We start from the raw sequence: 110,445 nt of genomic DNA on the forward strand, positions 1-110,445 counted from the left end.
CTGCATCACCCCTCCACACCCCAGCCTGACCCTGCCTGCTGAGGAGCGTTCCGTCCATCCACGGCCAAAGCTGTGTTTGCAGTGCTGCCCAGCACTCCCTTAGAAAATATTTCTCCCTGTTCAGCAGAAATCATACTTAAGAGCATTCACTTCCTTTGGGATATTGAACAAAACAGACCATGGGAGAAGAAAAAGAAATAAACCAAGCAGACACCCTATTCCCCTGGAGTGCAGTGGTATCGGCAGCAACGTGATGACTTTATGATTAAACAGCACATTTTTCACAGCCATTCCATGCCAAGGCTAAAAAAGTAGGCTTCTGGAGCTTTTTTGTTTCAATCTCTAGAGACCCCTGAGGTGTAGTGTAGATGTGTATAACCCTGTTATTGATACCAAAACTTTATGAGGTATTACTGTGTTCATCTTACAAGGACTCAGCAAATCACACAGCAGGAAAATAGAAGATAATTTTCCAAAAGAGTAGAAGTAACACCAGCAGGTGAAAGAATAGAAAAGCATGTCACAGAGAGCATGGTGACATGCTTGAGGACATCATTGTTGGTTTTGTTTGTGCAGGAGGAGGTCAGGGACTGCTCTGTGCTGCTCACAGCTGGCTTGGCACTGGACAAAATTGACCCATTGCACCCCAAAACTGGGCCAGCAATGATGAGTCTATGGTGCCTCTGTGGAAACATGTTTAAGAAAGGGCAGTGAATGCTGGAAAAGAAGAGACAAGGCCAGGGCAGGTACAGAACCCAAAGGGACAGTGACTGGTAGAAGAGCCCATGCTGGAGCAGTGGAGTAGAACACAAGGAGCAGCAAGAGCACAAGGATCCCAGTACACCAACCCCCAGTTCCTGCACTGCCCATGGTCTTGCCAAAAGGCCTGTGTGTAACCTGTGCCACAGGGACTAGGACAGGGTGAAGAGAGGTGTCTAAGTGTGGGTTGGTTTCTTATTTGTCAATAATTTACTTTGCTTGAAATTTCCCAACCCAAACTGGGTATTTTTGGACCCACAACAGGATGTCTGATGCTATATGGAGTGAATGAGCACCTTTGTAGTGCAATGTCCCGGACAAGGTTGGGAGAATAGAGAAGTCCCCTAGGGAAGCTGAGGTTTGCTTGTGAACTGCTGCAAACGAAAAACAAAGAAGGAAGTGAAGGGTGAACAAGGGAGATAAAGCTAAGAGGGAAGACTCATCCTTGAGCAATGTGCGTTGCTGCCACAGTTCAGGCCAGAGAGTTGGGCTCACCACCGCGCTCCAGCTTCTCCCGCTGAGAACTGTCCACAACAAGTCAGGGTGTACCAGCGTCTGCATCTACAGAGAGAAGAAAAGTTGCAAGCACATAGTCATACACCTTCACATCCCAAAGAAAAGCCAGCTCTACTTCCATACTCCGGACCTGCTCAAGCCCCTTTCCCTTTGAGTAAAGTGAGTGCTCATTTTTCGGGGGCTTGCTCTCTCCCAGGGCACTCATGACAAGCACCTGATGCACTCTTCTCTTAACCAAAAACTTGGCATTTTCCCCCGAGTTCCTCTCAGAAGGTTTTGGCTTCCAAGGTCTGGGAGCCTGCAGTGCCATCCTTGCTCCTTCCTCCGCACCCCTGTGCTAGTGGCTGAGCTCAGCCTATGGCACTTCCCCAGTTTGTGTTTGCCTTCAAAGAGGCAGCCCCCCTTCCCTCATGGGTTTTCCTGGAATCTGGGACATTTTTCTGAGGATTCGGGGGTGAGAAAGCAGAAGGCTGTGCAGCTTTCTATCAGACCACTCTTTGTTTGCTATGGTGAAAAGGGAAAGGGAGGGAAGGAGGGGAATTTTAGTTAAGTCCTTTGAGGCATCTCTTGGCAGCGGTGGGACACAACCCCTCCAAACAACCACCACTTTCCTTCTGCCCCAGAGTATTGGGTTGGTTTTGCTCACTGTGCTGCACATTTCACCGTTGTGTGGGCTCTATCCCTCCTCCAAACCATCCCAAACAATACAAGGTTTTGTCTGTGCTCAGCGTCCAGCAGCAGCAGCAGTTCCTCAAGCCCCTTAGCCCTTCTTTCATGTGCGTGGCCTGGACTTAATCAGAACATTCCTGCCAGAGTTTAAGCCCGGGTGCTGTGTGGATAATCCAAGATTTTATTTTCCTCCAGTTCTAAGTGGCTGTGAGGATAATGGGTCCACGGGCACCATCTGCAGCTCCACACTGGCCTTTCTCCTGCCCCTTATCTCTTTCTCACTCCCAGGCAGGTAGGGATTAGGGATAGGACAGTGATCCCAGCTGCAAGCTGGGAGGATGAGGGTAGTGAAATGACTGCTTCTGGCCTGGCTGTCCTGCATCATTTACCTCCTGTCTTAAAATGAGGTGGCTTTCCAGGGCACTGCAGCCGTGGATGCTGTGCCCATGGTGCCATCAGCATCCCTGCAACACTGCTGGTTTGGGCTGGTGATGCCTCCCAACTGCACAGTACTGAGGCCAGAAGCAGCTTCAGGGTGAGCCCCTGCTAAACCAGAGGGCTGTGGGGAAGGTCATGACCTTAGCATGAAAGCAGGACTTGAGAGAGTTGCTGGACCTAGAAGTGGGATCTTTGGAGTGAAGGACCAAGAAGTGATGGGAAGAGGGAACAGCAGGGCACCATGGTGCCCGCAGCACAGCAGCCCTCTTGGGAGCAAACCAGGAAAATTAGTGCTTGGGCAAGGGTCACCCTCAAGAAAGAGAAGCCAAGCACTGGCCTTGGCAGGGATGAGAGGGGAGGAGAGCTGATCTTTTTCTTCCCCACTGAAAACTCCCTTTTTCCCCTTCTCTCCTCAGACAGCAGAATCTTTGGTCTGGCACCTGACACCATGGCGAGAGTGCTGGTCCTCCCTCCTCATGTGGCTGGTTTCTTTCCTGATTAAAAGCGATTAGGCAGCCCTAAAGCCTGCAGAAATGTGACCGAGGGGAACGGAGACAAAGAGTTCATTCAAGATCTCTTAAATCCCTGGGGCAGTATTTAGAGAGCCCTGAGGAGAGAACTGGAGCAGAACCACCCTGCCAGGACCTCCCTGCCCTTCTCCCTCCTGCTGTGCCCTCTGTTGCCAACATCTCCTCCGCCATGTCATTTTCTGAAGCAGAGGTGCAAAGTGCCCGCGGTGCCTGGGAGAAGATATATGTGGATGCTGAGGACAATGGGACAACTGTGCTGGTGAGGTAAGGAAAAAGCCCATCCTGTTGCTACCCCAGAGAGTTGAAAAAGTAATGGCAAGAAGGATGGACTTACCACCTAGGAGCATGTCCTGATGGCTTTCATGCAGCCCTTGCTGGGAATATTTTGATTTGCTGTGGTTTATCCCACCTCAGGTAGGAAATGGGGAAGAGGAGAGATCCACACCAAGTAAAAGGAAGGGGGGAAGGAGGTGATAAAGGAAGAAGAGACGAGAACAAATTATTTATCCCACTCATTTAAGGTAAAGAAGAGAAAGTGTGGTATGAAAGAGAATGGGAACAAAACATGAGCCCTATTTCCCTCTTCCCCTTTACCTCTAAACTATTTCAATGAATTTTTTTTTTCTTTTTAACTTGCATGTCCTCAATATTTCTATCCTGATTCTCCTTCAGCCTTTCCAGTCCAGAGCCCATCTGTTCCATTGTACTGTACACTTCCTATGGGCTTTCCTTTCTGTTTTTGCTCTGATTTCCTCTCTTTTTCTGTAAGACAAGTTTCTTCTATTCACCTTTCACATATTCCTCTCTCAGCTGGGTCTTACATCACCTCCATATGCATTGATCAGCCCAAATACTTTTCTGGTTATCATACCTTTACCATTCTTCTGCCTTTCTTGTATATCACATCTTGTGGCTGGATCAGCCTCAGAAAGTGTCATGTGCTGCTCTTTCCTTCTGCAGTCTACGCAACCTAAGGACCGTTAGGGTCAGAAATGCAGCTATAAAATGCTAGTAGCATCCAGTGGCTTGGCTCCCTGAGGTAATTTACTCCAGAAGATTTTGCCTTAGTGTCCTATAGCCCCAGCCTTGCCTTTAGAAAAGTTCTGGGCTCCCCAGTACAACAGATGTACTGGACATACAACGAAGGACCATGGAGATGATGAAAGGACTGGAGCCTGTCTCCTGTGAGGAGAGGCTGAGTGAGCTGGGACTGTTCAGCCTGGAGAAGAGAAGGCTGAGGGGGATCTTATTAATGTATATAAAAACCTGAAGAGAGGTGCAAAGAAGGATCCTCTCAGTGGCACCCAGTGACAAGACCAGAGACAATGGGAACAAACTGGAACACTGGAGGTTCTTTCCGAACATCAGGAAACACCTTTTCACTGTGAGAGCAACTAAGCAGTAGCACAGGTTGCTCAGAGAGGTTGTAGAGTCTCCATCCATGGAGATATTCAAAAGCTGTCTGGACATAGTCCTGGGCAACCGGCTTGAGTAGTGATGTTGGATCAAATGAATTCCGAAGGTCCCTTCAAGCCCAACCATTCTGTGACTCTGTGAAATGTAATCTAGAATTTGCTATTGCTGTGTCAGTTGGATAACTGGCTTACCCAGCTGAGTAAACTGGTTTTTTAAGAGCTTGACCAAGATGACTGTAATTGTTGTATTATAAAAGACAATTCCTTTACAAGTGGCATTGAATTGCGTTACTTTTGAATAAAAAAATGAGCAGTACTTGATACTCAAACAACAATCCATCACAGGCAGTAAGAAAGCTTTGGGATGGGCTCTAGGAAGGGGACAATTAACAAAACCAATAGTAGGATTTCTCCATGAAAACACCCACTGAGAGCAGAGTGGACGTATGTATCTGTTGTCCAGCACATCTTTGGGAATATTGCACTGTCACACTCACCTGATATGAATGTCGTCTTAGTTCTCTGTGCATTTTATCTCTGCCTAACACTTTAAGTCAACACTTAAAGTGAGGAAATGTTTACTTCAGAAGCAGCAAATAAACACAGGATAGGTAGGTTTTAAGGTGGAGTGAGCAAAGGGAAGTGCCCTGGGGAGAGGTGAGACAGGCTGCAGTGGGCACAGGGGCTATGCACAGATGAGAAGGGCAAAGAGGAGCCAAGAAATGCAGGGAATAGAGGTTACCCTTCTAATAAAGAGAAGGAAAAAGTACAATAAACGCATAAGACAAGGCCTGGAATGTGAAGCCATATCTATGCTGATGCCTTGGTCCACAAATTAGGATGTCTCTCATTTCTCAACAGGATGTTTACTGAGCATCCAGACACCAAGTCCTACTTCTCACACTTCAAAGGCATGGACTCTGCTGAAGAGATGAAACAGTCAGATCAGATCAGAGGGCATGGCAAGAGGGTTTTCACTGCCATCAATGACATGGTGCAACACCTGGACAACTCTGAGGCTTTTCTTGGAATAGTGAACCCACTTGGCAAGAAACATGCCACCCAGCTGAAGATTGACCCCAAAAACTTTAGGGTGAGCCAGTAGCCCTCTTCCCAGGGGCTGTAATTGTGACTGAGAGGACATCTTCTGCTTTGAGGGGTAGAACTGAGGAAAATGGGCTTTGTATATGAAAATATGTATATGCTTCAGAGACAGGAGCGGTGGAAGGTGAGATGGTTGATGGTGGACAATAGCAGGAGTGAGAGATGTGGCATCTGTTGGGAAGAAGGCTATGCAGCAGGTGCGATTCAAGCAGGTCTGCTCAGGTGGGAGCTGCAGAGGCTGTCCATGAGTTGTAGTGAGTTTTCTCGGTGCAACAGGATTCACACACTTGTCATTTAACAACAAGACACAGAAAAGCAGCTTAACACTGGACTTCAGTCCTTGATGTCTATTTCTTTCTAGTAGCAGGAACTGAGCTTTTCTAGGACAACTTAAACCAGCTGTTATTGAGCAGCAATGGCAACAACATTGCCACCACCACAGATAATAAACAAAGGGTCAAATTACTTGCCCAAGTCCACCTAATGCCACTAGCAGAGTGCGTTTATAATTGTTTTGTCTGCCTCACACAGCACAAAATGCAAAAAGAGGCACCTTTTGGCAAAGGTCACTTGGGCACCAGAAAGGTGATTTTCAAAGCAGTGGGCCCAATTTTCGGTACATGGGAGAATAAGCGAGGATTTCTGCTGGGAGAGATCCTGAAAAGACTTTTTCAGGGTAAAGATGCACACAAAACAATAAATGCTGCATGGAAAAGGAGATGACATTTCAAAGCATATCACCTACCTAGTGACTATGAAGACAAACCCTCATTACTAGAGCGCTAGATTGCTAATCAAGGAAAAATTAGGAAGAAACTTACCCCAAGCCATGTATTCCATAGGTGTCCAACATGAGGCTCCCTGTGGCCTCTAAACATTTAGGACAGTCCACTGCCAGAAGAAGGACTGCAGTGAATGGACCAAGTGAACTGGTCCTGTCCTGTACGGTCCTGCTGTCTTTAAGTGATGGGTGCAGTCAACATTAACTAGATACAGGATAGTTAAAAGAACACCAGCAGTAACTGCATATTTTGGTGAATTCTGTATCTATTTTTCCATGACCTATTACAATATCTTTGTATGCAATATACTGCTGAATTGTTCTTGTACCCCTTTTCACTCTGTAAGAATCACAACTATGTATTTTGTTCTTATGCCCCTAATTGGAGGAAAAGTCACACTGGTTGGTTCTTCCTTCCTCCTTGTTTAGGTTATCTGTGACATTATCTTGCAACTGATGGAGGAGAAATTTGGTGGAGACTGCAAAGCTTCCTTTGAGAAGGTGACCAATGAAATCTGCACTCACCTCAACAATGTCTACAAAGAGGCGGGTTGGTGAGGATATGCAATCTCCAGGCTCTTCAAATGTCTTGCCAGCACTGATTTTCTGCTTTTGGGCCTCCAGCCACAGTTGGAAAATGAAAAAGTAAAAAAAAAAAAAAAAAAAAAGGCAAGAAAATGGCTTATGTAACGTAGATATCAGTGTCAATAACTGCCTTAGCAAACTGAGTTTCTACAGCTAAATCAAACCAGCAGATACATCAAAGCCAACCAACAAATCCTGATGTGCTTTGCAGCTTCACTGTTTCAGGTGGGTTCCTCTGGCCACTGTGTTTGAAGACTATGTTTTAAAATGATGACTTTAAGCTTGCTATTCCTAAGAGAAAGACTTGGTCCTTCCAGCAGCACCAGCCCAGAGATGCACCAGCAGCTCTTTATCTCAGCTACCACCTCTCCATCCTCATGAACAATGAGCAGGAGACCATTTTGAAGCATCTCCAGGGACTTTTTGATGTCGTTATTTACGAGGCATGGATGTCGTTTTGTGTTTGAACCATAACAATGGAGGTGTGGTGCATGGGAAAGACTATTGCCTGAGAAAGATGCAGGGAAAGTCCCATCCTTCATGAGATAGCAGAGTTCCACAACCTTGGGAGAGGTTTCTCTAGCAACTTGCAGCACAAGGCATGACAACACTGAATGTGGCCACCACTGGGTCACTTGGGGCAGGGATGAACATCTCCTGCACATGGATTTCACCATGCTACTCCCAGCAGATTGCTCTGGCCATGTACCCAGGACAGGACAATAATATCAGGCTTACTAGCTGCCCTCATCCTTTCCTGTCACATGGCCTGAGCCTCCCTTCTGCGGTAACTGGGTCCCAAACTATTTAATTGCTTTTCCTTGCATTCCTTAGACATGGGGAAATAATCAGCTAATAACTGCAAATAACCACATGTCATTTTGCTTCAGTGTAATGCAATAAACACAGAGAAAGCAGATGCATCCTCTTATTTATAGTACAGAAAAGGCACTGTGGTGTGCAGCAGTGGTAGCTGGTTACAGTGTGTGGTTACTAGTGGTACTGGGGGGGTTACCAAAATCAGCTCAAGCTTCCATCCAGGCACCATCACACTTGCAGTAATCCAGCTCCTTGGGTGGTGGGAAGGTAAGCTTTTCATTGATCACGGAATGATTTTGTCAACAGCTAAAAATGTAGAATTCTCCTTTTGATGCGTAGTTTTCCTCACCCATCCCATTTGTTTGGCAATGAATGCTGAAATCCCAAAGTCCAGAAGATGTACTCTTGCTGGAGCAGGAGGATAGGGCAGGCTGCTTTATTTGATTTGCTATTTTATTCAGCTTGGGAGAAAGGGAAGCATATTGCACAGCATCGCCAAGTATGGTAAGACAAGAACAAAACTTGTAAAAAAATATTTCTAATCTCAAGCCCCTTCCAAGGGAGTACAGGTAGTCAACACCCTGTAAAGCTTAAAATAATTTCCCCTTTTTATTTACTTGCTTTAATGCACACTAAAAGCATTACTTGCTGTAACGATGGTTAGCTGCAATGATGAGCTCATCATTGCAGCCTTAGGCACCTTGGGCTGACAGCGGCCGGACAACACCAGCTGATGCTTTAAGGCTCTTGTGTTCCCTGCTCCTGTGATGAAGAGAGGTGTAGCAAAAGTAAAGCGTGTGACACAAACCAAATTCAGGTTTAAGCAGAGAGGAAGTTATTTTTTGAAGCCGTTCACAAAACCTTTTTAAATTTGAAAAAATTGTGTGATGTGAGTGGTTTAGGAGTACGTGGCCCTTTTTGTGGTTGTTGTTGCTTTTCCGAGATCTCAAAGGACAGCAGGAAGCTTTCCCAACAGAGCATAGGTTAGATGACATATTGAGATTGAGGATACCTGACCCAAGTTGCCAGTTTTCGAGAGCCTCACTGCCCAATCCTGTCTGACTTTCCTCGTACCTCACTGTGCCTCTGCAAAATAGGAACAGTCATGTACTGGGGAGGCAAACCAAACACACTACTCACTGAACTGGTACTATACACACTGTATGTGTTCTTAGGGATAACTTTGATCCTCTGAAGAGAAACCTAAGGCAAACATCATACCTAAAGGCAGCAGGAAGAGATTTCCTGTGATGCACCACCACTGAGTGGGACCAAAGCCCTCACACCAAGCTTCATGGTTTTTTCTTACAGCCTATGGGACATGAGGAAGGTCTGGGTGAGACAACAGATCTGTGACATAGCACAGATAGTCTGACAAGTGCCTGTGATAGGTTAAGTCAGGTAAGTCTTGTGGAGTCCTTGTGTCTGACCTAAAGCAGAACAGTGCAGACACATAGAAAACACTGAGAAAAGCGAAGAGGAGTGAGAGGAAGTTTATCCCCTCATAGAGGAATCTGCTCAGCTGTTAGAAGGAAAGCACCTTGCTTTCCTTTTGTTGGAAAAAATGTTGATGGAGAAAAAAAGAATTCCCACAATCAAAACTTGACCTTGCAGAGACAACCAAACACTTTCCTGATGCAAAATATTACCTAAACACTGTAAAAACACATATGTACTTAAATCCAGTTCATTGACTTCGTTGCGTGAACTTAGACCTTCCAACGGGGGCAGCTTTGGGAAAGAACAAAGAATAGAAAATAAAGGATCACAGGCAAAGAGATGAGAGACATTTAACTTGAGAAACTTCAGTTGCTGTGGTGACAAAGCAGAAGCTTGCCCACAGGAAGCTGCATTTGCAAGGCATCCCTGTGCAGATACACATCAATGTTGGGATAAAATCCAGAAGTCCAGTGGCGTGCAACAGCATCACTAAATCACTCTGAGACAAGGGCTACAAACATCCCAAGGTAATTTGAAATGACAGGGAGTGTTTTACAGAAGTAGTTAACCTAGCTGTCAGGGCATTGAAGTGTAATAATCTTCTTGCTAGAGAGTCTGAGCCAAGCGGCCTTCCTGCCCCTGCCTGGAGCATGGGCAGTAGAGAGGCTTAGAGGTGAGCGAGGAGGAAGAGGTTGTCTCAGATATCCCAGGGCTGCCCAAAGAGGGGACTAGAGACCCTGCAGAGGATTTGGGGAAGCATCTAGGAAATCCTTCTAGCGGGGCCCAGAGGAAAACCCTCCCTTGCGACCACTCTTCCTCCTGGAAGGCCATTTGTGCTATTGGTGGTTGAAGTGAAGGGCTGCTTGAGCTCCTTTGCTGTAAAACTGCGGGCGTAGGTATAGATACATCCCTCAGAGCTGTTGCTTCACACTGAAAGAGTAGGGGCTTCTAGATGCTGTTTAAAACACCTAATGACAGGTAGAAGGTGGTGAGAGTACAGCCCAGATGGGAAGATGCGGCAGCAGCAACGTTCCTAGCCTCTGCTCAGTGCCAGGGTGGTCACTTCTGTTAGAGCTGGAGAGGAGCAAGGGAGCCCTGTTAGACTCTCAATTCACCTTCCTGGTTAAACAGAACATACCACAAGGCTTGTAATGGCACAATGAGTGATGAGAAAGGATTGCTGCCTACGGATGATCATTCTGAGATATGACAAGTGAATTCTGACATCTGAATCAGCACTAGGAGCCAGTGGTCCCTGAAAGAACAGAACAGCCACTGAACTCAAATGCTCATCCATCAGATGTGGCTCTCAGGTGTCTCATAAAAGCATAGGAGTGACTCATGGTGCAAACTGAATCAAAAAAGCCCCCAGACCTACTCTAACCTTCTCAGTTTTCAACACTGCAAAATTTTTTTTTCTCTCATTACAACATCCTGTTTTAGGGAAAGGGGATGTTAAAGAAGATGTGTTTTTTTTTTTCCCTTTAGCTTTGCTAAAGCTAATACTGAGATGATGAATATCTGTAATACCACTGAGGCTTAGTTAACCTTATATGCCATATCAGAGAACTGCTGGCTTATGCAGTGAGGTGGGTTTGAGCCAGTTCAGGGCATGGTTATACTGGTCAGACTGCACATGGTCAGTATCAAACAAGCCCAAGACACACAGGAGTGATTTTTCCTCCTGGAGTGAGCCAGCAGCATCTTAGACTGAATCGTTTGCTTACTCAGTGGACAGTAAAAATGGCAGTCCTGCTGTACTGCAAGAATATTTTATATGCCTTGGAGAGCCCAGGCTTCTACTTGTGATGTCCCTGGAAGCATTTCCGCAGCAGGAAGCACTGACGTGGTGTCCCTCTTGCAGGCAGCAACATGGTGGTTCATCTCCCACCCTGCACAACCACATGGGAGGAGACAAATCAGGGACATGCTGCTGGTGATGGTGTGCTGATCTCCATCCAGCCTCCCCAGCCTGTCCACCAAGGACACCTGGCAGCCACTGACCACTGCCACCAGGCAGAGAAGGCTGATCCTGACATTGTGCTGAAACTTCCCATTAGCATGGGCCACCAGAAGAGCTTTGCATGGGGTTACAAGCAGGGGCAGAATTGGAGCTGGCATCTGGATTATGGTCCCATCCTCCACCAAAGCAGCACTTGCCCTAGCCTGCTGGAAATCAGCAGTTCTTTACTCCTATTGCTCTGCTGGAAATCTGTTTATGCTTAGGAAGATGGCAGCAATTTGAAAAGTTACAGCCGTTTGATGCACCACCTTCTAGTGATGGATACACAGAGGCTTGAGCAGGCCTTTGGTGCTGGCGCTGCCTGATGGCCAGTGCTGTGAAAGTTGCCACCTTTGCAGCCTCTCTGAGCCAGCACCAGGGACAATTTCTAACCTTTTTGCCCTTAACTGAGCATCCAGCATCAATACTTTTCTACAGCCAGTGTTCGTCTGATCATTTCAGCCAGGGATTCCTGCTGTCTGCCAGGCTCTTTTTGACCTTGCCCGTGTTGCTCGCTAATCCTGACCCTCCGTTGTGCCTCCTCTGCTGTCCTGCTGTGCTCTGCACAGCATCACCGAGAGCCTGGGGAAGTGATTTGCGACTGCAGTTTCCCAAGCAAGAGGAGGTGAAAAGCAAGAGCCAGGAGGGACAGGTCATGAGAGAATTTTCTAATTGCCTGCTGACTGTCCATCACGTGCCCACAGAAGGAAAAGCAGAGATAAAGAGGAGAGCCTGGGCTAGAAACAAACATTGCTTGCTCTCTTCCTTTGTATTTCCAGATGCTGATACAACTCCTGCCTAGCAGTCCACTGCTTCCCAGTTTTGCCGGCTGCAGTGAAAGACGGGTCTCAGGTCTTACTGAAAAAAAGTATTAAAGAATTGCATCAGCAGTAATGGTGCAAGAATTTATTAAGAAGCCAGTAGGGGGGGAAAAAAAAAATCAAAGAAGAAAAAACAAAACAAAAACCAAAACTAAACAAAGAGCAAGAACCATACAGGACCGAATGAAGACCACATTAATACTTTTTATAAGCCAGTGCATCAGGAGAAACTAACCTCTACCGTTTCCTGAACAAAAGACAACTATACCAAGGAAGGTGGCACATGAAATATGGGATGGAGAATAATAAACTGGGGGTGGTGGTAAATAAATAAATCTACTCTTTTTGCTCAATTTGTACACCTGCAGTCTAATAAAGATTGCTATGGAGCTACAACTGTGTCAGCAAAATTTCAGAGAGATACTCAGCTATGGCATCCTTAGGTTCCCTTAGGAGCTCCATTCCCTTCCCATGCTGCAGTAAGCCCCCTTGCAGGAGAGAGAAGGTATTTTCTTTGAATAGGAATGGTCTTGAGCACTGTCTGATCTCAGGCCCTCCCAAGGACCTGCAGACCTGCAAGATCTCTTAGTGAACTAGCAGCAGTGAGGATCACCACACAGATTATGGCACAGCAGCACCCCCACGGATTTCACGTGGGTCCAGCAGGCTGCCTCTGGCTTTCTCAATCTCCTAAGAATCAATGGCTGAACAGGCACCTGAAGGGAGAAAAGCTGGTCAAACAGGCTCAAAGTGGGAAGTGGTAACTATAGTGTGGTCAGATGATACACAGCATGACATGGAGCTAGTGCATCTGTACCTGTAGGATGTATTCAATGTGGGTTAGTGGGTTGAGTGGCTTGATCTTCTGCATGATCTCGCCATTGTATTTCTGGTTCTAGACCAGAAGTCAGGCTTAACAGTTGCTGAACTGCTTACTGAAGACTGGGAAATTAAAAACCACAAGAAGCCCAAACCATCTGATTAGTGTCAAAGCTCTTATATGATGCAGCACAGATGGATAGAGATTTCCTCCAGATCCCTTCCATAATCATTTTAATCATGCAAACTAATGTCAGTCAATACCATTCTTCAGCTCTCCAGCAGGAAATACACAGGTGATGAATACCTTGGTTTTCACCTCCTGGAAATTAAGGTTCTGCTGGAAGGGTGGAAGATCCTTACTTACTCGGGCACAACCAATAAAGCAGTCTCTGATATATGTTCCACATCTCTTGCATCAGAAGTGTGTTTCATCACTTGTCTTAATTCAGTTCTCTCCCTAACTGCACCCCAGTCCTGTATTTTCACATCTAATTCAGATTATTTTATCAGGAAACCAGAGACAAGATGTACCTTCTCGCTGCTTAACATGAGTGTGGTACTTGGAAACTATGAAGCTCAACACCCCACAAAAAACTATAAATGGAAAGGCCAAATCCAAAGACCCTTTTATAAATAAATTTAAAAGCCATTTGTGAAAATTAATGGCGTATTATCCAGAATTTGCTAGTAAGTGTTTTGTCACAGTATGCAAATTCTGTCAGCATCCCCCCCTCCATCTTTTACAATACAAAATTTCCAGTTGCTGGCTGCAGGGGGAGATAGGCCCTTAGTATTTCTGGAATAGGAATATTTTTATTCCAGAAAAGAATTCCAATGGAGTTAGCAATCCACTCATCAGCAATTCTGCTGTGCAAGATGCATCTAGAAATGACTATTCACCTTTTGTCACAGCACTAGAATTCCATTAACTAGAATTCTATTAACAAAGGTGTGACATTAGATGTTATCAAGCACTTACACAGTGGTCATACCAAGGGGATGAACACTGGTAACTTACACTCATCACACAGCTGGGCCCCACAGGAAATCATAAAACATTCCCAGGAAGTAAACTCATGTTCATTACAGCATTTCTTTAGAAGTTTAAAATTACCTGAATTCAAAGTGGAATGTATGTGCCATGCTGGATACAAGTGTTTGCAGAGATACAAAGGATCCTCTTCTACATTTCCCTGCCAGCGAAAATACTACTGAATTATCTACTACTGTGTCAGAATTAACACCCGTGTGTTCTGCCCATACTGAACGGGTTGCAGAAGAGACACTGAGTTAAAATGCACACAGTGATATTATACACCCATGATTAGCAGGCCTACAGAGGCACTTGGGACTAGGGAGATAGAGGAGCGCAGGTCAGTGGTGCCATCTCAAGGAGAATTCACCAATTTAGAAATTGTGTGGGAGTAGAGCATATCTGAATAATTTGCAGGTCTCAAAGCATGTTCAATCCAACAGAATCAACCGCAACCCCTTTAGGTTTTGTCAGCAACATGGACGGTGGGATTAAATGCACCATCAGCAAATTTGCTGATGACACCAAGCTGCGCTAGTACACTGGAGGGAAGGGATGCCATCCAGAGGGACCTGGACAGGCTTGAGAGGTGGGCCCATGCACACCTCATGGTTCAACAAGGCCAAGTGCAAAGTACTGCATGTGAGTCAGAGCAATCCCAAGCACAAACAGGAGCTAGGCAGAGACTAGATTGAGAGCAGCCCTGAGGAGGACTTGGGGGTGTTGGCTGATGGGAAGCTCAACATGACCCAACAGTGCATGCTTGCAGCCCAGAAAGCCAACCATGTCCTGGGCTGACCAGGAGGTTGAGAGAAGTGATTCTATGCCACTGCTCCACCCTCCTGAGACCTCACCTGAAGTACTGCATTCAGCTCCCCAACACAAGAGGGACACAGACCTGCCCGAGCGAGTCCAAAGGAGGCCATGAAGATGCTCATAGGGCTGGAGCACCTCTCCTATGAAGACACGCTGAGAGAGTTGGTCTTCTTCAGCCTGGAGAAGGCTCAGGGGAGACCTTGTAAGAGTCTTCCTGTAATTAAAGAGGTCCTCCAAGAAATCTGGAGAGGAATCTTTTACAAGGGTATGTAGTGACAGGACAACAGGGTGGTGGCTTTAAACTGACAGAGGGGAGATTTAGATTAGATATTAGGAAGAAGTTCTTTACTGTGAGAGTGGCGAGACACTGGCACAGGTTGCCGAGGGAAGCTGTGGCTGCCCCATCCCTGGCAGTGTTCAAGGCCAGGCTGGACAGGGCTTGGAGCAACCTGGTCTAGTGGAAGCTGTCCCTGCCTGTGGCAGGTGGCTGGAACTGGACAATCTTTAAGGTCCCTTCCAACCCAAACCCAAACAGTTCTGTGATTTGACGTAAAGGCAGCTTGCACCTAAATGAATTACAACTTTTTGAAACTAAAGTAATTAAGGAGTTAGTGGCTGTGCCATGATCACATAGTTTTGCCTTTGAAGATCTGATTACAATCCTAACCATCCTAAGAAAGACTGCGTCTCCTAGAGCACATCTGTATGTTAAAAACTATGTTAGTTTCATAGAATCACAGTATTGTTTGAGTTGGAAAGGACCTTAAAAATCATCTTGTTCCAACCCCCTGCTGAACTGCTGAGTAACCACCTTAAGAGACCAGTATATCCTTGTTAAGTTATCGGACAATGTGGTTTCCTTTTTTTTTTTTTGTTCTTAAATTTTGTTTGTTGTTGCTGGGGTTTTTGTATGTTTTTAATACAATTAAGGGTGTAGCCCACAAGAAAAAGCAGAGAGTCCTTATGGAAAAAAACAAATATATTGAACACATACCAATCAAATGGTACAGATATGGGACTGGCTTTGATTTCAAAATTTAAGTAGAAATAAAAAAAAAGATGTAATGCAACAGCTGTTCAATTTCCAAATCTAAATAGGCACTGTAAAAAGACATTTCCGCTTTCTCCAGCACACATTCCTGTCTAAATGCTCCCACTGTAATCAACTCCTAGGTTCCCAAACAAAAAACAAAACAAAATCACTGGGACCATAACCTTAGAGTAAAAGTTAACATCCATCCACCCACCCTCTTACAAAAAAGCAAACGAAAAAATCCCCCAAAATACAACTTTTCAATGCTGCTGTTTTGACTGGAGCAGAATTGGAGAATTTATAAAGGTTCAAAAGCACCCAAGGCAAGTAGTACGACATAATTTGTTCACTAACTTGTATTGGAAAGGAGATTAAAAACATTGAGATCTGCATCTTGGTACATAAAACTGTTGTCCTGAATAAAGAGAAATCTTTCAGAAAAGTTTTACAACTTGGTGGAAGTCCAGGACCCAGCTTTAGGCATCATTAATTGATGGGGTTTAATTCTGACTTGGTTATAACCACTTTTATATACTGTACATCTACCCTAGTTGGATCAGTGTCTGGAACTGCTCACTGGTGTCCCTTTGAACAACTGTAAACTAAACCATAGTATGCAACTCCATAGGAAGCTAGAGATCAGGTGAATATACAGCCAGTTATATCTCCCCTGCTTCACGCTCCTCAGAGCTCCTCGGGTCTTCTGATCGGCCATTAGCACTTTCGTAGGAACGTTTCTTGTCCTTGAAATCGCGCGGTGACCTCTCTCTTGAGCTTCTATCTTTATCACGTGATGTTCTATCACGGTCTCTTGAACGTTCTTTATCTCTGGAAGATCTTTCTTTTGAGGATCTGAAACGTGCAGTAAATTTGAGAGTTCAAGCGAGTCATGAATCATGAGCTATCAAACAGCATTTTGAGTTTTTATTTTTCTTTTTTTTCCAACCCAACTTCAGGTTTATATGAATAGAAATGTATGAGAAGACATCAGGAATCATTCTACTCTTCTCCCTTTCCTACTTCCAATTTCAAAAGACAAATATTGTTAGAGGCAGAATTTAATCTACATTTGTTAGAAAGCCCAGGTTAAGGTCAACGTGCTTCACTAAATCTCTTATTTTCAACCTCTGCCCTCAAGTTTGCATTAACAGAAGTTGAATTGAAAATTCTCATCTGTAGTCTCTAGCTTTAGAGGAATGTAGCTTATCTCAGATATATAAATTACAAACTTAAATGAGTTTAAAAATGAGAGTTCAATTAAAACCGGGAGAATTTAACTTGCATAATTCTGGAATGAGGCTATTACATAGCAAATATAACACAAATCTGGAATCCGTACTACAATTAAGTTTTGTTTGAAGAATTATCCTTTGTGTGATTTTGCAATGAGGGGTGGTGTTATTTTTAGATATTTTACTCTGATAATAGCCATTTACAAAACCTTTACAATGGAGCCAGAAAAGAGCTGTTCTGTTAAGCAATCCACATAGTTTTAAATTAAATTGGCTACCTGTACTGGAAAAAAACTGGATTACACATCCTCCTCTATATTTCCTCAGAGAGTGCATCTAAGCCTCTTGTGCAAAAACATAATGTTTTCATTTAAAGATGTACTGCAATCATAGAAGATTCTAATACACAAATACATAAAAATCTTAACAACATGCCATAAAGCAGCCACTAACTTCTTAGTCAAAAAAGCTGGAGTACTGTGCAGTAAGACTGTACTCTCTCCACTTACCACAAGTGACTGTCATCACCTCAAAACTTCAAAACTACAGTCTGCAAAACACTCCTGCACTAATTCCCTTTTATAAGCTTATAAAGAAGAGACATTTTATTTTAGTTCCTCAGCTGGAAAGATTACTTTCCCTGAAATACAGTGTTTTGCAAGACTTAGTATTTGCAAACCCTGAAATCCACAGGTATTACTCCTATTCCACAAACTGAACGACAAATAAGAAGTGAAGCTACAAGCTACAAAGCCAAATAAGAAGATAACACTGAAGTCAGTACAACTATTTCACAAGTATTTTGTACTGCAAGTCCCCTGCAGAAGTAACAATGCTTCCGAACTGGCCAGCTCAAGCTAACTCTAGTAATTCATCCAGGAACAGGCAGATAGATAGGACATGATGCCATACACAGCTTTGGCTTTTCATTCAACTCATTTCTGAAGGAATACAAGACGCATTCAGCCAGCCATCCCATCTCTATACAGACAAGTCTCTAATCAGCTGACATGAAGGAAGACTGGCTTTAATGAATCACTCCATAGTGATACAAATTTTATACAACTGCTTTAGCAATTGTATTAGTAGCAGAAGACTTAGAATTAAAATACCATTTCTCCCTTTCTTGAGGGCAAGGTATAACCTTTAGAACGACAACCTCTACTAGACTTACATTACCTAGAATGCTTGGAAAACATTACTTCCCAACTGATCAAGTGGATTTTTCAGCAGAAACCAAACTGCTGACTACATATGCGGGCAGCATCCACACTGTCACGTTCACCAACTATGAACTGTGTTACATGATACTGGTTCCAAGACAGTATCTGTGGATGCCTGCACTGGGTCTGAGAACAAAAAACTCTTAAGTAGCTTTAGACAAAAATCCTAGGTCAGCCTGAGAAAGTCCTAGAGCAGGCAGTCAGATCTAGGAAAACAGTGAAAGATGCAGCTACAGTTTCAAACCTTCCAAGAGGTAAGATGCTTGTCTAATTTGGCCTGTGCTGTTCCTCCCCTTCTCCCTTGCCTTCTCAAAAGACGACAAAAATATATTAAAAGACCCTAACCAAACAAAAAAAAAACCCCCAAACAACCCCGAACAAAAACCCCCCACAAATCAACCAAACCAAAAAACCCCAAACAAATGAAAAACCAAGAAAGCAGAGGCTGTACTTCTCTGCCACAGCAAAGAAATAGGATAGGGCTAGAATATTCTGTTGTCAACCAGGATCTGAAAGATATTTAAAAAATTGTCTAAATGCTAAGAGTGGGTTCTATCTCACCAGCTTTAAATGTCTACAGTGTAGACATCTGAAGCTGAACAGCCAGATTTCCTGAATAGTCAGCAGAAGAAATAGACACTACAAGGCATGATTTGTCTCATTTTAAAACAGACATAAAATTATGTCAGAGGAGTCTGTAATGAGACCCACAAGATTTACATCTGACCTAGTCATCTAAAGCCAGGTGAAACAAAATCCCATCCTATGACTTCAGGTACTCTTCATCCATACAACGTCTGTTTGGAAGTGTATTAGCCCTCATCACGTGAATTGTTGTAAGTGGGCTCAAACATACGGACACAACCATCTCTCAATTTACCCACATTTAGGTCTGCTGTCATGATTGATCTTACCATTGAGTATACATCTCAATCTAACTGCAAATATGATGATTCATTTTAGTTATTTGGAACTTATATAGCGAACAGTGAGGAAACGCAGGACTTTATTTAGACCTGCTCTTGATAAGCCAGTAATCCAAGCCTAGGCAGACTAGGATTCCTATAACCTTAAGCACGTTTCTGTTATTACCAGATGGGTTCCCATTATCTTAGACACACTACTACTATTGCCGGATGGTTTGTACAGTTTCAGCTGTGCCCCAGAGTGTGGAGATCTGCTCCTTATACTGATAAATTTGAAATGAGGTCCCAGACATTAAAAGATTTAAATCTATTCACCTGTTTATAGGGCAAATAATGATACAGATTAAACAAAACGTGACTGTTAAACGAATTTACGTATTTGTAGTATTTCCTCAGATGTAGGACACAATAAGCATCCCTTTACTTTCAGAACAAAGAAATATCTGAGGGGTGGCAGCTTTTCATTTTATGTGAGACTCTTAAAAAATACTTCCTGAAGAAGGGTGGACAGGAAAAACAGAAGGAACCGCATGGTTTGCTGCAAAGAGTAATAGTCAGCTCATGTTTGCCTGTGATAATGTTGTTATACAGAACAAAATGGGAAAATGACTTCCAAGAGAAACACATCAAGAGTTTCTCCAATAAGGAGTCTAATTGCCTAGTATGCTTACATGTTGAAGCCATAATGGATGCAATCAAAATGGGAAAAAACCCCAGACACATAAATAGCTTTTACAGCAGGATTCAGCAGCCTATAACAACTGTATTTTATGGTACTTTAACCAAGCCCAAAAATCACACTGAAGACTTTAGGTTAACATAAAACAATGCAACACTTCCCACACAGCAACCACAACTCCACACTTCTCTTCAAGCCCTAGAATTAGTGGCACCATGGGCTGCCACTGCTGCGGCTTTCAGCTGTCTTTCTGCTGCTTCTGGTGCCACACGTTGCTCTTCTGCAAGAGTCTGGCAAAAGCACCATGTTCCCCAGATCTCAATTTGGTTATTCAAAACCAAAAGACTATGACTCCTTCCTGAAGAAGTTAACTTGATGATGGAGTATGTTTTTATTTTCCAGAGTATTCTTAGCCAGAATTCCTTGGACAACTGAATGTTTTGAGCTTAAAGAGACAGGCTTGAATAAAAGAAGTATTTCAAATCAGTATTTTAAGAAATTCCTCAGAACAAACAAACAAACAAAAAAAACCCACAAAAAACCAGACTTGGCAACAAGTACTTCCCTGAACTAGAAAAAGAGTTATTAGGAGTCAAAGAAGTATAATACATTTGGAGCCTGCTAGTTCAGGTTTTTTTGGATTCTGGCATCAACAGTGGTATGGTACTCAAAAGAAGGACTTCTCCCACATTCATGTGAAAAGCAGCTCTAATGGTTAGACAGGCACCTCTGAAAAGAAGGGGTATCCAGCCTTACTGCAAGTTCAGCAGCTATCCTGGCCTCAGTGCAGCAAGATCCATAGCTCTAAGGATTCTTCAGACACTTGAAAACACAATATACATACTCTAAGGACAAAAATTTTGCTTGACCTCAGAGAAATAAACCCCGTCCAAAAGCTTTCCCCTGTTTTAGCCATTTGAGCTACTATAGGATTTTTCTTGCAAAAAACCAGCTCTATTTATTATTTCAACTGTCAAACGAAACAGGATGTTTGCAATGAGAACTTCTTGCTGAAGTGATATACCAGAGGGTCATGCTGCCACCCAGAGGGACCTCAATATGCTGAAGAAATGTTCTGACAGGAACCTCATGAAGTTCGACAGGGAGAGTTCAGCCTGATCTAATGGAAGGTGTCTCAGCCCATGGCAGGGGGGTTGGAACTAAATGATCTTTAAGGTCCCTTCCAACCCAAACCATTCTAATATTCTGTAAGCTGCTAATGATGGCATCATTAATTTTTTTCCTCAAGTTAACAGTAACATAATGACTGGTACCAAGGATTCCTCCAACACAGGTGTGTCTCATTCCTTCAGGGTAGGAACTGACAACAGGAGAAGTACTTCCAGTACTATTATAAGGTTGAAATCTTGTGCCCGAAGGTACTCTGGATTTTTTTAAACTCATTCACACAAAACAAGACTTGAAGGGCTTATCCTTTGATAGCATCTTGCAAAAAGACACTGACTTTATCTTCAGATCACCCTGTGCTTTTTCAATTCAACTTTGGTAGCTGAGACTGACAGTTTTACTGTTATGTGGATAGCACCAATGGTCCACACCATTTCCTGGTTCTTACATATTTCGCTGATAACATACAAAAGACAATGCATCATTTGTATTGTGCACATCATATTGGAGAGTTTGAGCAACTACAATGAAAATCCTGGAACAATCAATCAGTATAGTTTTCTCTGAAGGACTGAAACCGAGTCTTGCAAGGCTGGACTTCAAAGGTGAAGAATGAAAGGCAATTTGAGCCTATGCTCTATACATTGGTTCATCCAAGTTAACAAATGTGTTGATTCAAATGAAAGAGTTCATTTTAAGACTGAAAAACTACAAGTTTGAAGATTTGCTTATCTGCCATTGTGAATGCCTTGAAGAAGCAGGCTCTTTAATATAAACTATGACAGGCTACAATCAAGATGGAAATTGCTGAGTCTGAAATGCTGACTTCAGGAGACTAAAAAACACCCTGGAGAATTTTAAATACCAGACACTACTGATTATATCTAGTAGAGTACTGGACATTTAAGTTTTATCCATCTGCAACAAATTGAAGGAAACAAAAGACTTGTATTAACCCTGTTTTCTAAGCTCTCTTACTGGGCACAATGGGACTACAGCCACCTACTTACTCTAGGAAGGAAAAAGCAGCTCATTTTTAGGGAAAAGACCCCATGAGATACTTGAACACATTCAACACATATTTCTTCATCCCTGGTGATTTGACTCCTAAAATAATTTGAACTGTAAACTCTGCATGTGCATTAATTTCAAAACCACATCTTTTCTCTTCTTGCAAGTTGAGAGGCTGCTGGGTTTTTAAGACTGGGCACCACATCCACTGTATTGCCCTCAAACCTATGCCACGGTGGCTGACCTACACAAGAAAGGAACTCTGGTTATGAGCAGGCCTCCCTACCAGATGTGACATTGTGCAATTGTAACACTCTCCTAAATTATGCTTACCTCACTCACCTAAAATAAGCCAGCAAATCCTCAGCAGCAGACAGCAATTGAGCCATTCAAAAGCAACAGCACCAGACTGCTCTCTGCAGTAATCCTTCAATGAGGGGTTAAGCCACTTTCCTTGCAAAGCAACATCTTCAGATGCAATGCAACAAGTTTATTTTCAGGCATATCTAAACTTATCTGGCACAGTACGCAACTTATCTGGGCTCCAGTGCTAGGAACAAGAGCTCAAGGGAAAAACCAAATGTATGACAGTAAGAGGACTGCTGATAATCCCTGGGTTCAAATGGAGATCAGTTATTTCACTTTCTATGCTGCGGTAGGCTGGTAGTATTATTGATTTGACACCAGTACCTAATGTCACTTGTCCAAAACAGAAATAATACCTAACCCTATTATTTTAATTAAACCCCAAAACACTATGGGATGTCAAATCATAAATATGCTAAAGGCATAAGTGAAAGACTTATAGTGAAACACATTCAGATGATACCATCTGAGACAGTCTCAAAATGTGTTCAAATTACCAAGTGGGAAACGTAAACTTCATTAGTGTGAAAATTCAGGTCACGCATCTAGCAAAAGCCATTTATTTCTAGGCAATTATTTACCTCTTTTTGGAGCTGCGTTCTCGGCTTCTCTCCCTGGAACTATGTCTGCTCCTATGATGGCTGCGACTCCGGCTGCGGCTGGTAGAGCGAGACCTGTGGCGGTGGCGCTTCTCCCGGGATTTGGAGCGAGTTCTTCGCTTTCGTTCCCGGGAGGCTGAGCGAGACCGATGTCTGCGGCGATCTCGGGACCTAGATCTAGAAACAGAAAGGACTTAAACCAGACACTGCATTCACCTGGCTACTCTATCAGTGTACTGTGAATATTATGCACTCTATGCATAAGCAAACCTGCATACAGAATGGTCTGCAGTGTTCAGAGCTACTGCATTATCCTAACAGGCAGAGAGGGGAAAGCAATATTAGAAATCATCCACTGTGACTAATGCAGACAATTTCACAGTTAAGCCATGACTGTATGTATGGTTACAGCATAGCCAATTCAGGCTTCTGAAATGGATTAAAAATATGGAAAAAATCTACTTTTTAAAAATTTTAAAATCTTGTCTTTATCATGCAAAGCTGTAGAACTCTGTGATGCAATGACAGGGATCATCTGCCAGAACCTATGTATTATGATGTTCTGAGAACACAGGACTATATCATTCCCCATAGCTACTGCAATAAAACTACTCTAGAAGGTTCTAAGCACCATTATCCCTCTCCTCCCCTCCCCCTTTTTTTTTATTACATTACAATAATACCTCATGGGTGACCTTCATCTGTGTAGGTTAGGAAGAAAACTCGTACTATTGATGGGTCATCTGTTGACAGTTAGCCTGGTGCTTAGGATTTGGGTTTTCACCAAAAGGTATTAACTAGAAGCTTCTGTTTTGCAGAAAGAGCAACTCTGTGTTCTAAATGTTATTTTGGACAAAAAGTTGCATTGTAGTAGCCACAAAATAGAAGTAGCATAGTGATAAATACCGTATAAACACACAGGGAGATGACTATATAACAGAATATTTTGTCTATAAAGGTGGACATCTTTAACAGTGCTAGACAAACTTAAAATGTTCCAGCCTGTCAAAGGCTGGCTTCACTGGTGATATTCCTTGTCTGCAGATTTGTTTACCTTTTGGTATGCTTGCTGTGGGATCTGGACCTGAAATAAATGGAAAATAGTAAACAACTTTTCCTTACAGAATCTTATTAAACTACAATTAGTAATAATAAACTAGACTAGCTGACCTGTTACTGTATTTCTTATTTTACTAGCAATTAAAGGCTTTTTATTTGATGTTAATACCTATGCAACATGTTTACCAGGAAACACATTGCTCTGACAACTGTTTTGTGTTTGTTGGTTTTTATTTATTTTTGAGCCCACCATACTACAAACCCAAAAAGAATATCTAATCTCCTTTTTATTCCCATCCCTCCCACAGAAAAAGTTCAATTTAATACTCTCTTATTTCTTATCAGACATGTATTCTCAGGCTGCCACAGATCTCAAAAGTTTACATTGTTAGCCTTTGAAGCTAATGTGTCAGGAGAACTGCAGTTCAAATCCCATTCCACTTTAACCCGGAGGCAACTATTTCGAACAGGGAATTACTTTCCTCATTCATACATTCAACTATTTCCAGTAAGGAAAATCTTTTAACATCTATGAAGAAAATATCTAACATCTAACAGATGTTTGAAACTCACATGTGTGTAAGCTCACATCTGTCAGGTCTCAAAGCAAGGTACACACCTGAAAATTATCTCAGTTAAAGGCCATTTGTTCAAATATGTAGACACTTCTATCTGTAGTTTTTAAAAAAATGTTTCTATGAAAACAATTCATGTTTTAAGAGTTTGACATGAAATTCACTCTTGACCCTTTTAAGTTTCCAAGGAATGAAGATTGTGGTTCTGCAGATTTAGAAATGTGTATGAACTACATCTTATTTTTCCGATTGAAGTTAAATAGGTCATTATGTATATGCAATTAAAATAGATCCCTACCTCCTCAGCTTCTCCCTTTCTTCTCTTTCCCTCTCCTCTCTACGTTTCAGGCGTTCCTGATTTCGTTTCTCCTGTTTATCAGCCACAATCCTCTAAAAGCAAAAGAATATATTCATAAAGATAAGTTTCAAAATTTTTCATATGTATGTGCTATAATCTAGACAGTTAATATTCAGTTCTTTCCCTCATGTATATTCCCTTTCCCTTGTGTAATTATTCCCTCTCTTCCTCAGTTTATCTTTTTTTCTCCAAAAACCGGAAGTTATTGCAGAAGAGCTGCAGCAAATAGATGGGTGTTACACGAAGACCTGAAATACGTAGAGTTATAATAAGTTTTCCACAAAGGGGAATTCAGAGCAGTAAGTCATGCCTTTAACTTGAGAGTTTCCATGCTAATCCTATCATATTTTGGCCACTGGGGAAAGGCAGAAAGGAATCACAACTGGGAGAGTTAACTGTTTTAACTCCTTCCGCTATGCTGTGACATAAAGAAATCCTTAGTCTCTAAGGACTTGGTTGGACCAATACATTGTTTTGAGGCTACTTGTTTCTATATTGCGAACATGAGACATATAATTAGAGAGGATGCTTCTGCTGATAGCCCCCAGGTTGAACTCACTACTACTGGGGACAAGGCACGCTCAGTAGAGGGCCCTCAGATGTGGAACTCACAACTGGAGATCTGGCCAAACCCAAGTCTCGCCACCTTCTGGACATGATGCAAGAAATTCAACTCTTTGTAAAGACCTTCTTCTGAGATGTGGAATTGCCCCAGCAGCATCTTGATTAGATCTCTGAGGAGAGCTCTGAGGAAGGAGGGGATAGTTATTGTTTTCTTTTTTTGTTAGTGAAGTACTTCAAAAGATTATTTTATTGATGCTTTGGGAATGTGAAATAATTATCCATGCATTTTTTTCCTTCCCGAATGGTGTAAATAATCAGTTGTATCAATCCTTTGTGTCAAATTCTATCTATTCTTCCTTGTACAATATCAGTAATATAACTACAAGCAAGGTTTCTTGTTTAAGTAACTCTTTGCATAATTTTATGGGGGGATGAAAGGAAGCACACATGATCTATTCCAGTCATCTAAGGCTTAAGTTACAGCAGCTATTTTTAGGAGCCTAAATTGCCAATATAGTCAGCAGAAAGAGGTGGGCTTTCCAAAGGGTAAGTCACACAGTATTCATGCAAGACAGCTGGAATATTATGAAATATAATCCAAGCCAATTTACTCAAACTCAGTAGCATAATCTTCTGTTTTTAGGACTTCAACTCATGTAGCTATTGTCTCTAGTGATTTCTACAGTTAAATGCTTAATTGAGCTGTGAACTCAACTTGCATAGTAAGATCACAAATGACATCCATGTCCAAATCCATCCGCTTGAATACCAAAAAGTCCAGAATATAATTCCAGTAAATTTTTCTTCCAGCACACAATTTCTGGTCAAGATCAAGATTAGGATAATATTCCAACTGGATTTCAAATCATCAAGCTATAGAAAACATGCAACCTCGCCGTAGCAATAATTTTAATAGCTTGCCTGACTTCAAGGTATATGTATTTTTGTATTCTGACTGTGGATAGCTACTGCCTTGAGTTGTTGGAGCTTATTTATTTCACCTATTGTCAGTTAAGCTTAAAAGCCTTCAAAAATCACTTTAAAAAAAAAAAAAAAAGAGAGAAATCTTCTTTAGTTGTTGGTACCTATAAAATCAAAGTAACCTCCTAATCTTTGTGTGGATAACAAAAAAATTGAGTTTTAGTCTTTCACCACACAGCAGACTGTTTGAGCTCCAAGTGTTTCTGTAGATCTTTTTTGGGAAACTTCAACATGTGTTATCATTCTCCTTATGTAGTAGCACCAAAAATGAGGATTTCAACGACAGCCCTGTTAACATTCTATCCTAATTAATAAAATACCACCCAGGCCCACTAAATACTCTTGTATTTTCAAAAGTCTCTGTATTACTTTTAGCCAATCAACTGGCTAAAAGTAAAATTCATTTGGCTATCTCCTATGACTGCTATATATGTTTCAGCATCACTGTAATTAAAAATACTGCGATCCATTTTACAAACAGAATTGCACTTTCTGTTCCAAAGATGCATTACTTTGAACATGTGTTTTAATATACCTCAGTGCAAAACAGGTCATCATCCCAAATTATCCAGGTGATATTTAATTAGAACATTTAGTGTCTTGTAGACTAATTAAATCCAAAATTTTAAAGTAATATGGCACAAAATTCACACACCCAGAAAGAAATATTCCATTAAGGTTGCCTGGCAAATAATTAAGTAGTAGCACACACATACACAGACAAAAACATAAGAATGATTTACCCTGAGTTCCTCAAGCTTCTCTCTTATTTCAATAAATCCTAAATGAAGTTTTCCTCCAAAGTGGTCAGCAAGTCGCCGATCATTGTCATGAAGACCAAGATAAGCTGAACACACTTCACAAACGCGTAGCTTCTGCTGCTGAAAGCTGGAGGCAGGCATAGAATTCCTGTATACTTCCTGGAAAAAAAAAAAACCAACCAAACAAAAACCAACAAAACAATTTGCTAACAGTTACTTCTCAATGCACAGAAATACAAAGATACCACTTTACCAAAGATATACTATGAATTGATAACCAAATTCAATGTACACCAGCACACCCTTTAGTTAATTCACACTATTCATAAATCAACTGTCTCATTAAGATCTGAAGGGGGCCTACAAGGATGTTGGAGAGGGACTCTTCATCAGGGACTGTAGTGACAGAACAAGGGGTAATGGGTTTAAACTTAAACACGGAAGTTCAGCTTAGATATAAGGAAGAAGTTCTTACACTGAGGGTGGTGAGGCACTGGCACAGGTTGCCCAAAGAAGTGGTAAATGCTCTACCCCTGGCAGTGTTCAAGGCCAGGTTGGACATAGCCTTGGGCAACATGGTCTAGTGTGAGGCATCCCTGCCCATGGCAGGGGGTTGGAACTAGATGATCTTAAGGTCCTTTCCAACCCAAACAATTCTATGATTCTATGATACAAGGCAGGCTCCTTATTTTGAAGATTGGACATATTTAGAAGCAGGACATCAGCAATTGGTTTTGCAAATTAAACAAAGTGGGGTGATTATCATCTTTATTTAAGACCATATTACTTAGAAGAATGACTTTTTCGTTTGGAACAATGAATACACATTAACACTAGAATTACTGTGTTAACATATTATGAAAATATTACAGCAGTTTTCATTTTGAACCCAGTTTAAAACAGTAACGGTTTCCCCGAGAAATCTACCTGTTTAGACACTAATTAAACAAATTATCTGAGCAAAATTTATCTACAGATACTCAGGCGACAGACAAACAAGACTGCCAGTAACCCCTCGGGTATCATTAAAACAGCTGCAGGTGTTTGTTTCTATATACTCAAGTTTCTTGGTGAAATATCATATGCAAAGCTCTGGGTGAGTTCTGCCACCTGAACATTACAACAAGGACTGTTTTGACTTGCCTGATACACAAGCCATCGACTAATTATGTTTTAATAAAGATAATAGTTCACTTCACTGAAGCTTTTCAGTATGAGCCACATCAGCATACCATGAGGTACAACAGGGTTGCCACGGCAAGAGCTGTGAGACTGAATGAGGTAAGTCAGTCCAAAAACAGAGACACAACTCTAGTGTCCATAGATACAACTGGCCAATACAGCTAAACTAAGATAAATGCATCAGCCATCAAAGAGGGTATAATTTTAATAGTATAGGAGTGAATTTAAAAATATAAACTTTAACTGTACAGGATGCCAACAAAGCAAATTCTTTAGTTTTACATGAAGCAATTAAGTGAAAACAGGTAAGACATCTTGCATTACACAGATACCAACCATTTTAATCTTGACCCTGTCGTTTCCATCCCCCAAGCCTTACACAATCAACTTACTTCTGCTTCTCTCTTCTTTACCCGAGCCTTCTCCACTTCATCCATTACTTTTTGAGATTCTTCCACATTGCCATCAGCTCCAAGCTGTTCTACTTTGGCCAGCAGTTTCCCAATTTCTTCATTCAATTCATGAACTCTTTCAGCCTTGAAAGAGAAGTAAAGGCTTAACACAGGAAATGCTCTTCATTATGGAAAACAATCTGACCTATTATGAGTTATTATGTGCAAAAAGTATAGAATTAAAAGAAACACAGAGATATCTTCTCCAGGTAAAAGTGAAACAGAAGTTGCCTCATGTAAAACCACACTGAGAAAGGCTGAGTTAAAGTTTAGGTACCAACTCAAGAGCACAATTTTGTTCAGAAACTTCCAAGTAATTCACGCTCTTGTCCACACCAGTCTTGCAAAATAGTATTTGTACTACCATTCCTCCTAGCATGCGCACATGTGCAGAAAACATATAAAAGTGTTTTTTCCCCAGCAGATCTAGAGAAAAGCCCATCAAATTGCTTGCTGAATGTTTTGATCAAAAAGTGTTAAGAATTACTAACATTTATATGGCATGGTATCACAGAGAGTCAAGTTTCCCAAGCTCAAAAATATCAGAGAGGTCTCTTCCCTGTGTTATCGTCTCCTTGCTTTAAAGGCAGTTTGGGGAAGGATAAAGAAAACTTATTTTTACCCCCTCCTCAGTATGAATTCTCAGGTTTGATAGCTTGCCAAAGCTTTAAGTTGGCTCCTTAGAAAAACAGACCTTCAAAGAGACTTCAGTTAACTAATTTTACATGCTTACTTTAGCTGCAACTTCAGCACTGATCTCTTCTTGGGTTTCTGCTAGTCTTTTCTTAGCCACTTCTGTTCTCCTGTCACAGTCTGCAATGAATGACTGCAAGTGGTCCATTGCCTAAAACATAATAAGAACACTGGTCAATGCTGTCAAGAACATGAGTATTTCATTAGCCTTAACACTTTTCAGGTTTATTAAGACTTAACTTTAATTAAAGTTTTTATTAGTGAAACTTTGTAAAACCATCTATCAGTTTATGGTGACTAATTGCATATAGAAATACGCAACATTTTAAAGATCATAGTCTACCTTTTGTCATAGTTTTAAGTATTTGCAGAAATTTGGAAGTGTATCTGTCTTAAGCCTTCTCTAAGAAGAAATGAGCATTTCTAACATACATTAAAATTCTTCTAAGGGTATTCTGGTTCATTTCACCCAACCAATACATGCAATATTACTTTTCTTCAGTAGGGTTTCAAGCTATTAAGCATATTAACACCATCCCTCCAAACAAAAGCCTCAAACCTTTTTGTCCAAATGAAGACTAACTTCCTAGTTGGGAGTTCAAAACTACATTACTCAAACTATGGTGCACTGAGACATAGCATACGATTTGTTAACCCCAATACAAAATTACTTTCTTCAATAAGCATAGGATTTAAGGCTCTCTTCAAAGCATGCGCAGCCTTAGCACTTACTTGCTACTTGATAACACTAAGTCAGCATCCAGGTCTATGATAATTTGTTCTGTGGAACACTTAACAATTCTACCTAGAGATGACTACCGATATAAATTAAATCCTGGTATATAATCACGAAGAGGCATGTATCTTTTATGTAATTGAGCCAAGGGGTTTTCTGCCTCTTTCTATAAATTACTTTTGTATGTACCAAAACTTTTGTGGCTTGGTTTATCTAACCTAGTAAGTTATACGGTCTCTCCACCATTATGACAAAATACATACATCAAGCTCAAAGAAGAAATCTTGATCTTTGGATGCTATTTCATAGTCTGCCCTTAATGCCAGATCATGCACCTTCAGACATTCTCCAAGGTCCATTCTCTGAAAAGAGACAGAGGGAAAGTATAACTTTTCAGAAGTGTTACAAGGAATGATGTTAGCATTATTGTCTTTAACAGTCAAATACTCTAAAGCAAATCATCTCCCCACTGCAAATGAAAGGACAGGCTAATGAAGCTTTAAGGCCATACCAGATCTTTAAACAACATACATGAATCAGGAAATAATAAAAGCAGACATAATGAACAGCTTATCAACATGGCTGTTTGCATTAAAAGTATCATTAATGTCCTGCAAAAACATTGTTTTACTGGAAGTTCAAAACAGTGACTGAAGTACAGTGATTGACATCCTGTATCGAATTAAAACAGCCAGTGAACCAAGTTCACTGCAAATAACTGGCAATTTAATGGTCAAATGCTTGATCTGAACTGTCTGCACACTCTCTAATATGTGTTCCAATTATATTCATCACCTGAAATAGCTATAACCACAGTCCCACTGCTAACTGCTGCTTAAAAACCATTCTTGAAGCATTTCAAACAAGACAGCCAAAAATCAAATCCCAGCAAAACATTTTGCAGATGACTGAAGATGAGCTGAGTGTTGGACTATGTTCGAGGGAAGAAAAAGTATAGATATATAGGTATTTTATTTGTAATCTAAAACCACTCTAGGAAGGGCAGAAAGGAAGCATGAACTTGAAGTAAGTAACTACATCACTAATCTTGCATACAATGCCACTGAGAAAATTGCCCAGAATCTCATTATGTAACAAATACTGTTTGAAACTGAAATTTGTATACCACAAAGAATAAGGAATTCTAATGCAATCTGTTCCCTGAAAGTTTGTTTGCTGATCAAGACAGAGCACTGTGCACATGGCAAAAACAAACAAAACAAAACAAAAAAAAAAAAAACCAGAAAAACAAAAAAACCAAAAAAACCCTAAAATGAAAAAATACACATACAAAAACCCAACCAACAAAACCCAAACTTAAAAGAAATTGAACAAAACCAATGCATACTCTCTGCAAAAGTGCCAGCTGATGGATAATCACTGGAAGTGATAATTATTTGAGTCACTTAAAACCAGCACCGTTTCAGTTAAGTCTGCTCTTGGCAATGCTCACTTAATATTAAGAAAAATTAAAATCCTTTCTTAACATTGAAAGCACATAATGAAAGCTGAACTCTGATGGAAAAAGCTGTTACTGTTGTAGTTTAATAACTGTTTTAGAACCAACTGAAATAATTAATAACTTGTCTTCTGAGTTTTGTAAATAAAAAAATTAGTGCTAGCTCAAACTACTGCAAGAAATTTGGATCTGAGCCAATAAGGCACTTCTTTGTGCCTTAAAAAAAGAAGAAGACAACTGCATTTAAATAGGAATTCAAGCCTCATGAGTATAGTAAAAAATCTGACCAATTCCTTTCAAATTCCCAAATCATCAGTTAAATGTTCCAACAAATCCATTAAAGTAACTTTTATGGAAGTTGCTGGTTTATTTCAAATGTTAGAGACAGAAAAAAGGAAAAAAAAAAAATTAAAATACAGAGTTTTGAACTTGAAAGCTTTTGATAAACTGTAGTTATTTACATACCCTTCAGCCACCATAAATCTGTTTTCCAGAAAAACATTCGACTGCAATAGAGAACATCCGATTGCAATGCTGAAGAAAAAAATTAGCTTTTCCTCTTGCAACCACACAGGGCTTCAGCAATTTTGTTAACTGATGCAAATCCACAAAACCCTTGAAGCCGAGCAATGTATTACACATGTCTATTTCCAAGTCATTAGACGCTGACATTATTTAAACAGCACCATTCTTTCAGAAAAGTACTTCAATGCTAGGAAAGCAATGTGAAAGAACATTTTTAAATTATCTGAAAATTAGACACTTAAAAATCCTCTTAAAATTGTGAAAAGCTTGTCTTTATGCTGACTCATCACTTGCACTGATAAGGTATTTAAGGTTAAACCACAAAACTCAAGGTCAACCCTGTTTTAAGTGAGGCACTCCAGTTCTAAATGCATAGATAAGGCTAGTGACATACTTTATAGGTCTAAATACAATGACAAAAAGCCTGAAACACATCCACCATAGCATCAGAAAAAAACTCTAGTTTAGTATGCAATCTACCTAGACTTTGAATAAATCCATTAAATAATCTTCCATCATACTTTGAAAAGAATTCACATCACACTACCATGACACACCGTCCACTTTACATACATTTTATGCTTCTTTTCCCTCTGTTCGGGTTGGATTTGCCCTCAAGACAGTGAATTTTCTGATTTCTTTTCTTTTTACTGGGACTTGTAGCTCCATATCCTGAAAGGATGGTAATTATTCTGAGCCAGCATTACTACTGAAAACTTTTCTGCCCTCCCTTTAAAATCGCACTGTGCTACCCTGTGCAGGCACATCTGCCTGTGCAGTTGAATACAGTCTGGGTACTGACTGAGTAAAACGTTGTCTTAGCAAACCAAAACCAGAGGCAATTTTTCAACAGTGCACCTTTGTCCAACTTGTCAGACAGCCACACAAACAACGTGCTGACAATGTGTAAGGGAGAAATGTAGCAGTGGACTTTAGCAGCTAGGATCTCTTACAGTATCAAGATGACACTTAGAAACTCTCGAATAACCTCAGTAATATTAGTAGCAATTTGGGGGGATGAAGGGGGTGTTATGGAGGATTTCTTTTGTCAGATGTCTCAATCAGAAGACAGGAAATCTCGACTCTCCTTCCGCTCTTTGATCCAACAGAGTGCAGCCTTACAAATATGTGGCGTAACAGACAGGGAGCAAGAACAAACAAGTACCAGAGAAACGGATTCTTTCTTGTTAGTTTTGCTGCTAAAGAAATTCTGTTGTTGTTGGAACTGCTCCTTAACACAGCCTGTACTAGTCTTATATTACTACTAAATGTCTTTCTTAAAGTTTTATTAGCAAACCCTAATGTAGAGAAACATTTAAACACCAAACAAACATACATTTAAAACTCTTAAAACAGTTTGCACATAAAACGCAACACCAGGGTAAAAAGCATTTCTGCTGGTATAAGTTACGCAATATCAGGCAGATAATTCATCCTGGGGATGATTCATTACTGTCAAAAGTATATGCTGGATCAGGATTGCTGAAGACCTTAACAGCTACACAGCAGCTAGTGTTATAATTTAGCTCATATGGGTATCTGCAAAGTAGAGGGAGAGCAAGATGGAAATGGACAGAAGATACCGTAAGACACATTACTTTAATTTTCTATGTCCACCTTGAGATTTGGTGCCAAGACACACCCTCCCCCAGAGGCAAAGAACAAACGCGTAGTCAGCCATTTAAAGATCAATCACATTTGAAACAGAAGATGGCTACAAGGGAGGCTAATGTTCAGACACTGAGCTACTAATGAAGGCTTAAAAAGAATGCACATAAACTTTTTCACTGTTGATACACTGCCTCTCAGACAGACTTACACTGAAGTGATTTACAGAGGAGTCCTGATGAGTAAAGCAAATAAAGAAAGATGAGAACATGTAAGTCCTCAGGCTAGACGTAACTAAAGTTTATTGAATATGTGAAGCCATGCTTTGGGCTTTTTGTAGTTACTGCACTTTTACTGAATATTAAAACCAGGAAAAAAGCCTACATATTTGGAGAATCTTTCTTACAAGTGAAAGCTATTCCTGAAGATTAGTCTAGAAGCCTAGGCACCACACACAAAGCAGGGTATCAGCAGTCCTTTTGCTATTGCTCAGCTCTATGTACTAACACCTTGCTAACCACTTTCTGTAATGCTTTTTTTTTCTTCAGTGTTAGATGGGCAATTAAAGCAACTTGATTTCCTAAAGATGAAGTTTAGACAACTGGTCTTTCATGCCAAACAACCTCATATTGAAATGATTTAGTGATCATTTTTCTCATTCCATCCACAAAATGGATAAAATGCCTTTGGTATTAATACAGAACTATTGATTACATACATTTAGCTTAACAATGATGCATAGCTCTGCCTCAATCAAATCAGGTACCAGAAAAATAAATAAAGAAGGGAAAAAAAAAAAAAAAAAAAAAAAAAAAAAAGAGAGAGAAAATCACATGAGTTAAATATGACCAGATAAGGAAGAGCTGGCCAAGGACTTGGGCAATAGAGAATCTGAAGAGTTTTCTGCAAAATAGATGTACACTTAGAGTAGCTGACACTAATAACTGAATCAGAGACTAAACTCTGATGTGATGCTGTTTCTGGAGCATCAAATTAAGAAAGCTTTCATTTCAGATCCTGAGCTACCTACAGCAAAATTCCCATTTTGGTACTTTTGCAACTATGCATGGCTTTGACATCAGAGATCAGATTACTGAATGTACTCTATATGGAGTGCAACAAGAGCACAAAAAAGTCAAAGCTACTTAAATTAAAACACAGAAGACTGACACTGAGCCACGTGTGACATCATAGCACACACTACCAATGCATTTTTGACAGTTCTTGAAAGAAGGTACTCTGGCAGTGTTTACACAGAAAATTCTTTCTAGCTATAATGATACCCGTATCAAAGCAGTTCATATTCAGCAAGAGAAGGATTTTGTTTGTTTGTTTGCTTGGGAAGATCTGACATCACTGAAAAATTTATATTGAAGGAGCCGGATCTCTCTCCCTTTATCCAATTGTCAAGGCCACTGCTGGGGTCTGTATGGGAACACCCTTGCCACTGACAAAAAGAAGCTGCAGATAGGCTCCTTGCTGAGATCTTCCTTATTGTGCAACTCACTTTTCATCTGCACTAACCATTTTCTTTAACAGATTTCTAGACTTGTGATAAAGCTTGTCCTTGTAGGCAACACATGTCCAGAAGGGGAGCCTTTAGGATTATGTAAAATTGCATGATTTAAGCCCTCTGGCTCCACTAAGAGGGTTAACTTTTCTTAAGTTTGACTTCACTAGCAGGAAATAAATGCTGAGCTAAAAAGAGGCAGAAATTATTAAGTTACTGAAGTCCTTAGCAACCACTGAAAATTCCAGGTATCTTCAGAAATATAATACTTTAAATACATTTCTCCCTTTAACCATACTCACTTTGAAATACTTAATTCCTTAGAATAGATCTTCACTGAAAGACAAAGCCAGCAGCACTCTTCGTTTTAAAATGTTTCAGTATTTACATAGTATTTGGCCTTACAGCCTGATTATATAATACATCACTATTGATAAATCTAGATAAATTAAACCCATTAGATGGAACATGGCACAATCAGTTCACTTTCCTGGCACTAATCAAAGAAATCAAGATTACATTTTCAAGAGGCAGACATGAGCACTTTACAATTCATCACCACTGGGCTACAAATTGAGGTAGTTTATGCAAGACTAATTTAATTTGATTTGCAAAGCTAAAGCAGTTCTCATGATCAAAGCAGTCCTGAACTGAAAAGCTGGTAACTTCCAGAAGAATGCTTTTTTACAACACTATAGTAAATGATCACACTGGCACACCTAAGTTTTAAGCATGCTAATAGAGTCAATGGGACCAGATTAAAACACCTTGCTAACACCTATCTGCAGATGTGTGAACTATCTGAACTTCTCTTTCATGGTAAAAGAAGGTTTTGACAGTACAGTCAGTGAGCCTAAACAGATTCAGCCCACCTTCAGAGGGATACCCAGTGGCAAGTGAACTGAATCTTTCTCTAGGCTCCACTGCCTAGATCCCTCCTGACTCCAGCGCAAGCTTCAACAACTAGCTGCTTCAGATGAAATCTAAATTTAGATGTCAATCTGGAGCTGAATTCCACCCTTAATGAGCTTAAAGTTAATCATGTATTAAAGTATATTGCTAAACCAAGGTCTCAATCAATATGGTTTTAGTCAGCAAGAGTCCTGATGAACTGAGTGCAATGAATTCATGAGTTCCTAAAGATACTCTTAACTGCAGGACTGAGCATACCATACTTTGAGGTCTGTACAAATAAAATGCAAGAAGCAATGCTTGTCAACAAATACACATAAATACAAATATAAAATTAACCCACTGAGCAGAAAGGAGTTTCTCAACCATGGTTTGCAAGACCACAAACAGCATTCATGAAAATTTTTCAACAGGGAAGCAAAATCAAGCTAATAAGAAAGCCAGATTGCTGCAGAACTGCTTGAGCTCTTCAAAGATAGCTTCAAAGATACTATAAATATTCAAAACATTACTACTTTTAACCTTATTAAGTGTATTTGCTTTAAATCTTCTCAACTTCTCATTTCCGTTAGTACTCAACTATTAATTCAGAAACATACAATGATAGAGAAAACATTCTTCTACATCTTGTAAAACTTGCTGAAGACAGCACCAGGCTTACATCCAAAGAATGCTGCCGAAGAGATTCACACCATTACAGGGGAGTCATCCGACTCCTACGTATGTTGCTTCAGTCCTAATCTCATAACACAGATAAATATAAGCTAACGTTTTTGTGATGCTGATAAAAAAAAATAACTGAAGAACCATGGTTTGGGGAAGGACAAAAAAACCCCCAAACCGAAACAACAAAAACCCCACAGGCTTGATCATTAGCAACTATTAAGGATTCAAAAAAATACCCTGAAGTGAGTGTTAACCCTTTAAGACAAAAAAAAAGAAAAAAGAATTGCTAACTTTAAGTGGTAAATTACTCAGTGTCCCGGTAGCCAGCATTTACAAAGTCTTATTAATCTCTCATTATAAAATTCAGAACTTAAAATGAATGAGCAAACTCTTAAACCACTGACTTCTGCATACGAACCAGTGCCCAAACAGTATATGCCAAACCTCAAGACATCGGATTTTTCCGGTATCAAAGAACTTTGTGATACAAAAGAAAAAGAAAAGGGAGTCTTTGAGGATAGGGAAAAAAACTTAGGAAGCCACAAGACTTATGTAGAAGCCCAGGAAGTGGACCTTTTCTATTCTATTGCCTTTTTTAATAAGACAAATGCTAAGTTCCCTAGTTCGGTTCTACTATTTTGCTGCCTCTTCCTGTACTTCTTAGCAATTACAATTGTGCTACTTTTGAAGGGACTCAAAAGAAGAAGAAAGAATGGACTGTAACTATTGATCTGTCAGTACAAGTACCAAAATTATTGAAGCAAACACAATTAGTGTGTATATGCATGTTTGAAGCCCTTTGATCAACCAAAAATGCAAGGGTAATTTAAAATCACAGCTACTTGGAAAACATATTAAGAGGCCAGTTGACAGGTAAATCAGTTACCATGTCTACGTATTTCAGTTTTCCATTTTGCAAAGGAATTTAATTCTGTATTTTGTTAAAGGCTCCAGTCCAGTTAGCCATTTGGAATAATAACAGCACAGAGAACCAATAATGCTTCAAATAATTCTTAATACAGGTTTTCCAGTACTGCCACAGCGTAAGAAAACATGCCAACATGAATAAGAAAAGCTGCCAAAGTGCAGCATTAAGATTGTCAGGCACCTGAGACTCTGCATATCATCATACTGCATTTCTCTACTGTTAGTTATTCTAATATCACAGAACACCAAGTTAAATAATCAATGCACTGTAACTCACCTGCCTTTCACAAAGAATAAGCAAGGTAAAGCACAGGCACACTAACAAAGCTACTAGCATGTGACAAAGCCCCATGTTTGCTATGCTCAGACAGACTACAGAGTACACAAAACTCCAAGTCAAACAAGTTACTAATATGGCATAAATGGAGATTTTCAAATTGCCTTAGAATTTGTGAAAATGGCACAGTAACTGGATATTGTACGTAAGTGTCACTGTCATGTTAAATATATTTTAGCATTTAGAAATTTAATTATCCAAACTTTCAATTGTTTTCACTAAAATATTTCTGAAGAAATATCACCTCTCTTCCCTCTACAAGTATTTGTGTAGGATACCATCTCACTACAACATCAAGTTTTAAGAAAGCAAATTCAGAATTTATGCATAAATTATATTTCCTTTTTTCTACTAGTTGCAGCTGTATCAGCTTTAAAATTACAGTTATTGCAAAATTCATGTAGGTAACATTATTTTGTTTAGAGTTTTTTTTATGTTATAGCAAACAATGTTGAATATGTAAATAGTAACTAACATGTAGAACAAGAAACTTCTAAAAATTAACTTTATAACCTATAAATTAGTTGTTTATACTAGTTCCTCTGAACCACCAGAGAGCACTACATACTTGCTGAAAATGATGAAATTAAAATAGATATTAAAAAGAACAAGTATAAATCAATTTCTTCATTCTTGTCTAAAAACCCCAAAAGATTTAGCTACATACAGTTCCAGACAGCACATCATGAGGGCAGCAGTTGAGAAGGTGGCTCTTGCACACTCTGTCATCATTGAATTTAATTCGCTGACGGGTCGTGTCACCTGCAATATAGAAATCAGCACATTCCAGGTTATAAATCTGGGGGAGCCAGATGTGTTCTGCAGGTTACATGCAAAGCGTTAACACTGCCCTGTCGCATATGGAAGGTCTATGGAAACTAAAACTTAAAACACTGTATGCTGCTTTGCCAAATAACACCAAAACCACAAATGTGTGCTTTAATGCTCTATAATGCTGTTTTAAAGTCCTCTCACACTTCCCCTTCAAAAATGCAGTGTGAAAAGTGCTTGAAACCAGACAGACAGTATTAGCTTAAAAACACTTTGCTATAACAGCATTTGTTAAATGAGCTATATAACGTTCAACTCAGATTTTCCATGAAATAGTGATGTATTTGTATGCAACAATTAGCATATAAAAGAAACCTCAAACACAAAATGATACACATTGAGTCTTCATCGAACCCCACCTGATACTCATTTTATGATTTTGCTCTTGGATGCAATGCACCCTCTTACTTCTGATGGGAGTAGCATAAAGAGTTGGCAGAAGAATTATTTTTAAACGCTTACAAACCTGAAAAAAACCATCAAACATATGAGCATAACCTATATGCAAAATTATTTTACAGATGTTTGCATATCTCCATATCATAAGCCTTTTTCTTTTTTTTCTTTCTTTCTTTTCTACATGCTGTTTGTTGGGCTGGGAACATCTCAGTTGTATCTTCATCATGGCAGGTTGTAGTTCCTGCATCAGCAGAAGCATCAACCTGCCAACGCACTGAGGTCCAAGTGCAAGTTTTAATAATCCCATCTTGGAGCAAGACCTAAAGTCTTCAGAACAAAGTAACCAGCTGATATTCTGGGGATGAGAATGGGAATATGTTTTCCTTCGAGTCATAGCATAATTGTCACTATTTGAGATTTAAAAGAGAGATCACTGCTATAGCTCTCTTGTTAAGACACAGGCATGATAAAACACCTTAATCTCTCCCAGGATATATCTCTTTATTATTTTTTAAAAACATAACAACTTGTTAAGATCTCTAATCACTGAAAACCTACTGGTGAATTACTGAAGCAAGGAGGGCTGCTGGGAGAAAAAAAAAAGACAGAGTGAGTTCAGATAGCAGCCTTTTCCATTTCATCAAGTATTTTAAAGAGTGTAGACACATTTTGCAGTTAAAGTTGGGGTTTTTTATGGCTTCATGACCTCAAACACTGAGAATTTTGAATCTATTAATTCAAGAAGCCAAATTCATTACTGAGGTAACTACAACAGAGGGGAATTAAAAAACCCGTATCTTATTAGTCAAGCCTTTCTTCTTCTTATGTAATCAGATTTTTAAATATCAGCTCTATGCATTGGATGCTAATACATAGCATTTTCAGATTGGCCAAGTTTCATACTATTAAGCAAAGTAAAGCTTCCAAGAACACCACACACATAATTTGCCTGCGGGATACAACAGTTAAAACCTGTAATCCACACACTAAAGACAGCTTCAAAGCAGTTCAACAATAGGTTTTCTAGAGGGCGACCTTATGGCTTAGTTATACTTACACTACAAAAATATTTAGACCAATCCCTTTATACTCATGCCTGCTACTGCAGTAAAGAGTTTTGCCTTTTGTTTCGTTGGTTTTTCGGAGGTGGATCCATATTTTTTTAAAACACATAACTGCGTTTGTTCCACATTCATTAACACATCTGAAAAGTTATTGATAACTCACGGCTCGGCGAATGCGGGGCCTTTCTGACACTCCCTTGCAGATTGATGTAGGCAGGCAAAGATACATTGAACCTTTATAAATAAAACAAGGGGCCAGATTGTTCAGTTTGTATAGAATAATAGACTCTGCCAGCAATTTTAACACAGCATCTAGAAATACACGTTGACTGTAAAGATTCTTCCATATAAAGACACATGAACAAAAATAAAAAAAAGTATTTGAAAGAATACAGCCAATGGCCTAACACCACTAAGCTCTCAGGAGTCAAGGAGTTACCAAGACCAGATAATTGCTGAAAGACTCATTGTTCTTTAGGTAAAGTTGGCAAGTAGTATTTTCCCAGATGTTACTTCAACATCTAGATTCAGCTTTTTCCATACCCCTATCACAACTAGGAACTGACACTACTGCTGCAATACAGTCTTTATAAATCTAAGTGGCTAACACGATAATCACAAACTGAGATAAGGCAACATGGAGGGGGGAGGTAGCAGCAAACCATCAATGACAGTCTCAAGAACACATTCTGCATTTACATTTTAAACATTTATTCTTCCTGCACTGTGCCTTCAGTGAGATATTTACCTTCTCCTTCCTGTGAAAAGCAGTTTCACACATTTGCACTTCTTTCTGATCTATGTTGTCCAGTAGAAAAGATTTATTAAAAAGAAAAGGTGTCATATTGTGACTGAACTTTGTGTCCCTCTGGCAGCTCATTCCTGAGTCTGAAAATGCTTTTATTTCTTCATGAATTCTGTGAGCTTCAATGCCCCTGAACAGTGCAGACCCGCTGGCAAAGTCAGAAGATGCATTCTGCTGCTGACCTGCAGATGAATCACCTTGAATAGATGATGACCTGGGGTATGCATGGGTTGCTGGAGAGGGAGGGCAGACTAAAATCTATGGATCCACTATAAATTGACATTCAGCCTATAGCAAAAGAGATTTTTGCAGATACCTTTTAGGAATTAAAACAATGTGAACAGAAGTGTTTTTAAGCCAAAGACTTCAGCTGTATGTCAGCTAACCAAGACACTACTTCTCTTTGTCAAACTGTACATAGATTGATGTACTCTTTGTATGGTGAATGCTTTGTAAGTGAATGCTAAACAATGTTCATGAGTTAAAAAAAAAAAAAAAAATCACTATATATTATGTAAGAAGAAAATAATAGATAGGTACCAAGTAGCTGCAGTCATCTAAATTTTAGAAGTATCCTGAAATGTTTAAAAAGGGGACACTATCACCGATATTTCAGACCTTATTATAAGTTCTATTCTTATAGGTAAATAATTAAATTAGCTCAGAATAGCAACTATTTAACCCTGCCTCTGAACAACAGCAGAGTACTCAACTACTTGGTCTTTAGGACTCATGCTCATTAAAGAAATCAAAATAATTTACCAAATTTACCAGGGCATTATAGGAATCAACATCTACTGCTACAGCCATCCTGTGTTTCCAACTAGATTTTCTCCATTAGAAGGAAAAAAAAGTAAAAAATAAAAAAATCATATGATTGATAAAATTTTTGATACAGAAAAAAAATTAATTACATTTTCCTCAAGAAGCAGCAGCTTTAGTTTTACTTAAATTACCTGGCCCAAACCACATTTCTATGAGAGACTGCTTTCCAGATGAATGGAAAACTTTGAGACAGAATTGAAACCATTCAAGAAAATAAGCCAAACATCGAGGAAATTTCTACACTTGCACATCTCATATACTTTGTAAGAATAAGGAAATTGCAAGCTAGAGACACAAATATTAAAGAGATTATGGCAGTAATGTAAACTTTCTAAAGGACATTTGTATTAAATGTTGATTACAAAAGCAACACCAATATTCCAGATGAATGCAGACTGCTGATTAGGGAACACCCAGAGGTTAAGATCACAATGTGCGCTTGTACTATCCAATTCACTTTGAAGTCTAACCTATTAACAGCCTCCTCAATGTCATTCTTATTGAGTATTATTTTAATCACAAATGAGAGGAACGAACACTTGTGTATCAACAATCTCTAGCATTATAACATGCTCGTAACAATGATTTATTTTATCCAGCATCTCTTACTATTCTGATGTATTCTAATAATACACTACTAACAACAATCCCAATGCATTGGTGAGAGTTACCCTTTTTAATCTAACTATAACCTCTAATCGCAAACTAGTGGTGCAATCCATTCAAAGACAATGATGTGCTTTTTCACGCTTCTGACTTCCCTGCATTAAGCTATATCAACCAAAACAGGGTAGCTTTCCACTCAGGTTTTTGAGGCATGAGTCCCAACACGTTGGCAAGGGATTCTGAAAGCTTCACTCACAGAGAGACACTTACTGGGTGGAATATCAAGTCAAAGACTGCATATCAAATTTCATCAGCAAAGCAAACCCTGTATAACAAGTATTTAGCATCATTATTTAGCTGAGGCTTATGCGGTCACAGAAGATCCTGTTCCTGCTACACTCTGAACAGGCAGTTAGTTGTGATATTCTTGCCACTAAGACGGGATGCATCTTCACCATAACACCTTTAGAATAATTTATTACTAAGCAGATTGCTTCTGGTTTACACTATGACTAAATTAATACTTGCGAATGCAGAATATAATGAAACTATTTTTAGCTAATACATTACAAGTGGAACCAACATAGAAATCTTTCTCTATGAGGTATCAATGTGAAGAAGCCCATTTGCTTCTTCACAAATTCTATTTCATATGGTGTCCCATATCTGGAGCAGAAAAATTCCTCAAGTCCCTCATTTTTAAAGGATGAAGTACCAGAACTTTTTAATGAAGCCAGCAAATACACACAATTCACTAAACATGATTGTTGCTCTTAAAGCCTTCTGATCATTCCTGATGGACAAATGATGAATCTTCTAATGAAGTTTATGTTTTGCTACTACTTTCAGACTTCTGAGTTGGTATCAATCCAACATTTTGGATAGGTTTTGCAAATATCTGTGTATAAAAGATACCTTTTTCCTGCCTTTCCTTTGTTCCTGATCCTTACTTGAAAGAAGAGCTCTCAGAGAAGGCTCTTGGCTCCCTAACCTGGCTCTCAGCCTGAAGCTACCCAAATGGCTATCAGTCCTCCAGTAACGGACAACAACGTCCTGGAACTTCAAAGCACATACTACCTTCCACCTTTATCCAGTGTAAAGCAAAGTGGAAAACAAAATCTATGTACCCTGATAATACCAACATCAACACACCAACCATCATTATGTACATGTTTCCCATATGGAAATGAAGAAATTAAAAATGGGTTACAAGTTCTAGGTTGCACCTCTTATCACAAAAAGTGTGTCACCAAATGCAGGATGACTAAGATAAGCACAGGGGTGTCACTTCAACTCATCCCAAACAAGGAGAACAGAAAAGTCACACATTAGTAACCATTACGAAGGATAACTGAAGTGGCTAGTGTAAAACAGAAAAACTGATTAAGATGTGAATAGATGCAAAAAAGACATTTTAAGTTTCAATGCCAGAAGAAGGTGATCTAGAACTGAGCTAAAGACTCCAAGCACAGTGAGCAGTTCAGCTCAAAAACCTAGCAGATGAAGCAAAAGAGTTGCTAATTGACACTTCATACATATAGGTTCTGTACATCTAAAGATTTTTCTGATAACCATATAAAATAGAATTTGTCAGGATGCTTGGCAGAACATTTTCATGAAGCACACGCAAATTACCTGTCTCTTACAAATAACCTAACTTTGTTTCATATTTCTAGACTATAACCTAATTTTGATGTAGTGGCAATTACTAAAACAAAATCCAAAACCACCAACACGTTTCTTTGCAACAGTGAAGTCCAGCAGTTTCAAGATGTGGTTCCAGCGCCATTCAGATCTGCTCTGCGTCCGCACTACAGTCAGAAGTAACGATGCTGCTCCACCCTCTGCTTCTAAACAACTCCTCACACCAACCCTAGCACTCTGCAAGGTGAGCAGGTAACTCACCTGGCAGAAAACAAACCAGTTGAGCAAGATAAGCTAATTTAAGATAAAATGGGATCTCTATAATCAGGCCTTTTAAAGAAAACTGGGCAATCTTAGCTCAATTCAGCTATATTCTGGAAGAATAAAAACAAAAAAGTAAATAAATTCCAGTGGTACTAATATAAACAGTTGCCATTTCACTCCACTTGTAAATGAATTGATTTATTTAAAACAATTATGATCCCATTTGTAAGGGTCACTTCTGTTTTCTAGAGGACAGGGACTGCAAAAACAGTTTGCCTGAATATTATTTAAAAAAAAAGTCAATTTTACAGTTGAAAAATAGTATTTAAAAAAAAAAAAAAAAAATCACACTTTTCTATCAGCTTATTCCCAATGCTTCTGAGAGACAAGTTCTCACAGCTCTGGTCATCAAGAATAAATTAAATTTGAACTAACCTTTTAACTATTGACATATGTAATAAAAAGTCCTTTAGTTTAACCGCTAGCAGTAAAAAAAAAAAATATAACACGCACATTCTCATGCAACTTCATAAGATTAGCACCTGGTCTTCAGCACTCTTTATTTCTCAGTATTTGGGAAACCCACGCTATGTATTTAGTAGTTTATATTTAAGCCTCTCTGGTTAAGTATGCCAGGTTCTCAGTACATCAGTATGGAAGGGCATACTTCAGAGAAGATTTTGCTTTAACCTGCAGTCATGACTATATTAAATTAGTCCAGCTTTTTACTAACATCAAAATCTAATCCACCCTTTTTTTTCCTTCCAACCCCTCCCCGCCAAAAAAAAAAAAAGAGAAAAGAAAAAGTTTTTGAATGGTCCACATCCAATCCTCCAATCCCAATCCAGTTTTCCACTTCTTGTCAGAGAAGCGTGCAAGAGAAGTTGAAGTTAGGTATATAAATTATTTTACAACACACTTGTTTTTAAATAATGTGCTTTTCCAGGTGGGTAAGAGAACCACACATGCCATTTACAGAATGATTTCATTGTATTGATATTAACAATACAACTGCTTCTTAGGTATCACAGATGAAGTATCACAGAAGTGGTGAATGCCCCATTCCTGGCAGTGTTCAAGGCCAGGTTGGACAGAGCCTTGGGCGACATGGTCTAGTGTGTGGTGTCCCTGCCCTTGGCAGGGGGGTTGGAACTAGGTGATTTTAAGGTCCTTTCCAACCCAAACCATTCTGTGATTCTGGGAAGCCTAAGAACTGCAACTCACTGGAAGCTCCTGAAAAGCATGTGCCAAGACCCTTCTGTTTCACTTGTCTGTCAGGTGTTTGTCACATAAGCAAAGGCAAGCATGGAGCAGCATGGCACTGCCTGAACCTCACATCCTGGCAGGTACCAGGCAGCAGTTCATCGCATGCTGAGTGACGCTGTGTGACAACAACTGCATCATACCACTGCCAAAATTCAGACAAGGGAGGAAGCGGGTTGCCAAAGTCAGTCATGAAGCTCTCAGATCTCCCTGCCTGCAACAACAGAGTCCTCTGGGGAAGGATAGAGCAAAGGGCAGGTCTGGAACAATATACCTAATTCTAGACAGCCACACGTTGGGCAACTGTTTGAAATGAGAAGGCTTCTTAGCAACACAGTTTATTTTTCAGAAATATTCTTACAGCTCAGTGGGTATTTTCTGAATCTATTTGACCAATATGGAACTGTGCTTTCTAGGTGTTCTCAGAGCTTAACAGCAAATCTATAAAAACATTTAATAGCTACATCCTCCAAGATTCTCCATTCTGGCCCCAGGGACACCAGTTATAATGAGTGTGCACAAACTTCCACAAATTACAGCCTACAGCTCATATCCTAAAACCATGTTTGAGCATCCAATTGTGGAATTCTCCAAAGAGCATGTTCCCTTTTTCTACAAATTATACTATAAGCTCCAAAAAAGTAATACAGACTACATATTAAGCCACTACCATTGGCTTTGAATTGAGTTCATTCTATACCCACTGAATAAATACTTGATCTGTCTCTTCTTATACAAGGAAGAATTTTAAAATTGCACGTTAGTCTTTTCAACAAAACAGAACCACCAACCAACAAAAACAAAAGGAAAAAACAACCCCCAAAACTCACAACACCCAAAACAAAACCCCCTGAACTGTAAAGTATAAAATTCAGTTAATGAAGAAATTAAAAAGCGCTTTGGTAATTCTGAACAACATAAGCCACAAACATCAACCAAAGGCAATGGGGACAAGTAGTGAAGTGAAACCTACCCTCTACAAAGAAGTGAAAAAATTGCACGTTCTAATGAAAACCTGCAATTTGCATATTACTAGAAATAGAGTATTTGTCAAAGGTAATAGGAACATAAAACTCCATATGATTCCAAACCCCACTACTCTCAAGGCTAGCAATATTTCAATGACCTTGAGCCTGGCCTTGAATTTAGTAAGTAGCAGCTCTGCAGAAAAAGGATGACTTTCAATCCCTGTGCATACTTTAGTTTAAATAATACTCTGCTGAATATAAAAGAAAACCAAAACCTAGAATTGTGTTACACTGAGATCCTCAGTTCTCCACTTAATCCAATAAAGGAAGCCTGTTTCGCAAACAGCCTTTCCTCCTTATCCTTCCCCCTTCTGCCCAGTTCATTTAAATGCTCCCTCTCTAGCCAGTTAGATTTTAAACAGTTCAGCAGATGTGGTTTGGGAATTACAGGGCAAGTGGGGTGGGGGAACACAAATCTCAATAAAATAACTGCTTTTTCACAAAGCTAAAGGAAATATAGCCTGAAATGGCTTTTCTTGGTTTAGATCTTAGTCACTCGGCATTTTTAAGCAGCTGTCACAGGTAAATCACACCAACTAACAAAAAATATATTCATAAATGGAAACAGCCACACAGGCCCCCCAATTTAAACCTTCTGTGTAGCCTTAGGTAGCTCTGAGACAGCAATCTAGGTGCCAGCACTGGGAAGTCTTGAGTTTCACGTGCATGGTTACTTTGCCAAGCACTTGGACACATGCAGCCACAAAAGGAAGCATTTGAAAATATTCTGGTGCAAGTCTAAAACACCCTAAATCAGGTCCTGGAGGATGACTACTCACTAACCAGCCTTGCTCAGGAAGGCAATCTTGGCAGAACAATAGTTTTCCAATGAGATTATCACACCCTTGTTTAAAAACAACTATAAACGCTCAGCAGAAGGCATTAATGATACACCGGGTATGTGACAACTAGTTACATTTATTTAAAACACTAGATCATACTTTAAAAAAAAAAAAACAAAAACAACACACCTGTCAGATCACATTACCCCAGTACCAACAGATGACTGGCACAATAAAAGATACAGTCATACAAGATGTAGTTCATACATTCTATTTGGTGCATGGGAAAACGGGTAACCATTAATTCAGCACAAAGCTTCAACAAACACATAACACATCTGCAAGGGTGAGTACCACATGCAGAGCAACTGAATAATGTCTAATTGCTGTCTATCCTCGGGTGCAGTATTCTCTTGTTTATACGTAAAATACTACACAACATAATGGGATCTGCTCTTTTCTAGCAGCCCTCAAGCTATTTGGATTTATGGGCAACTGCCAGTTCAAACTTTCATGTCAATCACCACACACCCTGACAAAAATTCTGAGAAGCTTTACACAGTGATAATCTTCAGTTCACTATGTGACCCCAGCGATCCCAAACCTGACTGTACATGTAGCATGTCCCTCTTGGGATTACTGCCTCTAGACGTTAAGCTTTTAATTAGCTGTTTGGGGCTCGTTTCTTTTTAAAAGACTTAGTCCACTTGGGTTAACCACACTCTTTCTTTCAGAAAGCAACAGCCATACCCACCTGCTAACTGAAATGATGGTCTGGGTCAGACTTTAGACAAAACTATACCACCACCAAAAAAACCCACCCCCAAATCCTGCTCTACTGAAGCAGGTACTGGTTTGGAGGGGGGTTGGGTTCTGGTTTGTTCCCCCATAACCTGAATCTAGCAAACCGCTGTCTCCCTCAGCGGGAGCTGCGCGGGAAGGCTCAGCGGGCGCGCCTTTAGCGGCGCGGTTTCGCCGCGAGCCCTGGGCACCGCGGGGAGCCGAACTTAAACCGCAGCTAAAACGCCGCGCTGCCCTCACAAGGCTGGTGTTGGCAGCTCCGCGGGGGGAGGCAGCGTCCAGCTCCCCCAGGCCCCAGGGGCGGCAGCGCCGAAGGCACCCACCCCGCCGCTGGCCTACGGCCCCGGCAGGCCCCGCCCCGCGGGTGAAGGCGGGCGGGGAGCGGGCCCCAGGCCTACCAATCACGGTGAACGAACGGCCGGCCGGCCGACCTGCCCGGTACCGCCGTGACCTCAGGGGCTCCGGCGGCTCCGCCCCATGCCCCTTTCCCCCGCCCCGTCCCCGGCCGGGGGGCACTTACCGTCCCGGGACGTGCCCATGAGCTGGTCCAGCATGGCGCGCATCTGGGCCTGCGCCGACATCTTGAGCGCGCGGGGGGACGGCCCGGCCCGGCCGAGTCACGCCGACAGCGGCCTACAAGGCCCGAGGCCCGGCGCTCAGCCCTCCCCCTCGCGTCACTGGCGGGCCCGGGCGGAGCCGCTCCCCCGACGCCGCGGGCGGGGGAAGCGGCCACTACCTTTGCCTCGCACTCCCGGTGGGAGGCGGAGCGGGAAGCCGGTCTCGCGTCCCTCAGTGCCGCCGCCTCCCCTCTCCCCTCCGCTCCTCTCGCTTCCCCTCACGCCTGCCACGCGCGCGCGCCAGCGGTAACGGAAACCCGCGCGCACGCGCCCTGGGCCCCCCCCAGCCGCTCCGCGACGTCAGCGCGGATGGGCCTTGGTGGCCACTGATTGGCCACGGCGTGCGGTGTTCGGCCGGTGACGCACCGCGCAGCGAGGCCCCTGATTGGGCCGCCGGGCCTTTCGCTGGGCTGGACCCCTGGGGCGAGCGGATTGGCCAGGCGCCCCCGCGTAACCACTGTGACGTCTCCGCCGTGTCCGGGTCAGGGGCGGTGGGGCGAGGCGGGGCAGTGGGGGTCCCCTCCCGCCCCCGGGGAGCAGAAGCCGGGCATTGCCCGGCGCAGTGGGCCCGGCCTGGGTTCTCATCCCCTGTGAGAGGAGACCCAGCCGGCCGTTTGCCGAGGGTCGGTTCTGACGTGCCAGAGCAGGTGGCTGGGCTGAAATTAACGCAAAGCCGGGGAGTCTGGCCACGTAACGGGCGTCCCTCGCAGCCCGGCCCCGCTCACTCATCCCCTCTCTTCGCTGGGACGCTCACCGGGTGACGGGAGCGAGTTTAGACACGCAGGTGCTCGGACGGGTACGTACGGCGGAGCTAGCGCTGACGGAGTAGGCTGCGTAAGGACAGTTCCCTTCGTTAACTGACACTCGGCTCCATTTTAACGGCTTCGTCCTTCTGTCAGGCAGTTGAGGGCAGCGATGGTGACACTGGTGAGAAAAGCTGCTGTAACACTCGCTTTTTAGAGAACCTCCCTCATAACTGAAGTTACTGATGGTTGTTGCAGCTAATTCGGCTTACAGAGCACCGAGATCCAGTCTCAAAATGAGTATTTCTGTAATTTGGATCTATCCTAACACCTGCGTTTGCAGCTCTCCCTTTCTTAACCATCGTGTTGCCATCTAGCGCCCAAAAGCCCTCAATGACCGTCACAAGGATCAATTCTCATCGGCCGCAACCAGGGTCGTGCTCAACTTTGACGGTGTATTTGAGCAAATACAACATAAAAAGCCATTGAAACCCCTGCCACGCTTCATCTGAATTTCAAAAGGGCTTGCAGAGAAGATGCAACGCTCAGACAGGAGTCTTCTGTAACACGTTCAGGAAATGATTCCCTACCTGGTGCTCCTCGGCTCTTCAGAGCATGGCCCTGCTTTGGTTTTTCTTTTAACATATAAATTTGCTTTTGTTAGTCATTACATCGTATTGAAGGGGATGTAACTGGAAGAGATACCGATACTGGTTAAAATTTTCTTTATTTAGCACCTTAGCATGTTTGAGGGAAATTGAGAAATTTTATCTATTATTTATAATCACACCATACAGCCTTTAGCTTTAGGTACTACTTAAAGATCATCTATTTCTGGCCAAATTTCAGCTTTTCTTCCAGAACTGGTTTCAACGAGCCAATTTATTTTCCTTCCAGAACAATATACCAACGACTTTGGATGCAGCAAACCTTTAGACCACCTGGAAAGCAAACTGCAGAATGGAGCAGCTGCATTAAATAACTTAGAGCAACAAACACTTTGCAGCCATTCCCAGGGTATAATGACCTCCCTTGACTGTCATCTACTGCTGCGAATCAGTTGGTACTTTCCCACCTAGGATATCAACACTTGTCAAAGGACACCCATCCGTTTTAACCAGTGAGAATGGCAAGAACTGCAAACCTGGTCTACAGAACCTTAAAGTTCACATCTCAGTACTTTAATTAGGTGCCTTGAGTCTCCCAAGTTTTAAGTATCTATTGTGCCTACTCTATCCTGTGGTATTAAACTATCTCTGAGTTTTAAATACAGAGTAAGGAAAATACATAGATTTAGATAAATTCATCCTATTTGCAGTGCTTTTCTGACAGAGTAGCTTGTTTTCCTTGGTAGTAAAACCCCCCAAGCAACAAAACAAGCACTTTTTTGTTAGCCTTGCTTATAGCTCCTTCCCCACATAAAGCAGCCATTATAAGTTGCCCAACATAATAAAGATATGGGCCTGCTCAGGTGAGTCCAGATGACAGCTACAGAGATGGTCTGAGGCTGAGTTGTTTTGCCCAGAGAACTGAAGGTTCCAGGGAGACCTTAGAGCAGCTTCCAGTACCTAAAAAGGCCTACAAGAAATCTGGAGAGAGACTTCTTACAAGGGTATGTAGTGACAGGACAACACGGTGATGGCTTTAAACTGACAGAGGGAGATTTAGATTAGATATTAGGAAGAAGTTCTTTACTGGTGAGACACTGGCACAAGTTGCCCAGAGAAGCTGTGGCTGCCCCATCCCTGGCAGTGTTCAAGGCCAGGTTGGACACAGGGGCTTGGAGCAACCTGGTCTAGTGGAAGGTGTCCCTGCCTGTGGCAGGGGTTGGAAGTGGATGATCTTGAAGGTCCCTTCCAACCCAAACTGTTCTGTGCTTCTATGATTATTCCAGATTTCTTATTTATCTTGCATATAAATCAACTCTTTTCATAGAGGAGAGCAGCAACAATTCAAGCCAGTATTTCTTTTTAAAAGAAACTTGCTGTTCCAGATTGCAAGACAAGAAAATGGCAGCTTGGTTTGTGTATCTAGTGTAAATGACAGTGATCAGTTCACTTTAGTTTTTCTAAGATGCAGTGTGTGAGAACAGCATAGGAAGCCTACAGTCTCAGAGCCAACTGCTCAGAGACAGAGAAACCTGTAACTCATGCAGTAGTATTTGTCTTTTTGAGTTGTTGCCACTAGCTCACTGCCATGGTAAAAGTAATCTTCAAGATGAAAAAAAGAGGTTTGTGCTGCTGCTGCACCCACCAGAGTCCACTAATGTTCCAAAGAAAGCACCTTCAGTCTTGGGAGAGTAGAAAATTCCCCATGTACAGAATATGGCTGGTAGATCTACAGTAAATAGGCCAGTTCTCTTACCTACGGGTTTTGAGGGGGGAACCAACAACCCTTGCACCTCCTTGAGCAGCCAAGGCTGTTATGTTTTCTCACTACAAACAGCCCTTCTCTCATTCCATGGCAGCTGCCTGTCACATCGCACCAATATCAACCCACAACCCAGAACTGACAGAAAGCACGAGCCAGAAAACCCCAGCCCGTTTCGGTGATGCTAGGACCTTTATTCGGGAATAAACAGGTAACGCGACAGAGTCACCTCAGCCCTTCCCTCCCGGCTGCTGAGGCAACCTGAAGCCCACCAGCCCGGCGACCTCCTCAGGCGAGCGCTCGCCCCGGCCGTGGTACTCCTGGTGGAGGGCCTCGTGCTCCCGGACGCTGCGGAGCAGGCAGAGGTAGGTAGCAGCCTGGAAGTGCAGCTCTTGCTGGGCCCGGCACAGCTTCTCGCTGGTCACCTGCAGAGAGCAGCCAACAAGCCCCGGGGCCTTCACACCCCGCCCCGACGCCAAGGGCAGGGCCAATCCCGCCCCGCCTCGTCTCGTCTCCCCGGGAGAGAGAGGCAGGAACGGGTGGGTGAGTGGGGGGAGCCGTACCCGGTTGGCGCGGAAGGCCGCGACGATGTGCTGGTAGGCGGGCGTGTCGCGATAGGGGCGGCCCGCCCTGCCGCTGGCGTTGCGGAGCTCGCGCAGGAGCCCGCGCAAGGTCCGCAGCGGAGAACCCAGCGCCGCCATCTTGCGCACCTCCCCCCCCGACGGCCAATCGAACGCCGCTGCCTCGCTGCGGCGGCCAATAAGGAAAGTGGACGAAGGCGCGCGCGCGCGGCCTTCACGCTCGCGCGTTCGGCCGGGGCCGTCTGTCGAGCGCCGAGTCGGGCGATCGCCTCCTCCAGCCCCCGGCGCTCGGCGGAGGTCAGGTGCCGAAGGTCGAGTGTCGAGGCGAGGCCCGTGCGCTCGCTCCCTCTCTGTCGCGCCGGGCCGTTGGTTTGGGGGTGACGCCTTCGGGCCGCTTGTCGGTCCCGGAGCGGGGTCAGTGGGACGAGCGGAGAGGCCCGTCCCGCTGCGGGGAGGTGAGTGGGGCCGTGGCCCCTCCCTCCCCCGCGCAGCCCACGTGTGTCCCCGAGGTGTCCCGGTCTTACAGCGGCCGTACAGCTCCTTAGAGCCCAAGTGGGGCGCTCAGCAACCCCAGAAGATGCAGACCCTCGGCAGTTCCCGGATCGGCGCTGTGGAAAGCTGACGCGGCTTTAACGCCCCAGAGCTCCCGCGGGTCGTTGGTATCCCCTGGGTGCAAAAAACAAAAAAATTCGTCCACCCCAGATGGGACTCGAACCCACAATCCCTGGCTTAGGAGGCCAATGCCTTATCCATTAGGCCACTGGGGCTGCCGTGGAAAAGAGTTTTCTGTGTAGGCACTTCTCTTCTGTCCCCGCCCCTCTGCCTTTTATGGAAAGGGTGCAAGGCCTCAGACTGGGCAGCGCCTTCCCGCGCGAGGCTCGCGGGCCGGAAGCCGAGCGGCCCGCTGGGAGCAGAGGGCGGGGTCACGCGTGGTTGCCAGCGCTTTTGCGGCGGCCCGCGCCGGGGCATCCGCACCGCGAAGGGGAGCGTTCCCGTTCGTACTAGTGCTCCGGTAGCTTGCAGCCGCTGCTCTCTGCTCGCAGGATTGTCCTTGCCTTTGGGACGGCCCTGAGTGAAGAAAGCTAGCACCTACCCCCGCCCCAAAAGAAAACCAGCAGTGAAAAAACCAACACACACAAAGCCCCAAGCGACAACCCTCCAAGTAAAACCTTTTTACACTGTTCTTGTGATAAATTACAGAGACAGGGCTAATATGTACATTCCTCTTTATTTAATACAGCACAGACACATGACACATTTAAAAAAGGAAAATAAAAAGTACACTCATGAAAAAAGCCTGTCGCAGTCAGGGACAGGGAACAGCAACGCCGAATTGGTAAGGCTCCTCCTGCAGAACAGGCGTCTGCCGGCAAGGTTGGATCCCAGAGCTAAGTCTGCTGCCGAAAAATAAAAATACTGGTAAATCTTTGCACTCCCTTCAGGAAAGCAGAAAATAAACGGGCAAGTCCCTTTTAGAACAGGTGGAGGCGGCATCATCTGCAAGGTTCGCAGATAGAAACCCTACTTCTGTGTCTGGACCAAAGCATTGGTAAAATGAGAAATGCTCTCCAGCTATTCTTGCAGAGGTCCTATAGTCCTGACCTTTGAAAACACCAGACTTCTCAGGGATAGCAAACCTGAGTATCTGGAAGGAGTGAAAACATGAAGTAGTCACACAGAAGAGAGTTAAAATTAGTCTCCCTGATAGGGCTCCACTAGCCACGACTGGGAACGTGCAGGGGAACAAACCAGCTTCCCAAGTAACAAAAGACTAATAGCCATTAAACTGACCAGAACAATATACACATTTGGAACTGATGCGGGCTTTTTGTGGCAGCAGCTTCTTCCTTTTCCTGCTTCAGTTCAGGATGGAAATTAAGCAGGCACCAGTTCCTCTGGCAAAGAGCCTTACACACTTTTAAAAAATTAAAATACAAAAAAGGGAGACAGGTGTATTTACAAAATCCATGGCTGGTACAGTACATCATTTTTAAGACACACTAAATGCTACAATCTTTCAGGTCCTGAGATTATTACAAAAAAACCCAACAACTCAAAACTTGCGTCCAGGTCCAGTTTTATAAAGGAGAGAGGAAAGAAATCACACATTTTAAACACAGTACCCCATGAAGTTATTGGAACACATCTCCCTAAAAATCCAAATGGAAGTGGTGCTAACCACCCAAATATAGCTGCATTTGGTTGTTCAGGCTTGTTGTCACAAGAGGGGAGCATTTCACAGGGGACTTTCCCTGGAGAGCTCATCAGGTAAGCAGCACACGGCTGTTTGGATCCTTTAAGCCCCATCATCCAAAATATGTGAATACTAAGAGGAGGAAGGTGACCTTGTACAAATCTATGCTGGACTGAATAAAGCATCACAGGAATCACCAACTCAACAGGTTTGCCATCTCGTAGTAACTGTGCATTCCTTTGTTTGAAGCTGAGGAATGCAAAGAATTCTAGCTGTGATTTAACATTAGTTTAGAATAAAACACTTGGCCAGCTGCTTGTTCTGTGCTCCCCAGTGAAAGACAGGAAAACACTTTGTCCATCTGTTTCTCAGCCTTTCATTGTCTCGGGGACCACAGCAAGTCAGGTAGTTAAGCTAGGAATAACCAAACTTGCTAAAACATATATATACACACACTAAAATGACACCAAACAAAGGATATTGAGGCCAAACCTCTGTTGAGGAGATGATGCCCACTACCATTAGTTGTGTAGGCAGGTATTTGGACGCACTGTTCTTCACAGAGCCTCTGTTAGGCAGAACTAGAGGGACTTGCACCCACACCTGGGTTTTTTTCCCAATGAAATATTCTGAACATAGTGCTTTTGTATCATCAGAAGTTATCACAGATGCCCTTTTATTATAAGCACCTGACTTCAAGCTAGAGAACGCCAACATTTTAAGGATTACTCATGAAATGCTTCTAACTCTCAGTAAAAGAAGACTACAAGAGACAAATCACGTAACAAGGGTACTAGTTTAACTGCTAAAATATAATGCTGCTCAGTAGACTTTTCAGGGTAAAAAGTAGTAATTTTGCAATTTTTTTTTTTTTAAACAGTAGTCCAAAAATAAAATTTCTCCATCTATTTCCAGTATGGATCTTGAGAACTATGCAAGAACATGGAACTAATTGCTACATGATGGGATCACTGGCAATAAAACACACACTACAGTTCTCACCTCTGAGCTAAATTGTTATTTGTAATTACATACAACAAGACTAAAAGATCAGTGAGAAATACCAGGGGATTGCGATGTAGCTTTTATTTAAAGATCCAGCTACTGTATAGCTGGTAACTCCCCTTGTTTAGAAGCAACTTCATTTAAGTGAGAAATTAATTTAATTCACTTCTGATACTGGAAGGAAACCTGGGATGTCTCATTAGTTTCTCCCCAAATCCAATCTGTACATTAAACAGTGCTGTAGCTTCTTAAACCAATTTTGAGAGCTGAATATCTTAAAAAAACTCTCAGACTAAAACCTGTCACAAGAGGCGATTTTAGCTTCCCTCTCAAAGCAACCTCATGACGCTTGACACTAGGTGTTGCACCAGTGAAAGGGTTTCTTTTTTAAAATACAAATTTCTTTCTTCACGTTAGCAAAAAAGACTTCTGCAGTACAGACATTCAAAAAAATACTCCATTTTCTTTGGGTAAAACTTCAACATGTGTTAATAGGGGTAGCTGGGGGAAGGAATGCATGTAACACTGAAACACGTAAATACTTAGCTGCATAGTTGATATTAGTGACTATTAATCAAACTAAGGCCTTATCTGGAAAAAGCTGAGAACACAAGAAAGTTTCTTCCCCCACTTCTCTGGTGAAATCTGATAAGTCTCAAGCTCTGGCTGCCTCAGCAGCTACTTGTTTTGGCCTGCGATGGTATCTCCTGACTGGTTTTGGTTGATTCTCTCTCACTTCTTCTCTTGGTACTAGACATTAATAAACATAACTATCTATTGATAAAATACATCTGCACACACTGCTGGGCAAAAAGACAAAAACCACAACCAAACCAAAACCCCTTAGTATTGCGCATGACAGGAATCAGTGTACACCGCTTGCTTTGGATTACTTCACCATAAAGGAAAAACTTACTAGTTAATGGTTATTATTTAAGCAGGAGGTGATGGCAAGGGAAGAGACTGAAATTCACTTCTAGATACAAAACATGGGTTTGTTTTTTCTAGAGTTGCTCTGTAGAATTATAGCTGTCAAAATGGCTACAAAATACAGACCTATATCCTTGACTACTGACAAGATTAGCACAGTTTAATTTATGAGGAGTGTGCAAAAACAGCTGTAGGGAATCTCTGTACTTCCCCAGTTTTGGGCCAGTTCCAGGCCATGCTGATCTCTCAGCATAACTCATAGCAGCAGCAGGGCTTTCTATGGCCCCAAAAGGCTATTACAGCAGCAAGGGATCACCGGGTCATAGAAAAAGGATGATGAAGCCGCACCAGAAGTTTCCACAAACAAAGCATTCCCCTACGCAACAGTTATCTTTCCAGTGGCCCAGTAAAGCATACTTCTGGCTGCTTATTTTGGCAGTGATTTCTTAAGCAGTAGACAGATTTTTCACAGCAGTTGCGTTTGTTAAAGACAACTGTAACAGTCAACCATCACCAGCTGTAGATTCCCCATCTCACAGATCAGCCTAGGATAAAGAGCACATCTGCCCAAAACAAATTAAACAGCAACACAGGAGCCAGGTTAGCTTAGTTTACACCAACCGGTGGATGTGGCAAACTCCACTAATATACCTAAGGCAGATTAAGAAGCCCTCTCACTATCACTCCAACTAGCTGACCTACCAGCAACAGTCCTATCTTTGACTGGCACGATTAGATTGGTAGAAGTAATCTGCCTATGGCCTAGTTTACATAAACAGGCTTACTCAAACATGTGAAGACAAGCTAAGAACTGAAACAGCAGATAGGCTATTCTCTGCCACAGGAACATGTTGTATTTAATATCTTATTTTCTGCTCTCTAGGTAGATTCTCCACTTACAAAGGACTCTTAGTTCCATTCCCATTCTGGAAAGTAAATGCTTCCTTTTCATATTGCAACTCAAAATTACACTTTCCCAGCAAATGCACATCACAGAACTAGCACAGTCTAGTGATGTGTACCTATGTTACCTTAAGTTTAGCACTTGGTCAACAAGTGAACTGACAATTTCAGGTACACATTTATAATAATCATAAATTAAGATAAATTCTTGGCACAGAATTGTTAAAAAAAAATCACTAGATGATCTATTGCAGATTTGCTAATTTTGTCAGAGAACAAGGAAACAAGCACAGACACTGTTATGAGGGTTCACTTGCAGCTAACACCACAGGAACTTACTGTTCATTATATTAAGAGAACAAACCATTAATGAAATCTCAACAAATAGAGAAAAAGTACAACAAGAAATGTACTTCACGGTGAATGTTTTAGGCAGCATGAGAAGGTCTAACTTCAGGTCTAACTTCAATTAGCAGCTGCACTCTTGCAGGCTTTACCAAATTCCTTCTTACATACGATGTATAGTAGAAAGCGACAGCTTTGGTAAATGTGAGAATCCTTGAAGTAACTGGTGCCAAACAGATGCGACACCACACAAGATTCCTTGCGATTCATCTCAAGTCTAACTTGTTGCAAGCTGCTATTTTAACCTTCTTTCCTCCCTCCTTGAGCTTGCAAGCCACAAGTCTTTGCCTCAGCAATTGTGTGAAGTGTTCCGGTATTTAATAACATTGCCAGACAGGGCCCATGATGTTTTACTTGTGACCTAATTAAGATTCAAATTTAAAACCTTCAGAAAAACTGCAAGAAGTTTCATTCCCATTAGCCACTTCTTTTCTCTCGTGCACATATACGCACTCACACACACACACTCTTTTATTGTACTGCCACCTTTGCACAAACGTTCACCTTTCAAGTGTTTAACAGAGCCTGCAGGATGCAGAAGGATGAACAGGTTTCTCAGGAATATTGCTGTATATGTGTGTGTGTGCATGTGTGTGAGTGTGAGAGAGAAAGAATGCAGAAGCACACAGAACCAACACCATGGTACAGCAGCTATGAAGTTACACACATTACACACTTTTTTTGTTTTCTTTACAAAAGGGAAAAAATAGTATAACAGCATAAAGCCATCTTGGCAAGCTTAAGATTTTCCTCCAAAATGCCTTCCAGCACTTCAGGATCTCTGAGAACAGTTTAAAGAGGGTAGAGAAATAAAATCTAAAAATAATAATTAAAAAAAAAAAAAAAAAAAAAAGGCACTTAAACAAAGGACAAAGGCCTGAATCAAGTAAGTCATGGAGGGTAACAGCCATTTCACCAGAGCTAGGACCAATCAAAATCTACCAACCTTTTTTTAATGTCTATAAAATTAAAATTGCATAAAGTGTTAATTAATCAGTCATTTACCTACTGCTTTCACCTTACTGGTTCATTTCATGGTAAAAAAGAAAAAAAAAAAAAATTACAAACCCAAACAAAAAGCAAGTGTCCCTTTAATGATTCCCCCTCCCTGATTCAGCAAAAGATGAAAGTTAGGTGGGGGAGGAAGCCCTCCACAGCTTGGCTGCAGGTTTTCCCTGCAACATCATCTTCAAACAAATCCAAAACAAAAGCAGGAGAGGGACCACTGTGCCTTCACCAATTCACTCCAAAAAAACCAAACCCCAAACCAAAACCAACCGAAACACCCCAACACTTCTAATCCATCTGTGGGCAAAAACTACTCAAAAGAAAACAAAAACCTGTAAACTAGATTAAAATTTGCTAATAAATACAGCCAAAAGTTCATTTTACGAATGTAGCAGCAAATGTGATAAAGTTAGTTGGAGTCCAAGATGACTCCCAGAGGGTTAATGGTTCACACAACTGATGACAGCTTGGGAGAGTTGCAGGATTCTCTGTTTTCATGTCCTCAAGGGTCTTGCACCAAGTGGAGAAGGAGTGTGGAGGAAGGGTCAGGTGATGGGACTGCAGGAAGGAAACAGGCTCTTGGCACCTGTCCCACCCCCAAATCTGTGCATCAGACAACTTTGATCGGATTCAAACAAGAAGCAGAACCCAGGTAATTAGAAGTTACTTCTGATTAGCAGAAAACAGATGTGAAACCCACAGCATCCACACTTGTGACTTAGTTGATCAGTATTAGTCATGTTTCTCGTATCAACAGAGAAGGCCAGACGAAGTGATTTAGGCCATTTGCATCTTGGAGTAGGAGAGCACTGCAGTTACAGTCCAAGGTATTAGGAAACTTTGCAGCCTGTTTTTCATCTAGCCTGCCTTCTTTCTTTGCAAGTGTCTTGAAAGGATTTAAAATAGCTACTATGACTTTTGGGACTTTGGATCATGTAGCAGAAAGTATTACCCAGACGGTTTTAACATCTAAAACCTGTGTTTGAAATTATTGCTTGCATTTGTTTGGAGCTTTCAGTGAGCTTGACGTATTAGCTCATATACAGTCCCCAAACCAAGTTCAGCCCTGCTGTCTGGAAAAGACAGCTCTACTTGGCTTTCTTATTGCTTGTGAATACTGAGGGTTATTTAGTATGTACAGCTACAGTTTATTTATTAACAAAGGCCCTTAATAAGTAGTAAAAACTCTGGGGAAAATGTCTTTAGAAGAGCTGCTGTGCAGAAAATAGTAAAACATTAACCTAATTTTGCATTTGGATGTTGCAGAGATCTTTCACTTCCCCACCCTGTTTATGCTACCCACAAAAGGTCTCTGGGAGCCACTCTATTATTTCCTTTAACCTGGCCTTGCTAGGCTTAACTAGGGAGAACAGGAAACATGGGATGTAGACCCTTTCAGTTCTATGTTGCCAATTCCAAAGAAGCTCAGGAGCATAATGACTGAACACAGTTACCCTCTGGGGGGCTGTTTGAACTAGCTTCACCAGCAACGTATGGTCATCTTTATTCTCATCACCCTACTGCTTATTTCCACAGTAAGTATTAGTTTACTTGTTTCCCAAGACTGAGAAGCTCAATAGGCCACACAGACAGGACTACTCTTACCTTTCTTAAGATTTAGAGAAGATACTCCCTAGCTGAAGATGAGGCATACTTCCAGAAGGGAGGGAAGTTAAAAGGAAATTTGTGCTGTATAAAGGGCTCCAAGTCTACCAGTCTACAATTTCTTAAAGTATGAAGACAAAAGATGGCAATTTGAATGAGATGCCTTGATGAAGAAAACATAGAAGAGGTAGAACTCTCTTAGGACAGGGTCTTTTAAATATATTGCTGTCTGATGCTCACTGCTGCAACTCCCTCACTTACATACATTGTTAAAAGGTATGAGGTTTGACACAGTTCAGAGAATTAGCATCTTGCCAGAACTGTTAGGTCTCAAAACCTGAAAGTTATCTTCCTTTAACCCTGCCTGGAGAAAAAAGCAGGGGGGGGGGGGGGGGAACCAAACCCCAAAAAAACCATATCAGATAAAGCTTGCCTTCTGAATATATGATATTCTGACAGAATTTGCACAGTATTAAGAATATCAGGGTCTACGTAGCTGTATGTTTCAACTCTAAATTAACCTTGATGATGGAAATGCAAGCTTATCTAATTAACATGCCACATACAAAACATCAGCACTAGCTAAAAAGCATTTAATTGGCAGATGCTGTGGAGTGAAATTAATGAACTAATGCATCTTATTTTAATTCAATCTGTCTTTCACAGAAGTGTTGTGCAAAAACATTTATTGCTGAGCTCAACCCAACATTTTATACTAAATACACAATATATATTATTTTAAATTCACGTATATATATTTATATAAAATTAAAATGAGCTCTAAATAGAAAAGAAATTGTTGTCTGGTCTAAGAAAAATAAATCACATGTAAAAGAAACCTGAAAGCTATAAGTTAATCTAGAAAAAAAACATTGAAGATTCGTTATCCAAGGGTCAAAGTCTCTCTGGAAGGTGTGAGATAACGAGTAGTCACTGGTTCATTCTCAAATCGAACTACTGGAAAGACTAGTTACTAGGAATTTCAGCATCTCTGATCAAGGGAATGTTTCTGAGTTCAAGGAGAAGGGCATCATACTACTTTATTTGCTCCTTTCCCCTATGACTTATTTCACTTTCTGCCATTCTTGCCTTTCATCTGACAGCGCAAGGGACTCAACAGTGAAGTTCTGTCCTAGTGTTGAAAGTGCAACATATGCTGGATACTTCCTAACCTTACAAATGAACCAGCCGACGTATTGCTATAAAAAAACCAACCCAAACAAAAAAGCCAGCTTTGCAGTCTTGTGCTACCACGCAAGAAAGAGTTCAGGTCAGGAACTCCCCAGGCCAGCGGGGGCTGGACATGCTGGAGACAACCCATTCAGCCCCCAAAAGAGAAGGCACCTCTGGTCGCTTCTGAACGACTCCTCTTTGGCTAATGCCTGAAGCAGTATTAACCTGGCTCTGGAATAGGTCACAAATAGGTTTTTTTATCTACCAAATCAGTATAATGCATGGCTTTTGGGAGGAGTTAGATGAAAGATGAGGAAGATCTAGAATGAGCAAAGAACTGGTTATTTTATAAAAAAATAAAATAAAAGGAGTAGAACATTACTTAATTTCAGTAGCAGATAAGCACAAGGCAAAGGAAAACTAAGCTTAACAAATGGAAGAACTGAAAAATAAGTGTGCCTTTAAAAAAAATGATGTGGGCAAGAAATGCTAGTCTGACCAATAAAATGTGAGTTTCCTTTTCATGTAAATGGAAAAATTTCCAACCCTTTCCTCCCTTAAATATTTATATTTAAAAAACCAATCAAATAAGGAGCAAGAAATTTTCCCACATCTCGATATCCAGGAGATCTGTTTTTGAAGACAACTCTCTAATTAGACTGCATCCATCTGTAGGCTCCCTAAAGCCAAAACAGCCTTGTAACGCTGGAAAACATGCCCGTATGGGAAACTGCATTTGTGTAAGGGTTTAATTATAATGCAAAGGATCCCAGCACCACCTCTGTTCTACATAACTTTCAGTCCACAACCGTATAGTACGCTCAGGACCTATACATCATCTTATACTGGGCACTCTGGGCACTAATGAAGGGGATGATTCCACCTTATGCCATGGATGAAGAAACCAATTCTAGCTCCTCTCACGCTTTCAATTCTTCATTGGACATCACCCAGAAAGAAAAAAAACAAAACAAAAACAAAACACGTTTGTGCTGCTGTGGGTTTGACGATCAATTTCTTTTAAAAGCCAATCAGAACAGATAAAAAAAAAGCATGTTTCTTTAGGCAAGATCAAACTATGACCAGTCTGCATGACCAGGAGGACCAGTCCTCCTTTTCCTTCTCTCTTTGATCAAGTATTGTTTTCTTTTTCTTCTTCCTCTCACCACAGTGCTTGGGATCAGAATATGTAAACATCGACAGAAACAGCAGCCCTGTGACAATAAGCACTTTCCCAACTGGGCAGATTCTGTCAGCCAACCAGAACTGCTTCAGCTCCCTTGCTTGTCCAGAAGTCACTGGTTTTTTCGCTGTAACTTAGTGTCCCCTTTACTTTGGCCTCCATCTGTAGTTTAGAGACAGGAAAAGAAAGGGAAGAATATGCGTGAATGACATTTTATTTTTATAACTTACAGCAGAAGAGACAGGAATTTGGCACGTTCAGCCTTAGCATTACCAAAATGTGCATTATAGGGTAGAAGACTGCATCTTCTCTATAGTTCATTTATTAGAAATAGCACTGTTGAAACCTGAGATATCAGGCTTCAGATCAAAAAATACCATCTTTCTAAAGATTAAGTTGCAGTTTGGGATACAAAAAAATAAAATTAAAAAGAAATCGAGCCTTTCTTTAGAAGCCTTTACATTTTAATAAAGCATTTTTAATATTTTAGTATTCAACCCATGGCACTTACTGTGACAAAAAATTATGGTTGTACCCAATAAAGCCAATTGGTTTGTTTCCATAGCCTGTTGGAGCAACATTGCTCAGTTTTTTGGTGCTGAGGACTCTTAGAACAGGATGAAGAACTCCCACCTAAGCCACTGCCACCCTTCCTGTTCCTTCTTCTGAGAAAAAAAAAAACCAACAAACCCACCCAATCAAAAAACCTACAGGTGGCAAAGAGTAGAGTCTAAATAAACTGCACTTTCTAAAGCTTTATGATAGTTTTCAGCATCAAGTCTTACAAACAGAAAAAGAGATGTTCTACTTCAAGCTTCTCTTCTCTACCAAAATATGCAACTCTTATCAAGGATAAAATTCTCAGAGAAGGCAAATATTCCATTAGGGAATCATCACACTGTACACACAGGTATACAGTCTTACAAGAAGCATGAAGAAGCTTCCAGCTGGAAGGTCGGTTCCTCCTCCAATGGAGAAATTATAACTAAGTGGAAAAAATAATCTCACCAATACAGACTTTATGCAGCCTGTAAATAACCATGTTAGTGTCCAGTAAGTAGTATTCCTTTTTTCCCACTAATTGAATTTATACACTTTGGTTTCTAGAACTGCTACAATAAATTATTATTGATGTTTTTGAGCTTTTTTTGCTCCTGACATTGAAGAAAAGTAAGAAAAGGAAAAAAAAAAAGAAAAAAGAAAAAAGAAAGTTCAGGTTCCTTCAATACTGCTGTGATAGAATGTGTACTATCAGCTGCTACCAAAGCTTGTCCCTCTGTCATGTCTTCTTTAAACCAATTTCAGTTCTGGTGTATATTTTATTTCAGTCTAGGGCAGAAATCTAACTTGTAAGTTAAAAATAATAAGAAAAACACAATGTCTTTACCTGTGTAAGCTTGCTGCAAGTGAGCAGGCAGAGGTGAGTGAGACAGTGTTGCTGCGTGCTGAGCACCTGGCTGTAAACCCTTCAGTAAGTCTGGGGAAAGAAGGAGAGCAACAAAAATAAACCTTAAAAACAAGAGGCAGCCTTTAAGAAATATGAAGTTTTTATTTTATAGTGTAGCTACAGTAGCATGCAAATTTGCACGGATTTCTGAAGATGTGTCTCAACAACAAACACCTGACAGCATTCTGATGGCTGGAATAAGTCAACAGAAATAGACCTATTCAGATATAGTTAATCGAAAGTCAGAGCAAGGACCATGCCTTGCTATTGGGATGCAACTCTTCATGTCATGTCCTTCAGCAGAAAGGCCAAAAATTAATATAGGTTAAAACCCCAAAGAATTTCTTTTCAAGCAATCGGAAGAAAAAAATAAATGCCATCTGGGTTGATACTTCTTCTTAAGAGAACTGTTTGATATTCAAGATTACTAAGCTAAGGATATTTTAAGGACTCACCATATTAAGTCTCTTATTTGTGTTGTGACATTTGGAGACTTTTAAGCTCTATTCTTTTCTAAAGATAGAGGATTAAAAGTTAACCCAAAAAAGCATTGTTCAAAACTAAACGTATGCTGTAAACGTAACAATGAAGTTAAGCTTATATCAAAGATGGTTCATAATTATCTTCATTTGGATAATGACAAAGTTTTACCAGTGAAGAAATCACATTTACTCTCCTGGAGGGATTTTCATAAACCAAACGGGAGTCTCCCACAACTTTATTGCTTCTCTTCTTAAATTCCATTTTCAGGATGCATCTTTCCTTATAGCACAGCATGGTAACTGATTCCACTCACTCTGAGTTAGGCTGTGGTGGAAAGCCGCTGAGGTAGATCCCGAGGTGGTTGTCACTCCAGCTGTGTCCGTCCCAAAGCCAAGCAGCTCCAAGGGAAACTGGAAGGGCACGGTCACAGGTACAAGGCCACCCAGCATCCCAAAAGGAGTTAATGGTGCAGATGTCACGTTCTGACTGGTTACAGACAGGGGTGATGCCATGAGCGTCAGAGGTGAGGCGTTAGCCAGTAATGATGCTCCTGCTGTTGACTGTACAAAGAAAAGAAGTACTTCAAGATTTTAAAGCTTTGAGTTGTATTCTTTAAGGAGATAAGAATCAACTATTTTCTGCTAACTGTGGCCCTATTAAGAAGGGTGCTAAACTATTAACAAATATCCACTTATCTACCCAGGAGGTCTTCCCACTGTTCATCTACTAAGATAGTACAATTATATCTCAAATTCAGACATGACAGTATGGTTCATCTCTCATGTTTTTCTCAGGTCATTTCCTCTATCTCCTTTCCAATTATGCACTGGGTCTACAGTCAGAATCTAACACAGCATCTTCTATGGATTAATAATATGAAATTGTCAGATGTAGATCTGAAATTCTTTAGAAGCGCAGTATTACTCTCCCCTCTCCAAATCTGGGTCTTAACAGAACACTAACTTTATTTCTAATGTGGCTGCTTAGAAGCAATGATTTTTGAAAATTAAGATTCATATTTAAGAACCCCACACTTAAAGAGAAGTCAGGTTACCAAAATACATACATATGTAGGTATACACCCACATATAAAGTCACAATAACTATTTTAATGATACTCTCTGCTGCTCAGTACCTCTAGCTGATTTCCCCCTTTTGTATACCAACAACCTTATTTTGCTGTATTACAGCATGCACTCATGTTACTTGATTATCCACCACACCCCCCTCAAGTCCCCTTCGACATCAGTGTATGCCAAAATACATTTAATTCCCCAGGTCATCAGTTTAAAGGAAAAAAAAAAAAAAAAAAAATCATTTGCCTTTAACTACAGGAAGGTTTGCCAGAATTCATCTCATCATCCAACACAATACTACCGACTTCCCTCATCCTTCATCTTTAAGCACTACCACACCCATTTCACATTTTCTTCTACATCACAGCAATTGTATCCACTGGATTCTGTTGATTGCACCAGGAAGAAACAACTCCATTCCCAGTCCATTCACTGTTGCCTTTTTTGTCTCCACCAGGCACCTTCCAGAGTACCCAAACTGGACTGTATCTGGCTCACCTTTTCTCTAGACTCTAAGTGGTACCACAGTGGCCCTTGCACAGCATGTGGGATGGTTTTGGTTTTTTTTTCATTCAAAGTACCCAAAATAATGAGAAGGCTGTGTCAGAGCCTGACAGACATTTGTTGTTTACTGTAACAGACTTAAGGTACAGTAGGATGAAAGACCATAGAAACGTCTTATAAAAAAAATCATCCTCCTCCTGTTATTTAGCTGCATTGAGAGAAATTTGATAGCAAGCTAAAAAATTACAAACCATTGCTAAAGGCTGAGTATACATCACTTCCATGCAATAGCTATGTCCATTGTTCAGAAAAATACAAAGCCTTCCATTTGCTGTACACCAAGACTCTGATTTACAGTGATACTGCTTTTCTTAAGTTTACTTAAGTAGTGAAGACCCCAGAACAGAGCAATAAACAGAGAGCAAAACCTCAGATAGCTCAGTAATTAAATAGTTCCCAGTAAGAACACTACACAACTTGGAAAAGCAAGTTGTCTTCTGAGTAAATCATAGGTTTGCATGGGGTTTAGAACAACAGTATTTTCAAAGTGTTTGTTTTGTACAACTGTTTTCTCTCCAGTGCTAAAATTCTGCATAGCTCTCAAACAATTTCTAGGATATTTATATATTAGAGATGTCTCATGCAGTTTGACTAGACCCTACAAAATAAAATACATATTCAACCACAAATACTAAGCCCTGCATGTGTTAATTTTAAATACAAATCTTGTTTTATATTCAAACCACAACCAACTGAACTCAAGTTTTACAAGTTAATCATGAAGCTTAGCAACAAATGTACCAATACACCTTTTCATGTGACCACCACCATTACAAATAGGTAAATATGCAAGAATACCCAATAATGCAAGAAAATACCACATCCTCTGGAAATATGGCCACAGAAGGCTTACCTTTTCTAGTGCTCTTAAAACAAACAAACAAACAAACAAACAAACGTGTATTCTGTTTCACAGAATAGACCAACCAACATTTTACAGTGAGGATTCATTCCACACTGATCCTTGAATTTCACATTAGCTGGAAATACCTATTCACTAGTGAGAAATAGTTTCATCAGTATTAACATTTATGCTTAGTAAAGTATAAACATTAAATTTATGACACATTTGCAAATCAAGATATTGTAAGAAAGAATGTTTACAAAATAAGTGTGATAAATATTAATGTAAGGTTTAAATGTAAACTTGTTAGATGCATACCTGCACACTGGCTGCTACAACTGGAGACCCTGAGGCAGAAGATGGTCTGTGTGGAGTTGACAATTGTTTAGTAGCACCCTGTGTTCCACTTCCTGCTCCCCCAGACAGACTAGTCCTACTAGCTCCACTTGAGTTAAGGTTACTGCCTCTGCTGGCAGGTACATTCATTCCAACTCCACCCAGATTATTTTTACCAACAGTTCCAGAAGGAGAAGAGTTGGGCAATTTTGAAGACGCCTGAGGGTTCTTTGCAGGCTGAAGGCCTGAGGTGCGATTAGAGGGCAGCAGATTCACTGTGGGAGACTGCCTGCTGATATTTACACCACTGGTCTGTTTATGAAGGGGGTTGTTGCTGGAGTGACTACTCTGGGAAACTAGTGCACTTGAACTGGAAGAACTGGGTGTTGTTGCAGGCCTGGGGGATGAGGTGGACTTGGATGAAAATTTAGGTGATGCATTGGGCTTGGGTGTGACAGAGGGTTTAGATGCAGTGGGCTTGGGAGAGGCAGCAGGTTTGGGAGAGGCAGCCATGGAGAAGGGAGGCTTGAAACCCTGGGAAGAAACTTGTGACACCATAGCCTTGGCTAAATAGTTACTAGAGGTAGAGGTGCTGGATGTTGTCCGAGAAACCAGTGGGTGAGACCCTTGAGAGCCACTTCCAGACGAGGGATTAGACAAAGGCAGGCGATATACTACAGACTTATCTTGAGCCTTGATGACTGGTGATGAGCAAGACAGTTTGGGATTACTACTCAATTTCACCACTGGATTGGTCTGTGATTTACTAATAGTTGCTTGTAAAGGAGATACATATTTCTGCTGTACAGCTGAATGCTGGTGCACCTTTGTCACTTGTGATGTTGAGGAAGAACCACCTTGAGGCTCAGAAGATGATACCAAGATATTAGCATCCTTGGTTCTTTGAGAGGTGGAAATAGCTGCTTGGGTCTTAGAGGAAGAAACATGAGCCTGTGAAGAGGAGGAAGCGGCTTGGATCTGGCTTGACCTCTGTAGTCCTTGCTGAAGTAGTTTGGCTGGCAAAGGCTCTAAGGAAACCTTAGGATTTTGAATTGAAGATCCAGCAATAAGGCCTGAAGAGATACCAGCGTGAACTAGGTCCTGGGGTTTCTTTGGTACTGGCCCTGTGTGACCAGCAATAAGACTTGATGAATGGGGTGTCTGAGTGGGCTCTACTTTCTTTGAAGTTGCCAGGGGCAACTTGCTCATAATGCTTGCTAGTTTCTCTTCCCTCAGTCCAGGGCGAGGTCTGGATGTTGGTGTGTCTATGGTGGACCCAAGAGGTGATCCCTTGGCACCATTATTGATAACTGCCAGAGCATCAGAAATAGAGTCCAGTGAAGGTGGGTGGAAAGAGAGGTCTTCATCCAATGAGTCATCCAAACAGATGGTCTCTGGAGCTGGTGTGCAGCTAGAGCTGGCTGGGGTGCAGACAGGTGTGCTGGAACTCGGTACAGTAGCGCAACTTGAACTGACTGAAGACATACAGGTTTTCTGTTCTTTCTTTGGACTGGAGTCCTGAGAGTAAAGAGATAACACAGGTTGTAATAGCCTTTCTGGAGCAGATCTAAAGTCTTCTTTAGTGCAATTCTATTATTCTGTATATTCAGATGAACTGAAGAAGGTCTACTATTGAAACTTTTGTATTACCTGTATCTAGGTCTTTTAGTCCTCCATGCTAATTCAATATTTGTGTTTTAAAACCTAGTGCTGTTGCTCCACATAACTAAAAGTGCCCCACACAGTTAAGAATAATCTGTGAAGAACAGGGTAGCTAATCTGACTGCTAGGTAAAATTGCTACTGAACTAAGACAACACCTAGTCGTGTCTAACGAGAACCTCTATCAACTTACTATGCTATTCTCCCAACCATATATTTTTCCAGTCTTACCAAATTTAATACAGCTGAGAAAAAACACAAAGCACACTAAAAAAATGTGAAATTTTACTGGAACTAGTACCTCTTCATAGTCTTTTTTCAAAGAGCTAATATAGCCTAAAGTTACAAAGCTATACAGAAGTCTTTTGAACTACTTTCTTTGAAGTAATACAGCACCAAGTCAATAAGCTCTTACAGCATTTCCTGATGGAATCCTTCTGCCAGAATTTTTCTGGATCAGAGGCAGGAAACAGCTTGTATCAAGTGGTCATATAAAATTCAGATATCTAAATAGGCATTTACCTTCACTTTGGGTTTAGGGGCCAGAATCACCTTCTTCTTTGCCCTAAAACAGAGGATACACATGTGCATCAGAAGACAACAGAAAGGCAAGTCACTTTAGTTTTAACTGTTACCCTGTCTCAATATGCCAGAAAGATGACTAATGAAGTCCAGCTTTAATAATAAGACATCCTTGAAATAGAAAATGAGTTAAAATATAGAGGGGGAGAGCAGAAGCACAACTTTAATCCATTTTTTGGGTTATGTATCTCAAGTAATTTAGATGCAAAATTCACTGAATTGCTGATATAATCTGGTATGTATCAAGAGAGCCATTTTCTACTTGTCCAATTTAGAAAAACTCCAAAAAAATTAAGTAATTTCACTTTACATTGAAGTTTTTGGAGTAAACTTTGTGTTCTCGTTTATATTTCAAACCACATAAAATCAGTTGCTTCCTCCCTCCCCCCAAGAAAAAAAGTGTTTTGTTGCTTAACAACTGTGTCGCTGTTGTATCTAACTTCTGTTTGTTGCAAGAAGCCATTTAAACAAGCTTCCAGGTTCTTTTGCAGTGTAAGTGAACACCATAGCACCAACTGTAGTTATGCAAGCAAAGACAGCATTAAGGATTATTAGTCATCAGCTTCAATTTTTAAGTTAAGTATTTCACACATCGTTTTCTCATTTCTAGTTCTTCAAGAGGATCAATAGATTTACATTTTATAGGTCATTTTTTCTCCTTTCCCAAGCAACTAGGAATATGCCTGGTTAAAAGACAACCTTACTGTAGGTGGACCATGACTCAGTTTTGTTATCATGTATAAAAATATCTTATGTCAATCATTTATCACAAAGATTGCAATTTGGGTGTTATTCAAAGTCATAATTGATTATCTGAATTCTGGCTGAATACGGACAGCTCCCAGGAGGGACACAGCACTGTTGAAAATCAAGAAGGTAAAACTCCACTACGATACACAGCCTTCTGTTGTTACAGAGATATTTATGAAGAAAGGAGCAGGAAGTACTGCAGCCTCCGAGTTCAATTTAATATGCTGTACAGCAAAATTCAGACAGGATACAGTGCTTTGAAATACTTTGAGTTAAAGGCATTAATCCAAGAATGAATATCCACTTGATTTATCTAGCCACTTCATAACTGAATTAAAATATCATGCCACAAGAACATTAGTTATTATTAACATTGTAAGTCTCTTCAAACAAATCCTCAAATCTCTCCCTTTTCTCCCCTCTGTCCAAAAAACAGTAGCATGAAAATGGATAAAGATACTATGAGCAACCTAAAGATAGTAGTTGTCCATGTTATACTCACGGAGCAGAAGTGAGGTGATTGTGAACACTTCGGCTTTCTTTAAAAAGCATCCTAAAAGAGTGACAAGTAAAGAAACATAAGGTGATTCTACAGGAACAATCAGCATATGACCACCAAATATGCAAATATCCTTGAATTTTCAGAACGCTTTGATCATCTGTCCCCAAAGCAGCTAGTAGGTAGTTTGTCTGTATTGCTACCATGATGTAGCTCCAGGCAGCCATAAACAGAAGAATGCTAAAAAAATAAAAAACCCAAACAAAAAAACCAAAAAACCAAAAAAACCAACCAACCAACCAACCAACAAACAAAAAACCAAAAAAACCACAAAACCCCCCCCAAAAAAAAAAAAAAAAAAAACCAAAAAAAAAAAACCACAAAAAGCCCAAACCATAAATTCAAGTTTTCATTCAAAATACCCCAGTGAATGGCCAAGCAGAAGTCAATGTAATGGAATATTACCTCCTTCAGCTGGACCTAAGAAACATTTTGAATTCTCTCTCTTCAAATACCAATGAGATATGCTGAATATCAAATTAAGGATTATAATAAACTCTTCACATTATGTAGTCAGACACTGATCACAGGTTTGAGTTTTGTGGTTAATCTGCTGTGCTCTGGTGTTATTTTTTTGGGGGTTTTTTTCTTTGTTTTTTAAAACAGAGGAAAAACGTCAGAATACAGTAGCCATGCCTGCTTTTAATTTTAATATTTTATACAGGCCACTGAGTACCATTTCTGTGACTTCAGTTACACTGGTCTTACACATACATTTTATTACAGAGCCAATGAACGGCAAGAGTTGGTATGACAAATCTCAACAGTTCATATGCTTTTATTTCCATGTTATCAACCCCTGAGCTGACAAGTGGGAAGTGAAAATGATTCTTGATCTGTACCTATCTCGCAGCTTGCTACTCAAATGCAGCTGTAAATAGACTGCTAATGAAAACTTGGTCCTCTTCCCTGTTTCCAAGGTAGGTAAATGAGAAGAGACAAGATTTTCCTACACCACTGGCATCACACTAACAGTGATCACGTCATAAACAGCTGTCTAAACAAGAGCTTTTCACCGATAACACATCCTTAGAGCTGCAGCAGTTAACGAAAAATCTGTGTATCCAAAATCTCATGTAATCTGGCAAGAAAACATTGACATCCTCTTGCTGCATTTCAGTGCCTTAATTCTCAGGTTCCACTTTCAGCTCCATTTTCTTCACCATACTAACCTCCAAATCTGTATTACATTGCTTCCCATCAGAAGCTACTGGATGCCCATGAAGAACATAATGTAATGAGATATGTTCCTTTAGCTACAAGTTCAATGTGCCACTTTCTGTCCTACCCAGAAACTTCTCCCAGATATTTCTCTCCACACCTCCTCGCTGGTGCTTTGTCTATTCCTTAAACTTTTTAATTTGGGAATGAAAATCCAGAATGAATCCAGGCCCTGGTAATTTGTAGTATCATCCTTAACGGTTCAAGACAAAAGTGTACTACTACAGCAGCAGAAGTCAAAGATACAATACAAAGAAAGGACAGTGCAGCGTGTGCTCCAAAGTAAGAACACACTTGGAAAATAATCCCACCATTGCATAAATATATTTAAAGTATATTTAAAGTTGATGAGAAAGATCAGTATGAGATTGTTTCTCTCTGATCATGATTTCAAGTCAAGTATGCTGCTTGACCTGCACAAAATAAATGTGCTCCAAGCCTACTTGCATGATGACCTCCAAACATAATTCAACCCTTGGAACTAAAGGAAACAAACTTCCTGTTCCTTACACTTCTTTTTTGAACATACACATATTTAGGTTGCAGGCTTTTTTCTGACACACACGGAATTAATATGCAACCCAGTTACATAAAAAATGGGTTACATTATTTGAAAGGCTTTGGGATCCTTTAAGACAAAAATATTTCTCTAAATCCATGGATATTAATAAAACAATCTCCTGGGGCAGAGTATGGAAGGTATACACTTCCATGTGACAAATGTCACAAATTCATGTGACAAAGGCAGTTGTGATATACATGGACAAATGAAAAAGGTGCAGTTTAAAATTATGATTGATACATATCCTCATGCTTCTATACTGACCTATGATGAACACTAAATGCCGTTAACTTTGAAAGAGCAAAAGCTTTTCCTCTAGGCTGAACTCACAAAGTTCAGGTACCACAGACCTACTCTGATTAGTATTTCTTATGAAATACAGTCAGTAGGCCATTTTTAACATTAAAAGCTTTCACTTTTTTTTCCAGCTTACATAGCTCCTTTTCACTTGAGACCACATATAAAGGTGAATCCTTCAGCATGATAATCCCTACCCTAACTTCCCAACAAGACTGAGCATCCAGCATATGAATAAAATGTACTGAATTAGGAGCTACCACTATCAAACTCCCAGAAATTCTTGCTTTTCCTCTTTCCATGTGTAACTTTGCCTACAAATTACAATATACCACTTCCTAAAGAGAAAGCAGGGAAGCGCCTCCCTGTAAATATAGAACAACTTGTATAGTACCAAGGCTGACTAGTTGGTAAAAGAAGTCTTGCTGGTCCACAGAAAGCTGTGCTCAGGCAGCTCTCGGTGTTTATTTGGTCTGTTGGTGGGTAAAGGTTTTTTTGTTTGCTTGGATTTTTTTGTTTTTGAGGGAGAAGCTGGTTTGAGGTTTTGTTTTAGGATTTTTGTCCTTTTGTGTTGAAACTCCTTTTATAGGTAGTTTAAAAGCTTATGAAAAGTTTTCAGCATGCTTATCATATGGAAGGGAAAGAACCATATGTCATATAGCTTTCGAATGCAAAGTTTTAACATGCTTCACTTGTATGTATTCTTGGATGACCTCACATTATCACTTGACTGTTTTGCCACTATCAGTGATCTCCATAAGTATTTTTAAGCTAAACTGGGATTCCTCATCTTGTCTATTTCAATAAAATCTTCATATGAGATAACATCTCACTCATCAGCATACTTACTATACAAAACTAGATCCTTGAACAGAAGTCAGCTGTATGCCAAGTGTAAAGCTTCATTTGTTCCTTTCATTACTATTTCATAAGCAGCTTATTACAGCCTCATTTTCTACACTGAGTATTCTAAGAAACAATCAGTACAGTTATTTTTACAGCTTGATACAGATATGACTAATTTACAATCAAGGCAATCTCATTGATTAGTATTGATGTATCATAGAATCATAGAATATTTAGGGTTGGAAAGGACCTTAAGATCACCTAGTTCCAACCCCCCTGCCATGGGCAGGGACACCTCATACGAGACCATGTCACCCAAGACTCTGTCCAACCTGGCCTTGAAACTGCCAGGGATGGAGCATTTATCATATATCATTAAGCTTTTACAGTCAAGATTTGATAGGAAAATGTCTTTTGCAGCACGTGTACAGAAGGAAAGAACACCTATATTTGCTTCTCCCACTTCGAAGTGTTTGAAAACTGTCAAATTTGTATTGCACAATGATTACTATTGCTCTCATTTTCCCCCCTTTGTGTGGTTGTTTCCTCTTAAGTCAGTAGGAAGCAAGTGTAAGTTTTCATCAAGAAACTGGTGTATTTTTAACTGCAGCATCACAGAGCATCCCAATTGCGTATGGGAAATAAAGAGCACAAACCTTAGGATTTTGTGAACTCTGGTGTTGAAATTCCAGCTTGTAATCTTAAAGTCTATGTCACCTGCATTATCAGACTGCTTAGAAGTTATATAGGCACAGCTGCTTTCTATATCACTGTCACTTTCTATACCACAGAAAGAGCTTCTCAAGCACTTACCGCCCCTCCTCATACCTCTCTCTCAAATGAAGCATCACGCACTGTGTTACAAACTCTAGTAAATTCAGTCTCCAGCAGACGACAACAGCAAATAGTTCTCCAAAGGAAACACTTTTAGCTCTCAGGCTTGCAAACAAGATTGCAGGTTTTTCAGAAGTTCATTTTCTATCTTCTAAAATATTCCAGTTCCACTGACGAATTTTGAAGTTTTAACCAAAATTAATAGTACGTAGTTCAGTCAAATGTATGGCAATAAGTAAGATCCAAGAAATATTTAATACCAAGATTAACAGATATACAAAGCAGGTATCTTACCTTGCTTGCATCCAGCCTTTAGGCCAAAGTGGCTTCACTTCTGTTTCCATAAAGGTTTTGAGGTAATCTTCAGCAGACTGACTTCTATTTGGCTCTAGCTCATAGCATCCCAGCTTGATCTTGACAAGATTACACAACAGAGACCTGCAGAAAGACATAAAATAAGTAGACTGAAGGAAACAATCCCTTCAAAAGCTCAGCAGAAAAAGGCTGAGAAATGGAAGGACTGATACTATTATACAGCTGCTGTCCATCACCAGCTGTAGGAAGAGCTCAGTTCCAATTGCAATTTTTGGAAGTTTGCTGCTACAACTGGTATGATCTGCCACTACCACTTTTCCTCCATTTCCAGCAGATGATATGGCTCACTTTTTGCCATCCTTACTATAATGTTGTACTTGGTTTTACTTTGTTTTTTGGTGGCTTCCTCATAGCTGAAACATTTCCTCTCATGTTGCTCACAGTGACCTCTATTTCATTTAAGATGGAGAATGTCTAAAAGCAAGTGAAATCCATTTTACACTCAATTATTTCAACAGAAGATTCTTCCTGACAGAGACATTGCCTTTTACTGTCCTTAAAAATAAAAAAAGCGCACATAGTTAAGTAACACTGGCCTTTCAGAGCCTCTTCAATGAAAAACAGATTTAAATATCTCTTGTTAAGTATGGCTCCCTCCAGGTCAGTCTAAGCTATACTAGTTTTATATATTCTGTGAAGCTTGCTTCCCTGTTGCCTTAATATACTAAAGACGACTCACTGCAAGACGTCCATCAGCCCTTTTTAATAATATGTACATTTGTATTAAAATTAGCTTATATCTTGCATGGGAAATGTCTGATTTAGAAGGATTTGCTTGCTTAAAAACCCATCTAGATTATTTAAATAACAGTAGTCTCAGTTTTCAGTAAAAATCTATTCTAGGAAAAAGTGAGAATTCATCATTTCAGATAAGAATCTGTGTTGCTCTTAAGAGATAACTTAGAATTTGTGTTCAGAGGGGATGGCAGGGGTTAAGATTCATGCATTCTCGATGCTGGCTTGCTCAAAGACTGGGAAGCTTGTCAAACCAGCATCACCAATTTTGAAAGTCTACCCTATTGTGGCAGAAATTTTTACTACTCTTTGGTTGACAGTGTTTTGTGACCTATTCCTAGAATGGTGGGAAGGAGGTATAACTCTGCTTACACATGTGTTCTTTGCTTAAGGAAGCTTAAAGTCCTAGGACCAGGAAAATTTTCATGTATTTGGATAATGCAGATAAACAAGCAGTGAAAAAAGGTTTGGATATAGGACAATATTGCCCTTCATGTTAAAGAAAGGTAACATTCTAGCTTGCCTGTTTAGCCCCAACACTTCCTAAAATTTCTCAGAGGTGTATTTCTGAGAAGTACCACATAACAACATCCCCTCAGAGATCCCTTTATGAAGTCAGTGATAATTCTTGGTGGAAAAGGTGGTTTTGTCTCACCTCACTGTGTCATCCCAATGAAACTTCTTTCTGGGCCCCACAACCCGCTTTCCAGGTTTCTCATCATCATCTTCCTCTGATCCATTTTTCTCTCGTTCATCTTCCGCTTGCAACCTACGGATAGAACAATTATTTTCTTTATAGGTATACAACAGAGACAAAATGTTTCCTTGAGTAAGGAGTATGAGTTTAGGCGCTGGGGGGGGCAGGGTGTGTGATAAAAAATAGAAAGACCTGTCTTCAGATTCTCATTACACCCCTCCCGAAAGTTCATCTCCAGACCGCTTCACGGTCCTCAGAGACAAGTGAAAAGGACACACTGTATGGATGCTATCAAGGTTGCTAGCTATAAACTTCATGTAGTGCCTCTACTGAGAAATGGCAGGAAGCTTACCAATTTATTAATGCTTCCCCAAGTCTAAAATTAGTTAACTATGAGTGAAACTATTGCAAAGAACAAGGGCAAAATACATCAAGACCCTGAACACACCATCCTCCTCCATTAATCTGCCATTTTGAGAATCTCCAGCATCCTTCTCAGTTTACAATTTCTTTCTCTTAAGACCTCAGTTAATGGAATTTCTTTCTAGAGCCATGTGTGATAACATCACTTACCCAAAACTAAGTCTTTCATACAGTTCAAAAATTTACAGACACCTGTAAACTGGAGCAGAGTACTTTGCTGAGCTCAGGGAATGAACAATGTGGAGACAGACTTCCAGCTGGACTCTAGAATGGACATGCACAGACTCCAAAAATACCTACTTGGCATTCTTGGCTTGATTGCGGGCCTGGCAGTCCTCTTGATACTTGCATAACTGTTCAGGCATGACATTACTGACAGCCAGTTTCAGCTTTTGCAGTGGTTCTCTCAAGCGGTCATCCTGTAAAAAGAGAAACACCAAATCAGTGCTATTAGATGCAATGTAAAGATTGTTTTGGATAGTTTCACAAAAATTACTTCCCACTCACTCCTAAGGCAATATTCCCAGCACTAACTACTGATGGCAACAGCCATTTCCTACATGGCACTTGAACCCTGTTAGGTGCAACAGCATTATAGAAAGGTATGTACTTGAAATTTTCCATACAATTTTTTTTAAGTCTTGAGATCAGAAACAATGAAAGATAGTCACAAGGAAAATTATCATGAATATCCCAAAACATTATGGCATGATCTCATTCGACAATTATTATAACTAAACTAGGGAAGAAAACCTGAGGGGAAGAGCAAGATGACACTTGCAAATAATATGCAATTAATCCAAGTTTCCCCAAAAATGCTGTGGTATAAACACATCCTAGCTAATGAACAATATGTATGTATTAGATTATCTGAATATTAATTATTGTATGTAATTTATGTACTTCAAAGGTAAAGACTATGTATTTAGAATTATCTCCAAATTAAGAACTTCAACCATTAAAGTAATATAGTATATACTTCCCTACATGTTTTAAATTATCTTCCTACATCTCCTGACTTCACAATCTTAAACATAACTGCTTGCTGAGAAGAACTAGAAAACTATGTGCTATTATGTCTTACTGCTTAAAAATAGCATATGAATCTGTTTGTCTTCATAGCAAGTTTGAGACTGCATTCATGATCCTCAGATCCTCTGCAAGATTTAGTCCTGGATTTCATCTAAAGAATCAGGTCAGGATACTTCAGATCACAGATAACTTTTTTATTCAACAGGAAAACATACTCTAAGAGAAAAGCAACTGCAAATGAAATACAAAGTATTTGTAAGACCTAGCCACAAAGGCTATTTGGCACAAACAGGGCAGGCTGGGTCATCTATTATCCATCTAGCCTTTCTTTTTGCTTGACGCAAAAGTGCGTGTAGTAGTTTTGGGGGGTTTTTTTAGCCTGTCATAACCATGATTATTGTGGTTTTCTAGTTCTGCTACTTTGATATGTACCTTGTACCTAGCTTTCAAGATGAAAGCACTTCATTCTCAAATAAAGGGTCTGAAATACTTAAAATATTTGTACCTAAAGTAGTGACAATAGCAGGTATGCATACACAAAAAAAAAAAAAAACAACCAAATGCCCTTAAGCTCATCTAGCAACTGATACAAAATCTTTTGCTTTACTGGAGACTGCGTGGCTATTGCACTACTCTCCCGTATTCTGTCCTCATCGCCATTACATAACTGATCCATGCTGGAGCTAATCTCCCTGTCGTTACCTGGACATTGAGGTGTAACTTTTTCAGACGCTTTATCAGTGTGTCCTTATTGCATGGCACAAAAGCCTCAAGGTGAGAGTACACTCCATTGCGGACGGCAGGATTTATCTCCTGTAACTGTAGCTCAATACTGACAAACAAACAAGAGACAGTCAATCAGCGAGGCACCCCAAGACAAAAATGACAGCTGAACAAAAACCTAAGGAAGCTTTGTATGCATAATATATTCTAGCTACGCACACGAAAAATATCAGCTTGGAACATTTTCAGATAAACTTTTTTTACAAAAGGAGGAAGTCTTCATCAATGGCAAGAAACCATTCAAACGCATACTTCGCCAGCAATGTTGAACATTATTCAAATTTCATTTACTCCCACCATTGCACATCAATCTTGATACAATTTTGATGACTACAGTCTTCTAGAGATTATTTTTTGTTTCTTAGAATACGAACACAGAACCTTCTATATTAAATACTTAGTTGAAGCATTACAGAGTAAAAAGAGCTGGAATTTTCCTTCATGAAACCTGAAGGTGTTTCAAGTTATGAAAGTGGTGGACAGGAATAAATAATGGCAGTTTTGTTGAATTTTACACATGAAGTCAAGGACAAAGGGCACTACAAAACACTTTACACTGGATAAAGACAGACAGTCATGACAGGAATTGTATTCATATATAAATCTCTTTAGCTAATAACTAGCTTAGACTGATCTACCTTCATTGACTTTTAAGGGCTTTGTTGGAACAACCTCAATAATATTTCCTCTTCTGTACTTTTCCTTTCACCCCCTTTCCAAAAAGGGAAGGTTGTACAGATAAGCACTTACTCCAGCAGAATATTATTCATGTCTTGTGTGAAAAACTTCTTCCTGCCTTCTTCATCAAACATCTTGGCGGCCTGAAAATACAGCAATAAAGAATATCCAAAAGTTCATAGAGCATTTCATCCCAACAACTTTTGTATCTTTACTTTTACAGCTGTATCATATTCTTATTTCCCAGAAAACAGCATTACTTCAAAAAAAGAAATAAAACCAAACTATACTCAGCTGTTTAGAAAAAAGGTGATGATTGTTGTTATTATACTCAAATAAAACCACTCTGCTCTAGGGCAAATAATCATTACATTTAGAATCTGCCTGGATCACTGATGTTAACACGTTCATCTTTTCAATAGCTATGAGGAAAGAAATTGGTAGAGATGTTTTATTACCTCACCACCAGCAACATTCCACTAGCACTGTTTGCTTTAAAAAGAGGACAAGTCAAGCAGGCAACAACATCAACACATTTCTACTCTCAATCTGTGGAGGTTCCTTTCCTACCTCTATTATCTGCCTCACCCAGTTACAACTTCCCAGGCTTCTTAGATACGTCTTAATCCTTCACTGGTGTTTCTACAAATGGATTATGTATGCTAGAGGAATACCTCGTCCCTCTTTTCTGGTGCTGTGCAGCATTCTCACCATCTTTAGAACATATCTCTAATATTTTTGTCTGGTCTTTTCCCGAGTCTGTCTGAGGTAGGAAAAAAATCTCAGTCTTATTCCTATACATACTTCCTTTTACTAGAAGGTTTTACTGATCTCAGAAGGATTCTGCATGGGAATTACTGTATCTTTATTCCTATCACCTAGATTCTTATTTTCACAAACAATAACACCTTATCAGAGAAATCCAATTCCCTGTACCATTCTACAAAAATCAGTAAGGTCTTCTCTCTAGTGCCCATCCACTCTGCAGATTTATAGAAGAGAAAAAAAGCCCTACTTTTACAGGCTTATTGTCATCTTGTATTTTGGCACTGGGACCAGACAGCAAGCTAGGAAAGAATATGCATGCAGAAATATTAGCACATATGGTATCATCATACTGACTGACAAATATTAGAGGCGGCCAACATGCTACAGGGCTGAATATTCAAATAATTAAAAATCTCCAATACTGCCTTTTAAAAAGTTTCAATGACTTGTGAAAAATTAGGTAAAAACTACAAATAAATGCAAGTGTTAGCTTGATAAAATTCCTTTATTACTATGAAATACTTCCTGTTCTTGCTATTTGTAAACTGACCCATTTAAGTTCAGAAGAAAAATATTTACTGGAATTGTGAACTCTACACTGCACAGGGAAACAGGAGTCTGATACTCTATCAGAAAGCATAAGGCAGTCCACTGTCTGAATGCTTTACCACTTCAGTCATGAACACTGATACCAGAGTTTAAGTTCCTGTAAGGACTGTGTTCTGCTCACTACTTTCTACTGTAAATTCAGCTGCTGAAGGGATGGTACTATCCGTTTAAAAATATTGAAGCATTTGTCCTGCTAAAAAAAATTTAGAAAGGTTACAGGTGTTTGCAAGTGATAGGATAGCAGAAAGACAAGTTTGAAAGTCTTAAATCTAATATCTTTAAGCATAATTAATACAAGGATTATTATTATCTTCTGGTTTATATGAAGTGGAAGGAAAGATATGTTTTGACATTTTGGTCCCAGGCAGAAGTAATTTCAACATTATACTATCACACTGGACAGTGTTGCTGGCTGAACTTGCAGATTCAAAAACTGCATCACTATTACTGAACTGTGGTTGGGTTTTGTTTGTTGGTTGGTTTTGGTTTTTTGGTTGTGGGTGGTTTGGTTTTTTTTTTCTGGTTGGGTGTGGTTTTTTTTCTTTTGGTTTGGTTTGGTTTGTTTTTGTTTTTTTGGGGTTTTTTTGTGTGGGGTTTTTTGGGTTTTTTTTTTGTTTTTTCTTCCCCCCACAGATTATCTTGACAGTTACTTTCACAATAGAGAAAAAGCCATTTTATTATTTTCCTGCATGTATACAATATTGTCTTCTGTCATGGTAGTTCAGAATTGCCCTTAGGGAACTAGAACACATTCATCTACAAAAGGAGGTCAGGAAGTTTTTGTTGTATTTAGTCAGTGGCATTTTTTTTCATTGTTATTAATCTAGAAACATCTTATTCCTGGAACATAGGCTTTTTCCTACAGCTCTATAAACTTCTTAGCTTTCTTTGCACTAAAGAACACTAAAGCTGTGAGCATGTGAAGTATTTGACAAGACCCATTTCTTTTTTCCTGCCTTTTAGAAGACGTTCTCCCCCCACTCAGTTGTGTCAGTTGATTTCAATTTGCAGAAGGTGAGGAAGTTGGAATCTTTACATCAAAACAGTCTAGTTTTTCCCCCAAGCATACGGGTAGACTTGTTCTGCCAGCACCAAATTTCCAGAAGACATTATCAAAAGCAGAAGATGGAAGAGTTAGGTTTTTCCAAGATCCACTGAATTAAAGCTTTCTTCCAGCTGTGTGGAGCTTGCTACACCGTGAAACAGCATGAATTTGGGGCAGGCCACTAACACTTCCTGACTTTTGGCCTAATGCAGTTCTTCTGCAGTTTTGCTAAAAGTTTATTATTAATTCATAGCAAAATTAACCTGAATATTCGAGGATAGGCAAAATAATCTCTCTCACTTTAATAAATATTAACCTCTTGGCTGTAGTTAGCTTGGTACATTTAAAAATAACTAAGAACATTATAAGACATTTACATACAGGTGAGAAACATTATGTTTTATCATTACCTGTAGCAAAGCAAGCTCTGCTACTGTTCAAATATTTTTCCAAAATTTTTCCAAAAAGGTAGTAACTTGAGCTGCTTTTGCAAAATTTGCTCTGAGTAAGGAAAAGCTGTACTTTGTTCTGAATAAGGAAAAGCTTTAATATCAGAATCTGGACAATCAAACAACAAATCTCTTCTCAACTTATGATTAAATCCACAACTGAAACAAGGAGCATATCATACCTTAATAGCTCTGATCCCTTTCAATAAGCTATTGAGATATTTATATCTTGTGGATTTAATACTTTTCATTAACATTTTAAACAAGTTTGGACAGCATGCTAACTTTCCAAAAAGAAAATACTCAGTTTTGTGGTTGTTTTGGCATCTGTTCTTGTTGTAGCTGGGTGGTAGGTTTTGGTGGTTTTTTGGTTGTGGTGTGAGGTTTTTTTGCTTGTTTTGTTGTTCTTTTAAACTGGCAGATTAGCAGTTATGTTACAAAGCCAAAAATTCAAGATATTTGTAAGCTGCTGTCATATTTCAGGTTTCTTCCTCCAAAAGAAAACATCCATCCATTTCACCAACTAATAATTCAAGTTAAAGTAACACTGATATTTCCATTATGGAAAAAAACTCACACAAACATTACAAGTTATTATACACAGAAGCTTTAGAAAACCTTGTCTCTTCTATGAAATAAGCACTGCTTTAACAACTGACCTGCATCTTCTCTGTGTCTGTTTCATCTGAGTATAAATACAGATGGACATTAAGATCAATTCCAGATTTTTCAGCCAGCAATTCAAGGATGACAACTTGGGCCCTAATTATTCTTGCCTGTTCTCTCAGATTCTTGAATGTAATCCCTTACCAGTGAATTCATACTTACTGTTCGAAGGTCTCCAATGCGCTTTTCAAGTAGCACAGGCAGACCTTCTGGGAGGGCAGGCACCTGCTTGGGTGTCATGACCTGAGAGGTGTAGGTTGCCTGAGTGACATTTCCATTTTCTCCTGACAGCTCAGATACTGGGCTGCCATCAGAAGTGCCATCAAGCAACTTGTCAAAGTCAATGTCTCCCAACATCTCCAGGGCACTTTCAGCTTCTTGCATGAGCTCACGTTCATTTGTGCTACCAAAAATGGAGAGGACAGGATCATTGATCCTAAGATTCAAGTCAGAAATATCATTTCCTGCACTGAGAGAGGAGGAAGGAATTTTACTAGGGGTGGAGGTTGCAACAGTCACTGGCGGTTTTGGACTAGATTCCTTCTTCCTCATGGCTTCCTTCTCCTTTTGAAATTTACGGATCATGGCAGCCAGAGAGAGAGAGTCTTTATACAGTTTCTTTTTCTTCTTTTCAGACTTGTGTGAATTTAAGGCCATTACTCTGCAGACGAAAGAAATCTTTCATTAGAATACATGTGACTTTTGAGGCTTTAGTAACTTTTACAAAAATCTGAGTTTAGTACAATACAAAAATGATTGGGGTAAAGAAGCAAGTGCTTTGTGCTTCAATCTTCAGACTGTTCTATCAACTACCATAAAACATTGCTGGTCATGTGATTTCATACTCTCCAGCTGATTTGTTTTGTTAGGTTATGTACACATTGAGGCAAAGGTTATTTACTTTTGACTTCTCAATTTAATTATGGAGAAGTTGGCACAGTTAAACTCATGGCTGATCTATGCTATCAAAATACTTAAACTTGACTCTCAAGGCTTGTGAATGGTGACAGGGTGCTTTAAGACTAGGCACACCATGTACATTAAAAAAAATTTCTCATTGCTAAGAATTTTGACATGCAGGCTCAACATCTATATGCTACTTAAACTGAGCATTTTTTGCCAATTCATCACCTTGATGAAAAAAACCTATCAATAAATTTACAATACCAACTTGAATATTCATAATAAAACGACTTTCACTCAGCAAGTTTTCGAAAAGCCAATTAAAACCACACCACCTTAATCTTTCCATGCTGGCCTCAGAGCTCAGGAAAGCACATAAAGTTGCTGAGAAATATGTAGAATAATTAAGCTATGTTTGTAGTTTTCCAGATTAGAAACCAAGGGATATGGAGGAAATTATTTATCATTAGAAGATGTACTTCTTAGTGCTGTATAAGACTTTGGGTAGAACGGTGATGGATAATGCTATTCACAAACTTAAAACCTCTTTTCTGTAATGCTTTTTCCCCTTGTTTTGTTATTGGTTGTTCAACATTTAGGGGGCAAAAAAAATTAGCCTGTAGGAATTATTTATGGAAAAACCCCTCACAAATTCCAAACCCAAAACCTCCTAGCTATTAATTATACTTTAAGAAAATATTCTAAACAGCTGTCATAGTCTCGCTATGGCACACAATCTTAAAACCAAACCTCACATACAATTCAAGGGTTATCTAAAGAAAGAAACCTACCCCAACTGCTTAGGAGGTTTCATTTTCCGAGGCTTCTTCTCCTTTTCTGTCCCTTCATCTTTCCGCTTGCGCTTCTTCATTCCACGATCTTCACTTTCTTTTAACTTTGCTATCTAGAAATGAGATCAAATAAAGGACAATGATTCTTCCACCCTAAAGGACTTTTACAGCGAGAAACATTTAGTTTTCCTTACACTTTCCAATTCAGAGCCAGGAAAAATACCTCAATGTGTGTAAAAGCAAACAGTACCACTGGATTCCTAGCAGCAGTGCAGTTGCTGACAAGTCTCAACCATTACTGATTTTTAAACAGTTAATGAATTCAGAAAGTTTTCAACAAGAAAAATACTGAACGGCACACGCAGACTGATGCCCATAAGTAATTGCCAAATAGCCTTGGAAGACTGAATCCCCCCACCTTCTGCTACCACAGTTGCATTGCTGAGTATGAAGTTACACAGTATGGAACATCTTTTTGGCCAATTCAGATCAGCTGTCTCCCCTCCCAAGTTCTTGCTGATCCCCAGCTTTCCTGCTGGTGCAGATTGGGAAAAAGCAAGCCTTCACATTGTGCAAACATTATATGGCAATAGACAAAACTCTAGTGTCTGGTGTGTTATCAATGCCATTTTAGCCATAAATCCAAATCATAGCACCGTAAGGGCTGCTATGAAAAAAGAGTTAACTCTGTCCCAATCAGATCCAATACAAGAACCTTAAGATTATGTTAAACTTAAAAGAATTATAGAGCAGGAAAGGACATCAGAAAGCAGGAAGCTCTTGGAATGGCATGGAACTTGTGAATGTCCTATACAAACAGTTATGTTCACATCGATCATAATTTTGTCAATGTACACAGAGCACCACACTGTTTGGGAAAGACTGTATATACTTTTTAATATAGCTATTCTTATTGCTGAGTTTATTTTAACAGATGTTTTAAGTGTTATTTTGTGCATTAGGAACAATTTCAAATCATGCAATAGTTGTGCGAAATCATAAAAGCAGTATTGGAAAATTTCTCATCGCATAATAAAATCCCAATAAAATTACAGAATCATCTGTCACTTCAAGATAGAGGGACACTTCTTAGTTTGCCTAATTGTTAGTCTTACAAGACTGGACAGCCTGTGGACATCCTGAGTTATTTCCTGAAAGCTAGTACCTGAGCCACAAACCAGAAAATGCAATAAAACAGTGCTGTGCATCATCTTGGTTTCAACCTCTTCATCTGAGCCATTCTAAGCATATAAAATATTTCTCAGTGTCCACCTAGCATAAGCTGTGTACAAAAAGCGTAGTAAGATCACTCACTTTAGGTGGCCTATGCTTTTTGTCTTCTGCAAAGTCTTCATCCTCTGAGTCAGATGCCTGGCGGAACTGCAATGTACCAGTGTTGATATAAAACCCTCCATATTTGGTTGTGAGGGATGCAGGAACTAATTCATCATACTGGGCAGGAGAAAAGATGAGCTTATCAGCATTTCTTAATAAAATAAATACATAGTTCATTTACCAGTCCCTATACATAAAAAATTCTATACAAGTACACATCACAGCTTGTTGGAATAGAAACAGGACAGTAATATTATTGAAAGGTTACTGGCCACAGCACAGAATGTTGATATCACAGAATAACTTTTCTACTTTCAAACAGTGGAAAAAGACAGGATTACGGCATTAAAAGTACTGCTTTCTGAAGGAAATTAGGATGGGCACAGAGGCCTTTCCCCCCAAAAAAAAAACCCCACACACAAACTTTTAACCTTCCTTTCCCCAATATTCTGTCTCTGAGGGCATGTTACATTATGTTAAATGTTAAATCTCAAGATACATAAATCATGTGAACAAAGATACACCACCTGCCTACAAGCAGGTTCACTTGATTGTTCACTGGTTGTTTTTGTCCAGAAAATAAGCAGGCACATAGTGAATTATTTGTTTTCATCTAGGACAGACAGCCTTACAGGCATACCAGCAACATCACTGGCTGAAACAAATTTTGTAATAACAAACAAACAAAAAACCACTCCACAACTCTGCCTGTATTGATTTTAAATTTGAAGTTTAATACTTCTACTGAATGCCTTTCAATTTTATGAGACAATGTGTGGTTCAAATTACTTTGTTAGCCATACACTTCTATCACAGACCCTTTAAGTTATCTGTGATAGCTACAGTTATTTCCAGAACCTAATTCTTCCATGTTTTGAGAAAAGATGACAGTCTGAACAATCACTATACTGCACTGGAAGAAGCCTAATCTGTATCAGAATTTTACAGAATTGAATGTTATATCCAGGAATAGGACTGAAGACCGTAGAGATGTTTCTGTAAATTAAGCATAAGAACTTGTCAGAGTATATGCTGTTTCATTAAGACTGCCACGGTTTTCATTAATACCAGTCTCTGCAGTGAACTTAACACATTCAGACATTTCAACACATGCTACATTTAGTACCAACTCTAACCACACTGCTCTGCTCAAAATCCTACTTCTCTTACAAAAGTACCCTGAAATTTTCTTTTACTAAAAATGCTATCCCAGCCATAATAAATTTCGGTACAGTATCTGTTAGCTTATTTCCAATTTTATGTGCCTCTTAGACAAACACCACATTGCCAGAACTTGTTTCATTGAAAGTCAGATAGACTCTCACTCTTTTTAGAGAGTTTTAAAACCTCAAGAAGTTTCAAACTCTTATACACACTTTATTTTGAAAAGTACTTAGTATTTATGAAGGAATTTCCCACTTAGAAGTACAAAGCTGTATCTCAAAAATATTGAAATCCCAAGACACAAGAAAAGTGGTCAATACTGAAGTACAGGGTAGGACATGAATTTTATTATTTCATGACCAGCAGCCTCCTCAGAATGACATTCTCCCCCGGGTGTTACCAGGAAACTCTAGGAAATATCTTGTTAACAGCAAATTCTTAGAAAGGCTGGGAGGATGAACAGATTCATTCCAGCTCTATGCATAAGTAGCAAAACAAGTCATGGAAGTGTTTGCAAGAGAACTGAGGAAGGGTTGCCTTGACAATGCCATTATCACTGCGCAGAAAGACAATGCTGTCCTGAACAACTCCAAACTACCACTTCTAGTTTTCAAATTCAGAAAATTTTAGGATGGTGCATGTCAGCAACAAATACAATTCTGGAAGCTACAGTCTGCCTGAAAGCATAAAAACAAAATGCCTGAGATATACACCTGCCAACAAAGATAAGGAGGGAGCATTTCCAGAACATAGAAAGTGCTACAAAAGTACCAGAAATACACCTCAGTGTCTAACAGACTAAGAATCAACCTCTGCGCATCTGAAAGGGTAGTATTTTGACACACTTCAGAGGTGTGCACTCTGGCAAAGGAAAAAGACGATTTTGAGTTATACCTGCAAGCAATAAATGTTTGGTAGCTCAGCCAAATGATTAAGAATTAAGTAAGATACTTGAGAAGGAAACAATGTGTTTGTTATTTTGAAGCCTGCATTAACAGGCTTTCCACTGCATGTCTTAAGACAGAAATCAACAGGCTGAATAAATTAGTAGGCCGTTTTAACTGCCACAACATTAACTGAAGACTTGAGATCACCTACACGAAGGGATCGCACACAGTGCAAAGTGGAGTGTCAGCTACCAACTTATTTCATTTCCCCCTCCATACCATGAAGACAAAATTGTTTAAGAACCAAGAAGTCTGGGCTACCAGAAGCATTAAGACAGGAAGAAACACTAACCAGAAGAGGAAAACACAGAATGTATACTTTGACAAGAAAGCTGGTGAAAGAGCCTGAACTGGAGACCCATGTGGATTTAATCTGAATAAGTAGTCAGAAATTTCAATGAGTCACCACCTTTTATCTTCCTGAAATGGAAGGCTTAACAAGCAGTACAGAAAGGCAGAAAGGGAAAGAAAAAGTGGTGACAAGACCTATGAAATACCCTAAGATCATATGAAAGACTAGCGCAAGAAAGCAAGAGAATCTATTAATTGGACAAAATGAAAGCAAAGTGGGCTTGTCATTCATCTTAATAGACCAGGACGATCATGCAAAGTAGGAGGTGCAAAGTAAACTTGAATGGAGGCTGGGGAAGAATTTCAGAAAAATCTGATGTTTTTCCACAGCTCTTAGAACCAGCTTTATTATGCACAAGGAAGATAAAAGGAAAAGAAAATAAATTACTATCCACAGTGCTTAATAGACAGAGCAGGCATTTCATTTTTGAGCCGACAGGGTGTGAACTGCATTGGTGAAGTGGGGGCAGAACAGGATCAAAACAGAAGAATACAGTAATTGCCAAGTTTGAAGGAGAAAGCACACAGTTAAAGCTGGGACCATTAACATAAGAAGCGAAGAACAAGTAAAGGGAAACACAGTAAAGACTCAGCTGCAGAGCAGTAAGGAAGCCCTGGAAAACACACAAGAAAAAGTAAGGATTAAAGACATTCCACAACTGAGGAAGCCATGAATCACAGCAGATTAACAGAATGATCAACATGCTATGTGGCACAAATTCATAAGAACAAGGCAACCAGAAAGGCAGAATTCGTTCAATATACAGATGAACAAACTATCTATCCCATAACAAGCAGGCAAACAAGGTCAGCAACATATGGACGTGTAACGTAAGGTTTCAACAGCTTCTGCTAATGACTATGAATTCAGTCAGGCTTTCAAAGAGCCCTTTGAAATTCAGTTCTCCTAACCCTTGAGTTTACTTTTCCCTACCAAAATTGTTTTTTCCTCAGCCTACTGAACAAGGTACAACCTACAACTAAATGTTTAATTTTAAGTTGAAAACTTAGCTAAAATTGGGGCCTGAAGACCATGACTTACATAGTACCCTCTCCTTTGAGGTAAACTTACTCTCTTCTAGCACCTCAATTGAACACAGAATTTGAATATAATTGTACAAGATAATGGCAACAGCTACATTAAACTTAATTTTAAAGTTTCTTCAGGACTCTCAGTTAAAGGGAACATGGCTCTTGCAACTTCTAAATCTTCTGATTAATTGGTTTCAAGACTTTTGCTTTGCACTAGCTTTTCTGCATATGAAATCACAGAACTGATCCTATTAAAGAAAATGGGTAAAAGCCCTTTACAGTGGTCTGCTCTTCCTTATACATTCCAAGATTGAGAATATTCTCAGACCTCCAAATACACAGGACTTTATATATGATAGACTCCTGAGAACAGAGATTTGTCCAACAAAGGATTATGGAATCATTCTGCAGAAAACAAAATAAGACTGATGTATTGTCTGATCATCTAAAAGCAGATCAGCATATAAGTTATTTTCAACTACTGTACTTGAGCTACATTGCTATTCTTCTAGTGCCATTAGTCTAATTAAATGTTTAGGTGTGAAAGAAATCAAGTTGGGTTTTGGGGTTTTCTTAGTGGTGGTTTGTTGGGGTCTTTTTGTTTGTTTGTTTGTTTTTTTAATATGTTAACCAGCTTCAACTTCATAATACCAAGAACAGTGAAAGTTTATGGATTGTATCAATTTAGTTCTGAAATCCAAACCCACAGTACATCGCAGCATCATATTAATACTGTCTACTCTTGTGTTCAGAAATTTTGACCATGATCTTCAGGTATTTTGACTGTGAGCCTGTTCAGCTCCCTTCCAGGCAACAACCTACACTATAAAAATACATGTGAAAAGGCTTTTTAACACTTCTGTATTAAATTCTGGAAGTGAGATCTAGAAATGAGATTTGCTGCAAACACGTCCCAGTGTTTTTGAAGACATGTACCCTGTGCCTTATTTGTTGTGAAACTGGTATTATTCAGATAAAAGATAAGCAGAGATCACTTTTGTTCCTTGTTCAGTTTATTTCTGAGATGACTCTAACCAGCTGGGGGGGCCTGTTTATTTTTCATCATTAGCCTACTAAATAAAGTCAAGCTACTGAAATTATTTTGAATATGACTGCTTCAGTCAAATGGACTTAATAACCATACACTGTGTTCACTACACACTTCAAGTTACTTCAAACATACATAGTTGATGGATCTCTATGCTTCCTAAAGACACAAATAACCGAAATGCAGTCTTTGGCTTTGCTGTCCTTTAAGGAGAGGTGTTCAAATAAACAGAACTATCTTTCTGAAAAATAGCATAATTGAATATACAATGAAATCCTGAACAAAGCTAAGGGGGAACAATACATTGCTTTTCTAATCCAAGATGACATTAAAAAAACAAGCAGAAAGAGCTTTCCCATGGGTAAGGAAGGTTCCTCTTCCAAAATGCAGAGCCAAGTTGTTTTGTGGTGTGTTGGTTTTTTAAGCCTGGGGCAGAGGACAGATAGCAAGGCACAACAGAATGAAGTATAACAGACTATCAAATAAAGATATACTATCTGGCTCAGGATAATCTAGACTAGGATAGGATAGTCTCCTAGGAGAATCCTACTTTAATAGTCAGGATATTGCAATCCATCAGCCTACAAGAGCACTTTGAGAGAAGAACCAGTACATATATATTGTCCTGTTTTGTTCTCACCATGACTACCATCTTTTATACCCTTCCACCAGTCACAGAGTCAGGCAATTAGCTTAAGCAATCTTCATTGCAACAGGATGACACTCTTACTGCCTTAAAAATGTTTTAGTCCAGGATATAACATGTATGACCACTCATATGACCACCTTTATCTTTTCAACTCAATTCGTTCAAACATTAAGATCTGATCTACTGTAAATACAGTTCAGGGGTTTTACGACAAATAAATATGCCATGTATTACTTAACCTCTCCAGGTTTCCTGTTACAGTACTACTAGAAGATTCTGTAGAAAAGAAGAAAGTTACGCTTTCCTTTTCCATTCATTTAACATGAGCAGACTTAGCATATATGACACTTAGGACAAATGCTCTTATCAAAGATCTCTTATTTTGGCTGTTATAACCCCCGTTTGTATTATATTAATAATCATAGTGTTTTCAAAAAAATACACAAACAAGTTCCTTGTGCTGCTTAAATAAATTCATCTAGTTATGAAGAATAGTTGATCCTAGGCCATGATCTCCCCATCTACTAGCTCAGATGACTCTGAAAAGTGATTTAGTGCTCTTCAAAATTTAAATTCAGCAAAAAGCTAGAAGTTGCTACACCCATTATCATTACTATTTCTTAATTATTTCTTACTCCTACATTCTTGATGTACACAAATTTAAACAATGGTACTATAAAAGTCAGATGTAAGCCTCAGGTTTTTTCAAGTTCCTATGCAGAAGCTGAGTTTTCAGTTTCCTAGTTGTCTCACTGATGTTATTAAATACATGAGCAGTCCTAAACTACCTGGTTGTGACCTAGACCAGAAGATGGGATTAAAAAAAAAAAACAAAAAAAAAGAAATTATTTATTCCTTCCTAAAAAAAGATATATTTTGCAGAAGGAGCAAGAGAACATTACTGTTGCTTTAACAAACACCAGACTTGTTCTGCAAATTCAACTACCTTTGTCCTTCTAACCATAATGGCTCTTGATTAGGGGACTGCTGGGTATATAGTTTAAACATATTGTTCTACTTAATGCAGAACAGATATCTGTTTGATTTGTTTGGTACTCCATTTCACACCTTTATTTATCTTGGGGTGAGGAGGGATAAAAAGCAAAGAAATAATCTCCTAATTGAAATTTGCCCCTATATTCACACAAACACATATCACATGTCACGTGCTAGCTGGCAGATCTACCCTGAAGACACCTGGGAAGCATGCAAGACTTCTTTTGTTAAAGGTGACATGGTGCATTCAGCTAAGTGAGCACTATTCTCCAACCACAGAATTTCCAAGACTGGGCAAAGTGACAATGAACAAGACAGACCACTAATATAAACAGAGAAATCCAGAGCCAACAAAACAGCTAATAAGCTGAACCTCAAAAAAGCTTTAATGCACTCCCATGTATTCAGAATGGATTAACTTTTGCAATAGAGGTCTATAATGTGAGCTCTTTCCATATGAAAAATGCAGCAATGTTAAATTTCTCTCTCAAACATGGAAGTATGTTTAATGGATCCTATGTAGCATTTTTCTGCATATGCCTCTAACATTGGTGGGTTTTTTCATTTTGTTTAAGAAACATTTAATCTTTCTTAAGCAACAACATTGCTCTCCATAGCTGTGCATAAACCAAGCTTCTTTTAAGCTGAAGTACCTATTTTGGAGAAAATTTCCATGTATGAGAAATGATTGGTAGGCTAGTTTTCTCTACCCAGCATCACAGGATTCTTACACCAGTGTTTAGAAGGCTGCTGTGAAACCATGAATATAGCACACTGGGTTAAATATTATTATATAGCCCTGAGCATTCAAAGTACCAAAGTGCATGCTTCCCATTGCTCCTGCGGTTCATGTATTGCTTCAGTTCCTGACAGCGTGGCTACCTGGTACTGCTGCTTCAAAAGACAGCTTTCACTGGTTACAGATTTCTAGGTAGATGCTTCTTCCTCTGCATGGGGAGGAAGCGGAGCTATAGCATGCATGGGTGAAGGCACTAGCTGGTCTTTGTTTTGGATGTGCAAGTCTTACTACCTCTGAGTGAGAGAAAACTGCATACTTTTTCACCTTTTTTTTTTTTTTCTAATTACTTCAGATCCTTGTTCTGTATTACGTAGCAGAAAGCTCAGAGAGCACTGTATTCCCCTGGAATCTCTACCTATATGAACCTTACATTGTCCGGAAGGTATTCAGCTAAGCAAATATTCTGAGGTCATCGCAAGACCAAGAAGTCCAGCCAAACCAGGCTAATATGCATACATATGCATATGTGTGCATGCAGGAAGAATAAAGGGGAAGCAGAAATCTACAGGAATATCATTCCACAACGAACACAGTTCCTGGCAGTTTACACTATAGTAAAACCTATTTTCAACATCAAAGCAGTGGAAAGACTGAGGAGGGACAGCTTTATTTGCCAGTTATGAACATTCTGTGTATTAACAGAGGTCCTTTAAGATAAGCAAAGATTAGGACTTGCCGTCAGACTAACTGCTGCATGTTAGCAACAACAGTAAGATGGTCCTGATTCACATTTTTTTTCAAATGGAAGAGTTCACAATCCACTGGCTACAGTCAAAACACTCAACCCAAAAATATCCACTGATATAGACTGAAGCATGGATTTCCCACTTGCCTGCAACTGCAATCAGAAAGGAAAAGCCACTTCTTCCAAAAAGGACGAGCTAAAAATTTTCCAAGGAGGAGTGCAAGGTAAAAAACCTGAGCAGCATATATATCAGATGCATCCAAAGCAAACAGCAACATGTAACTATGCACTTACTCCTGTAAGAGGAGACACATCTGAAGGAAGATGGAAGGTAGAAACTGACTGAGTCACTTAGGGTAATACATACCCAAACCCCTTTCATTTAGCTGGCAATATGTCCGTGTCCACTGAATTGCTGTTCAGGAGCCCTTACATTTCTGTGTTCAGTAGCCACCAGGACATTGAGGGTCTTAATGCAGCCACGCTGCTAATGTCCTTAGTGCACTGTAGCAAAGTACTGATTCTTTGCAAAGTAAACAATGAAAGCAAGTCTTTAAGACTCTTGTGCATAGTTTGCATTTACACAGAAGGCAATGTAAACAATGGCAACCTAGCCTACTAAGCACCCCAAAATTTACCCTCCTTCACCAGCGCAGGTATCAGTGACCTTTGAGGAGCCTGACAGGAAAAGTCTCCTCGCTTCGGAAAATCTTCCTTTTGTCAGCACTTTCCAAAAACCTTATTCCAGACAGGCATGTCCTGCACCTGTCTGCACTCCAGCCCCATTAAAATCTATTACCTGAGGATCAAGCTGTTAGCAAATTCTCTGCACTTGACCCTGATCCCTGCCCTCAGGAAAACAAGCAGAACAATTGCCTTCCTGGATCCTTGGAGGACTCAAATGCTGATACATATGCTATTTGTTATATATGCATCCATGATATGTGTACAAAATAGCTTAATTAGAAATTCATCCAAAGCAAGCAGAATTTCTTAACTCAAATACAATGCCTGCTCAAAACATGCTTAGAATTTTATTGGTTTGATTTCTTGAGTAATACTTGCTGGCATTACTTCAAAATCTGGTTCTAAAAGGAAACTATCTCTAAAGCTATGGAATATATCTGTTTCAGTGCCAAAGAGCTCAGTATTTCTTTCACACTTGTGACAAGAAAAAGGTCTAAAATTCTAAAGAAGCTTTCAATTATTTTTTCTGGGATACAGAGGGAGACAACAGGACGCCAATCCTGGAGCAATTCAAGAGGCACTCATACTCATTTTTCAAGTGTTTGTGTCCAGGATATTATAGCTTTTTATGTGTAAGAAATTGTATCTTCCAAAAGGAAGCAAGTCCAGGCTGGGCCTGGCTCTGACATTTCTCAGGGTACACTGTGATTTAATAGCTGGCCACACAGAAGATGAGCAAGCCAGACACGTAGATCTTTCTGAACACTTCATATTTGCATCTGAGATGGAATGAGAGGTTTTGTTGAACTTAACTCCTACATTACAGGATCCTGTAATGTAATGGTGCTCTGCACCAGCAACTTAAACTGCAGCTGGCACACAGTGCATTTTCTTTTTTTTTTCTTTTCTATATAGAATTGGGGATGAAAGCAAAACAGAGATGGCCTCTCTCTAGTCTGTATTTGTAATGCAGACACAAGGCATAATGATTTGTTCAGGAGAGCAATCTCTAGAGAATACACCATTCTCCCCAGTCGCTTCCACATCTACCACATGATGCAACCATCTGGTCCCCTAACAACTGCCTTTTGTATGTTCCTGCAAGGAGTCTGGCAAAAGATATCAGAAGTAAATGCTCCTGCAAATCTAATGGATCTGCTGCTGGTAATGGCAGCAGCACTGGAAGGAGGCACAACATGAGAAGCACTAATACACTAGCGAGTGCTCGACCCTGCTAGACACACATACTTCTTTGACAGAGACCTGTACTATTGAGTACTGAAAGTTATCCAAATCACATATCAGATCTGTGATAGGTCACAGTAAATCCAGAAAAAACAAGATAGAACTTGGGTCCTGTATGATAAAATTTCAAACCCGAGGATGGTTAACTTAAGAACAGTGAGACACCCAGTAAGCCTATAGGCTCAAGTTGTTTCTCAGCAGGAGTGAAGAACATTCATTCATATTGAGCTGAAGATCAGAATCTGACCTTTGGAAAGGACATACCAAGGCTTATGCCCCAATACTGTTCCAGCAGCACAACAGTAGTTGAGGGATAACAATAGGACAGTTTTAATATTCGCAAGTTCAACTAAAATTTTAATGTAGACAAAGGACAAATTAATACAAGCTACAATAAGCATCTACAGCAAACTCACTTTTCATGAAACTTGTTCACATGCCTTCAAGACCTACTTCAAAAACTAACACAGAGATAAGCTCAGCCTGCTATCCACTGTTCTAACTTCTTTTGCTAAGAAGTTATGAGTTCTGCAGCACACGTTCTGTGCACTTTACACAGTTCTTAAAAGCAATATTCATTGCTACATCTATATGCTAGATACCTCCCAGCTCAGTGTAAACAGAAGCTCTTTAAAGTTTTATGATCTCCTAAATCTACTACCACATTCAAATGGAGGCTCAACACAATGGATGCTAAGCAATGCACTTCACTTCTGTGGTTTTCTTCCTATTTTCTCACAACTCCTTTTCATCATCTTTCCATTCCCATTCATTCTTTCAGCCCCCTCCTCTTCAGAGCAGCAGATCACTGCTGTTTTGTCCAGTGTAACTCATATCTGCAAGCAGTGGAGGAAACTGAAGGCTGGGTAAAGTGTCAGATGCTTTTTCCTAGGGGTTTTTGTTCATTTTTACTTGACTAAGCAGTATACCCTCTTCCTGGTATCTAATAAAGGAGAATTATAGGAGGTCTCCAAGATTTTATATCATCCATTCTCTCTTCCAAGCCTCTTCCTCATTTTCACAATTTCATATACTACCCCAACATATCCTCAAATGCCCTCTTCTAAACCTCCTGATATCCCTGATACTGCCTGAACCTAATATCTTTTTCTTTTACCTCAAGATGTACTTTCATTTCTGAAAAATACCCCAACATATCCTCAAATGCCCTCTTCTAAACCTCCTGATATCCCTGATACTGCCTGAACCTAATATCTTTTTCTTTTACCTCAAGATGTACTTTCATTTCTGAAAAATACTCAGACAAAATAAGCTGTAATATTGTGCTGTTTAAGCAAGCTGGTTTATCTCAAATTTTTCAGATACTCAGTGAATGTTCGGAATAACCATCCTGTTCTTCCTGGGTTTTAAGAGCAGAATACCTTCCTGATCTAATGCAGGAAACCTAACACCAGTAATCTACTAATAATCCAGATAGCTGGTACAAGAAACTATACAGAGCCAGTGTAATTTCAGACCAGGGTACATGAAGGGCACAAATAAAAATAATTTAATTTCTAAAGCTGGAAAATCATGCAACATAGCGATAGCTTTCTTTATTCTTGCAGTGCATAATGATATTTGAATGAGACTACAATCATTCGTTGGACTCCCAAATAGTGTGCCTTTTGGATCTACCAGTTATGCACAGGCACAAATTTTCCCATGCTTTTCTTTATTAATAAAAATAAAGCATTGTCTTGTTTCTTCTTGCTGCTTTGATGAGGCTTACTTACCGCTTCAGAATTATCAATGAAGGGGTCTGTTTCATCATAACCGTAACCTATATCAATTAGATCCTGCAGGCGATCCTTCCGATGTTTGTGGGGCTTTCCACCCTGAAAGCAAAACAAGAGTTAGATCATTTGGGAAACAGGGAAGCAACATACTGAAGTCTACAGAACGTAAGACATTTGAGGGATGGTCATTCAGGGAATTATTAGTTTTGCTTTCTTGAAGATGGTCTATATGACTAATAAAAACTTTCACACAGGAATGAGTTCTGGTAAACGTGCCTTAACAGAATCATCCCTGAAAGGTATCCACTAGCAACCTGATTTCTGCATCACTGAAATTTTCCTAACATTTCCTATTTAGAGATGTTTCACTGTTCTATGTTTTTAAAACATAGTGATAGAACTGTTAGCAATAGAAGGGCTGGGATAATTTACAAAGTGTTAAGTTTTTCAGGATATTACAGAGTTGTTACAAAGGAAAACACTAATAGCCTAGTATTCAGTAAAGTGTTTCCCCACACAAAATAAATTGCTTCTCTACAGAAAAGTGAAGCCTAGGTCAAAAATAAAACAATATTGATCTGGTACTTGCAGATATGGTGTCTATGAGTTTTCAAGAAATTACAGCAATCATACAACACAACTGAAGAAAAACGTATTAAGATAAAACCCTCTGAAATGCAAGAGCCATCACCTCTGTTGATAGGACTGGACATGAAATGGTTACTTGAGTAACCCAAAGCCAGAAGCTGCATCACAGACTGTGGGCTCACTCACCTCCAGGAGACAATAAACTTCAATTTAACGTGTAAGTACTTTTTTCATGTGAAAGTTTTACTGTTAAATCAAGTAAAAACTCACACCCAGCTCAAACATTCAGGGAATCTAAACTTACAGTTATACAAATGGCAATCTACTTAGGATATAAGACCTATTTTTGTGACTCCCACATGTTGTTACAACTGTCAATGTAAAAGCCTTAGAAGATAAAATTCTCCAAAAGGCACCAACTTTACTAAAATGCTAACCAGTGTTCTTCCATTAATTCAAAAAGACTGCTCCTGAAGCTTCTCTGCCCGTACTCTACAGTTAAGCACATTTAAAATCTGAGTCTTTTCAGTTGTGACATCCAAATATCATAACCCGCTTGTTACTATGTGTTACAGTTCAAAGAAGGTTTCATCCTTGGTCTCATGAGAAGCATAAGCATCTGAACACCTCCATTTTAACAATATTTTGCAAGAATTCAAGTTTGTAACTAAGCAAAGCATGTGCTCTTGCAAGCAAACAGGAATCTCTCAGGTATAATTTAACAAATAAACACAATAGCCCTGGGAGGAGTGGGAGGGGAGAATCAAAACTGCCATTTTTAATTCAGATTTCCAAGCTGTATATCAAGCCACAGATTTCCAAGCTAAGTATTCCTAACTTCCTATCACCCTCCTGCAGTCACTCATGTCACAGCTGAATGTCTGCATGTTCCCAAAACATGCCACAGAAAAGAGTTTGAATGAGAGAAGAAAAAAATCTTAGGAAAATAAACGTAGCGCTTAAGAACTCTGTTTAACCCATCCAAAAGCTTACATAATTCTCATTATTCTAACTGAGGCACTAGCAGGTGGCCTGAAGAATGCTACATAAACTATACTTTACTGATATCACTAATGCGTAATGCAATCCACCTCCATACCACATCTCTTGTTAAGACCAAGTAACCATCAATATCCTTGTTCGCCAGTCTAAAATCCTGTTGCAGCAACAGCTATCCAATGATTTCAGTGTATGGGCATTACAAAAAATATTAAAAAGCTCTCAATATATTCTATCTGTTATTCATGAAAACATAGTGTGGATACAGAACAAAGCTAATAAAAAAGAAGTCTCATAATAGCTGAATGAAGAAAAGCGGGATTAAAATAGTAACCTATATTCAGACATATGAAAATATCTGAACCATTTTATGTATAGTTAGAGAATTTTCTTCAGGCTTGGTTCCACTTATTTTTAAGGAAGCATTTTGAAAGTCTATGTGATCAAGATGTTAAGGATGCAAGACCACAGCAGAACAACTACATCATCAACTGCAGCAGTTCAGGGACATTTTACCTCTAAAGCTTTTCACGCTTCTCAAAACAGTTCCTCTAACCTTGTCATAAGCAGTCATGATACTAGAGTGAATCAAGACGTCTAGCTCTTGAGGCTGCAAATAGTACTCTTGCAAGTTTTCAGAAAACTCAGTATGACTTCAATAAATTAACTGTGGCACGTAACCTAAGGTTTAAACAACCTTTGCCCAACAGGACTAGAAGGTGGCAAATACAATGCAAATTTTTGAGGAATCTTCCACGGACAAAAACAGTCTATAAACCAGTAAACCTGATCTCTACATCGGGCAAGTCAATAGAAGTTATAAAGAACAAAACCAGCAAGCACAAGAAATATACATTCCTGAACAGGAAAGAATTTTGGTAGAAGAAAGCAGTACTTCAAATACTTTAATAAAGGTCCAAATATCTGTAAAGTCAAGAAACTACCATGTGATTAGAGGGAAGGTCCACTCAAATTAACCTCTGGTTTAAGGCTAAGTAAGAAAGGGCATGAATAAGTATTTCATTTTGGCAAAGAAAGTAATCAGTCAAGTCACCAAGGGATGTGTATTCATTCATCTTTAGAAGCAACAGAGAGGGGTAAGAGTTGGAGGAATGCAAGATGTCAAAATTACTTAGCATAGTAAATATAAAAAAAAGACAACTGAATAATCACAGAAAGACCTTGCAGTTGCTCTGAACTTAGTATGATAAATCATCAACTGAATTCAGTCTCAATAAAAGGAAGGTGATTGACACAAAGGAAGTACAACCCAAACAAAAACGAATATGGTGTGCTCTCAATTTCTTATGCTGCTCGGGAAGCACTGGAGTTGTTACACACAGTTCTGTGACATTTGCTCAACAATCAACAGTGGACAAAAAAAGAAAAGAATTGGGACTTACAAAAAAAGGGACAAAGAAAATCAGAAGTCATCATTATATCACCGATAAATCAGGGCATCCTACCATTAATATCCTTTAATTTAGAAAAGAAATTGGAACAAAAAAAGGGAACAGTAAGCCAACAAGGATGTTTAAAGGTAAAAAACACTGCTTCTGTACAATAACAATGTTAAAGACACTTCAGCTGGGGAATGAAAGGACTGAATTTAAATGATAGCATCAGAATCACATGCAGCATGTGGAAGAACAGGAAATATTTCACTGTTTCTTACAATACAGGAACTATAGAGTACCAAGCGAACTCATCAGGTTTAAATACAAAGTACATTTTTGCACAACAATCATTGTAACCAGTGCCACAGAACACAAATTCAGTGAACTCAAAATGATCTGGCAAATTTATGCCAGAGAACTGTAAGAAAGGTAGTTAAACATGCAGCCTTTGACTTTGGGTGAAATTAAGCCACAGATTGCAAGACAGGCAGAGTGAAGTAACATCAATTACTCTGTTAAGTGTAATAACACTTTCTCTGTTATACTTTCAACTATGAGATGCCACTAGTGTCTGAGGATTATCCTACCATCCATTAGACGGACCTTTGCTTTGATCCAATAAAAAATTCTTACATTATGTACAATACTGTCCAAGATTCAACATAATGTTTTTATAACAGTGTTTGATTTTGTCTAGAGAACAACAGTCATCAAAAGAATGAAAATGGGAAACATTCAGAACCGAGTTTTATGCTGGTGTTTAAAACATGTAGAAATTGCAAAAAAAGTTCTGAATAACCAAGTAAACAAATGGTACATTAACTGTATGCATTTATTCATATTAGGAATTTATTCATAGGCTTTCTTAGTACCTGCAAGATATATCCAATACTGTACTGATTTGAGTACACGAATTTATCTGAAAAGAAGGAAAAAGTCTTCAAAGACAACTGTTGTTCATGCATCAAATTTGTCAGAAGTACTGCCACATGTGCTATGATTTTCTTACTCCATTTTAAAATGGATAGAGATAAGCAATACCTAATTAGTTTAAGGAGGCTATAGTAATTCTTGCAAATCTGAAACACCTCACCCCCCCCCCAAAAAAACCAAACCAAAAAACCCCAAAAACCTCTACTTCTCTCTCATACAACTAGTGATTATTTTTACACTAAAGCGCTATTAAAGAGAAGAGAATGGGTATTTAATTTGTTCTAGTTTAAGCTAAGGTGCTAACATCTCACCACAAGAATCAGAAGATGGCTGGATGCTGTCAGAACATGAGCAATTGTACTGGGTCAGTGTATAAAGATGCAATTCCTCTGAGCATGAATGGTAAATAGATTGATGGTTCTCTTATTCAAAGAGAAAAAGGACAGGGAGTATCTAACACAAGAACTATTAATCACTTGCCACCCTCCATGCTTAGTGGCCCTAAGTTGTTCTTTCTGTAGAAGACATTCCCCTTCCAGGAATCCTGTGGGGCTGAGGGGCATAAGGTACGGCAGAGAATGAGAGAAAGGCAAGAAATCAGAAGTGCAAATAGTAACCAAGATACAAGTGCACTATGAACTTAAACCATTATAAAATTACAGTTTTGTTACCTACTGCTTTCTAACAGTTAGAAGTATCTATTTTCCCCTTTCTAAGACTACTGAGCATTTAACTTTAGTTTTCCTAAGCATAACAACATTTTGTCCATAAATGTACACGTTTAGCTTTGATGTATGCATAAATGCATATGTAAAATTTAATTGCTTCCACTACCACTCCCTCCTACTTATATTGCTTTACATGCTCTACACTAACTTTCATCTGCTGTAGTTAAGCAACTTGTTTCAGGACATTATAAAATCTTTAACTTGTATTATGGAAATGAGTGTCCCAGAAAAGTACAGTTGAAACATTTTTCTCTCACGTTCAAAAAAACAATTTAGCTTTCAAATGAAAAGCAAAGAGTATTCTGCAACTGCCTTCTCAATCCACTGGGTATACTGGGTTCCATCAATCCCTCCAAAAGCTGAAAATTATTCCTTTCAGTTTCAGGGTTTCTTTTGTTATGTATCACAGTAATCACCTCTACAGAATGTACAGACTGGGCACTCAGAGAAATCTGCCTTTGCCAGGTAAAAAAAACAAATCTGAATAAATCAGACAAGAAAGATTTTAATATGTATATTAATAGCAAAAGATACAAATGACTGCTCTTGTTTCCCTTCTTTATTATTGAGGTACTCTATTAGTAATCCAGAATATCAACATGCCTAAGCATGATGATGAGTTTTGATTGCCAGCTCAGAGTTAATCACCCGACCCTACCCATACGAATTCTTAAAGACCTGTTTGGGTGTGGTTTCAGTCAACATTTTCTGATTTCGACCTTCACTTATTAGTGAAAGCCTCTTTATGTTACTACCTAGTGTTGTTCAAGTCATTCATGCTACACTTTCAGGAGTCAGCAGAGCATCTTTAGGCAGCTGGAAGCTACAAGATAAACTCATCAAGCAATGACTTATTATTCAATAATAACTTCCTATGGAAGCAATCCAAACCAGTCGGAAATTCATCACGATCCATCAGTATCTTGCCCAAACAGAAGAGCTGTTCAAGAGTGCACAACAGCATTACATAAAATTTCTTTCCTCCAGCACAATATTTATCATGAATATCGACCTGCGTCTATTACTCAGCTGTGTTTCTATAGGAAGCTCTTCCAAGAATAGCTTCTCAAGCTATAACATCCTATAGACAAATCTATTTAGCAGACTTGTCTAATAAGCTTGTAGCAGCTTCAAGCTGCTTAAATGAAATATCATGAGACTGTCAGCTCTGAAGTATACAGAAGTCATTTGACACTACATTAGCAACCGTATTCAGAAAAAAAAAGGTGTTAATCTCTCTACAGCATCATAAGTTATTACTATTAAATATCCGTATGTTTTAATTCAGGTAAATAACTCACATATTTTGCCTCAAACTTCTTGGCTAGCATTTCTACTTCATGCCGCTCACGCTGTTCATCATTAAATGGATCTTCCGAGTGAACAGATTTCTTCTGAAAAAAAGCAGAAGTTAAACACTCATTCCACAAGAAACACTTTCAGTAGGTTTTTATTACAGACATTCTATGTCAATAAACAATGCCCTGATAACTAAATAGCTGGAATTTATACTGAGTCCAAATACTTACCGTATTCTCTAAAAATTAGTTTGACCCATTCAGTTATCATTCAGTTACTTTGCTTCTAATGAGAATAGAAACAGAAAAGTTAAGAGAAAGACTGAGACATTTTCCCAAGCATTCCACTACAACCTCAATCTTAAGTGTAAGCATAAGAGAGGACTATGGCCATCTGAAGTTTTAGAAAAAGAACTCTCTCTAAATAGAACTACCTTTTGCCTCTGCTTCCACTGGTGCCTCTTACTGGTGCTGTGATCCTTCTAGATATAATATGCAACATGTACCTGGTACACTAATCAGCACGGAAGCAGCCAGAAGACTGAAAAAGCTCAGTAAGATGCAACCATAATTAATTCCTCTAATTCTTGTAATTTTTTTTCAGATAATTTCACTAATCATAGCATGAATTCTACTGACACTAAGGCAGCTACGACAAGAGATGTAATATTCTAGGTGTACAAATAAGTAGGAAGTACATCTCCTCCCCCCCCCCTTTTTCTTTTAATTTGAGAGAGGTTTTCACTAACGCAAAGTCAATGAACAGTAATCGAGGGTGTACATAGTGGGGTTTTTTTAATAAATAAGGTAATGCAGAAAAACAGGCTGCCATCTTCAAATTAAGAGTTCACATAAACTATAGTAATTGTTGGAAGGGGAGCTGGGGGAGGTACTAAGATGCTAAAAGACAATGGAATAGAGTTACATTTTACTGAACTTTATGGATGGCAACTATAATGCACACAGATCACTCATCAGTGAATAAACAAAGCTTTATGGCAGACTAAGACAAAACAAAAAGCAACATCAAGTTCAGAAAAGCAAGATCCTTCCTCTACATAATAAGGTAAGCTAAGCAAAACTGAAAACACCACATTATTATCTCACATTTTCTAAACTAAGAACTTAAAGAAAAAAAAAAATCAATAGGTTATAGTTAATCCTGAAATATAAGTTGAAGTTACATACATATTTCCTGCAGGCATAATTAAATATAAAATACCACTCAATTCATGCAGCACTGTTTTCTCTACCTTTATTTGGGAATACTACTAGGCAAATGTTCTTTGTTTTTGTTTAATTGTGAAGTAAGAAGAGGTTGAGGCCAGAGGTAAAGCAAAATTTAGTACTTAAGTGTTAACTTGCTTCTCCACCAAACTCTCAAAGTTGTAGCTGACTACCACTTTGATTAAGCTCTACTGAAATCTCAAATTCAAGGAAGTTTTAGTTTTGACAGTTTCTGCAGGATGAATGGCTCTGACTTGCAGTAACTTTAAGACACTACTACTTCAGTGCCTTCACAGCTTACTTGACAGAAGCCATCTTGGGCTTCTGGCTCACCCGCTTTAAGTTTTACACACCAAACTTCAATTGCACCAACAGAAAAGGGAGCACACTTTCACTTCTGCCAGTTTTTAAAGAGACAAGTAAATTCTTCAACCACACCAACTTATTACTCACATGCAAAAACTTTACACATGTAATTCAACCAAAAGATGAACTCTACCAACAACCCTATCAAAGGATGTTCTCTTGATCAAGGCATGACAAGGACAGCATGAGATTCTAACAACCATTTCCACTTGCTTCTGATTAGGAACCCAAACTCATAATTTACAAAAAAAAAAAAAAAAAAAAAGGGGGGAAAAAAGGTTGCACTCATCCCGTCAAGTAATTTTTGGGTTCTTTACCATTTCATTAGAAGACCTGTTAAAGCAATGTTTGAAGTTATTCGGGTGCAGCAGTCTTTGCCTTCCCAGAACAGCCTGCCTCTGGAGAACTTTTCTTGGTTGCTCCAGTTCCAAGCAACACAAGATAGAAAGACAAGCTGCCAATTTTATAACGTTGAACTTTAATGGGAATAGTTATAAGCAAGTCAAGCAACTTCTTATATGGTACAAGGAGTGCGCAATAGCTTTCAGAAAAGCCAATCTTCACCCTACAAAACCAGTTTGCATAGCTAAGTTTGTATGAACTGTTCATTTTAAACTGAATCATTACTAAAACAACAAAACATTTGGAAATCTGACACTCCGCTTAAAACCACAGCATTAACTGCCCATTAGTTACTAACTACTTAGAAAGAGCAAATCTCACAGATTCTGCAGAAAAGTGGTAGAGGGCAGGCACTTCTGGGTCAAGCTTCGTTTTAACAAAGTAGTTTGCTACATTAACTGGTATAAATTACCATAGTTATTCTACTCCACGAGCAGGATCAGTTTTCCTTTCACATTTTCTTTTCTATTTTAGGACTCTGAACAATTAACATACGAGGGTAGAAGACAGACTTCTGTCATCCTAAGCCTCCTGCACTGTGCTGAGCAGATTCTCCTTTTGTATTTACTCTAACTGTGAAGGAACCAGCATGCACTAATTTTATTGCTGGATAAAATGTGCTTCCTCTCTCTTTTCATGCTGATTAAGACAAGATTTTAAGTCCTCCCTACCACGTCAGAGTAGGTTTTCCAGCTTCTACCATATAGCAAGCAAGAAGGTAAACTGACAGGCCAAGTACACATAAATTTTTCAACAAGAACACAAATCCAGAATATCTTTAAGAGGATCGCAATTTATAACATTGTTTTACATAACCAGCTGACTGTTCCACACAGTCCAGCAAGACAGGCCATTACAATCCATTTATTTCAATTTGGACTCTACAGAGAGCTGAAAAACATACACAATTTCTTATAAAGCATTTCTATTTTTCTACCTTAAAAGCAGTCTCCAATCCTATACATCCTCTGGTCCCAACTGTACCAAAAATCTCATAAATCGATCCTTGCCCCCAGAAGACGTGGAATTTGCATCCAGATCAACATTAAAAAGCCATTTTTTCCATGACTATGTGTGATTAACACATTACCAACCTACAGTTAAAAAAAAAAAAAAAAAAGGCAGTTACAGAACTGGGAACTGCCAAAGGGAAAAGTCAACCTCCACACTCTGAACCACTTCTAAACACTAATGCAATTTTCACCTTCATATGGGAACTGCTCTGAAAGATGGCACTTGACAAAGCAGCATGCTTACGCCACACCAATTCAGAAGAGTCATAACTAGCGCCTTTTGCCCACAACAGCTGTAGGACACGATAAACAGAAGGAGCCTTTTAACTCGCATTAGAAGATCTCAGAGGGATTAAAAATCACAATCACTGACTTTTCTTTTTCCACATCTGAACACAATCTAGTGTGTACACCCCTCCAACTACCAAACAAAAAGCAAGCAGGCTGCTAAGTACAGTTATACGGCATCACCACCTAGAAACACTTTGGTTTGGTATTAGAAGAAAATTAGAAGTTTCAGCCATTCTCAAGTTTGTGCTGGACACAAAAATCCAGTGGCGATATCAGTACTTGTATTTGAGGTTTGCTTTTATCACCAGAGCTATCAAAGCCTTCGTAACAGTAGTTTCTTCCTTGTGCCCTGAAACTTCCTCTGAAATCACATATTGGAATTAAGAGGGACTACAACTATTTGAATCAAGTGCAACTTCACTGGTATTCTCAACTCACTAAAAATGAGCAATTTAAGTGTGACCAGCTTAAGGGCACACGTTTCTCCTTCCTACTTGAATAGCGGGCCTTGTTGACTGGCTAATGCTGCTTGCTTCTTGAAGTTATCTGCACAAGCTCTTCTCCTTAAAAACCAAAGTAGTTCGAGTAGCAAATATTTTCTGGTTGGGAGGAACAGTAAAACTGAAAGTACTTTTTTCTTGAATGAAGTTCTTAAGAGTTACAGGTGAAGTTAATTTCAACATTAACTCTCATTCACCACCACCACCTCCTCCCCCAAAAAAACCACCCTGCAGAAACTCATCTCCAAGTCTGCTAATGCTCGCTTCATTGCTTCTCAGGGCGTTTAGCAGAGCCGGGCTAATAACTCTTCATTTACCTGCACACAGCCTATAGACAACCCAGAAAACAGACGGGCATGCTAAAAAGTTTCGCCCAGCTGCCGGAAAAAGCTCCCAGGAAGGGAGGATGCAACACTACCGCTCTCCGGGCAGGCAAGGGGAGGGAAGGAGAGCTGGGGAAAGCCAGACACAAGGCACTGGCGCTTCCCCGCCCCTGCTCACAGCCGGAGGCAAGAAGCCCTCGGCCAGCTCAGGGTCGACAAGTGCGAAGCCTCCCCGTCCCCCCATGGGCACGGGCACAGGCACAGCCTCAGCACCAGGAGCAGCCCACAGCGACTGCGAGGCCGCCGGACTTCCCCCCAGGACACCGCCCCGCCGGGTCTGGACCACCCCCGAGCAGCAAGGGGCGACCGATAGCGTTATCGGCGAAGCCGGGGACGTGGGCAGCCACCCGTCGGGAGGAGGAGGAAGCGCAGCGGGAGGGGAGGAGGAAAGGGAGGGAATGGGAGGTCCCGTACCCGCGAGTCCCCGCACAGCAGCAGCTCCGGGTAGCTGAACTCCACGCAGCCCTCCTCGGTGGGGTCCTTCAGCACCACCTCCAGGCGGACCGTCTGGCGGAGCGGGAGCGCCTCCTGCGGCGGCTGCGGCTCCTGCCGGCTGCTCTGCCGCGGCGGCGGCGGTAGCTGCGGCGGCGGCAGCGGCGGCGGCTCGGGCCGGGGGGGCTCCCGCTGCGGCTGCTGCTCGGCCCGGCCGGTCTCGCGGGGTGGCTCCAGGCGGGCGGCGCTCTCGCGGGGCGGCGGCGGCGGCTCCGGCCGGGAGAGCTCGTGCGGCGGCTCCAACAGCGGCGCCTCGCGGCCCGCCGGCGGCGGCTCCGGCTCCCGGCCCGCCGGCTCTCGCTCCAGCGCCGGGCTCTCGCCCTCGCGGCGCCTCACGGGTGACAGGCTAATGAACGGCACCCGGCGCGGCTCCGCCATCCTCCGCCACCCCCCCCCCACCCCCCGCCTGCCGTTCGCCGGCCCCCGCCTCACGCGTTCGGTGACACCGCTCTCCGCGCTCCCTCCCACCGGCCCCGGCTCCTCCTCCCTCTACCCCTCCCCCCCTCCGCCGCCCGGTCGGAGCTGCCCCCTACGTTCTCCTCGCCGCCTCCACCCCCGCCATCTTGGCGCCCCCCCACATAAATAGAAGCAGGCCCGCAGGCCGCGCAGGCGCACTGGGGACGCCGACGCCGCCGCGCCGCCCCGCGTCGCTGTTGTTATTGCTCAGCTTCCCCCCGACGTCAGCGCGGCCGCCGGCGCCCGCCCCCAGTTGCCTTGGCGATGTGCACGCTGCCTGCTGGCCGCGTCTTAAAGGGCCCGCGGCCCGCCGCGCCGACCTCCGCCCGCCCGCCCGCCCCGAGCCGCGCGGGGCGCCCCCGCCCGCCGGCACGCAGTGGCGGGGCAATGGCGGCCGCGCCGCCACCGCCTCTCCGTCCCCCTGCGCCTCGCGGTTGCCCGAGGGTGGCCGTTGGCGCCAGGGGAGCGGCCCCGGCGGGGATCCCCCCTTCCCTGAGGCGCGGCGCGGCCCCGCTGGGGCGGGAGGGGAGGAAGGGGCAGCCCTGGGCCGGGCCGCGGGGCGGCGGGAGGGCGCTGCGGGTATTGGCAGGGCTGTGCAATGCTCGTCCTCTCGGGGCAGCGTGGAACGGCTGCCGGGGGCACGGCCCTGCTCAGAGGAAGGTGCTCTGAGGCCTCTGGAATTGGGCAGCTCTAGGTCAGTCACCAGAGAAAAGCAGCCCTAAAGCCTGAACAGGATCTAGAGTTAAGCTGCGGGGGGGACCAACCGTTTCCAGGCTGTGAGGGTGATTGTGTGAACTCGTCACAGTGGTGTCAAGACACGCTGTGTGAAGCACTGCTGGATCAGCTGAGAAGAGAAGGGTTTGACAGAATTGCTCCTCTATGAAGTGTTGAGCCCAGCCTGCTCCTGCAGAGCAGTGGAGGCTGCTCTGGCCACCAGGCCATCTTCAGAGGTCACTTGTTCTGTGGCCATGCCTGATCTGCAGGTTACCAGCTCTGCTTGCAAGGAGCAGTTGTGTATTGGTGAGGAAGAGTTGTCCTCTAGCCTGGGGACAAGGCAAGGAAGGCAGGGTATGAGCAGCAGCGTGGCTTTCTTCCTGAGCAGGAGCTGCCTGCAAACAGTGCAAGTGTTGCAGTCTGTCACCACCTACTTTGACAGGCTGATGGCTGGTACTTCCAGATGGAGGTATGCCACCAAGGCACTGCTAAGTTTCAGGAAGCTATGAGCATCTTCATGTGGCTTGCGTTCTCCAGCTTCATTGGAGCATAGAGGAAGACGTTATTTCTTGTTCTTTTTTAGCCTCAGAAATACTACGTAGGAGGGTCGTTCTCGCTTTCAAAATTTACTCATTCAGAGCAAACATAATTTACATATGTGTATTATTTTGGATAATTATAGCAGACCATTCTGTGTAGCACATTACTGCACTTCCCAAACTGCATTCATCACAGAGCTTTATGTTCTCCTCTCATTGCCTATGAAGTTTTTAAGTAGGAAACACTTTTTAAGTAGGAAAAAAATTGCCTTTTGACTCCTTACTTTCATCTAGACTCCACAGAAGATCTGTGACACTAGAACGGTGTTATTGAAAGTCATGATT

The 110,445-nt window shown here is 40.4% G+C and overlaps 4 protein-coding genes, 1 long non-coding RNA gene and 1 other non-coding gene across 9 annotated transcripts; 2 read left to right on the forward strand and 4 right to left on the reverse strand.

Annotated features, from left to right (window-relative positions):
* The first annotated feature begins 2,972 nt into the window (after window positions 1–2,972).
* LOC115605267 (cytoglobin-1-like) lies at window positions 2,973–6,859 on the forward strand. The gene is made up of 3 exons (XM_030479490.1): window positions 2,973–3,176; window positions 5,189–5,420; window positions 6,642–6,859. Exons 1-3 carry the CDS (start codon window positions 3,082–3,084, stop codon window positions 6,768–6,770), a joined length of 456 nt encoding a protein of 151 aa, XP_030335350.1. The 5' UTR covers window positions 2,973–3,081; the 3' UTR covers window positions 6,771–6,859.
* Window positions 6,860–15,511: 8,652 nt separating this feature from the next.
* On the reverse strand, window positions 15,512–49,269 carry LOC115605269 (putative RNA-binding protein Luc7-like 2). 3 transcript variants are annotated; one of them, XM_030479496.1, is made up of 11 exons: window positions 48,885–48,995; window positions 40,510–40,580; window positions 38,720–38,814; window positions 30,372–30,470; window positions 29,413–29,523; window positions 28,620–28,763; window positions 27,028–27,204; window positions 24,680–24,771; window positions 23,802–23,831; window positions 22,730–22,924; window positions 15,512–16,435 (listed from the first exon to the last, which is right to left on the reverse strand). In XM_030479496.1, exons 4-11 carry the CDS (start codon window positions 30,465–30,467, stop codon window positions 16,243–16,245), a joined length of 1,038 nt encoding a protein of 345 aa, XP_030335356.1. In that variant the 5' UTR covers window positions 30,468–30,470; window positions 38,720–38,814; window positions 40,510–40,580; window positions 48,885–48,995; the 3' UTR covers window positions 15,512–16,242. The 3 variants fall into 3 exon arrangements, with proteins under 3 accessions (XP_030335356.1, XP_030335354.1, XP_030335355.1); XM_030479494.1 differs by lacking the exon at window positions 40,510–40,580 and having other exon boundaries at window positions 48,885–49,269; XM_030479495.1 differs by lacking the exons at window positions 40,510–40,580; window positions 48,885–48,995 and adding an exon at window positions 39,243–39,865.
* A 212-nt stretch (window positions 49,270–49,481) lies between these two features.
* Window positions 49,482–51,030, forward strand: LOC115605271. The gene is made up of 2 exons (XR_003990557.1): window positions 49,482–49,777; window positions 50,622–51,030. It is a non-coding gene; the product is annotated as an uncharacterized LOC115605271 (long non-coding RNA).
* A 1,236-nt stretch (window positions 51,031–52,266) lies between these two features.
* Window positions 52,267–53,477, reverse strand: FMC1 (formation of mitochondrial complex V assembly factor 1 homolog). Its single transcript, XM_030479497.1, has 2 exons — window positions 52,658–53,477; window positions 52,267–52,519 (listed from the first exon to the last, which is right to left on the reverse strand). Exons 1-2 carry the CDS (start codon window positions 52,793–52,795, stop codon window positions 52,325–52,327), a joined length of 333 nt encoding a protein of 110 aa, XP_030335357.1. The 5' UTR covers window positions 52,796–53,477; the 3' UTR covers window positions 52,267–52,324.
* On the reverse strand, window positions 53,370–53,442 carry TRNAR-CCU. The gene has a single exon. It is a non-coding gene; the product is annotated as a tRNA-Arg (tRNA).
* A 407-nt stretch (window positions 53,478–53,884) lies between the features above and the next one.
* On the reverse strand, window positions 53,885–108,832 carry UBN2 (ubinuclein 2). 2 transcript variants are annotated; one of them, XM_030479491.1, is made up of 17 exons: window positions 108,314–108,832; window positions 103,721–103,813; window positions 97,772–97,873; window positions 86,412–86,549; window positions 85,098–85,210; window positions 83,566–84,064; window positions 79,939–80,009; window positions 79,108–79,237; window positions 77,674–77,792; window positions 76,909–77,022; window positions 75,438–75,581; window positions 71,327–71,377; window positions 70,015–70,057; window positions 67,814–69,349; window positions 65,325–65,571; window positions 64,469–64,558; window positions 53,885–63,243 (listed from the first exon to the last, which is right to left on the reverse strand). In XM_030479491.1, the coding sequence occupies exons 1-17, from the start codon at window positions 108,767–108,769 to the stop codon at window positions 63,194–63,196; spliced, it is 3,996 nt and encodes a 1,331-aa protein (XP_030335351.1). In that variant the 5' UTR covers window positions 108,770–108,832; the 3' UTR covers window positions 53,885–63,193. The 2 variants fall into 2 exon arrangements, with proteins under 2 accessions (XP_030335351.1, XP_030335353.1); XM_030479493.1 differs by lacking the exon at window positions 71,327–71,377.
* Between the last annotated feature and the right edge of the window lie 1,613 nt (window positions 108,833–110,445).

The sequence above is a fragment of the Strigops habroptila genome, chromosome 3, assembly GCF_004027225.2.
Source record: "Strigops habroptila isolate Jane chromosome 3, bStrHab1.2.pri, whole genome shotgun sequence".
NCBI lineage: Eukaryota > Metazoa > Chordata > Aves > Psittaciformes > Psittacidae > Strigops > Strigops habroptila.

Bases quoted from the DNA above. Each gene is read 5' to 3' on its own strand.
- FMC1 (XM_030479497.1), bottom strand. From the start codon at position 52,795: ATGGCGGCGCTGGGTTCTCCGCTGCGGACCTTGCGCGGGCTCCTGCGC. The intron at 52,520-52,657 runs GTACGGCTCCCC...TGCTCTCTGCAG, and splicing joins CGGCCTTCCGCGCCAACCGG to GTGACCAGCGAGAAGCTGTG.
- LOC115605269 (XM_030479494.1), bottom strand. From the start codon at position 48,945: ATGTCGGCGCAGGCCCAGATGCGCGCCATGCTGGACCAGCTCATGGGC. The intron at 29,524-30,371 runs GTATGTATTTTG...ATTATGTTTTAG, and splicing joins ATTTCTTCTTTGAGCTTGAT to GCAATGGACCACTTGCAGTC. The intron at 27,205-28,619 runs GTAAGTTGATTG...TTTTTTTTCCAG, and splicing joins TAAAGAAGAGAGAAGCAGAA to GAAGTATACAGGAATTCTAT.
- UBN2 (XM_030479491.1), bottom strand. From the start codon at position 108,769: ATGGCGGAGCCGCGCCGGGTGCCGTTCATTAGCCTGTCACCCGTGAGG. The intron at 69,350-70,014 runs GTAAATGCCTAT...CTTTACTCTCAG, and splicing joins CCCCTAAACCCAAAGTGAAG to GACTCCAGTCCAAAGAAAGA. The intron at 65,572-67,813 runs GTATGCATCTAA...TTCTTTGTACAG, and splicing joins TTGTAGCAGCCAGTGTGCAG to TCAACAGCAGGAGCATCATT.
- LOC115605267 (XM_030479490.1), top strand. From the start codon at position 3,082: ATGTCATTTTCTGAAGCAGAGGTGCAAAGTGCCCGCGGTGCCTGGGAG. The intron at 3,177-5,188 runs GTAAGGAAAAAG...ATTTCTCAACAG, and splicing joins GGGACAACTGTGCTGGTGAG to GATGTTTACTGAGCATCCAG. The intron at 5,421-6,641 runs GTGAGCCAGTAG...CTCCTTGTTTAG, and splicing joins TTGACCCCAAAAACTTTAGG to GTTATCTGTGACATTATCTT.